Below are 144179 nucleotides of genomic sequence, written 5' to 3' on the forward strand. Positions count from 1 at the left end.
CTGCAGAGCTATGACGGGAACTCCCTCTATTTTGAAATTTAAATCTATGTCAAAACAATTTGGGGTAGTTTATTTCCAAAATCCATATGTTCCTCATATATGCTGGTATTAAGTGGAATTAGTCACAGAAGTTTTGAGAATCCTTAGATATCTCTGGCTGTCAGAATGATAATATGTTGTCAATTTTTAAGATGATTAAAGAAGAATAAAATGTTTAGCAAACGAATTCCAAAAGCAGACTCAAAACAGCTAATGTATCTTGTCTGTTTCAGCTTTAAGAGTAAAATTTATATTCTTTAGAATGAATTAATACTGCTAGAAGTTTTTCATTCCTCTATCTTACTCTGCATACAGAATAGTATTCTTACATCAAATCCCAATGAAAACAAAAAGATAAGAAAAAATTAGAAAGTCAGAAAAGAAAAAAAATTCTATACTGTGTCTAAATTTCTTTGCTCTCTGTTCTTGAAGAGATGCCATGCAGATAAACAACACAAATGGGAGCTCCCACTGTGGCTCAGCAGGTTAAGGACAAGATATTATCTCTGTGAGGATGTGGGTTTGATCCCTGGCCTTACTCAGTGGGTTTAAGTATCCAGAGCTGCCATAGGCTGCAACATAAGTCACAGATACAGCTCTGATTTGACCCCTAGTGTTGCTGTGGCTGTGGTGTAGGCCACAGCTGCAGCTCTGATTTGACCCCTAGTGTAGAAACTTCCATATGCCATAGGTGCAGCCATAAAAAAAATAATAACACAAAAGAAACAACTAAACATTTGTGCTTCCTGGCATATAATATGTAAAGATGAGTTGCAGTGTTTCTCTTTGGAAACTTTAAAAGTTCTGTCCCCAAACAGAACTTTAAAGAGTGCCCTTCTCATTCAAAGTCATGTCTCATCAATGCTTCCAACTTCTGTCACAATTTCACTTTTGTCTCTTTATTTGTTCTCACTTCTTACGTCCTATCTGCTCTTCCTCCAAATCAGACCAAAACATCACAAAGGCAATACAGGCAGGACTTTGTGGCTGAGAAATTGCAGGTTTCCTGGTGTGGACCTGAAGCCCTGTGTACTGGCTCCATCTGTGAAGCTCAAAAAGGTGTTAGTTTTGGTCAGTGTTTGCGGTGGGAGAGGAAGCCAAGAGCAAGTTTGGGCATGGTACCATGATTGCTGTGAAATAGCTTGCTGAATTGACATGGAAATGTGAAGTGTTGGGAGAACATGAATGAGGACTTGATCCCTTTGAATCAATAGATGAAAGAGAGCCGTTAACAGCACTGGCAGGTACTCTGACTTCTAGTCATGAGTTATTGATCTCTTCCTATGAAAATGCAATGGGGCAGATGACCACATGTTTTCTAATTAGTTTTGGCATCATTGGCTTCTGGTCACCTCTCTGTGTACGTGCTTTCTTCCACAGATGAATAAACTTAACTCCAGCTGTTCTGGTGTGTCAACTCCCTTCCAACAAGATTGGTCTTTAGCTCTGATTTGACTGCATATATACCAAACACTGTCTCTAGCCTAACATTTAGTTTGACTTCTCATTTCCTAGGTCCATAGTACACATCAGAGCTTCTTATGTGATTTCAATATATTTTTATCCAATTAAGCAAGGATTGAATCAATACCTGTTTTGGATTGATTGGACAAAATATGCTGCAGTATTTGAAAGAATTTACAAAAATACACACAGTGCTATTTTATGTGTAAGAAATGATCACTTATCTAGTACTTGAGTTTTTAGAAGTATCTTGAATATCTTTAGAATATGTTAGGCATTAGCATTATCTAAGATCAGGATGTAATACTCTAATCATCTTCTCAAGTCCTCTCACATCCTTAGGACAAGTTCAGTGAAGTTAACAATAAATGGCTATCGTTCGAGCCAGGATGTGAAATTGTGCTTTAAAAGATGGAAATGTGACCATTTTCAGATTTTACTTTGACGTCCTTATTTCTCTCTCTGGTTGCTACTTTTTTTCCCCCTCATTCTTGTATTGCCATTAAGTTACCTATCTTAGTTCAAAGTAATATTTATTTTTTGAGAAGAACATAAGAAGATACAGAGAAATTGAATTAAAAAATAAATGAAAGGACATGGTGTTGTCACTGAGCAGGACCCTGTGAGGTCTTCCCAGAGTGGAGGCCACTCATGTACTCCACCAGCCTTTTTGTCTATAGGAAAATTTTGGTCAAAGAATCAGTTTAATTAGAGAAGTGCGAAAATACAAAGAAGGAAACCTGTCAAGCAAGACAGACTAACGATTTTTTAGCCATTCAACAAAGCCAAGGACCTTTAGTTAGCTCTTCCTCAAAGACTGTGGATAATATTCTGAACCATGTCCCTGGATGTCTTTTGCAGAAGCTGAAGCCCCAGGTGAAAGAAGTCAACTTTCTTCTTCCCATAAGCACATAGATCCCAGACTGTTTCGAACCAGAAGGTTAATGACACTGGTTCTTGATTATCACACCACCAACAAATCAAGAAAATGTCTCTGCACTAATCACATCCTGTTCCTCAAATGCTGTAAGACTCCTCACTACCCCCTCCAAGGGCGAGTGGGGCACCTTCCTTGAGGTACTGGCCTGCCATGTTCTCCTCTTTGCCTGGCATTTAAAAATACTTTTTCTCTTTCCGCAACTCTGTCTCAACCTTTCTATTTGGCATCGGTATACAGAGGCAGCCGAGATTTTGGCAACCGTGTTGAATCAAAAATTAAGAGTGGGTATAATTGAGGCCTGTGGACTTTTCAGAAGAAAGGAAGGCTAGATGTTATTGAGGCAGAATATTAACTCAGACAGTCAGTGTAGGAACATGGAATACATCCTTTGATAGGGCTATTGATTAACATTTGTGGCTTAAGGGCTCCAGGGAGTATCACCCCCCACAGGACTTGTTTTATCTTAACAAATGCACCTTCCCCTCAGGCTTTGTTTACTATAGGAAATGCGAATCTCTAGCCCACTTCTCAACTGATAGAAAAGGAATGAGAGGAATGGTGATAGTCTAAGGAAAGAGAAGGACAAAGAAACCATAAAACTTATGGGACATTTACAACCCTAAAGCCCCTCTTGGACAAGGACTGATATAGGTAATTGAGCAAGGCCAACGGGAGAACACCACATCTTTCTGGACCCCACATTTGTATCCCCCCCCCACCTTTAAGAGATAAAATCCCTATAGGACAATAAAGAAGGGGGCTCTTCTGCCCCCCTCCCAGCAGACCTGGGAGCTATTTGCTTCCCTTTAGTAAAGACTTTGCTTGCTTGCTGCCTGTGTGTTCGAGGAGTTCATTCTTCCACTGCCGTGAACAAGAACCTGGATTCTGGTATCACTATTTTGTTTGATATATGGGGTAAGGCTTTGTCACTGTGTACTTCTTAATTTGCCTGGAGTTGTCCAGTCAAATTGAATTCTGTTAATTGAATTCTGTTAATTGTAATCTCATGTTCATTTTGTGACTTTTAACACTTCCATTAACAATAAATTTATTGGAGTTCCTGTCGTGGCGCAGCGGAAACAAATCCAACTAGGAACCATGAGGTTACAGGTTCGATCACTGGCCTCACTCAGTGGATTAAGGACCCAGTGTTGCTGTGAGCTGTGGTGTAGGTCGCAGACTCGGCTAGGATCTGGCTTTGCTGTGGCTCTGGCATAGGCCGGCAGCAACAGCTCAGATTGGACCCATAGCCTGGAAACCTCCATATGCTGTGGGTGTGGCCCTGAAAAAGACAAAAAAAAAAAAAAGATTTATCAGTGTTTCGGTGTCATTGGAGGCCAATTCTATGGAATGATTTACATGGAAATAAAATATGGCTTTAACTTCAAAAGTGTTTAATTCTCTTAGCCACATCCTCATGTTCAATTTAAGGAAAACTATACTTTTAAAGTTTTTGTTACAAGAGTCACAGGAGTAAGCATTCATTCTCTTTCCCAACTTTTCCTTCTCACATTCTTTCTGTTTTACTCAGTGTGTCTCTGTCTCTCTCTATTTTTACTCATGGGTTGATTTTGTTGGTATATTCAGTTTGTCATTCATTAAATGTGACTGGAAGCAAAGTTCCATTAGAAGTTTAGCACAAACATGACTGGTTTATTTCAGTGTGAGCCCATCAACCGAAGGTGGAAAAAGTTTCAACAAATTCTATTTGCTGGAAAATTTGCTAATAAGCTTTGGGTTACTCAAAGTCTTGCTCACAATGTGGGATTTGAGGGTGGGGGCCTGGGTGGAAAGACAAAATATAATAAACACAACAGAAACTCAGTGGCATTAAACTGATTGGAGTGCATTAGGAAAACAACTTAAGAGAGAACTAAGAAAACAGGCTTTGTACTTTGTAGAGTGGAACTTTTCAGAGATGCCGATTATAAAGATTGGAACTAATAGCAGTGCCCCAAAGCAAGTTTTCTGTTTCAGGCTGCCTGTGTATGCACATTTTATTCTTCATTCATAAGGAAATCTTAGTTTGCCAACAGGATGTATATCAGAACCCCTTCCGGATCTAAGAATTTCATCTACATAGAGAATTAAGGTAAACACATGCCCTTCTTTTAGAGTGAGAAAAGGTTAAGCTAAACATGAAACAACTGGCATTTAGCTTATCTAACTATTTAAAATTAGAAGGAAAAAAATGTACGAATGAACGATCAGATTTTTTATTACAAACATATTTTAGAATGTTTTCTTTGGTTGGGGTGCAGATTTATTTTCTTCTTCCATTTGTCGAGTCCACCATGAATTTAAATAAAGTTCTGGGTGTGTTCTTGGTTTATTTGACATTTGATTTTAAAAGGCAAGGGATGAATTTCAGTCTCTAAGTTTGGAATAAGGTCTTTGGAGGGAAGTCCTCTGACTTCCTGGAGGAAGCGGTGATTAAATTGGCCCTTAGGGCAAGGGCACAATTTCAATGACCAAAGAATGGGGAAGTCTTCCCAGACTGGAAGGAAGGAGTGAGATTAACTTTTGGTGCTGGACAAAGACAAAGGGGGAGAAAAAGTGTGAACTTTAGGCTTGTACATGCTCTGGAACACCAGGGTGAAGAGTTACTGGATAATTGGCACTTAGTAGACACTGGCAGTTTTAAGTATGTAGCTCCATGAAAAGAAGGTGGGTAAACTAGAAAGGAGACATGGAGAAAGACCAAACATTTATGGACCAATTCCTCTGTGCTACGTATTATAAAGGCACGTCAAGTTTCTATGATGCAGATGGGGAGACTGGGACTCAGAGGTGCTGGAAACTTGCTGAGATCTGTAGGCTGAGCATTTGGATCTAGTGTTATTGAATGAAAAAAGCCTAAGTTTCCATAGTGACGAGATGCAAGATATGCTTCTGAACCAGCAATCTGGCATAAATCATGGAGACTGGGGGCAGGGCTATGAGATGGGAGTGTCTAGCCTGCATGTAGGTATACTTCATATGCTAAATCTAATGGTCAGAATGTAGAGCAGACACCAGAATTCTAGTTTTATTATATTTTTCCTGATTATAAAAGTTAATAGGACTTGGGGGTTAGCACATCAGACATGTTTAATAATATACCTCATCTTAACTTCCCATGAAAATACCCATAATGATACCCAGAGTGGCAGCAGCACTATAAATTAAATACAAGAAGAGAACAAGAGTGGTTTTCTCTAATTGCATCTCAGGCATGGTGGATTTGAAAAGCTTAGTCTCAGGCTACGTGTTGTAGTTCCTACCTCTGAACTTGGACAAGAAAGGAGCCACCCTGGCAAGTAGGTGCCTTAACTTCGGAGTCTCAGATCCAAACGATTAATTCCAGAGCCCAGTTCTTACTCTCATTTCTTCTATATGCATCTGTTTCTCTCTTGACATTCATTCAGAGAATACAAGTCTCAGCACACAAAAGGCCAGGAAGTAAAGGGAGCTTGAGGCAGGTAGAGATGGGTAAATGGAGCACATTTAAGATATGAAGAAGAGCATGAACTGCCTCTGATTCTTACTTTATCAGAGCCAACCACAATTAGTGTTGAAGAAGATGCAAACTTACCAAGTGCCCACCAGATAAATCCCAACCAGAAGCCACAAGATAAACAACGCATTATGTATCTTCTTTTGGCTTTTGGGTTCAGAGAGGCAAACTCCCCAAATTCAGATTGTTTAGGTGGGAGGAGGGCTGATTGTACTCTTCATTGCAAAATTCATGTATGGATAGATTTTAAAATGAGCTGCTAAAAACAAAACAAACCAAAGCATATGGCCCATGAACAGAAAATATAGAATTAGGGCTGAGGACACTGCCACAAAGATGTACAAAAATACTTTGCTTCCTTGGGCGCATGATGACTCTACTAAGGAAATTTATTTATTTATTTATTTATTTATTTATTTATTTATTTATTTGTCTTTTGCCTTTTTTGAGGGCCACACTTGTGGCATATGGAGGTTCCCAGGCTAGGGGTCTAATCAGAGCTACAGCTGCCGGCCTACGCCACAGCCACAGCCACACCAGATCTGAGCTGCATCTGTGACCTCCACCACAGCTCATGGCAACACTGGATCCTTAACCCACTGAGCAAGGCCAGGGATCAAACCTGCAACTTCATGGTTCCTAGTCGGATTTGTTTCTGTGGCGCCGCAATGGGAACTCCAAAATTTTTTGAAAATAAGAACATGTGGAATCAAACACAGAACTTCTGATTTAATCGCTGTGGGGCTAGGCCTAGATGCTGGAGTTAATTTTTTTTTAAATCAAATGAAAGATTCTTTAAATTCTATAGTGTTTTACAATTTTTAAAAGTTGTACACACATGATTTCATATAATCCCACAATAGCCCTTTTATTCCCCTACCCCCATGCTGCCCCCACTGGTAACCTCTAGTTTGTTCTCTATGCCTGTGTGTCTGCTTCTTTTTTGCTTTATGCATTAGTTTGTTGTATTTCTTAGATTCCATGTATGATATCATACAATATTTGTCTTTTTCTGTCTGACTTATTTCACTTAGCATAATGACCTCCAAGTCCATCCATGTTGCTGCAAATAGTAAAATTTCATTCTTTGTTATGGCTGAATAGTATTCCATTATATATATGTATACACACACAAACACCACATCCTCTTTATCCATTCATCTATTGATGGACACTTAGACTTTTTCCATACCTTGTCAATTGTAAATAATGCTGCTATGAACATAGGGTGCAAACTTTATTTTCAAATTAGTGTTTTTGTTTTTTTCCAATATAGACCCAGGATGGAATTGCTGGGTCATGTGATATTTCTATTTTTAGTTTCTGAGAAACCTCCATACTGTTTTCCATAATGGCTGCTCCAATTTACATTCCCACCAACTGTGTAGGAGGGTTCCATTTTTTCCACATCCTTTCCAACATTTGCTATTTGTGTTCCTTTTGATCATAGACATTCTGACAGGTGTGAGGTGATCTCTCACTGTGGTTTTGATTTACATTTCCCTGATGATTGGTGATGTTGAGCATCTTTTCATGTACCTAATGGCCATCCTCATTTCCTTTTTGAAAAAAATATCTATTCAGTTCTTCTGCCCATATTTTAATCTTGTTGTTTGTCTTTTTGATGGTGAGTTGTATGAACTGTTTATGGATATTAATTCTTGTCAGCCATATCATTTGTAAATATTTTCTCCCATTCAGTAGGTTGTCTTTTTGTTTGTTGATACTTTCCTTTGCTGTGCAGAAGATTTTAAATTTAATTAGGCCCCTTTTTAAATTTCTACTTTTGTTTCCTTTGTTTGAGGAGATAGATCCAAAAAATAAATATTGCTGCCTATGTTTTCCTCTCAGAGTTTTATAATATCCAGTCTTACGTTTAAGTCTTTAATTCATTTTGAGTTTATTTTTGTGTATGGTATTAGAGAATCTTCTAAGTTCATTCCTTTATATGTAGCTGTCCAGTTTTTCTAGCACCACTTATTGAAGACTGTCTTTACTCCACTGTATATTCTTGCCTCCTTTGTCGTTGAATAACTGATCATAAGTGTGTGGGTTTTTATTTGGACTCTCTATTCAGTTCCATTGATCTATGTGTCTGTGCTAGTACCATACTCTTTTGATTACTGTAGCTTTGTAGTATAGTCTGTAATCACGAAGTGCAATTCCTCCAGCTTTGTTCTTCTTTCTAAAAACTATTTTGGCTTTTCATGGTCTTCTGTGTTTCCATACAAATTTTAAAATTATTTCTTCTGGTTCTGTAAAAAAATGACATTGGTATTTTGATAGGGATCACCCAGAATCTGTAGATTGCATTGGGTAGTATGGTCATTTTAACAATATTAATTATTTTAATTCAAGAACACAGTATCTTTCCATTTGTTTGTGTTGTCTTCAATTTCTTTTGTTAGTGTCTTATAGTTTTCAGAATATAGGTCTTTTACCTCCTTAGGTATGTTTATTCCTAGATAGTTTATCCTTTTTGATGCGATGGTAAATGGAGTTGTTTCCTTAATTTCTCTTTCTGATAGTTTATTGTTAGTGTATGGAAATGCAACAGATTTCTTTATATTAATTTTTTATTCTGCAACTTTACTGAATTCATGGATAAGTTTTAGTGGTTTTCTGGTGGTGACTTTGGGATTTTTTTTTTTTTTTATGTATAGTATCACATCATCTGTGCCTCCAGGAGATTTTAATTTGGCCAAGATTTATAACTACTGAGAGCAAAAACATCTCTCCACAAATAATTTTCTCTTAGTCTCATCCTTATCTGGTAGAAAAGAAATCTTCAAATAAGACAATGAATTATTGTGTTTCTCCTTCCTTCTTGGAAATGCTGTTACTTTCCCATAATGTTTATATTCTAAAATCCTCCAAGGAAATACATATTCATCAGAGAGCCAAATAGAAATTGAGATAAACCTAAATTGAGTGTAATAAAAAATTACTTTTCTGTGCCTTTTTAATTTCACTTTATTTTTAATTATTTTTAGTTTTCGGCTGTGCCCATGCCATGTGAAAGTCCCCAGGCCAGGGACAGAACCTTCACTGCAACAGTGATCCAAGCCACTAGAGTGACAATGCCAGATCCTTAACCTTCTGTGCCACATGAGAACTCCAGTGCCTTTTTAATTTTAGAATGTATTTTCAATCCAAGATTGAGTTCAGACTGATAGGCAACACTACTAATTAAGACAAGGACTTTGAACTGTGTCCAGTGCACAAGGAAGCCTCTTGGACTGTGTTCATATCCAGAGACCCTGCCAGTCACCTGAAGATGTAGCATTTCTAACAAAAAGGGAAGTAAGAGTGTGACCCTGGACTACTTTCTCCTAAACTCCCCAGTCCTCAGGTACTTCTATATAATGAAGAGGGTGAAGATTTAAAATTCTTTTAAGTTTCTAATTTATACATTAAATTTTATTATTTTTGTCATTATTATTAAATATCAGGATTTCATTAGCATTGAGGATAACAAATAAAGCAAAAAACATATTATGCTACCTTTTTTTTCCTGTTGTTTAATAAGTCACAGAGATGCCATTCCTGTGCCAGGACTCTGACAAGGTGAGTGAAGGATTTGCCTGCAGCCCCCAATTTAAGAAGGAGGTAGGGGTGTCATAAAAGCCTTGGTAATCAAAAAAAATAGTATCAAGTATTACATTTAAAAAAATCAAAACGAGTGCAAAAACATTTGTGACAAGAAAACATCCACAATCTATATAAAGACATTGCATTTTAAAATTTAGATTGATTTAGTATTATAAATAAATGTCTATAGTGCTTGTGCAAGGTAATATTCAAATACATTCTCATGCAATCATTCACACAATCAACTTGCAGTGACTGCAAATATAAGGATGTTGCAAACATTGTCTTTGCCTTCCCAAGACTTACAGTTTGTTGTGAAATCAGTGAGGAAGGGAAATAATTAAAAATAGAGGTGTATGATAATTATAGGTGCCCATAATGTAGGTATTTAGAAGACAGAGTAATTGATTTTAACTGGGAGTGTGTGTGTGCGTGTGTGTGTGTGTGCACACAGTAGTAGATTCTTCATGAATAATGTGACTGTTTAACTGTGGAGGGTTCTATTGGAAGATATGATGGAGAGGCAACCCAGATTGAAGGAAGAACGTGGCAAAGGTTCAGAGACTTGGGCACACAGGAAATTGAAGAAAGAATGTGGGTTTTGTGGCAGAATTATAAGTGTGCATGATCAGATATGATGGTTGGACGTGTGGCTTGAAAAGTTGGTTGGATTTGGAATGTTCTAAGTGGCCATCATCTGCTGGATTCCAGAGTCAGGCCCTTAAGGGTGTAGAGCTAAGCTGTAAATACTCGTCAAAGCATGGAATCCCCACACATGAGAACACACTGTATTTCTAAATCCAACAGTGTTTTGGAGGTTTGTAGCTCTGACCCAGTAAACTTAGCCAAGGGGATTTAGTTAAACATCCAGGAAAACACTGCCTCCAGAGTTTAGCTTTTGAATTGACAAAAGGAATTATTCACCCCCCCCATCTCTGTCACGTGCACAGTGAGCCAGAACCAAGGTCACACATTTTCAGAGATGGCCCTCAGTTTTGATGGCTTCTGTGTGTCAACACCCCTGTCATCGTGTATCAGGTTTTGCATGGAGTAAAGACTTACTCTTATGGTCAAAAATCATTTCTGTGTGAGTAAAACAAAGCACATCAACAGATCATCATTTTTCAAATTGTACACTCACTTCTCGAGAGGGATTGTCTTTGGCCTTGACTTGAAAGCAGTGGTATTGAGTCTTTGAGGAGGTGGAAGGTAATGACTTGGAACAGCAGCAATAAACAAGAACCTCAGGAATCCTGGTTTGGCAGGATGGGATCCATGGGCGAGTACAGTGTATATATCTAAAAATGAATAATAACCTCATGAAAATGTAAACACTATTTCATAGTGTGTCCTCCCCTGCTCTTATCTGCTCTTAATTAAAAGCTTGTGAACTTTCTCTCCCTTCCCCTCTCATTCTTTCTAATCTCTCAGATATTGTGTATTGTGGATCCTTTTTGGTTTTGACCAAATTTCCAGCTATTGTGCTAGTGGTGGTTTCCTTTCTAAATTAGGAAATTGTGTTTGAGGAAGAAGGAATAAATTAAAAAAAAAAAAACAACCCTTTTTCCCTCTGTAATCAATGAGAGTATCATTTGGGCTATCCTGAATAGCCACATTTGAGAATGTATATTTTATCATGAATCTTCATACACAAGCTTTTACGTAATTCTTATACTTGAACAAACCCCATTATCTATATAGGTAGGTACTCGTGGAAAACTGAATTTGGCTTGTCTGTTGCACTAGCATGTTTTTTTTTTTTTTTGTATTTCCTAGACATTTTGTGTTTCTAGAATTTCCTAGAAATTAAGCATGCTTATTTACAGCAGTTACTGTTTAAAATATATGCTATTTATACATAAAATAAAAGTTTAAAAATGCCTTTGAAGGAACAAAACCTTCATTCTTCTCAATTCTTTTTACTTGGCTGTATGGGAAACATTCCACTTAGCTCATTCAGAAAATGTGCAAACCTGGCTTTGAGCATAATACTCATTTTCTAAAATGGATGGACCATGAGTATTTTCCACACATTTCTTGCAATTGGTTGCATGTGGCTGAAAGTCAGACTGTAACGGTGATTTATAGTAATTGCCCATCATCAGTCTATGCCAAGCTCACCTGCATAATCCATCAATTGTTCCCCAAATGCCCAGGGCTCATAACCTACCTGAGGTTATTTTGTTCTTGTATGAAGAAACACACACCAAGTGCCAGTGTTCCTAAAATGAAGCACTGGCCTCCAGCTCCTGCTGCTCCAACTTTTATAAGCACCAAGGAGAAAAGAGTCACAGGCATGTTGACTGATATTTAGTTAGACAGTATGTCGTTTCCAGAGAATGTGTATCCCACAGACAGAGCCGGACAGGAGTCATCTGCAAAAGTGGTGTCTCTCAACCTCAATGCCATTGCCATTTTGGATGGGATAATTCCTTGCTGTGGGGAGCTGTTCTGTGCATTGCAGCATCTCTTGATTTTACCCCTTAGATGCCAGTAGCATTTTGGTCCCTGTATTGTGATGATCAAAAATATCTCCAAACATTGTTCCATAGCCCATTGGGGGCTACAAAATTTTCCCTGAATGAGAATTACAGTACAAGGGGAAAAGCAAAACTAGGCTTTTATAATTGTCCAAAATTGGGTACAGAATTCATGAAGTATATAGGATGAAGGGAGTAATAAGATTAATATTTATTAAATGATTAAATGTGCAAGTAATGCATATATACGCATATGTGTGTGTTTGTATACACAAACAAACACACACACATGCATATATATATATACATGTTCCCAAAGCATACACTGACAGTTTGGGAACACTTTAGGGAGGGGAGTGGTAAAACTAAACCTCCACAGTTTTGGCACTCCTGAAGCACCTGTGTTTGGGAGACAGGTAGAGTGATTGAATGGTAGAAACTTTCACTTACATTGGTCTTTACTTTGACCAACTCATTGGTTCTAATTTTACTTTTCTTTTCACATAAAATAATTATACATTCTCTCCCCTGGGATAGCCAATCAACTATTTGAAACATAAACTATACTGTTCTCAAGTTTCTTTCCAATCTTTTTTTAACCATACAAAATAGGACATAGCTTAACTTCTTCAGCTTTCCAACTTCTTCTCCTAAAGGGGCGTCTGTTGGTTTATATTATTTTTAAATTAGTATTTGCCAGATTGAAGTGGGAACTTGAATCAATTAGAAATGCTTCTGTGGAGTTCCCATTGTGGCTCGGTGGAAACGAATCTGCCTGGCATCCTTGAAGACATAGGTTTGATCCCTGACCTTGCTCAGTGGGTTAAGGATCTGGCATTGCTATGGCTGTGGTGTAGGCCAGAAGCTGCAGCTCCAACTTGACCCCTAGCCTGGGAACTTCCATATGCCATGGGTGAGGCCCTAAAAAGAACCCCCCCTCCCCAAAAAAGAGAGAAAGAAATTCAGTAAGGATTTAAATCTTAAAAAAAAAAGTTTTCCTCAAACAAGTATTCCAAAGATGATTGATTGTTGACTTTGATTCAGCTTCTCAATGACCTAGTCTTTTTTTTTTTTTTTTTGTCCTTTTGCTATTTCTTTAGGCCGCTCCCGTGGCATATGGAGGTTCCCAGGCTAGGAGTTGAATCGGAGCTGTAGCCACTGGCCTACGCCAGAGCCACAGCAACACGGGATCCGAGCCACGTCTGCAACCTACACCACAGCTCACGGCAACACCGGATCGTTAACCCACTGAGCAAGGGCAGGGACCGAACCCGCAACCTCATGGTTCCTGGTCAGATTCGTTAACCACTGCACCACGACGGTAGCTCCTCAATGACCTAGTCTTGTCTGCCGTACCATTGTTACTATAGAGTAAGAGGCTGGCATGGAATGATGTTAACATAGCAGTGTCTGCCACATGCAGATCAGGAAGAAAATCTCTCTATAACTAACTGTATCAACACACTTTCTGACCCTAATCGCTTCTTTGGCAATTATATTACATGACTGACACTGTAACTAGCTGTATCAGAGAAAACATGCCACTGCAGTATAACTTCTTTGCCACCTATATCCATCTCCCTGGTTTAGGGTCCTGGTGGAATTATGAATTCTTTGCTATTGCACTCTAATACCATCACAAGCTATATTATTTAAGTGATAAATAAATATTTAAAAAATATATTAATGTATACCAAATATGTTCCAACCTTAAGAGCAAAATTTTCACTTGCAAGAAGCTTTTTTTTAAAGAACATTTCCATTTATGACATATTTCTTTTTCTTTTTTTTTTTTTGCACTGAAATTTCTTGTTAGCTTTGAAGGTCTATAAATTCTCTAGAAATTTTACATAATATTTTGTGTGCATGTGCATTTATGCAGTGAACCACAATCTTAATCAAGTTCTTAAAGTAATATTTGGCTCAATAAATTTTAACTTCTTATAGAATAGAGATTTTAAAAAAGATAAATAGAAGATCAAAAGAAAGTTACTCTGAGGAAAGAATTATTTTCAGGAAAATAGAACAACCAGAAAGGGTCTATTTTGAAGAGATTTCTGTTCTGTTTATGACCTTAAATTAAAAGAAAGAAAGAAAAAAAAAAAGAGAAAGAAAGCATCCGCAATGATGGATTTCATGGATTTTAATGTCAAACTCTTGTCTCTGAGATCACATACTGGAGTTTTGTCAATGTCAAAATCCAAAGAAGGCTTAGAACTTTATTTCTACTGTATTATAAGAATAAAATAGGGGGCTCCAGTAATATTCCACCAATATTGAAACAGTTTTGTTCTCTCACTAGGAGAAAGATATGACACAGAAGCTGTCCTTTTATAAGGGGACAGCTTATATATCCTTTCTCCAGACCCATGTTCAGCAGCAGGTGCCTTTTAAAGTCTGTGTTGATGGATTTATATTGATTCATCCAAACTTCTGTAGGACCAATGGCAAACGAACTGATAGGATTAAGAGTGAGGTCTATCCCTTTAAAAGAACTAGAACTTAATGGGGGCTGCATTAAATAGAGACAAATTAAGGTGCTACACACATTTCCTAAGCAGCACATTTCTTGTGTCTTCTTCCTCCTAATTAAAGGTGTTTTTCTTGCTTATGAAATACCTTGCCATTGATTGAATTTTTTATTCTATCATATACATCTGGCTTAAAATATTTTATTTTGTTTTTTGCCATTTTTAGGGCCAAACAAGCAGTATATGGAAGTTCCCAGGCTAGGCATCAAATTGGAGCTGCAGATGCCAGCCTTCACCACAGCCAGGGCAATGCCAGATCCTTAACCCACTGAGCGAGGACAGGGATCAAACGTGCATCCTCATGGATACTACTTGGGTTCATAACCCCCTGAGCCACGATGGGAACTCCTGGGAATACACTTTAGAAAATAAAGATTTCTCTATGATTTATTTAATTCCACACATACAGTGATACCCCAGACTTTCTCTGCAATCTTAAATTTGAGACCTCTTGAAGTCAGACACAGAATGACAACTTTCTTAGACATGTTGAAATGTTTTTTCAGAGAAAGGCACGCAGAGTGGGAAAATAATAGCAAAACCAAACCAGAAAACAAAACAAAACAATAAAAATCAATTCATCTTCCCTCCCCAATCAGAAAGAGTCTCCAAAGTCAGGGCTGATACACCAAGTTAATAACAAAACTGTGTGACTTATTGTCTATAGCTTGCTGCTTGTGTGCTCAAATGGCTATATGGGGCAAGGATTTCCACTTAATTGTTGACTATTATGCCTTTGTAATTCTAAACTTTGTTGTTTCTGAAATGAAAACCACCATTTATTTGTGTGTAGAAATGACATGTTTGCAAAGAAAAATTAACTTAAAAAGGTTGATAACTACAAAGGACGATGTATCATATAATCTTTCAACTTTGGAAGAATGAAGAAAGGATCTTTGAGTGTCTCTGATTCACACATTGTGAAATGTTTAATTAGTTGTGTTAAAAAGGAATGTTCTGAGACTTTGAAGTCTTGGCCATAAGAAACCCTATAGATCCCTCTTGGTTCTCTGGAAACACCCTCTCCTGGGACCCTGGACCGCCTTGCAAGAAGACCAACCACAACCTGCTAAAAAGACTGTGGGGAATGGCCTGAGACGATATGAAAAAGGGGAGTCCTGGCTCAGCCTGACCTTCTTGTACAATGGAGCAGGGCCCTGTGGGGCTCCTGGGCACACAGCCTTTCTGCGTCCCCCTTTTCTTGCTTTTAGGGAATAAACTTCAGCCTCCATGACTTTCCCTGGGTTCCAAAGATAGGTTCAGACAGTTGCTAATCAAGAAAGGGAGAGGACACCACGGCAGGGAGAGCAGTCAAGAGAAAATGGTGCAGGGAGTTCCCATTGTGGCTCAGCGGAAAGGAATCTGAAAAGTATCCATGAGGATGTGGGTTCAATCCCTGGTCTCACTCAGTGGGTCTGGGATTCGGCGTTGCCATGAGCTGTGGTGTAGGTTGCAGATGTGGCTTGGATCTGATGTTGCTGTGGCTGTGGTGTAGGCCAGCAGCTACAACTCTGATTTGACCCCTAGCCTGGGAACCTCCATAGGCTTCCTGTGAGGCCCTAAAAAGCAAAACCAAAAAAAAAAAAAAAAGCCCCCTGCAGGTTTGGGGCAGGGTTCTGTCTTCTCCCCAAGGAATATAGATAACAATGCCTTTGAGTTCTTCTGCAGAACTAAAACCCCCAACAAATAGAAGGTGTTAATGGAACATTCTTTATTCTGAAAAGAAGACCACAAGACCACTGAGCACTATCTTTGAAAAACAATGCAAGCTTGCCTCTACCCTAACCTTTATCTGCAGCCTTATTTTGCACTCCCCAAACTATAAAACCACCTCCAATCTCTCCTAAGGAAGGCACAGTCTTCAAGGCATTAGCCTGCTGTGACTCTTCTTTGCCTGGCAAAGCAATAAAGCCATATATTCTCCTTCGCCCAAAACTCTCTCTCTGAGTTTCTATTCAGCACCGGTGAGCAGATGCTGAGTTCCAGCAACACTTATCCTTGGCAAGACACAAGGCATGTGAGCGAACCTGTCTTGGACTCTCCAGTCCAGTCCAGCTGAAACTGACAGCATTAATGGCCTGAACCTAGCCAGAAGAGACAGGGAACTTGAACCCAGCCTAAACCCAGATTAGGACTTGAACTCACTCACGTGCCGGGACTCAAACCCAGCCTAAACCCAGATAGGCCCTTGAACTCATGTTTTAAATTAGCACTCACCCGCTCTCTGGACTTATTGAGGTTCAGGTTTTTTATGTCTCCGTGCAGAAGGAATTCAGTGAGAGACAAAGTGATAGGCAAGAAATAGATGTATTAGGATAGGATGCTTGCGAGAGATGCAAGTGGGCAGACGAGGAGGCTCTGCCTCAAGGATCCAGTGGGCTACAGTTTTATTATCCAAGGGGAATGGGGGATCTGAAAAGACTGCCTCTTCCTTTCTAGGAGTAGCAGCTCCTCTTTGGTATCCATAAGGTGTGTATTCAAATCAGCAGAAGGGGGGTCCTCAAACTCCTGCCCTTGGTCTGAATCTGTATGGAGGCCTCATCCCATCCCCCGCCCAATGACCCGAGGCATTTCTCATGCCTCCACTAGTCAAGCAAGCCTGCCTTGTTCTGATGGCTTTCTTGAGCCGTTATTAACTTACTGTGATCTCCCAGTGTCCCCTAAGTTTCCCACTTTATCTATGGTCTTTTACTGGGACTTGTAAAACTACCTGTGCCTATTCCATCCCTATCACAGCTACCAGATGAATCTCATGAAATCACCCCAGTTGATGTGTGAAGCAGATATATTTCCCAAGTGAGCCCTGACTCACAAGATCATGGGGTTTGATAACCTGTAGGCTTAAACCGCAAGAATTTGGATGGCTTGTTAATAGTAATGTATAATCAGAACATCCTTATTAAAAATTTAATTTATTTGGTCAAAATCTTTATTGCCAACACAAGATTTCATAGCTACATCTTGTAAAACACTGTTCCAGGCAATAGATCTTTCCGTCTATGAACTCTTATCCACTTTGCCCCTGCTATTGTGGCTGGAATTCTGCCTCTGGCCAGTGGTGCCGAATGGAAATGCAGAGACAGAGTTTTGGGTGAAGGAGAAAAAGATAGTTTTATTGCTTTGTCAGGCAAAGGGGGTGCCACCACAGGCCTATGTCTTAAAGCACCCCCCCCGCCCCCGCTTTGGGAGAGATTGGGAGGTGCTTTTATAGTTTGGGAGTGAAAAAATAGGGTCATTGGTAAGGGTCAGAGTAGAAGAGAGCTTGCATTGTTTTTTCAAAGCTGGTGTTGAGGTGGTCCCAAGATTGGTTCTGAGGATCCTTCTTTTGGAATGAATAATGCTTCATCAACATCTTCCATTTGTTGGGGGTTTCAGTTCTGTGGAAGATCTCAACATTATTATTATGCATATTCCTTGAGGAGGAAAAAGGACCTTGCCTCAAGGCTGCACTATTGTCTCTTGACTATTCCTCCAGGTCTCTGCATCCCCTCCCTTCCCTGGTTAGCAACCTTCTGAACCTGTTTTTTTTGGAATTCAGGGAATGTTGCAGAGACCGAAGCTCATTCCCCCCAAAAAAGAAATGCGGGACACAGAAAAGCTTGTGTGCCCAGGAGCCCCACAAGGCCCTGCTTGGTTTCTTTACCAACCTGTTTTTGCTTGTTCTTATCACTGTGGCTACAGCTTCTCCCTCCACATCAAGCTTTTAGCTAATCCTGTCCTTAAGTCAGGGTGTATGTATATATGGACCTCTTGCCCAACAGCTCGAGTGACTCCACATCAAAGTTCACTTAGACAAGGGTCTGATTCAAGCTTTTGTGCCTGTTTGAGTAAGTCTGATTCTGAGTTTTTCTTGTGTTTACCTTTCCTATAGTATAACTGATTCTTAACCTTGTTCATTCTGATGAAGGGGCTAGACTGATAGGCTTTCTAAAACTCCATTCTAGATTGGGGTCCTTCCTTGTTTTCATTTTCTAGAAGTGTCATATCAACGTGCCATACATTTAGCAGCTTAAAACAACACCAAGTTATTAGCTCTCAGTTCTGTGGACGGCTAGGCTCAGCATGGCTTAGCTGGGTTCTGCCCTGGGTATAACCAGGTTGGAACCAATGAGGTCGTACCCCTTTCTGGAGGCTCTGAAGATGACTGCAATTCCAAGCTCTTTTATGTTGTTGCCAGGATCCGATGTCTTGCAATTTTAGAAACCCAAATCCCTGTTTCCTTGCTGGATAGCAGTCGGGAGTGTTCTGAGCTTCTGAACAATGTCTACTTCCTTGGCTCTTGGTCCTCTTCTCCATTTTCAAAGTCAGCAGTGGTGCATGGAATCCCTCTCAAGCTTGGGATTTCTCTGACTTCCCCTTCTGCTTTGAAGAGTTTATGTGATTACTTTGAGCCCTCAGGTTAATCCAGGATAATCTTCCTATTTTAAGTTATGTGGGTTAGTAACCTTAATTCCATCTGCAGAATACTTTTACAGCAGTACCTGGATTAGTGTTTGATTGAATAATCAAAGGGGGGAATTAGAGGGGACATCTTTAAAATTCTGTCATTTACAACATGTCATCCTAGGAATGAAAGATCTGTCTTGGAACCCAGGAGCTGATTTCTTGCTACCCCCCCTCCACCCTGATTCCACTACTTTCCTAGCCTACCCTCCCCTACTTGCCTTCTGTCTAAATAACTTGTTTGAAATATTTTCATTTTAGTGTTTTTTTTTTCCCCCCACACGCTAAGTAAGATACCTTTGACCATTTCTTGAACCCCTTTAATGATGATTATCTTCCTGGATTGTCATCTATTTATTCTTTCCTTCCTTTCTTCCTTCCTTTGTTGATTCAGCAAGGACTTACTGAGTACTAACTACATGTCAGGTACCTCCTGAAAAGCTGGTGATATGGAAGTGAAAAAAAAACCCAAAGACTCTGCTCTTAAAGTACATTTGTATTGATCAATTGATAGATATCAGACATATACAAATGAGTACGTAATGACATTTCAAATGTTGCTAAGTGCCATGAAGAAAAATGAAGGAAATTGGTTCTTGTTGATTTAGAGTAGTCAGGAATAACATTTAAACAGAGACTTGAAGGGAGAGAAGCACATGTATATCTGGGGAAGAATATTCTAGGCAAAGAGTTCTGGACAGGGTTCCTGATTGGTACTGTGAGAATCAACAGGGAGGTAAAGCTAGACCAGGGAGAGAGAGAGAGGAAACAGAGAGAGGGAGGTAGGACCCATGGGGGCTTTGGAAGAATATTGTTTTTTACTTTAACTAAAATAGGAAGGAGTTGGAGAATTTTCAGCCAAGGAGTTAAATGATCTGCTTGTGGTTTTCCATGGCTGAAGGGAGCAGGAAACACCATCAGGAGGCATTTGCTATTGTTCAGGGTGGAAAATGTTGGTGATTGCAGTGGAGGAGCTAAGGAGTGGCTATTCTCAGCATCACCTCAAAGGAAGGGACATCAATTGCTTGTTTCTATACCCTAATATTCTGTCTGACATACCCACAGTGGTCACAGCTCCAGGCACTTCTTCAGGCTTCCACCTATATTGATTGGCCCTTGTGTCTTTTGTATGATCCTTAGAGCTTGTCTGATCCTGTCCAGTTCTAAATGAACCCACATATTCAAACTGCCTGAAACAACACAACTAAGGTCCAAGGACGAGAGAAAGCATCTTTGAATAGGCAAAGATAGTAAAAAAGCTCCAAGATTGAAGAAATAATCTGGATAAATTCTTTATAATATCCAGTAGGTAACAGACTTATTTAGAAGATGAACAGGTTTTTGTCCCCAACACTTTTTTTTTCCCCCCCGACACTCTACACTTAAAACTAGTATAGGGTGTTCCCCTTGTGGTGCAGCAGCAATGAATTTGACTCTTTTCGGTGAGGATGCAGGATCGATCCTTGGCCCCACTCAGTGGGTCTGGGATCTGGCGCTGCCGTGAGCTTCAGTGTAGGTCGAAGATGTGGCTTGGATCTCTCGTTGCTATGGCTGTGGTGTAGGCGGCTGCTGTAGTTCTTATTCGACCCTTATCCTGGGAACTTCAATATGCTGTGGGTGCAGCCCTAAAAGGCAAACAACCAAACAAAAACTAGTGGACCTCCTGTTTTGGGGATGAGTCTACTCATAAGCAATTAAGAAAGGTACTTGCCTACTTTCCAAGATCTAGATGCTTTTATTAATAAATAACTGCCACAAAATGTCTATAACTCCAATTCATGGCAAACCCTGAAGGAAGCTGAAGTAGGGAGGCAAAGCTGTATGGATATCTAGACATAACAAAAATGTTTACAGCAAAGTTTATGAATTCAAGTTAGAGTGAGATTCTGGGACTGCTTCTTGTCTTTCTCCATCCCTGGGAACTGCCCCAAGTGGTGAAACATTTAGAAATTCGATTCTCTTCACCTTTGAGATGAATAAGGAGGAAATTTGGGAAAAATGGAACTATGCTCTTTGCTTGTGTCTACAGTAAGACATATAACCTTTCATTCTATGGGAAAATACGAGTTTAACTGGAACAGATGAAACACTAATATATCAAGAAAGACCCCACAGAATCTAGGAATTAAAGATGGCTTGGTCTTTTCATATGTCCATAGTTTCATTTCATACCATCTTCTTTGTTCATTCTATTCTAATCTAAAAACCACCCCCAGGACCATTTTTCCGCTTTTGACCTTACCTGAACAAGCTCATTATTAACTGTGGGGGAGTTTGTAAGATTAAATACCATTTTTTTTAAATGCTTCTGGCCATTTACTAGTTTCCTAAATCAAATTCTCTCTCTTTAAACAACAGTCCTTTGTACATACTCAGCTCTTGTCTCCACTCATATTGCTTGCCCAATTCTCCATGCCATTTTAACTGGAATTTTTTTTGGGGGGTGGGTACGAGGCTATGGCATGCAGAAGCTCCCGGGGTCAGGAATTGAACCTGTGCCACAGTTGCAGCCTGTGTCACAGCTGTGGCAACTCAGATCCTTAATGTGTTGCTCTGCAACAAAACTTCTTTAATTGGGATTTTAAGACTGCTCTTGCTTTTACTCAAGGGCCCACATATTAGCGCGTCCAGAATGTCCTTTCTTTTCCCCAGTCTCACATATTCCTCCATCCCCCCTACAATCCCTCCCTCAGACTCAGAGTCCAAACAGATTTAAGATGCCTAGTGCTTTAAGAAGCCAATAATTGATAATAAATATCTAAAGGGGTTATAATCCTTGGCACTTGGTGACAGCTAGATGACCATCAACCGTTATTCTGATGTGAGAATCACCTGCAATACTTGAATCTTAAGACTGATCTCATAAGGGTCATGGAAAGAAACACCTTAAAGAAAGTTGGTGACCCAGAGAAATGTTCAATGAAGCTTAGCCAAATTAGGATATACCATGCTTTTAAACATTTAAGTATTTTAAATTATTTCTTTCAAGAGTATACGCTGAGCAAAGAAGAAAATTTTTGAGTACGATTCTGAGATATTGTTTTATATGAGAGAGAAATTCAATGTTTGTCATGTATATTAAGCAGCAATGATTTGAGATGTAGAAAGAATTCACGTCCTTAGGAATCTTAATACCATAAATTTCTTAGCAATTAAATAAGCTTTGGCTAGTAAATGTCAATCCTTTTTGAATTTCCATGCATTATTATCTCAGCTTTCTAATTTTACATTTAGAATAAGCCCATCTCAAGAAAATAAGGATGAAGCAGTTAGATTATGTTGCTTGCTGCTTCTACCTTATTTTGTTTTGTTTTGTTTTCTATTTTATTTTATTTTGGGCCATGCCCACAGCATGCAGAAGTTCCTGAGGCAGGGATTGAACCCATGCCACAACAGTGACCCAAGCCACAGCAATGACAATGCCAGATCCTTAGATGCTAGGCTACCAGGGAACTCTCCTAATTTAACACCAGAAGTTTGACAGTAGACAGAGTTTAGGGGGTGACAGTCTGGTAAGAACTTGAAGGAATAGTTCCACAGTACTTTAAGATTATATTATTAATTGTGCCAAAGTGGATGAGAGATAGTAGAAGTTATAGAGAACCCAGGGCTTCCCTAAGACCTGGCTTCTCCTATTTGCTGTTATGAGAAAAAATAAGTGGACAAGAGTTTCCAACTCTCAAACATAGTATATACAATACATACTTTAACCTAGTTTACAGTTTACATTTATTATGCCCACTGAAACCACAAAGCCAATGTTTCATTTTACAGTTTAAAGTCACACATAGGGAAATGCTTTACAAAATAGGATATTGTTCCTTAATGAAAAATAGTACAGTATAGGTCCCAAACGTTTCAGTTCAAGTGGTTTACCTGAATAATAGAGCTGTTGTGGAATGCAGGCTACAAGACACAGTAATACTTTCAATAGTCCATTCACGTTTGAAATTTCCCAAAGCTGAAGAGACATTTTAAACAAGACCTGTCTTAGTTTTCCAAGACATTTTTGGTTTTTCCAACAGCATTATATTTACTGAAAAACTCCATCACTTCTGGAAAATTGAGGGTAAGAAGCAGCTTACATTTTCCTGCTTGTATAGAGCATGTAAATCTTCAGTATTTTACACTACCTTGAAAACATCTTTCAACATTTAAAAATCTCAGTTCTACCTATTTAGGCCTATTACCTGACTTGACTAACAGACTCTGAGAGAGAAATCAAATATTCGTGCCACTGCCTATATCAAATTGAACATATTTCTGCAAGCTGTTTAGTGATCTGCAGACTATTTACAAAGCATATGCAGGATTTCCTCTGATTAATGCATCGTAATGCATAAAATGTTAGCATTATTTGTCAAGTCCTACATTTATGTCATGCTGGAGTGTGTGATGCAGAAATACCATCCAGAGACAATATATATTTTTTAATCCAAAGTCTAATTTCAAAAAGTCACACACAGTACACTATCCTATCCTAGATATACTCAGTATGGGATAAAGTGTTTCTAATATGTTGAGAATTGCTACAGAAAGAGAGGTAAGTAGCCAAGTGTTTACTGTGGACATAAAATATTGCAAAGCTTAAACAGCGTCAGGCCAAATATACACAAAAGTTCCTTTGTGTATAAGAAACAAACAAGTTTGTTTGAAAAGAATGCTGATGGCTTAGTAGGTGATGGAACAAGACTCATCTAAAAATCTGCTATGCTAACCTGATGCTCATTAAGTTTGATGTCACCTTAAGCGTCCTTGATATATGTGTAGCTTATGTCATTAAACACTGCCGATCCAAATGACCATGCGATACAACTTTCCAAATCTGGAGTATCAGGTGGTGCCCCAGCCTTGACAAAATGCTTAGAATTCTTTCCTGAAAATTGAAAAATCTTGTAGAATAAAAGAGTAACTCAGAAATACCACATTTGACAGTTGGTCACTGAAGATGTTAGCACCTTGATAAAGATTACAATTGTTCACTAGATGTTCCAAAGGAAGATTAAAAAAAAAAAAAAAGAAGAAGAAGAATGCCCTGTTTTATTTATAAATCACAGTTTTCCTCACAGTGTTAGACTTGGGTCACTCTGATGTGGCAGTGACTTCTAGGATGATGGGCCTTTATTTTTTCATTTGACCTATGGCAGTGCACAAGGACCAGCTGGAGCTATGAGATGAGGACCACAGACAGCTCACTTATTCTTAGAGCTAAGATAGTAGGAGGGTGCAATGAACAGGGTTAATGAATATATATGTTTCAGCCCCATTTCCTTTTAAAACCGAGGTTTTCTAACAACACATTCCTTTATTTGTTCTACAAAATTTGTCTTGAGAAGTAAGATATCATGGCACCGGTAAGATATTTGCCAGATTGAATGCTTTTCGGAACACTACATATATTCCCATTTTCTGGCTCACGAATGCATGGGTTGGTGTTTCAATATATTCTCATCCCTTAATTGAATAGGACACTCAGTTATGCAGTGTTGACTGATGTGTTCCATATGATATAACTTGAGAAGTCATTTCTGTTCATGCTACCAGGGAGCCATTAGAAAGATTACACTTTTCAGTGGGCTAGTGAGCTAAGTTGATCTACCTGTTTGACGATCTAAACCTGCAAATTGTTGGCAAATGAAAAAATAGTTGAGAAAACATACAATTTCTTTTGCTCTGAGTCTAAATGATAGATCCCCTTGACCCTGCCCTCGGTTCTATGATAGCTTTGTGTGACCTCAAGTTTTTCATTTATTTTGTCGCTTTGAAACGTTGAGTTATTTTTATAGCCTCAAGTTTAACTATAAATAGATTAGTAACAGTCACCAATAATGCCAATGAGATTTCACACTCTGCCATAAACTATTAACAAAATCCAGCCATTATTACATCCAATCTTATTTCACAAACAGTGAGCTCAAAGTTATAGTACAAGTCCTGAACTTTGAATAAGGTTGCTGTTCTCACATGAACTGTTGCAATGACCTTGTTAATAAGGAAGGGGTCAAAGGGAGAAATATCAGGACCAGAGATTGATCTGCTCAGTTGCGTATCCAGAGATGCTTTCCCTTATCACTGGGACTAGACTGTAAAATCAGTCAGGGGCAAGCTGGTATGATCAGAGGTGTTCTTGCTTCTCCTTCCAGGAGATTAATTTGTAGTAGTAAAAAGTCACACTGTATCAACAGAGATCCCAGACTTGTAGAAACTTTTATGACTACTAGCATTTGAATCATTTAAATCCAATTTGTTCACTCTCATCTATCAAATCTTAAAGATACTAGAGATTAACTCATGTTAATTTTAAGGAAGGTTTCTAAAGCAGCAAAAGACAGTATTTGGTTTTAGTATTGTTGATATCACTTAGAGGCTGTGATAGGTCAACAGTTCCTTGCCCAAGTTTATCAATGAAAATCATGGACCTGGTGCTGAACTGTGTCTTAGCTTCTGTGGGAAGCTTCCAGGCTATCTATGTACCCTAATGTAAAACTTAAGACCTTAGTTGCTTGAATAAGTGCTCTTATCTGTGACTTGGAAAAATTAGTATTCAATGGAACCCAAAAGACCTATTAACGTAACTATAAGTAATGAATACTACTAGTCACGAAAGATTAAATTTAAAATTTCCTTAGAAAGGAAAATGAGAGTATCAGAATAAGAGTACATGAGAAACATATACACGTTTCACACAGAAAGCTTTCTGTAAAAAAAAAAATACAAAAGCAACCAGTGCCGTATATTATGTAAACTCACAAAGTGTACTTTATACACAAACATGAAGCATAAATTAAAAAGTAGGACAACAGCAAAACACTTTAAATATAGAAGAATTTGCACATAGTTTTGTTAAATAAGAATAAATAAATTTATCACACAAATTTTCACATACCAGTTGCAAAAACAATAAATTACTTTTTTTTTTCAGTGCTGCAACTTTTTTGTTTGCTTGTGATTAATCCCTTCATTCTCAATGCACTAAAACTGTTTCCACAGGAAGGCAGAGGAAGTCGAATTCGTTGAATAAATTAAAACAATGTCCTTGAACTTAATAACAAGGGGGGGGGACTTCAATTGACATTTTCTATTCTAGAAGAAATACATGCTATTTTTTTCCAGCTCCCTTTGTAGCTAATGAAACTTAACCTGGAGTATTTAGTTTTGTGAATTAGATTAGATTCTTACTAACCTGAGCATTCAAACTCTTTTTTTTTTTTTTTTGGAGGACATAGTCCCTAGGATCCTGAAGCCTAGGTTCTTCTTTCAAGATGTAACTATGGAAAGTAAAAGGCATATCCAGCTTGAAACTGGACTAAATTATTTTGCATTATAGAGGATTTTTCCTTTGCTCATCATTCTCTATGTCTACCAAACACTCCATTTCTCTGAATTTCAGTTTCCAGTCTATATATTTTCTCAGGAATTTAGACAAACATTCCTTTGTCACTCTGTCGATATCCATACAAAAAACCCAAAACCAAACAACAAAAAACAAAAAAAAAAAACCCAAAAAAACTCCTTCAAAACATGGAATAGTGGTTTATTAGTTTTAAGCTCTCTAAGATTGTTCTCATGAGAAGTGTAAAACTTCATTATTTGGGGAAAAATGCATCATTGATAAATCATATTAAAAATCTGTGAATACAATATGGAGAAGCAGAGTAGAAAACAATCATCTTTGCTTTTCAATTATTTTTAATGTTGCTGTCAATATAACCACAAAAGATAAAAAAAAATTGTCATAGTTAAATTACTTGATTCAAGTTATTTTATATATTGGGAAAAGTAAACTTTCTATTAATTCTCTCTGCATGGTCAAATGGCTGATGTGATTTTTATTATTACTATTTTTTTTTTTCTGACAGGTATGAATAGCTTTGCTCTCTGTCCCTGATAGCCAGTGACCTCCATCAAATGGAGGTTACCAGTCTTGTATAGGCCTCCTTTCTCTAATTGGTAATTTATTAAGGAAAAAAGGACCACATCTAAAGCAAAGTCAGCCTATGAAAATTCAAAGGAAAATGGATAGTTTTGTAAAACAATTATTTGTTTTACCAAATTATTCTTTAAGAAAATACTTAAAACAGTGAGACATCCATTCCCTTGGTCTACTGAAATGAATGTGCTATACCACAAGATCAATTACATAATCCTTTTATATTAAAAATATCTAATAATAAAAATAAACTCTCATGAGCTTAAGGAAACTCAAACAATAATAGTTCCTTAATATCCTTATATGCAAATCTTTAAAAATAGGCACATTTGGTATGGTTATTATAAAATTTTATAAAAACAAATAACTTTGTGATATTTCACAAAGAAAAAGAAATACCAGTGAAATGAATCATCTTAGATTTTCTGAGCTAAGGGGTAGAGGGATTCAGTTTACTGTCTATGAGATTTTTGCGCAGAGAACTATGCAAACTCACCACTTACCTAGACAGGCTACAGAAATAAAAGCAAACTTTGCAAAAATCATCACATTTCTTCACCCAAACACTTACTGGTACAACCACATGCATTCTAATTGTGAAAAATCTTAAGTACAGTATCAGTATACTCTGATTTAAAAAAAAAATGCAAGGAATTATTGCCTATGGTGTGGAAACAGTCTTATTACTACCAACCTTTTTTTTTTTTTTTTTCCTGCACTAGCCATGTTAATGATAACCACTTTTAGATGTGGCTAACTCCAAGTGATCTTTAAACTAAGTCAACAAGAAGTACAAAACACTGTAGGTCCTATGGAACCCCTGAACACAACAAACAAACAAGCGAAAACAAAGTATGTGTTAAAGGCTTGCTGGTAAGAGGTATACCAGTGTTGAAGGTGATAGAAAACTCTTTGCTGTGTGTTCTGTATGCACATTACAGGCTGTGAGATATCAGATGGGAGCCATGGAAAGAGAAAGCAGCTATGAAAATATAACTTGAAAATATGGTAAAGCATGTTTCTTTTTTCCTTTTAAATTCCGGTGGAAGGAAACGAATTTTTATACTCTTGAATACTAATAACATACACACACACAAACACTACTTCTATCTCCTAATTATGCATTGATTTGTTTGGCTGCCTGAAAAAATACAGGCAGTCAAATGTTTAAATACATGGACCCCTGCATATAGTTAAATGACTAAATACACTGAGATCCTTTTCCTTTTCAGAATTTCTCAGAAGATGCTTGCTGTCAAAAGGGTTTTTGACGAAAATGTGATCTCCTGTAGTCTGAATGTATACTAAATCTTTTTAAAACAGCAGCAAGTTCTTAATTTCCAGTAAAACATCCACAGCTCTTTCTGGAAACTAGAAGGAGTTGAAATAGCTGCAGACCTACTTTGGTCAAACACTTTTTTATAGAAATATATATATATATATTTAATAGAATTGAGTGATATAAAGTGACATACCAAGGAAGAATGTATTTACAAACAGTAAAAATAAACTACTGTGTCATATGCATGAAAATGATTACGATGCCTTTGAAGACATTCTATAAGAGGTAGGTGACAAGGGGAAGACTGCTCTGCCATCTTCAGATGTCCCCTGATTCTACATTCATCAGTGTGGCTACACTCTTGTAGACCCAGGGGTGTTCACTAACGCCCAAGTTTTTCGGTATTCCAAGGTCACACATCTTCATTTGGTTGCTGAGGGCAGATTCTGCCCATCATCGGATTCCCGTTGATAATGACACTGAAGTGTGACTTGTGTGTGCTTGAGGTTGACCTCTTGATCGCCATGACTCCATCAGTGATGAACCATCCAGTTACCTCTGCAGAAGGTCATAACCACAGGCTAACATTTCTTTAGCAAGCATTGCTTAAATGCGGAAGGTCTCTGAGAGAGAAGACATCCCTTCGCTAACTTCCGGTTTCCATCCTGGCACTGCACCGTCCTGGTGTGCCAGCCCGTGTCACAGGTTCTAGAACAGGCGAGCCAAGGGCCAGTCACCCACTGCACCTCTGCAGTGTGTGATCCCACTTTATTGCTGCCCTGGCTGGTGACCGAGTTTACTTTTGGAGTGGACTTCTTGGGAACGAAAAAACTGTAACGGACATCTAATGCTTTAGTTGGGTCTGTTGCAAGAATCTGCACAATCAGAATTTCCTTCGTGGCCGCGTAGCCCATCCCATGCAAGAAGTCATCCCTGTGGCTCCAACCGCTGTAGTTCATGACTGTTCCATTGAGGTCAATGATGGTTTCCGAAGTGGAGATCATGTACTTTCCATTGATAAGGTACTCACCATTTTTCTTCTTCAGGGCTAAGTAGGCAGTGAACCTAGTCTGGTCTTTGGTTTTGAACTGTCGGACTTTTATGTGAGTTGCCCCCTCAGGGATCCTTACAACGTCAGTGTAACCCTTACTGGAAGCAGGAATGCACGCAGGGGAGAGAGAGAAAGAGGAGGAAGGAAAAATAAGCACACTTAACAAATGAATAAACAAACAAAAATTTTCTACAAGTCTCACCTTAATACAAAGTTTTAATGTATTAAAAGATGAGTTTAAAATTGGCTTCTTGGAGTTCCCCTCATGGCGCAGCGGAAATGAATCCGATTAGGAACCATGAGGTTGCAGTTCAATTCCCGGCCTCGCTCACTGCGTTAAGGATCTGGCATTGCCCTGAGCTGTGGTGTAGATCGCAGATGTGGCTGAGATCTGATGTTGCTGTGGCTGTGGCATGGGCTGCAGTTGTGTGTAGCTCCGATTGGACCCCTCACCTGGGAACTTCCATATGCCGTGAGCGTGGCCATAAAAAAAAAAATAAATAAATAAATAAATAAAGGCTTCAAAAATTAATTTTCTTTTTCCCCTTTTTTGGACCCCTGTGGCATATGGAAGTTCCTGGGACAGGGATCCAATCCCATCTGAGCAGAGGAGCTATGACAAAGGCTACAGCTGCAGCAACCCTGGATTTTGAACCCACGGTACCGGGGGCTGGGGAATCAAACCAGCACCTCCACAGAGACAATCTGGATCATTAACCCACTGTGCCATAGCAGATACTTCCAAAACTTGATTTTTTTTTAACAAAATAAAATTACAGTTAGACTATCATAGTCTATACATTTTTATTATGATGTTTAAAATTAGGGTGTTAGCAACCTGCCTTTGTTTTAAAAATTTATACCACCTTTAAAGATTTACACAAAAATCACACATTCTTATCTAATTGTACCATCTTTACAAAGCTACTCAATGTTCTTTCTGGCATAAAATGGGATACACATAAACACAAACCGACAGTAATCTAACCTCAATTACTCTCATAGAATTCTTTAAATTAATAATTCTCAACGTTGTTTGCATGTGGGGATCTTTTAAAAATTCCAAAGCCTACAAATTTAAATCTTTCAAAAATTCCAAAGCCTCAACATTGTTTGCATGTGGGGATCTTTTAAAAATTCCAAAGCCTACAAATTTAAATTCTCAACATTGTTTGCACGTGGGGATCTTTTAAAAATTCCAAAGCCAGGGCAGATAAAGCTGCATCTTCCAGATGGGTCATAGGCATCTCTGCTTTGAGTTCCTCACATTGTTTTAATGTGCAGACTAGTTGGGAAACCGTGGATTTCATTATTTGTTGGACTAGAGACACAGAAGAGGCTCTGATTCCATTTCTACTAAAACTCTGGATTTCCTGGGGCAGGGCAGACAATGAAACATAAAATTAAACTGGGTAACCAGAGCTTACTAATTTCATCAAAAGAGAAAAAAATAATTTTTTTTTGGTCTTTTCTAGGGCCGAACCCACAGTATATGGAGGTTCCCAGGCTAGGGGTCGAATTGGAGCTGTAGCTGCTGGCCTACACCAGAGCCACAGCAACGCAGGATCCAAGCCGCGTCTGCAACCTACACCACAGCTCACAGCAACGCCGGATCCTTAACCCACTGAGCAAGGCAGGGGATCGAACTGGCAACCTCATGGTTCCTAGTCGGATTCGTTAACCACTGAGCCATGATGGGAACTCCTGAAAAAAATAAATCATTAATGACTTAGCAAATTTCTCCAAGTGCTTAGGGTCTGCCAAGCGTTAGGACTGACTGAGTGAGACATTACATGAGCAACAAATGAGGTAGATTTCTAGTGATCCACCATCTATCTGCTCAAGAATATAGGCAGGCTTATAAATATCTCTGATACCCATAAACTTGCAGAAATCACTAGGATGGAAATGTTGATTAAGCACCCAGGGACTATACCAGTGATAAAGAGTCATCTTTGGGCAAAATCTTTGCCGGTATAAGTAATATCATAGTAAGATCCCCATATGTTTTACTTTCCTACTTATATAACTAGAAACAAATCCCTTGCTTGTTCAGTTTGACTGATGTGTGTGAAGTTTAATTATCTGCTTTCAAATTCTTATTTGAGTTTAGAGGTTAGGGGGTAACTGATTCATATACTGAAAATCCAAGTGTATTTCTCCTGCTCAAGCATTTCCTCTGAATTGGAGAGAAGGCTTATCTCCAGGGAGGGCCCCTTTCTATTGGGCATCTGATCAACAGTGACAACCAGACAGGTGTCAGAGCTTCCTACTGTGTTAGAGAGAAGATGCAATGTGATAATGTTGCTTATCTATTCAATCTGATTCATTGTCTTTATTTTTGAAATACATTTTGGATTAGATTATGTCACAGGACATTTTTTTTGAAATATCTAATATCGAGAGAGGAGATGTTTCTACCATGGCTTCAAGATAGATGAATGGGTTAAGAAGATGCGATACATATATACAAAGGAACATTACTCAGCTGTAAAAAGGAGCAAAATAATGCCATTCACAGCAACATGGATGAACCTAGATTCTCATACTAAGTGAAGTCAAGAAAAGAAAGAAAAATACCATATGATATCACTTATATGTGGAACCTAAAATGTGGCACAAATGAACCCATCTACAAAATAGAAACAGACTCATAGGCATAGAGAATAGACTAGTGGTTGCCAAGGGGGAGGTGGAGGGAGTGGGATGGATGGGGAGTTTGGGGTTAGTAGATGCAAAATATTACATTTAGAATGGATAAGCAATGAGGTCCTACCGTACAGAACAGGGAACTATAACCAATCGCTTGAGGTAGAACATAATGGAAGACAGTATGAGAGAAAGAATGTATATCTAAATATCTATATCCATATGTCTATATGTATGACTGGGTCACTATGCGGTAAAGCAGAAGTTGACACAACACTATAAATCAATTATACGTAAAATCAAATCAAATCAAATAAGAACAAAGCAGGAGAAAACATTCCATCTGACCTGAAAAACCTGCAAAGTGGAGCCGTATTAAAGTACTTGCAAGTGTTTACTCCAGGGCGTATCAGTGGCAACGCCAGGCCTCTCCACTCCTATTTTGTGCTCTTTTGACCAAGTCCCCATGCATGAGCACCAGAATCAGCGGGAATGGTCAACACCGCACGGGTCTTCAAGTTGAGCTCCCCAAGGCACTGGGAAGGATGAAAACTAGTGTGCCAATTTCTTGGGGCTTGAACAAAACAGAATTCCCTTGGCACTCTGTATTCATTTTCTTTGCACCCTGCTTGGTACCATTTAAACGTTGGACATTGACCAGCTTCCTTGGCTACTGTGAACAAATGCAGCTGTTTTCATCTATCTATGAAGGATGAAATGTGGCTTGTGGGGCAAGGGAATCTTCTTTGGTTCAGGGCTATCTCTACCGTATAAGAACACTAGCTGTCGTGAAGGAATGCATTCATCCACACATACTAACCGTGCTGCCACAGAGGTGACATTCTAGTGAGGCCCCCCAAACAAAATATGCCACAATATCTACTGATGAGAGCTGTGAAGAAACAGGGCAGACACAGTGAGATGGAGGAGTGAACAGGACGGGGGAGAGATCCTCCTCTTCATTTAGGGAAGTCACAGCCTAAGGGGGGCAGAGGGTGACATTTAACAGACATCTAAAGGAATTCTAGAGGAAGCATTGCTTATTCATTTGTGAAAAAATGTTCCAGGCAGAATAAAACCTGAACATGCCCAGCTTGCTGTGTTTGAGGAGCTTCGGAAAGTTGGGAGGCCAGTGTGTTAGAGCAGAGCAAGGAAAGGGGACTCAGAGCAGGGCAATGGCCAAATCTTGCAGCCTCTCATTGGTTACAAACAGTCTTGGACCCTGACTCTGGGTGAAATGAAAGCCACTGGAGGGCAATGAGCCGAGGGACGCCAAGGTCTGACTTAGGTAATAAAGTGATGGCTCTGTCTGCTTTGTGAAGGAGAGACTGTGAGGGGCAAGGGGGCTAGGGGGACAGCTGTTGGATTGGTCCAGGCTAGAGACGATGACATCTGGACTGGGGGTGGCAGTGCTCATGGTGGTGAGGGGCCACCACATTCTCAACATGTGTTGGAAGTAGGACTGAACAGGATTTGCAGATTTGTGAGAGAAAATTAGGTGTGAAAGATGACTTCAAAGTTTTGTTTGAGGCAGTAAAAGCCCTTTACTGACACGAAGAAAATTGTAGGAGGAAAGAATGAAACTTAAGGTCCTATTTGGGAAGACATTTGAACTTAATGAAGTATTTTAATATACATTATCTCATTGGATCCTCACTGCAAAAAGAATTTGCAAGGTAATTACTATTATTTGCATTCCACTCACAAGGATTCTAAGAGCAAAAATGTTAAGTGACTCTTCAAAGATCACATGGCTAGGGAATTACTGAGCCAGAACTTAACTGCAAAAGTTCCAGCTCCAAGATTAATGTTCTCTTTTCTTAACCACACTAAGTCAAGGTAAGTTATTCGGGATAGTCAAAGAGGTCATTTGTACCACATATTCTAATCTTTTAGTCGAGTCAATTTTCAAACAGTGCTGTTGCACACCACTTGTTGATCATGAATTTCTCCATCTTTTCATGGGATGGCAAATATGCAGATATTTGTTCTAAATACAGAGAACTTAAAATGCGAAATTTTGCATTATAAAAAGTGGCTTATGAGTTGATGGAGGAAGACAACATAGCATATAGTACACAAGGTAGTATTTTAAAAAATATTTTAAAAAAATTTTCTCATATGGTTCCTGAATTTCTTTCCCTTCTTTACTTTTTTGCTTATTTTTTTTTCCTTTTTTACAAATGGCCTGTGTATCCTGTTGCTATGACCTAAGCCATAGCCTCTGCTCTGGCATTCATCAGCCATATGAAATCGGGTAACTCAAACTTTCAGAGTCTTGGTGCCCTCGTTTGTAAAGCAAAAGGTTAGTCATGATGATTTCTTGCACTGCTGAAAAATATTAAAATACAGGATATAACTGGACTTGCAGGGGTATTGACCTAGATGGCCCAACACATTTAGGTGATTAATTATTATATCACTAGCAAATAGGATTGGTACTGAATAGAATTAGTAATTCTGTTAATTCAGAATAAATTCTCTAGCCAGACACTTCAAAAATATATCAAAGATCATTTCTAGTTTTTACATTGACATGGCATGCAATTGCTTCAATAAATCCTTATTGTTGACTTGGTCTCCAGTGAAAGACAGCATAGCATATACATCAGGAATACAGGTGCACTTGACCGATACAACTCAGCCTAAGAGTATTCTGGTGAAGAGGAATAAAAATCCTGTACTCCAACAGGCTCTTGCTGACTCAGACATCCTTGCTGATAGTATAACATTTTAGACCAAACATTGGTACTTTATAAACCTACCTGTTTATTTATTTATTTATTTATTTATTGCTTAGCGGCATATGAAGGTTCCCAGGCTAGGGGTTGAATCAGAGCTGCAGCTCCCAGCCTACACCACAACCACAGCAATGCAGGATCCAAGCTGTGTCTGCAACCTACACCACAGTTCAGGGCAACACTGGGCCCTTAACCCACTGAGGGAGGCCAGTTGAACCTGAGTCCTCATGGATGCTAGTCAGGTTCGTTACCACTGAGCCACGATGGAACTCCTAAGCCTACATATTTAAAGCAAGAGTGTCATCAAGGACCATGAGAGGAAGCAGGAAACAGACATTACTCATTAGAGAGCAGATGTAAACCAGTTCCCTTGAAAACAGGCTTGCCATCTACAACCCTGCAGGTGACTTAGAATTTGCGATGAGAAATGTTTTTTCAAGGAAGATTACAGCCTGGTAAGAATTTATTTGTACAATAAAGTGGTGGGAAGATGGAAACCAGCCATCCTTTCCTGAATTATGCTTCAGGAATAACAGAGCTGCAAGATATTGTGACAATGGAATGCCATCGACTTTTCCTTTTTCACACTCTGCAAAAGCTAGACCCCATGGCCATGGCCATCACACTCCAGAGGTGCCAAGAGTTTGCAGCTGGCATCCAGAGCTTTCTTCACATCCTCTCCTTCCCTTCTCCTCTCCTTCCCTTTTCGTATTCTTCCAGTGTACCTAGGGCCAGGCTAGATCTCCTCCCACAGATGTAACCCCAGTCTTCCTTTATCAATTTTGCAAGAGGGTAAAGCTTTGTTCAGGTCCTATCAGGGCCATCATTCTCTCATGTTACCTTTTTTTATTGAAGGTCCCAACGACCTTTGTGCAGCTGGAGTTGTCTCCTCCACACACTCCACACTTATCATACTGCAGCTTGGAGCCAATGATGCCATCACAGCCTGTCCGCACGCACTTCCCCCGGACACAGACAGAATTACTGTACGGCCTGCATTCCGTTCCATCAGTCACCTGAAGAGCGAGAAACACATTAGCAGTAGGAAATAGTTGGTCTTGTGTATCTGGTTTCTTTGATTAAATAGCAAGTTCTTTTTTTTTTTTTTAAGTTTTACTGAAGTATAGTGGATTTACAGTGCTTCGATAATTTCTGCTGTATATAGCAAAGTGATTCAGTTATAGAGACACACATCAATTTTTTTTTCAGATTCTTTTCCCATATAGATGATCACAGAATATTGGATAAAGTTCCCTGTGGTATATAACAGGTCCCCACTGGCCCATAAGTCCATGTATGATTCTAATTTGGGAACTTTAAATTTGATGGGGATAGGTAGGACATTGCAGAAAGAAAAAAGAACTGGGATAAATCTAGGTTATGCCCTTTTCTCTTGGCCTTAATTCCAAACGTGTTAGCAGACCAAGGTCCTCAGCTCCATTTCTGCATACGGAATATGTTCTTGTGGTATAGTTTTGCCTTTTTATTGGCAGAAACCATCTTTCACTTAGTGTGTGGGACTTGGGACTATCTAATTTGTGTCAAGAGCAGAAGACAAGCAGGCTCAAGAATGAAGATATTTTTCTTGGGTGCATAATTGTTACTGCAGTAATAAAATGGAAAATCTATACTGGACAGTCACAACCTCCAAACAGTTGGAAAGCACTCCCTATTGTGTTGAATTGCGAGATGCTGAAATAGAGATAATTTAGTATAAACATAGACGTCGAGGAACTCAGAGAAAAGTCCTTACTGGAAGAGACTGAATATTTTCGAATAAAAGATTTAGCATATATTTAATAAGCTAGTTATAAAATAGTATGTATATGTATATGTATGTATATGTATAATTATTTTTTAAATAATTATAATTATTTAAAAATCAGGGAGTTCCAGCTGTGGCTCAGCAGGTTACGAGCCAGACTAGTATCCATGAGGATGCGGATTTGATCCCTGGTGCGTGTGATTATATGAAACAATATATAGTCATATGTATACACATACATAGTTTATATATGTATATATACAAAACTCATTCTTTTTTTAAGGGCCACGGCATATGGAGGTTCCCAGGCTAGGTGTCTAATCGGAGATACATCTGCCAGACTACGCCACAGGCTCAGCGATGCAGGATCCGAGTTGTGTCTGTGACCTACACCCCAGTTCACGGCAATGCTGGATCCTTAACCCAGTGAGCAAGGCCAGGGATCAGAACCTGAAACCTCATGGTTCCTAGTCGGATTCGTTTCTGCTGTGCCATGACGGAAACTCCCCAAAACTCTTTTTATATATGTGTGAGAGCATGTCGGGGTGTGTGTGTGTGTGTGTGTGTGTAAACTAAGGTAGGATATTTCTTCAAGAGCTTAATAGCTCTCTAGATTATATTTTCAGATAATACTTTTGTTTTTCTCTATAATATTTTTAAATGAAAATGTATTATTTTGCAATAAAAAGGTAAAATATTTTAAAAGTTACATAACTTGGACATAAGCTTGTTTTTGAATAATATCTTATAAAATCTGAAGGCGAGTTACAGGTGTGGTTTTTAGATAGCACCTACTTGCAAATTAGATAAACAGTATTTTAAACTGCTGCGTAATGTTGATTGTGCGACATGAAACATCAAAAATTTAGAAAATGCTCTTCTATGGAAAATAAAGGATAATTTCACATGCATATATTATAATGTAGCTAGAGGAACACTGACTCATATTAAAGGTGCAAGATTGTTAAAAGTCTAGTCAGTGATGATCTTGAAATCTATCTTCAGGAATCACCAAAGGGAGTTCTTCAGTAAACAACAGGAAAATAGAAAGCTTTCTTGCCTTATAGTTCCCTTTGGCAATATACCTAGGAAATACTCCTTTGAAGTTAAGGCCACATCTCACCTTCCCTGACAGAGCTACACTTTTTAAAAATAGCTTTTAAAACATTAACTTGTCTGTTTACAAAATCGTTTTGATTCATTGCAGAAAGTTTGAAAATATAGAACTGATAGAGGTGAAAATAAAACCTTCCAAAATCTAGCCACTCCCCAAATAATGACTGTTTACATTTGTTATGTGCAGGCTCCGTTCTACCAAATAATTTCCACCAAAGACACCTACTGTTTCTGGTCAGTGCAGTTACCTTTGGTGAAAACACCACATAGTAGCCGGTGCCCTTAGCCCTGCAGGTCAGTTTGCACACGTCTGCCGGCAGGACACCTGCGTATTTGGGAACCCATTCCACAAATGTTTTGACTCCTTTTGCATCCGACTGATATCCATTTTTGGCTTCACACTGCTCATGACGAAAAGATTTACCTAAAAACAAACACGTCCATTATTACTCTATCTGTTCTGAAACTTAGATACATTCTTACTTAAATACTTCATGGGATAGTGCTGACTTTTGGGTTTTTTTGCTGTCTCTTTACACACCAGTACCGAAGAATTTTTATCTACACGCAGAGTAATGTAGATACGTTACTTTTTTTCTACTCCCGAATATTCAGTTGTTTGTAATTGTAATTATTTAAAAATCAGGGAGTTCCAGCTGTGGCTCAGCAGGTTACGAGCCAGACTAGTATCCATGAGGATGCGGATTTGATCCCTGGCCTCGCTCTGCGGGTTAAGGATCCTGCTTTGCTGTGAGCTGTGGTGTGGGTTGAAGACTCAGCTTGGATTCCACGTTGTTATGGCTGTGGCATAGGCCGGCAGCTGTCGCTCCAATTCGACCCCTAGCCTGGGAACTTCTATATGCCACAGGGGCAGCCCTAAAAAACAACAACAAACAAACAAACAAAAAATCACCCATGGATTTGTTATCAATTTGCACGCTGGTGGAACTGTGCAGTACAAGATTAATAGGCTATTTCTCCAGCCTCTTCTATTTGTTACTACTGGAATACAAATGACACCTGACACAGGATGGTGGCTGACATGGGGAGCAGCGTACCATTAGCCGGGCAGGGCGTGACACTGCAGGAGCGGTAGATGGCTCTCTTCCCTGTGCAGTAGCGGCCACTGTTTCTGGGGGCCGGGTTATTGCAGTGGCGATAGGCAAACTGTACTCCTCCTCCACATGAGCGAGAACACTGGCCCCAGGACCCCCAAGACCCCCAGTTGCCATGGCTTGATGTCTAAAACAGGACATAAAAGAGATTTTAACTCAGAAGGGAGGAAAACATGTAAAATGTACATTTGGAGGTTGCCTGCATTCAATGAGTCAGTGGTAACATTATCACAGATACAAATTTTCATTGACTGTAACATAGTCACAGCTATAGAATGCTCTGGAATTGCAATGCCATTCCAATTCTCAACAATTCACCTTTCCTCCCACCCCTCCTCCGGCCAGCCCTAGGGGGTCTAAACACTTCACCCGAAATACTGAGCACACTGCAGACTCTCGGTTTCTTTGGACCTTCTGATACTGTGCATTTCTGTTACTAATCGTGGTACCACAATTCACACTGTGTCCGCCCTGATCTTGCATCTTTAATGAACAGTGTGATGCTACAGGATTTGCCATGGTGCCAGGCTTCAGCTGATGGAGGTTATATCTTTTCTTCCTCTCTGTCCCTGAAGTTCTATAATCCCTATGTTGACATCACACATACCATCTGTGACAGACCCTCTGCCATGGGCATAAATGTACGTGACCTGGGCTTGGCTGCATTACATCCCCTAGGGAGGAAATGGACAGATGCTGACATGCACCCAATCCCTGCACCCACACCACAGGCAGTGAGGAGTCCTGTTACGACATCCCAGGTCTACTGGAAACACTGCAGCAGGAAGCTGAGAGACACCAAGAGGAAGATACCAGAAACTCCTTTGCCAAGGGAATTCCTGAAGAACTTCCCCTGGCTGCCTGTGTCAGGGTATCTGAGAGGCTTGGTCTTGAAAGTCTTGAAAGGCATGGGTAATGCGCATGTGGCAACACTCTTCTAGGGACTTTGAGAATGTGAATGAGAGGGAACAAAGTCTGTGCTTGGACCCTGACAATGAAGGTGGCAGTTGCTGGCCTTAAACTGGACCAAGTGCATAGGGAGTAAGGCGATGTCTCTCTGGAGCTGGGTGGAACTACTTTAGTCCCCAGAGTTAGATTAACTTCTCTGAGGGGAAAACCATGACCATAGGAGCTCACCAAGTGTGTATGATGACCATGTGTCAGCTCTGCTGCTATTTCCTTGATGAATTGAAATAAATGTATTCCCTGGGGTTCCCCTTGTGGCTGAGCGGGTTAAGAACCCAACTCGTATCTGTGAGGATGTGGGTTTGATTCCTGGCCTCGCTGGATGGGTTAAGGCTCAGGCATTGCTGGAAGCTGTGGCTTAGGTCACAGATGGGCTCAGATCCAGTGTTGCTGTGGCTGTGGCACAGGACTGGCAGCTGCAGCTCGGATGTCACTCCTAGTCTGGGAACTTCCATATGCTGTAGGTGGAGCCCTAAAAAGAAGAAAAAAAAAAAACAGTTTCCTAAAAAAAAAAAAAAAAAATGTAGCCCATAACTTTACTAAGAGCTTGAAAGTAAACTCCCACATGATGATTTGGGGTGACTTGTGGTCTCAGTTACACAGAATCTCTCTATACGTATTTGCTACAGGACATAACCTGAGATCTGCATTTTCTCCAGTAAGAGGATGGCTCCTGTGGGTAGAGGAGGAAGCTGTAAATAGATCCCGCCAAGAAAAATATTTGAACTAGGAAATAATGCCTTCTGGTGACAGTCCCCCACACATGTCCCAGGAATGTACATCAGGCCTTGGGTCCCAGGCATCGCGTGACAAGAAAATCGCTTACCGAATAATATTTTTTCTTGGTTTTGTCCACACACTTGCCCTGCAGGCAGATCCTGCCTTTCCCACATGGCGTCCCCTCCACAGCTGGCAGCTTCTTGGTCAGACACACCATCTGGCCCTGGCGCACCACAGCGCACCAGAGGCGGGCGCAGACGTCCATGCCTGGGCACACGGAGTATTCGGGCCCGAAGGTCAGGTTGCATTGCTGGCTGGCATCGTAGGTCTGTCCCGGGAGTTCCTCGGGGCCGAGGATCTGCTTGCGTGGGAGGTCTAGCAAACAGTTACCTGAAAGAATAACCAAGCGTGACCACCATTCTGTGTTTCTGTTTCAAACCTCTAAAAGTTCGCATCTGAAAAAGCAAGACTCTGGCTGGTGCTGAGGCCTCTGCAGATCTTCAGCATGAGGCTCTGGGAGAGGGGCTCTGTGAGGGGATGAGGCTGGGCACCTCTGGGAGCTCGCTGCCAGCACATGCCAGGACTTCCCAAGAAAGGTGAGCTCTGAGATGTCGATAATGATGGCAGTGGTTTGATTAAATGACATTATTTTGTAAGAATTAGTTGTGAACGTAGCCGAGGGACTCAAAAGAAATTGGGATGGATGGATCTAGAGGTAATAAGATAGTGGGTATAATAATAATAACAACAACAACAATAATAATAAAATAATAGATGTTTAGAACTTTGAGAGAGTTTGTCCTTGCACCCTTTCTATATCTTTCCTCACTTCCAACCACCCATTCTTACTTCTTCTTCATGCATCCATCCATGTCCCCTTTCCATTAATAACACAAATAATAAACAAGGATGCCTCATTCATTCGCTCTTGCACCTGCTTAACAAGCATTTGTTTAGCTCCTCCAATGTCCTAGCAGACATACTGGATATTAGGAATACAGAAAAATGACTCAGATACCCCCTCAAGATCTCTCCTAAATAAACTGAAGGAAACAGTAAAGTCTTTGTCTTTAACTGGAAAAACTTTAATAAAGAGCTTTCAAGCATTGCAAAATAAAGGAGCAGTGAAGAAAGAAAGAAAACATCTTTGATAACTTGGGACTAGGTGCATTTTTTTTTACCCTTCAGCTCCTTTTTCTCCCTTTTGTGTCAGTTAGTGAATGCAGTTGTCATTTATTGTGTCTTTGGAGTGTATTTGCCACTACCAATTTGGTCCCCTTAGTACACAGTGATGTGGGGATTACCAAGGGGGTAGGGGATCAATAGAACCTGACACATGGACAATGCAAATTCAGAAGCTGAAATGTGCCTCACCTTCCCCCCAAAACTCCCCTAAGAATCCCTGCAAGTGAGTTAACGCCCTTAATTTCCTCTCATCATGTAGGAACTTGCATATTGCTCATCATTTCCAGGATCTTCGTTTACTTGATTTTAGCATTTACGTGCTGATTATTAACAATACTAAAAATAATTAATATTCATTATAGACTTCTACTATCTTCAGTTCTTAAAATATATTAGCTTAATCCATCGTCATGAGTACGCTATGAAGCAGATTCTTTTATGTTCTTAATTTCGTAGATAAGGAAACTGAGGCATATAAAGACAGATCACTTACCCAAGGTCCCAAAGCTGTTAGAGTTTTATGCTCAGCATCTGCCCTCCTCATCATATACCCTCTTGCCTCTGCTTAGCATGTGGAGAGATTTCTTATTTTATTGTTAAAGGACAGGCATGTGTAAGGATCCTTTAAATGGAAGCCAGCCTGCCTAATGGTAGAAACACCCGGTCCAAAGTCTAATTCTGGCAAAACACTAAATGGCTGAGTGTTCTTGGCCAAGTTAGTTAACCTCTCCCTAATTTATTTTCAAGATCTATGAAATGTTTCTCTTCTCACTGTGACACTGTAAGGGTAAAATTAGCCCACCGAGATATAAGGGGTCACCAAAAAAAATGTATATATATATATGAAACAATCATAGTTGGTACAATGCCTAAGATATTTAACAACATTTTAGATGTATTTGCATTACTCTTTTTACTCAGCAGAAGAAAACCATGTTTAAATCCTACTTTCCACTGAGAAATGGAATATTCAGCACATTTTCAGGGTACTGCAAGTGTTTTTACAATGACACTCAAGTTTCTTCCAAGCGAATACCTTAAAATTTGTCAATCTGTGATGGAGGCATTACATGAAAATGAATAAAGAGTAAAGTTCCTATTTACTTTCTGAGCCAGAATGTTTGAAGAGGTAGAGCTTCTTAAGGCAAGCCAGAAAAAGCATTAAAAATAAGTATCCAGGAGTTCCCGTCTTGGGGCAGTGGTTAACGAATCCGACTAGGAACCATGAGGTTGCGGGTTCGGTCCCTGCCCTTGCTCAGTGGGTTAACGATCCGGCGTTGCCGTGAGCTGTGGTGTAGGTTGCAGATGTGGCTCGGATCCTGCGTTGCTGTGGCTCTGGCGTAGGCCGGTGGCTACAGCTCCGATTCGACCCCTAGCCTGGGAACTTCCATATGCCGCGGGAGCAGCCCAAAGAAATAGCAAAAAGAAAAAAAAAAAAAAGAAAAAAAAGAAAAAATAAGTATCCAGCCAAAGAGAACTTGGAGAGACAAACATCAAGTTAAAAGAAAAAACCTCAACATCAAGTCAACAGGAAGGAGTGATAGTACAAGCTCCCTAAGCTTTGTTTGCAAGATAAAGTGAGATGAGGCCCTTTCGGAACTCCAGGAAAAGCATTATCTTCCCTGCTACAGGAAAAAGAGCCTTGCATAAACCAGGGGATGCTTAGCAGATGGCTGATGGTAGAAGACTGTCAACAGATCTCTGAGGCAGCAAGAAAGCTTGCCAGTTCTTCAATAGTGCTGCTTGAAAAAACTTTTTCTTTTTTTTTAAATTTTATTTTACCGAAAAGCACAGACTGTAAGACTGGGTCCTAGGTCTTAGGTGGGAAAATGTTAACGTGTGTGTGTGGGGGGGTGTCTGTGGCATGGATTGACTTTCTTTCTCTCAAGCCAAAGTAACCCACCACCTCTCCATGGACACTCGGTCCTTGACAACTTTTTACCTCCCTAGCAGACATGCATGAAAAGAAATTTATGATGCCAGTTGAAATCAGCTTCCAATAAGGAGGCTTCAAGAGGTGAATCTTCTTTATGAAGGTCAATACTAAAGCATACGTGTTAAAAATGAAGAACACATTCGCTGTGTTATTTAAAACAAAACGAAAAGATATCTTAGCTCTATCGTTTTCTCTTAGAGGTCATTTGGAAATGGCCTTTTCTTGCTTAACATAAAATGATCTCTTTCAGATGTGCCTTCATTTATTACTGTAAAGTCCTCAACATTGGGATGGGTTGCTGCTTTAGTTTCTACTAACCCTGATATATACAGGGTATTGATTTCATCTGTACATTGAATTAGGTCTTCTTGCCATAAAACAGGTGCAGACGTCACTACCAAATGGCGGATTTGTGCCAGGGTATGACAATAAAAAAATCAATATAGAGCCCGATTCTGAATCTCACCGTATGAAATAGTTACCATCTGAGCAATGGTGGATTGGATATACATTTTCCATCTTTAAAAATGTGTGCAATTTGGGAGAAGATGGCAGAAGAAACTGATCAATCTTTTAGTGTCATTTATTTTGACCTCTAAAACCATCCAATCTATTGCTGACTCTTCTCAATCTGTTTTATTTTTATTCTCCACTACTTCTTCAGATATTTCTAAATTTGCCTTTAGCCTGAAATCTTAATCTGGTTTTGCTGCTGATGTTTTGTCTGCTCTGTTCCACAAAATTGCAAAGTTCTTTTTCCTTTTCTTTCCCCCTTTTTCTCTCCCTCTCTCCTTTCCTTCCTTCTCAGCTTATTAACATTTTGTGTGTGTAATGGAGAGCTTCTAAAAGAAAGACAACAGAAAGGTGTGAACATCACATATTTGTTTTTTACTATCCATGTTAAGTCAAATGCTAAGAATAAGGTGAAAAAAATTAAAAGTAGGACCCAGTGATATGGACAAATAAAGGAGAGGTTGCGGAAATCTCTCCATGGCTACAAAGTACAATTAAGAGCGATGGAAGGTATGTCATGCTTCCAGAAAATGCAGCAGAAAAACCCTTGTTTTTTTTTTTTTTTTCTATTTGACTTCTAGCACTGTTTGTCTTTCATATTAAGGATTAATGAAAATGATCAGATTAAGGTTCATTGTTTTTTTCGGTCTTTTAACCCCTCCCCCTATTTCGAGCACTGTACTTATTTCTGTTTTCTCTTTCTTTTCAATACACACACATAAAATTAAGCATTGGCCCAAATATCCAAGGTCTAGGAGAAATCAATTAATATTCCTAACGAAACTCATTCAAAGAAGCCTTCCAACAAAGCACACTCTCTCCTTTCACATCCTATCATCATCTGTGTGGTCCCACACCTCTTCTTTTAGGTCTGTATTTGAATGTCTAAGTCCAGAAGAAATACTGACGCGTTATGGGATCAGCGATAGATAAATTCACATGGGCGGTGACAAAGACATAGACAATGTTACCGACCAAAGTAATTCAAGAGACATTTGTGTACCCGTAAGAAGCAAAGGTGCTCTGTTTAGCAGATGTCATGCCAAGGGAATTAGATGAAAAATTCTCCGTGTTGGGAGATCCTGTCGTGGTGTAGCAGAAACGAATCTGACTAGGAACCATAAGGGTGCGGGTTCGATCCCTGGCCTTGCTCAATGGGTGAAGGGTCCCGAGTTGCCATGAGCGGTGGTGTTGGTCGCAGTGCAGCTCGGATCATGCGTTGCTGTGGCTGTGCTGTAGGCCGGCAGCTGTAGCTCAGATTGGACCCCTAGCCTGGGAACCTCCATACGCTGTGGATGAGACCCATAAAAGCAAAAAAAAAAAAAAATTCTCCTTGTTAAAAGATGAGGCATATTTTTTTTAAACATACAGGTTTTTGCTGTGGGACTTAAAATACATGTCTTACTTGCAGACTCTGTGAAAGAAAGTATTTATTGTGAATATCAAGAGAATACCATGATGGTTGTAAATTAACTATATGTACCTCAAAAAAAAAAAAATATGGGGCACAGCCAATAAATAAATAAATAAATAAATGAGAGAGAGACTACTCTATTGGGTTTTGAATTTTATGAGCACACCCTTAAAAACTGAATAAGATCATATTGCTATCTCTACTGTCTCCACTTACAAAAATTTCAGAGAATGGATTTTCTCATACCATTTTATCTCTAAAGTTTTGCATTCAATACATGGCTGGACACTCGGTTCTTTAAGTAGGCTAGCAGTTAATTTTTAAAGCTCTCCATAGATTTTCCTTAGCAGCCTCTGTCTTGGAGGTTCTTGAGCTGTGTCTCCTTAGGCAGTGGCCCTTCTTATCACTGGGCACGGTGGACTCAGGGATCCCGCAGACACTACTATTGTTTTTGGCTTCGAGATTAAGCATTTGAGAAAGGAAATTTAAAAAGTTGCTTTTGCCGTGCACTTTCTCTGCCAGCGCTTACCTTTATTTTTGAGGATCATACGCCTAGCCAGCTTGCCTAGAGCTAACTTGTATAAACACTGCAGAATGTCTACAAGTATCTTGGCCAGGCTGGGGTGAGGGGGTGGGGGTGGGGGTGCCCCGCCCACATAAGACAGGGCTTCTTCTTTTCTGAATCACTAATCTGCAGGCACAGCTATTTCAGAGAATGCACACTGACTTTTCAACCATAACCTAGCGGCTACATATTTCTTGCTGGAACTTAATCAGGAAACACTCAATATTAATAAATTTAAATTTGGCAGTAGCAGAGGGCTACGAACGTCCAGCTACTTCTGGCTAATCATTTTAAAAACAAACGAAATGATTTGAATTTAATTGTACTCTAAGACCTCCTTTCTCCAGCACTGCTGGAGGTGGGAAGGAGGCAGATGAGCTAGTCTGTAAATGGATTTTCGAAGTAATGGACTCTTTGGGTACTACCTGAAAATTGTAGACATTTTGTGAGACTATCTACTTTAAAACAGCAATTGCGGGAGTACCTGCAATGACTCAGTGGTAACAAACCCGACTAGTATCCATGAAGATGCGAGTTCAATCCCTGCATCAATCGGTGGGTTAAGGATCCAGGGTTGCTGTGAGCTGTGATGTAGGTCACAGACGTGGCTCAGACCCTGCGTTGCGGTGACTATGGTGTAGGCCAGTGGCTACAGCTCTGATTCAAACCTTAGCCTAGGAACTTCCATAGGCTGCAGCAGTGGCCCTAAAATGACAAAAATCAAAACAAAGAAACAAAAAACCCCAGCAATTGCTTTGGCACCTTTTAATATTAGTGTCCTAATTTAATCTTCCTAAGTAACTGAAAATCACTTCTTTTTTGAGTTATCAACTATTGCAATTGCTGAAACATAGATACCTTGAGGGTTCACGATGCTGTAAAAGGCTTCTTGACTTTCTGGAAAATGGAGCCAGACCACTACGCTTTTACTGTTTTAGGGCTACTTTTCACAGATATTCTAATGTCAAACAATTTTACTTCTCGCTCTGAGCTTACCTGTCTGCAGTGCCTTACTCACCAAAATAACCATTTTATTGCTTAAATTATTAGTGGCCCAGAAAATTAGAACAGAAAATTCTGCTAACTATGAATGAATGAGGAGTTTCCACTGCAGCACAGTGGTTTAATCATCCTGCATGTTGTCTCTGTGAAGATGTGGGTTCAATCCCTGGCCTGGCACAGTGGGTTAAGTATCTGGAGTTGCTGTAGCTGTGGCATAAGTTGCAGCGCTGGCTGGGACTTGATCCCTAGGCTGGGAACTTCTATATGCCTCATATGCTTCTATATGCCAAAACAAACAAACAAACAAACAAACAAACAAACAAACAAACAAAAGGATAAATGAATGGGCTCTGCTTGAAAGTGTGAATGGCTCTCTACTAATAAAATGAAAGAGTCTTATGATTTGGAATCATGATAGCAGCTTAGTCATTTAACAAAGACATAATATTTGCTTGCTTTTTTTGTTTTTCCATCATCTTGGGCTTTGTCTCCTTGGTTCTCTTCAAAGCTCTGAAGTTGAAATGTCAAAACCACCATCATCTCAAAAATTCCTTTGACTGGTTCTTATCTTTCCACACTTTAACTTTAACTGACTTAGGTCAGTTTTTGGTTGCCATCTAAAAGTTATTTAATTATTAAGTTCAAGTTTAAATGGTGGTGCTACAGAGTATTACTGTTTCAGTTCTATATCTGTGCATGCTGTTTTAAAATAAACATAACTGAGCTTTGCCACTGTGTCATAGCCACAGTGCCTTTCTTAGATGCCCACCATTGTGAAATTACTTTAACCCTAGGCTACTAATAAAATTGAATATTTTTGAGGGGGCGGTGGTTAAAACCCAAGACTGCCTAATCAACACATTCAAAATTGAGAGAGTCTAGGCTGGATAAAATGAAAGAATGATTACGAGAATTTCCTGTTCAATAAATGTATTTATTTATTGAATATAAACAAATAGGTTTACGAGAACTTCCTGTTCAATAAATGTATTTATTTATTGAATATAAACAAATAGGTGGAGAATTCAGGTAAGGTTTCCTCAGTGTAGATGAATAAGATCTCTTTCTCTCTCTCTCTCTCTTTTTTTTTTTTTTTTTTTTTTAACCACTGCACTTGTGGCATATGGAAGTTCCTGAGCTAGAGGTCAAATTGCAGCCGCATCTGAGATCTATGCCTCAACCTGCGGCAACCCTGAATCCTTAACCCACTGAGCAAGGCCAGGAATCGAACCCGCATCCTCACAGAGACTATGTTGTGTTCTTAACTTGCTGAGCCACAAAAGGAACTCCAGTAAGATTTATTTCTAATAAAGTATGGTCTTGGTTGTTATCTACCATGAAATCCTTTGGAAAAGACACAGGGAGATGTACAAAATTTGCTGTAAAATTTAAAAAAAGCAGAGTATCAGACTCTTTTAACTACAGAAATAATGTTTAAAAAAAATGAAAACAAGACTGGAAGCATCTTTACTGCATGGAAAGTAAAATCATGAATTCCACAAACATGAAATAAATGAATCATTCCAGGAATATGGCAGTAAGGAACAAAATTCTGCACAGCATTGTAATTAGGTGACCTAATACTTATACAGGAAAAAAAGTTGGTCCCATTTTAGCCATAAGTATTTGCTGCCTTAGCAACTAAATCCATTCATTTAATGATTCAAAGTTTAGCTCAACTTTTTGGACTGTGTAGTGTGTGATTTTGAAATAAAATATTAATGTTATTCCACTTTCAGAAAATTTGAAAAAGTAAGTAAAAGTAATGTGAAGAGTGGAAACTAAGATTCCACCCAAGAGGAACGTTATGAGATATGGACTTGATCAAGGTAGACAGGCAGATGATTAGGAAACATTTATTTCAGGACTTTATCAGCATTCAACGAGCATTTTAAGTTGAGTTAAACAGAAAAATACCATCGTATTATTAGTCTAAAGGAAAAACCTGATATATTTATTCTTGATATCATTTCTAAATCTAGCAAAAAATAATATTTACTTTAGGTTGAGGGAAAGTTTTAGAGGAAGATGGGTGTGGATTGTTTTCAGGAATAAGAAATTTAAGCAGTAGCTAAAGTACTGCCAGATCAATGATTAACATAGCAAAAATCAGTTAACGACATTTGGCTATAAAATATCAAAGAATTTCTTTCTGTCTGAAAATAATTGAATTTCTTCCTTCCTTCCTTTCATTCTCTCTTTCTTTTTTTGGGGGGGGAGGGGGCTGTATCCGCAGCATATGGAAGTTCCCAGGCAAGGGGTCAAATTGGAGTTACAGCTGCCGGCCTATGCCACAGCCACAGCAATGCCAGATCTGAGGTGTGTCTTGCAACTTACACCACAGCTTATGGCAATGCTGGATCCTTTAACCCACTGAGCAGGGCCAGGGATTGAACCCCATGTCCTCATGTATACTAGCTGGCTTCCTTTCCACTGAGCCACAATGGGAACTCCCAGAATTGAATTTCTTAATTGTTTTGTGATTATGCAGCCAAAGTTCAAGAAGGCCAGCTCACAAAGAAATTACAAAAATACCAAGCCATAAAGTTGGTGGAGTTAGGAAAGAACAGTTATCACAGATTGTCTTTATCCAACTTTGAACCGTACATCATGAAATAACTTCAGGGATAATTATCATAATCAAGAATTTCTCTCATATTCACCTCAACCACCAGCTTTAGAAAGAGACAAATTTGAAGAAAAAAAAAAAATGACAGTATGTCCATTCCTGCAATATGAGAAATTTGAACTCTGTGGTGATTGATGATCTATTCCTACTCAAATGCATCTATTCTCCTACGTTTCTAGATTGTAAGGTTACAAGGAAAGCAAGGAAATTAGCAACAGCTTGTTTCAAAGATTACTCAAGGGTCAAAATTTATTACTTTTAAAAACTGTGACTTCCTTAGTATTTTTATATAATTACAGCACTAATCCTAGATTTACAGAACTTCATAAAGTCTGCTGTGCTCCTGAACTGTATTTAGAGGATAAAGCCAAAGATTTTCGTTCGAAGTTCTTAAACAGTTTGCTCACCATTCAGATTGATTTTCTATTTCTGTTTGGCAGTTTTGATTCCACTTTCAGGAAAACCTGCTGTCAGGATAAAAACCGAATCTTTCCGGGTGAATGCAAGTCTAAAGGACTTCCTTTCCTGACATTTTTTTTTTGTCTTTCTGTCTTTTCTAGGGTTTCACTCACAGCATGTGAAGGTTCCCAGGTTAGGAGTTTAATCAGAGCTGTAGTCACCGGCCTATCCAGAGCCACAGCAATGTGGGATCCAAGCCACATCTGTGATCTACACCACAGCTCACGGCAAGGCTGGATCCTTAAGCCACTGAGCAAGGCCAGGGATCGAACCGGCAACCTCATGGTTCCTAGTCGGATTCGTTAACCACTGAGCCATGACGGCAACTCCCCTTTCCTGACTTTTTGTGGCCATAAAGAGAATCTGACAGAATCGTCACCTACATTTTAACTACACCCCCATAATAAGCATGTAACAAATAATTCTGAGAGTCATATTCATAGTAGGGAAACAAGATATCTGCCAAAGTTCTCACAGGAAGCTAGTGGTGAAAGAGGGAATAAAAGCCAGGCTTTCAGGGCACTAGCTAGGCATTCTGTGTGGTCTCCCACCCTGCTTTGCTTTGAACTTTGCAATTCAAAAGCAAAAATACCATAGCTATAATGCCACCAAGGATGCTGGCCTTACACAACAACAGGCAGTCCCTTTGCCTGTGTCCCCCCACTTTTTTTGACACTAAACAACCACTGTCTCGGAGGGCAAGATGAAAGTCCTCAGGATATAATGAATTACCACTTGTAATAATGCCAACTTTTGTTTCTGAGCCTGTGGAACTCTACATACCGTGACCATCATCCAGGAATTCTGTGATGGTGGCTGAGGTGCATTTGGACCAAGGCTTGGATGCATCAATGCTGGTCAGGATGGAGGACATTAAGCGCTTGTCTTCTGTGGAACCAAAATTCTCTTCACAGAATTTGGAATCATCATGGGAGAGGCCAAGCAAATGTCCTGAAGAAGAGAGTATATGAAGCACAAATCATGAGTGGTTTTTGTTTTTTTGGTTTTTTTTTTTTGCATTTCTACTTTTCTGTGGCAATTATACTGGCACTTGCATTTTTTTTTCCCCCTCCCAATTGCATATGAGTTCATGTTAACTGCCTTTTCACACAGAGACTGGACCCCCCCAGGGAAATTAAAGCTGCATGCAGTTAGAGCGGTCACTTCTGGTGAACATTTAGAGGAAAGCTGAAAAATTACACTAGAGTGAATGTTCCCATAATCCATCTGGATCACACATGCTCAAGGATATGTAGAAACAGGCCTTATTTAGAATCTAGAATTTGCAAGGCAACTGTGGGATTATGTCATAGCCCTCACTACATATTATTTTGAATGCTTGTCTAATTTTCCATCTTCTGTGATCCATTATAAGCCCCATGAGATTAGAGAGCATCCCCCAATCTACTGCTGAAAAATTTGTATTTAACTCAATGTTCTGCAAGTTATAAACACTTAAGAGATGCTTTTGAATGTCAGTGACTTCCATCTTCTTGGCCAAGTAAATATAAGAGATGACTACGGAGAAAAAGAAAAAAAAAAGTGCAATTAGGAACTTTCTGGCTCCGTGCAAATGTAAGCTTGCTTCATCCTTTCATTTCTTTCAGTTATTTATAGTCGTGAATGTTCCTTAGTCCCACAAGTAAATGGTACATTTTGAAGATATAGCCATGTATACTTAAGAAATGTCTAAAACACAGAATATTAGCGCTTGGAAAGAAAACACATGCTGAGAAAGTGATTGTCCGAAAATTACTCTGCTAGGTGGTGTTTGTGCTTCAGCCTACCAAGCACGCTCTCTGCAATTCCATACTGCTATTCCCAGTCCACCAGAGAAGGTATCATTTCACAGAGCACTTAATCCCATTCCTATAATCTGACTAATTTTTTTATTACATAAGATTAATTTTCACACAGTCCAAGGGTATAATGCATTCTCCAATATATTTAAAATGCTGTTTAAAAAAAATCCAGGACAGCAATTTGAAGAGACTCTAAAAAGTAGACGAGTCATCCTTGTAGTGCTTTTTTTTTTTTTTTTTTTGGTAGAGTTTTGCAGAATCATACACAAACCACCAAAAAAGAATGTGGAAAACACTATAGAAAAGTGATTACTGCATTTTCCTTGGGTTCCTGAACAACAAAGGCAGGAACGTTGATCATTCCGCCAAGAAAAAGTCCAGTGTGCAACAGTAAAACCCAACAGAGATGAAATTTTTCACGCCAAATTCCAACTACTTCGGGCCAACTTGTTAAATCACTAACACCTCATAACAAAATTGTCCATGGAGCAGCTGGTTGCTGTTGTGGTTGAAATTAAGTGGCCAGGGCTCAGTGACCTTCTAAGGCTCCATGTTTTGATGCTATTTATGCAGTTATTTACTTCAATAGCATTTACTAAGCTAGCAAATTTTCTGTGGGACACCCGCCACCACTCACTCACTTTTATTTGGTCAGCAGCACAAATGTTCATCACAGTCTGTAAAATAGCTTCCAAATAACATGCAAAAGATTGGCAGGGGCTGGTCCAGTTTTGGGGTGGTATTTTGAGGTTTTTACAGCACCCACAGCTCACAGAAAAATAGAACCTTTCATTCACGTCCTCCTCAAAATTGCTCAAACTTACTGAGTACATCAGACACGTGTTGAGAAGGTAGAATCTTTATCAGCTAACACCTTGGGATTTGTGTAGATGTTTCACACTTGAGCTTTTCTCCCTGGGACTTAAAGAGAGGGGAAGTGGCCCAAGGGGAACTCTGCAGCATGAATCCAGGGTTTCTATTTTTTTAAAAATGTGATTTTTTGCACTCAACTTCATAAGATATTCACATTTATTTAGTGGAGTAATAGTCCTTTCCTCCAAACATATGTAAATAAATAGCACTTTTCACGTGTATTTAATATGGCATCAAGAAATCTTCACTTCAGTTGGAGGCTAAAGTTTAGCTTTTTAATTTAAAATAAAAGTCATGTGGCGAATATCAAATTCACTCTGAGGGACCTGGCGAGTACCTCCATTTTTTCTTTTATACAGAACAATGAAGCTATGAGAATTAATATAATGAATTAAAATATCAATTATGTAAGCAAGGCAATTAATATAATGAATTAAAATATCAATTATGTAAGCAAGGCAATTTATTTCAAGATATTTCAGTCTCTTTCTTTCTTTCTTTCTTTGGGCCATACCCCCAGCTATGGAAGTTCCCAGGCTGGGGTCGAATCGGAGCTATAGCTTCTAGCCTACACCACAGCCACAGCAATGCCAGATCCGAGCCACATCTGAGAGCTACACCACAGCTCACAGCAACACCAGATCCTTAAGCCACTGAGTGAGGCCAGGGATGGATCGAATCCACTTCCTCACAGATACGAGTCGGGTGTGCTGGTCTCTTTCTATGAATCTTTTGGCATGCTCTTTGGCCTCCAGATTGCTAATGTATCAATGAAACTTAATTGCTGCTGAAGATGTGTAACTTAATTGCTGTTGAAGACACCCGTGAGAAATTCTTAGATGGCCATCCAAAAAGATTGCCATTCTGGGCATGAACAAATCTTAGTTCCAATTTAGCAAGAGCTGAAAGGAGATGCGATTTTTTTTTTTTTTTTAAATATCTCTAAGAATCAGTCAGAAAGGAATCAACTGAGAGGGATGGACCCCTCCTTGGCGGGAGGATGCGTGTGCTGGGTCTGTTCTCCATGAAGAAAGTCTGTCAGCTGGCCGGGAAAGGTAGGTTCTCTCAAGGACAATGAGAGTCATGCACACTGTGAAGAACGTTTAAGTGCCCAAAGAAACTGGCAGCCAGTCCCACAGTAGCTGGAACCAGGGCACAGCAAGGACCCACGTGACTTCCCTTCAGGAGCTGGAGAGAAATTACAGTGGACAATGTGGGGGAGGTTTGGAAGCTCTTCAGGAGAGACGTGACAGGCATACTAAAGGTTGTGAACAGCCCAAGAAGTGGTATTTTCACATGTGGTCACGACACCAGGACATTTAGTGTCAGTCTGAAATCTGCCAATACCTTTGAGCCCTGAAATGACAAGATACCTATAAAAGCATAAGTTATTTTAAAGGGACACACACATTAGAGAACACATGGTATGATACTCAAAGCTTCTTAACAGAGAAAAATCTGGAATCTAGGACATTTTAAAGGTAATGTCGCAGCTGACTACAATACACTTCAAGTAGCCACTGTGAAGAGTTTAGTCAGAATTTCTCACTCATTGCCTAGGACCTCACCCTTTCCCAGGGACAGTCTAATCCTGAACCATCCACAGAGATGTTTAAAATTACAGGTGTGTAGGAGTTCTCATTGTGGTTCAGTAGTAACAACCCCAACTAGTATCCATGAGGATTCCGGTTTGATCGCTGGCCTTGCTCAGCGGGTTAAGGATCCAGCGTTGCCATGAGCTGTGGTGTAGGTCGCACATGCAACTCAGATCCCAAGTTTCTGTGTCTGTGGTGTAGGTCGGCAGCTGCAGTAGCTCCAGTTCAACCCCTAGCCTGGGAACTTCCATATGCTGCAGGTGGGGCCCTAAATAAAAAAAGAAAAAACATAAGTGTGGATTGCATATTAAGCATTCCCTCCATAAACAGCCTCCGGCAGAAGTGATTCAGCTAAGATTTAAACAGGTGTGACCCAGAGCATAAAACAGGGTTGGATAAAATTTTGAATCCTAGAATAATGTATTGTTTTTCATCAGAATGTATTTTACGATGAGTTTTTAGAGCAAGGTGAAGTCTTGGAGGAGTCAGGGTGATGGAATTTAGAAAGCCACAAAGGCAAGTTTTTCTCTTGGGAGACAGATTTCTTTCTTAGGTCCAAAAGTATAGGAAAAGGGTGAAGAGAATTCAAGGAAGAGATTTGAGGATGCTCAAACAAGCTCCCCTAGTAAAACAGGATATGAAAAATCCTAGTGAGAGGACTGAGATGGATTCAGAACCACAATTGGAGGTCAGAGTTTAAAGCAGAGGTCCCAAAGCCTGGGCTTAAAGGAAGAATTAGCATTCAGGTTATTTGGAACCATTTGTAATCAGTAGACAAGCAGAAGACTGAAGAACAGTTTGTTTGCTTTACCTAAATTAAATGATCTTGTTTACCATGCTATCTTTTTTAGTGAATCTTTAATTCTTGATTGTAGTAATGAGAAACCACTTCTCGCCTAAAATCCTGGCACAGTTAAAGATCAAAAACAATTCTACAATGGATGTACTTGTTAATGGCATTTGTATTTACACACTAAATTTGTATTTATACACTATTTTTTTTTTTTTTTAATTAGAGAGGTCAGAGTGAAATTTGCAGAGTAAAGCAGGGTTCTAATCTAGTATTTTCCCAAGTGATGGGGGTCCCAGAACTGAATCTTGCTGTTTGAAATCATTAGTAAAAATCAAGGTGTAAATTATAAGGGCTCCTGTAGAAAATACTGGTGCCCCCTCCTCCTCCCCCACCCCGCACACAAGGCATATGGAAATTCTCTGGCCAGGGACTGAATCCAGGCCTCAGTTATGACATATGCCACAGCTGCGTCAACGAGAGATCCTTTAACCCACTGTGCCAGGTAGGGGATTGAGCCTGTGTCCCTGCAGCAATCTAAGCCACAGTAATCAGATCCTTAACCCTCTGTGCCACAGGGGGAACTCCTGGTCTATTCTTAATAGATATTAAATCACATCATAAATACGACAGCACTGCTAATGCATGCCCATCACACAAAGTAACTTCAGAAAGGGGTTTATTTGAATTATGTTAAGGAAATGAATTTCATGGTAACTTACATCAAAGCAAAGTCTCTAGGCTAAGAGTCTGAATTCTATTCTGAGTTCAGAAATAGTGAATTATTAGTCACCTGATAATTTTTCTAGTACAATAATTATCTTTTTAAATTGGCAAGTGGTTGACATTTCATTAAACAAATTTCATCTTTGATATTCACAAAGTAGATTTTAAAAGTTTCTTTCCTCCTTAAATTCACAAAGGGAATCGTTTTAGAAAAATCGGAGGAAAATGTACACCCGAGGGTGAAGAGACATTATTTTAAAGGAAAATGTTGGTTCAGCTTCTTATTCAACTCAGGTATTACTGTACAGCTAGGGCTGACTTACAACATTAACCTCAGGAAGGAAATTTGGCTGTTTTTCTAAACTTCGGTCTGTAAATTAAACAAAATTTCAAGCTCTTGTCTCCTGACCCCAGACTGACCAATGGACAAGGGGACACAGCACCACATCCTAAACAAGTGTCCCAAAAAGCTCTGTAATGTGTTTACTTAAGAAAGCATTGCTCAGATGAAGCATCTGTTTCTTAATGAGGTCATGTTTTCATTTTACCTAATTTTCCAGCCGGGATTACTGAGGTGCAGGGAAGGTCTTGCTAGGGGTTGAAAAGGGAGTCAAAACCTCACATGGGATCAGAATCTAGACTCCTCGATGAAGGAAACCAGGAGCTCCAAAAACTGCATCCTACATGTCTATTCAAATGCCAGTCCCAGAGTAGAAGTGATAAAACTCAAACTCCTATTTCAAAACGTTACACATACATGTTTAATATCACATCCATGATGTAATTTGGGAGGAAGAAAACACATTTTTTTCACCTTATAAATAGCTGTGTCAATATCCTTTTGAATCAAATTCAGGATTACCTCCTTCAAAAGGAACATAAACCATTATAGGATAGCGTCCAAATCCTGGGCTCTGGAGCCAGATGAGTTTGGTTCAAATTTTACCCTTGCAGTATCCTAGTTGTTGACCTTAGACCAGTTTAGAAACTTCCTTACGTGTCAGCATCCTGCTCTCCTAGGGACTCATTGATAGTACTTACCTCATGGGATTCTGTGAGGCTTAAAGGATGTAAAAGATGCAAAGGGCTTAGACTATGCGCTTGACAAACATTCATGCCCAGTGATTGTTAGCTAACTTTGTGGTTCTCACTGATATTTTGGGTCTGTTATAACTTTCCTTATGGGTATTCTAGTCTTCAGTAGTTTTTATAAATTTTGATATTACTGGACAATCCTATTTTTTTTTTTTTTCTTTTTAGGGCTGCACCCTCAGCCTATGGAGATTCCAAGGCTAGGGGTCAAATGAGAGCTGCAGCTGATAACCTACACCACAGCCACAGCAACGCCAGATCCAAGCTGCATTTGTGACCTGCACCCCAACACCAGATCCTTAACCCACTGTGTGGGGCCAGGGATCGAACCCACGTCCTCATGGATACTAGTCAGGTTCTTTACCGCTGAGCCACAACAGGAACTCCTAGACACTCTTCATTTGGGAAGAGAAGGGGCAAGTTTCTAAACATAAGAGGGAAAAAAAAAAATAACGCATTAAGGGTATGATATATTTATTTTATGCCCCCTTCAACCTGTTGGCTTTCCACACACGTAGCCCTCCCCTTGAGAAAAACGAACTGGGATCTGATTAAAAAAGGAACCAACTGATACTAAGCACTAAATCTTTCAATACTGCCTCCAGACGTGGAGCAGAGACCTATTCCCACCTTTCATCTGAGGGCCAAGAAAGACAGAGTGTGGCACCACTCCAAACTGGATAGAAAAAAACTGCTCAGTTCATGTTGATTAAAGCTATGGGTTTGAGGGTAAATACCAAGTTTAATCCCAGCTTCCTTTCACCTCACATCTCACAACCAGTCCTGACATCTGATTCTGTGCCCTTGGCTTTGGTCTATGGTGTTTCAAGGGCCTCTGCAGCTTTTCAAAACAGGCCCTGTTTAATCATCTGTGGGAGCAGAGTCACACGCAGATCAGCACAACCAGAGAACTTGCTCCAACCGCAGCAAAACACAGGCAGCCATACTGCTGTGTCTCGACCACTTCCTAAAGCCTCCCGTGGAAGATTTGACCCTGAGTTGCCTGACTTGAGCTTAGGAAATATTCTGGAGTCTTTCAAGGTGGAGGGATTCACTTAGCACATTTTATAATTAACTGCACTAAAGCTGAAGCTTCAGCATGTTTGCAAACTATGGATTTCATTAGCCTAAATAAAATCGGATTGTTCCCCCACCACATTAGAAGCTGGCCCAACATCGACAAAATTATTATGTTGAAGAGCCATGCGCAGCAGGTGAAATCTTTATTATCACGAGCCAATAATAAACATTTGACAAGTTAAAAATATAAATTCCGAATGTAAACTTAGATTCACTTGACATTTGCTTCAGTTCACGTTCGGATTGTACTATGCTAGAACCACATTCTTGCCTCCACCCAAGGCCCAGGGATAGGGACTGCGTTCTTGATAGTTTAAAACAACTTTCTTAAATATCCTAACAATTTTTTTTTTTTTGGTCTTTTTGCCTTTTCTAGGGCTGCTCCCATGGCATATGGAGGTTCCCAGGCTAGGGGTCTAATCGGAGCTGTAGCCACCGGCCTACACCAGAGCCACAGCAATGGGGGATCCAACCATGTCTGCAACCTATACCACAGCTCACGGCAATGCCGGATCCTTAACCCACTGAGCAAGGCCAGGGATCGAACCCGCAACCTCATGGTTCCTAGTCAGATTCTTAACCACTGCGCCACGACGGGAACTCCTTAAACATCCTAACAATTTACGCAATGTTGACATGCACTTAACATAGCAAGAAAGCAGGTAATTTGTCTCTGCCTCTGCAAAGTCTAGGTGCATCCAACTCTTATTTTCCAGAAGGCTGTATTGACATCAGTTGGCTATGCCTCTCCAAAATCCAGCTTTTTTTTTTGTAAAGAATTAGCAGGGAAAGAGAAGTGTTCCCATTAGCATGGGGCACATGAAGAATCATTTTTCAGAAATGCTCACTGAAGTCACTTCATTATGACTTGAATATCATGAATAGAAAAGATACAGGGTGAGGATTTCAGATTTGCCTCTCTTTATCTTACATGATAATTCTCAACGCAGGGACATTTTTAGATGGAGGGAGTGAAAGGAAACAAGGAAAAGGGAGAAAAAGAACAGAGAACTTTTTTTTTTTTTTTTTTTTTATCATTTGTCTTTATAGGGCAGCACCGTCAGCATATGGAGGTTCCCAGGCTGGGGTCAAATCAGAGCTAAAGTTACTGGCCTACACCACGGCCACAGCAATGCAGGATCCGGACTGCGTCTGCGACCCACACCGCAGCTCACCGTAATGCCAGATCCTTAACCTACTGAGTGATGCCAGGGATCAAACTTGCATCATCATGGATCCTAGTAGGGTTTATTAAACGCCGACCCACGAAGGGAACTCCCCAAAGTGTTATTCTTAATCAAATACAGCCTTTTACTGCTTATAGAAGAAACAAAGTAGAAAAATCATGGGAACAGCCTGGAAATTTTCTCCACAGCTTATGTTTTGAGCACAGGCACATATTTACACTGTGTGATGAAGCAAATTGCTCATTTTGGAATGGGCTCAGGCAAATTCAAAACACTCTAGCCAAACCGAGGTTTCACAACGTCATCTTATCACCATATGCAGCCTGTATATATAACCTCCAAATCTGGAAAGTAATAAATGTCTAATAAAAGGCAAAGGAGGAAATTACATAAGAAGAAAGGAGGAGAATTAGAATCCAGAGCATAGTTAATTCCAGCTGATGGCTTCAAGCAACCATCTAAAAATAAAGTGCTGGAAACAGAACATCAAGCTGTGTTACCCAAGATCGCCCTGGCTGCAGAGGCAAAGCTCTGTAATAGCATACAGATGATTAGGAAATATTTTGTAAGGTTATCTTCTCTAAAACGTTTAAGGCTCATACTTCACAACACATGTTTGCAATATTTAGGCAAAACGTGAAATTAAAGAATAATAAAGCAATTAGAAAATAAAGTGAATGAAAGCCAGGTCTCCTGTGAAAGGGAAATTAAATTCATATCCACCTGCCCCCAAACCTTACATTTCTTGGATTAGGCCATATGTAATGCAAAAAGGGAAATTAAGTAGGCACTGTTTGATTGGAGAATGAATTATAGAGCATTCTAAAGAGGTAAATAGAAATGATTCAACCGAGAAATTAAAGGGAACACAGAGTGTACTCAGACATCAAAGATTTAGTTTTGATTTTTTTGCATAGAAAGCTACAGTTTTCCTGCACTGTTGTCTTATAAAATGATGTTTACTCTTCCTGTATTAAGAAAAGTTCTTATTGCACATATACAAATGTTAATAAAATGCTTGTTCTTACTCAAAGGCACCTGGCCTTCTCCCTCTCTGACTGCTGTGCCTGCCAGGTAATTAATCCCTTGGTTTAGGAACTCAGGAGGGCCAGGAAGGGTGATGCTGGAAGGTTCTTCATTCCAGTCCAGTTGCCTTGAGGGTCAGTGCAGCCTCCAAGAAGCTGCATTTTCTGCCACGGTGGTTTCTCTACAAAGAAACCTCCCAGATGCTGCCAATGTGTGAAAATGGATCACTAGAGAATTAAAGGAAGAAACAGCTCTTCCTCCGTGGAATCTGTAATCGCTACTTTAGACGGTTAGGATTTAGGGCTTATGATCTTATGGATGTTTGCGGCCATGATTCTGCTCTGTTGCTTATTCCTTATCTTTCATCTGCTCCATCTGAGATGAACCAGCCTCTACCTACCCAAGGCTTAGAACTTTTCTTATGAAACTTCCACTGTGATTAATGACTGGTGTACTTTTTCAATTGTCTCTGTGTAATCAAATGCTCTTGAGTATTTGAACTAATACTTTACTAATACTAATACTTGTCTTAGCTTTGCTGCAAAATTAGAATGTTGTCTGAGGCAGCTCTTGTGTTTTCTCCCACTTACACATGCATGCATGTACCCAGAGATGTAATAAACATTGATGAAGGATCAATGTCAGGCTGTATTTTTTAGTCAGTTAATAGGCACGAGTGAGAGATAGGTGAAAACATAATCTCGGCCCTGAAGTTCAAATGCCATTTGTGTTTTAAAAACACTTATGGTCATACCAGGTCTCCTGGTGCAGCCACCAGGGAGCCAAGCCTCATTCATTATTAGTCTACCTACTAGGGAAGAAACAGAGACTCATTGTCAGAATCTCTTGCCTGAGATAAAACAAAGAACATGCAGACAGATCTAGGACTCCATCCTGAAACTAAAGATCCTCAATTAATAAAGCATCAGACTAAATTATTATTATCAGTGATGCTGTTGGATGGTAATTTACATTTCATTCAAATATTATGTTTGTGGTTTTCTGCTTTGATGGTAAGAAGAGGGTTGGTTAAAAGATGTCAAGAAGAGAGTCAAGAAATTTAAGGTCATGATTAATACATACTAATTGGAATTTAAGTACTGATTTCTATTTTACTGCTCCCATATACTTGCTTAGGCAATTACACTTTCAAAGTGAACTTAAGTCCCTAAAGAAAATACAGCAGCCAAAAATCAACACATAGTGAAATATTAGGAATGTGAAAAAAAAGTTTTAATAGCGGTTTAAAATTATGGTTTTAGCTTAAGAAAACAAAATCTTTTTAATAAAACACAGCAATAAGTACAACAATTATCAAACATACTTTGCCCTCCAAAAGATAACGCTAAACGGTGATACCTCACTTTTTAATAAAAGTGAATGAACTAGTTAATTAAAAAAGGAAATAGAAGTAGGAGTTCCCATCACGGCACAGTGGAAACAAATCTGACTAGTAACCATAAGGATGCGGTTCGATCCCTGGCCTCGCTCAGTGGGTTAAGGATCCGGTGTTGCCATGAGCTGTGGTGTAGGTCACAGACATGGCTCAGATCTGGCATGGCTGTGGCTGTGGCTGTGGCCAGCAGCTGTAACTCCAGGTCGACCCCTAGACTGGGAACTTCCATATGCCGCAAGTGCAGCCCTAAAAAGTCAAAAAAAAAAAAAAAAAAAGAAGAAGAAAAGAAAAAGAAAAAAGGCAAAACAAAAGTATACATGGATATAAATAACAGCTGGTATCTTTAACCTATCCAACTGGGTCCCTGAAATCACACAATGCAATAGGCACTATTATTCCTATATTTCAGATATGAAAGCTGAAGCTTGCAGAATTTAAGTAATAAGACCAAGGTGACACAGGTACAAAGCATTTTAGCAAGAACTGAGCCCAAATGTATTGAATTCTAATATCTAATCCTGAATACTAAATTAATTTCTCATATACCTGGTGGCCTAGGATAATGATTAGGACACACGTATTCTGAACTGCTGGGATATTTTTCAATAAACTCAATCCTCAATTTCTAGTTTTAGGACTTAGATGACTCTCTTAGGACAAACAAACCAGGCAAAAAGTGACATTTTAAAACAAACCCGGTGGCTGCTAGGTTTTGTTTCCTTTGCTTTGCTGTTCAAAATAAGACAGGAATGTGGGCCATAGGCTATTGATGCACTTTGACAGGAGCCTACTGGTATCACTCACAGTAGAATAAAACCTGATGAATTTCTGTGTAACCTGATTAGCCCTGGATGAGTCAATAGAGTACCTTCAGGTCTGCATGCTGCGTTCCACCGTCAACTGCGGCAAATTCTGCCTAAGAGTCATTTATGGATGCTTCAAAAGACAGTGGCTGTAGCGGATTTCTCTTAAACTTTTAAACGGCACTGACAGAAAGGAAATATCTACTGTGTGTGCCTGACTTGGCTTCCCTTCCCTCTTATTAGTTAACCCTAAAAAGTGCAAATATAAACAAATGCAATCCCCAGGGGTACATCTGAACCGGGAAAAATCTGGAATTAATTGCCAAGTATTTGGTTCCTGTTGCAGCTGTTACAAGTGTTTGATTTGGCCAGGGAAGACAAAGGGCCCTGCATACCAATTTCGTGAGCCACGGTGAAGGCTGCGTGGAGGCCATCATCTTCAATCACAGCACAGCTGCGCTCGGGAGAACATATGGTCCCAACGTCTGCCATTCCCAGGGTGTCACATGAATGATGCCCACATAAATCCTGCCCCGGGAGAAAGAAAGAAATCATTAAAATCAATCTACATCCAGAAGGAGTCACCCTGTAAGAGCCACTGGCTCACTCCAAATGTCAACACTGGGATATGTTTACGGTATCACCTGCTCGGCTCTGGAAATGTTCCAAAGACAAACTAACTGCATTGACTCTTCTCAGCTTCTCTGGGCCCTAGAAGCACAGAGGGCTGATGGCACTCAGTTACATTTTAAAAGATGTCACAGGATTGTACCTTGTCTGTTGCAATAGCAGCCACAGCCTTAACAAAGCTGTATCTCACATATGCAGCCACATGTGTCATGGATCACGTTCACATATGGTCATGCTTAGGAAGGCCTCAATATTCTGACCTAAATTCATGCTAAATTTATCAGAAGCCAGGCCTAATAATTCATTTTCCATCACAGGGTCAAACTGCAGCCACATATTTATGGCAGAAACTACATTTCTCAGGAATTTGGATAGGAAACTAAATGTTAATCTTAAGGGTGATTTCTCAAAAGGTCATCTCTTAATTTCCAAATCGAGTTGTAATTTCATAAGTTGTCTTCAGAAATGTATTCACTCTTTCTCATAGTATTTCATGTTGTGTTTCTCAACCTGATCAATCCTCAGAAAAAAAATACGTAATATATTGTATTTATATAAATGAGCCTATGCATTTTTCTGGTGAGAAGTTGCATAGCTTTTAAGAGATTCTCAAAAGGCAACATGATCACACCTCACAAATAGTTAAATTATCAATTCAGATGAGAGAGACATCAACAAGATAGTATCAAGGTATGACGCATAAAGAGAAATATATAAGCCAAAGTTTTTGACATTATAGATTTGTAATGATAAACTTCCCAAGAAATGCTATTTGAGTATTAATGGACATTAGAATTTTTCACTTGACTGCTGTTTTCAATGAAAATTAACTGACAGTGTATATTATATCCAAAACAGCAAGATTGTATCCTGGTAAGCCATAACTGAATAACTGCAGAAAAAGAAGACCAAAAAAACAAAAAAACTTAAAAATTTTAAACTTAAATTAATTACTATGAAAGATGACTATTTACTAGTGTCCTTTCTGTGGCAGCTATTATCTTCATATCTCCAACTACCCCAATATTTGGCTTACGATGGAAACTCAACAAACATTTGCTTAGTTGAGGTGAATTCTAACATACAGTCAGATGTGGTGTAGACCTCACACACCATTAATATGATATATGCTAGCAAGACCTCAAGAAACTGCAGGAAGTCAGCACAAGATATTATTCCTATATAACCAGTGCCACCTACTCTGTGTCAAACTCTTCTCTTTTCTATTTTGCTGTATACAAGTCCAGCCAAGGTGACGTATTTAAAAGATATACCCAACCATCCCCCAGGACATTTTCAGGTCCTGGTTGTGTTCCATATATTATGAGATCCCAGCTGTGATGAAGTTCACTGTGGCCGCCATGTTATTATAGCTTCAGCCAGTGGAACTCTCAGCCAAGAAGCTCTTGTGGATCAAGTCACCCTACCAACAATAGCCTACCAAAGTCTCCTGTGTATCCTCTTATGTCATCCCAAGGGAACTCAAATTACAGCTGTTGAGAACAAATTAGTAGTTTTTAAAATTGAAATTGGAACACACTTTTGCATAACAATCGGTCTTTGAGATAATTATATAGTAAAATACATGTTTTAATCCATTCCCCCACCCCCAATCGTTTCAGTAGTCTTTAGACCCAGGTCATAGTTTAAGCGAATTGCCGGCCACTGTCAGTTATTTCTGCACATGTATATATTTTTAAACTGAGATTTATGTTTATCTTCACAATTTGGGGTTTGTTATCTTCAGATAAAAAAAAAAAATCTAAGAATTGTTTCTCCTTACTCCTTACTTCACTAATAAGCTCAGATGAAGAGCCACAGCTAATGGAAATGGCCTTCCTGTTCTGAACAGGGTTTAATGTAGATTCTTAATCTCTCTCTGTTGACTGGTAATCAATTGCTCATTAGAGGCCATCAACCCTCCTTGTCATCTGTGAATTGCATTAAATGCATTTGGCCCTTTGCCAAGGAAATATGTACATGTGACAAATAATGAACTGAAGCTTTTTTTTGTAATCATACTGATTAAACCCCTTGACTACATAGCCACCGTCTTTATTTTTGTAACTGTAATTATGTGAACTGGCAACCTTTCCCTTTCACTCATCTAATTTCAAACCCTGGCAGCCTAGTTATGGTTTCCTCCTCAAGATTTACAACGAATGCTTGTATTTCTTTGTGATCCAATACTCACCCTAATGCATTAAAATTCAACTTGTGCATCCAATTATTATCAGCACTGTACATCACATTCATTTCTGTTTTCTGATGGTGACTTTTTTTTTTTTTTGTCTTTTTGCTATCTCTTTGGGCCGCTCCCGCGGCATATGGAGATTCCCAGGCTAGGGGTTGAATCGGAGCTGTAGCCACCGGCCTACGCCAGAGCCACAGCAACGCGGGATCCAAGCCACGTCTGCAACCTACACCACAGCTCACGGCAACGCCGGATCTTTAACCCACTGAGCAAGGGCAGGGACCGAACCCTCAACCTCATGGTTCCCAGTCGGATTCGTTAACCACTGCGCCACGACGGGAACTCCTGATGGTGACTTTTTAAAAAAAATTCAGAGTAAAGAGTAAGGATATGATTGGGGCAAAAGCAACATCTACCTATCTATCATCTATATCGTCTGGATCTGAAGGCAGGGGATACTAAAGAAACGGAAATCACATAGAGGATCCACATAAGAGAAAATGAACTAAAATTTTCTGACAAGAATTTTTCTGCTTATTGTAAATCTGAAGGTAAGTTAATGTCTTTGTTATGTTAAAGATGGTTCTTTTCAGAGTTCCCATCATGGCTCAGTGGTTAACAAATCTGACTAGGAACCATGAGGTTGCAGGTTCGATCCCTGCCTTGCTCCGTGGGTTAAGGATCCGACGTTGCCATGAGCTGTGGTGTAGGTGGCAGATGCGGCTCAGATCCCGCGTTGCTGTGGCTCTGGTGTAGGCCGGTGGCTCCAGCTCCGATTTGACCCCTAGCCTGGGAACTTCCATATGCCACGGGAGCGGCCCAAGAAATCACAAAAAAAATAAAAAAATAAGATGGTTCTTTTCATGCAGGACCAGTTCATTATCAGATATTGATATCCTGTAGGCAATAATAGTGCAGACAACAATGCACTGGAAGGTTCAGTAAAATGTTAGAGTTGCAAGAGCTTGCAGAGATTTAACTGGTGGGCTTATAAACGTATGGTCCTGGTCAGGAGACAGAACTGGGAGGACATCGTATCCAAAATAAAACAGAGATGGGGTCCCTTGGTGGCTCAGCGGTTAACGAACCTGACTAGGATCCATGAGGATGCGGGTTTGATCCCTGCATTGCACATCTAAGATCTGGCCTTGCTGTGGCTGTGGCGTAAGCTGGCAGCTCCGATTTGACTCCTAGCCTAGGAACTTCCATATGCTGCAGGTGCGGCCCTAAAATAGAAAATAAATAAATAAATAAATAAATGAATAGAGCAGAGATGGTCAGCAAGACCAGTGATGACTTGACATAAAGCTCGTTGACTTGGTGACTAAGAATCACGAATATGGCAATATCTGTGATTTATTGTGGAATTTAGAAGGACTCCTAGTACCCCAGACTTATTCTTGTGGATGAAGTGGGGGCCAGGGGGCACTATGTTGAGAAGCAGGTGTCCAGAAGCTGGTACAACTGGGAAAATCCCAGTGGTTGGTACTGGGTGGAGGATATGAACAAAGACTCGGATGTGCAAAGTGGAAGGCATAACAGAAGCTGCAGCATTTCTAGTCTTGACTAGACTGGTCCCTCATGGAACATAAATGTGCTGAAACAGGAAGGCTGATAAGAGCAGCTATAATCACAACTGCAGCAACAGCAGCCAAAATGAAGAGTACCTCATACAAGAGAATCTTGTACTGGCACACGGTACCGGCACCTTTTGTTTCTATAGATATTACCACCTGGTAAAGACAAGCCTGGAGCTCCAAGGAAGGCCAGAGAAGAGGATTTAACCAGCCTTGGATGTCAATCTATCTGTCCATCCAATTCCTAGTGAATAGGGATTAGTGATAAAAGAATCTGGTGTGGTACCTATTTCGGCCATCAGTACTAAACAAAATACACTTATTCATCATAATTCCTATCTGTCTATGGATCTGATTCTTGAGGTGTCATTTGCCTTTTTGGCTACCTAAACACCAGTCCCCAATAACAGCAGTCTTGCTTTGGATCCGAGCAGAGACTACATTAATTGGGTCTATTAGGCTGACCATTACAATGATCCCTGCTATGCAACCTCTGTCCATGCTTCTTGATACAACTAGGTGACACCAAATACCCAGAGCTCTGCTGGATTAGGGGCCAAGGTATCCAGGTACATTTATTCCCAAAACAATGATTGTGTGCCCACAATCTGCCAGACACTGTGCTAAGTGCTGACAATGTAGGGCATAAATGAAATAGGATCTGGTCTTGACCCTGCAGAAATGTCATGATCTAGTGAACACAACAAGACACATGAAGAGGGGAGCAGGTTGAAGAGACTGTCCAGGGAGCGCAGAAGAGGAATTGCTGAGCTCTTCTCCTTCGGGAGACCCATAAAAGCATCTCAGAGGTAACCCACTGGACCTTGAGTGATGAAAAGAAGTTTGACAGTGTAGAGGAAGGGTATTCAAAAAAAGAAAGACTAGGAGTTTCCATTGTAGCTCAGTGGTAATGAACCCGACTAGTATCAATAATGACGAGGTCTGGATCCCTGGCCCTGCTTGGTGCATTAAGGATTTGCCGTTGCCATGAGCTGTGGTGTAGGTCACAGATGCGGCTTGGCTCTTGTGTTGTTGTGGCTGTGGCAGGCAGCTAGAGCTCCGATTCAACCCCTAATCTGGGAACTTCCATATGTTGTGGGTGCAGCCCTTAAAAGACAAAAAAAAAAAAAAAAGACTCATGAATATATCAGCGGATGGGATGGGATTCTGTCTTGGAAATGACAGCATTGCTGTGACCAGAATACAGGATGGACCTTGGGGATGATGAACAGGGGAAGCTGAAAAGGTAATCTGATCTCAGAGTTCCAAGGCAGGAAACTTTCTCTGATATATATGAGGCAAGAAGAAAGGGAAGGAAAGATGGCGTGAGTTGGGGATTGAGAGCAACAGATGCTCAGAAAAGCCATTTTGGTTAATGGGAGTGGAAGCTGATTAGAGATGGTACAGGGAAGGTAGGTTGCTTTAAATTCCATGCCATTCGTAAGAATCAGTGCATGAGTCATTTATATGCTCTGAGACAAAGTCACTTCATTAAGGGCATAGGGAGTTTGGACCCTGGGGTCTCCAGGGTTTGTTCCAGTTACACAGGTGTTGGGATTAAGGGAAAACACTTCAACATACAGAGGGAGAAATTAAAGCTTTGGGGAAATTAGTATTCAAAATCACAACAGTGAGACTGGTGAAGATGCGATTCAAATCTATATATAAACACTCAATTCCTGAACGTACCCCACTGTGGTGCTAAGTCATCACCTATGTCTTCCTCGACATTACTTGTATCTTTTACGTTCATAATCTGTACGTGGTCAAGCAAGTTCTGTTTTTTACAACAAATAACACAGCACAGCCTTTATCTCTTTGCTATGTTTGGCGAAACTCAATAATCTAGAGACACAGTAGATACAAAATTCACTGATACTTCAGAAAACAGGAAATTGGAAGTGATGGATAAGAAACCTGGTGATATCATTAACTTGCCTGATGCATTTGATCAGCCACTCTAGGTCACTGACTTCATCTACCAAATGTCTCATGTAGCTGTCTTCTCTTTCTCATTCTTTCCATTGTTCCTTCCTGCCTGGACCATCCTCTAAGGCTTCTAAATGGTTCTTGGGTCTCCAGTAAGTTCCTAGCTATATGCTGCAGTCAGTTACCTTTTGGAGCCTAGATTTGATAAGATTCCTCAATTCCTCCCAAACTTACCAACCTTAGCCTGGCATTTAAAACCTTGCACAATGCAACCCAGGCTTCTGTGTCAGCCTTCACTGCAGCTGCATGATCCATTCTGTCCACTCTTTCCTGCACATCTCACCAACACTGTGGCCTCAAACCTCAGCCCCAATATTCCTCCTGCTGGAAAAAATTAATTTATTCATATCCACTTCTTTTGAACACTTATTGACTGCCTCCATATTTCTAAAGCCACTGCTTTAGTTTAGACCATCTAGAGTGTCTCCTTGAAGATGAATGAAATAGCCTCTAAAGACTCTCCCAAGATCCAGCCCAACTACTTAAGCTAGAAGCCTCATTAAAAAACACATCTCTCTGGAGTTCCCATTGTGGCTCAGTGGTTAACAAATCTGACTAGGAACCATGAGGTTGCGGGTTTGATCCCTGGCCTTGCTCAGTGGGTTCAGGATCCTGTGTTGCCGTGAGCTGTAGCGCAGGTTGCAGACGCTGCTCGGATCCTGTGTTGCTGTGGCTCTGGTGTAGGCCGGTGGCTACAGCTCTGATTCAACCCCTAGCCTGGGAACCTCCATATGCCACGGGAGCGGCCCAAGAAAATGGCAAAAAGACAAGGAAAAAACAAAAAACCCTCACATCTTTGGAGTTCCTGTTGTGGCTCAGCAGCTTAAGGACCTGGCATTGTCTCTGTAGGGATGCAGGTTTGATCCCTGGCCTGGCTCAGCAGGTTAAGGATCTGGCGTTGACTGCAGCATAGGTAGCAGATGTGGCTTGGATCCAGCTGGTACACCTCTGGTCATTGCTGATTTCCTTCTGATGTTCTTTCCATAGATTCCCATTGACTTGAATTTATAATTTAAACTCTTTATGTTATAGACTGAATTGTGTTCCCCACCTCTGTTTAAATTCATTTGTTGAAGCCTTAATCGCCAATGTGGCTATTTTTGGAGATAGGGTCTATCAAGAGGGGGGTAATTAAGGTTAAATAAAATCATAAGGGTGGGGCTCTGATCTAATAGGATCAGTGTCCCTTTAAGAAGAGATTCCAGAAAACTCTCTCTCTCACCCTTGCCCCCTCAAATCCACCAAGTAAGCACAAGGTGAGAAGGTAACCATCTATAAGCTAGGAAGAGACTTCTTCCCAGAAACCAAATAGGCTGAAACTTTGATATTGAACTTCCCAACTTCCAGTATTAAGAAAGAGTTTTTCTGCTGTTAAAACCAACCAGTCTATGGTATTTTGTTATGGTAGCCCAGGAAGACTAATACACATAGCATACAATTTCTTCTGTAAGCTGGTGGTGACCTTCTTCTCTAGACATCTATCACCCTTCCACTGTCACATTGTTTGTCCTATCACACCCAGCCCTCTATATTTGCCTCTGGGCCACTGCGCATATTAGTTTGGTGTGTCTGCAATATCTATTTCTTCCTTATGGATCTACTAATTCTCTTCTTTCTTATGAATTGAATGCAGATGAGATAGGATACCTTCTAAAGTACTTCCAAGATATTAAATGACCACATCTATTAAAAAAAATCATCACACTACACGGCAATCATTCATTTCCTTGTCTATTTTCTGGAACACATTCTCAGGAAAGGGGCCACTTTTCAAACCTCTGAAATTCTCTTTGCCTATTGGAAACATATGGAATATTTGAATAATTTTGTTGTAATATTTTTATTTCAGAGACCACTAGACAGGACAACCTTCCCTCTCTGCCATTGGTCAGCTACTATTCTGAGAGTTGTATCTCTTTCTCTTTGTACGGATGTCCTTATCTGTCATATTATAATAATGTTACTATGGCTGCAGATTGTCGAAAGGATTAATTGTAAAATGGTTTACAGTGATGAATAAATAAAAGCTGGTTGAATCCACATCAAATCTATCCATTCTTCAAGGACAATTCAGTTCTACACTTACAATAAAACCTATTCTATATAAAGATCCAGAGGCAGAATTGACTGTTCCTTCCTCTTTCCTTCCATGGTCTTTGCTTATAGCTCAGTTACAGCATTTATTAGAGTTTTCCTAACATTAGAGTGATTTATGCATGTTTCTGCTTCCTCTCTTCTGGTGATAAGCCGAGGTGGGTAGGGACCAGATATTTCCCATCTCGTTGCCTTCCTCAATGGGCATTTTACACATAGGAGATGCTCAGAGGTATGTACTGAATGCGAGAAAAGAGAACAGTGAAATACGTCCTGTGTGCTGTGGTTTATTGTCTATGATCTTTAGATTTCACAGAATATTCTTAACAAATAATTACAATTAATATATATTTTACTTACATTATATTAGTTTCAAGTGTACACCATAATCACTCAATACACGTATATACTGCAAACTCATTGCCGCAGTAAATCTAGTTAGCATCCATCGCGACACATAGTCACAAATACTTTTCCTCATGATGCAAACTTTTAAGACCTACTCTCAAGCAGTTTTCAATTCACAGTTTATCTTTCACATGTCTTTAATGGACATGTGAAAGATTGCTGAACCTGCTCCCAATCTTCCCATTTCTGAGTTCTTTAGCCTTTTATTGATTAGAATTGACTTATCAGCTATGATTCCTTGATAAGGGTCTGCTTTCTTTTTTTTTTCTTTCTTGGGAAGTTCCTGGGCCAGGGTTCAAATCAGAGCTTCTGCTACTGGCCTACGCCACAGCTATGGCAACACCAGATCTGAGCCACATCTGCAATCTATACGGCAGCTTGCATCCTTAACCCACTGAGCTAGGCCAAGGATTGAATCAGCATCCTCCCAGAGACAATGTCATGTCCTTAACCTGCTGAGCCACAAAGGGGACTCCCGTAAGCGTTTGCTCTTGAATTTAAATGGGGTTTGAACTCAAATGTGTGACTGAATTAGTCAATCCAAGCAACAAGCAAATAGGAAAAAGCACATCATTCTCCCTCTTCCAAGCTTCACGTCTTCCTCTAGGGCTCCCGTTGTCATAACCTTGCAAGGAGCCCACTGGTAATGCTGGATGGAGTCCCCACCACATCATTATAAGGTAGAATATAATAGCAGTGAGGTATAAGCTGACAGACAATTGCCAGTTAACTGGTACACTGATGATGAATGAAAATCAATGAACCTTTCATATTGTATAGTCTCATAGCTGGCATAGCAGGTTGGTTTCAATCCAATGCTCCTAATCCTTGAAAAAAGTTACACTTTCATTAATGTTATGCAAGGATGAGGGAGGGTTAAATGACTTCCCATTTTGTTTGCAGGCAGGTAGGTGTTTTGTAGAAGAGGGTATCATCTACAAAGTGGGTTTGGGAGTTTGACTTTCAAGAAACTATTTTAAGAGAAAGAGGAAGCCAGGAATAAGAAAAGCTTTCTGGAAAGGAAACGTAAGTCCTGGGGAGATCGGATTTCTACTGTTTGATGGCACAAGTGGTGCGAATTCCATCTAAGTGCCACTGCAGAATGAAAATGGCTCCTATTGCAGAAAAGTGACTGGTGCTAAGTTTCTCTAATTAGAACAGCACCAAGTGCCGGGGTACAGTCCTGACAGAGAAGCCTGTTAGTTTGATAAATGAATTACTACCCCTATTCTGCTGACTCCTAGACGCAACTTTCAAGGTGGCCTTGACTGGCCAGTGGGAATGGAAAACACATCCTCACACATTTGCTTCATGCCTGCAAAACAAGCAATTTAGGAAAAGACATCTGGACACAGAATTTGAACAGTGCTTAGAGCCCATCAAAACATGGATGTGATGGCTTGGCATCTGGCTGCTAAGCAACGCACCTCTTATATTCAAAACAGAGTGTAAAAGGAGGATCCTGCTGCCAACTCTGGGTATTTCTCATTGAAAAAGAAAATAGCCATGAAAATTTTTCTGTAGCTTCATGGAACTAAAGATCTCAGATCATCTCTCTTAGAGCCCTCTTGATTTCCACATTCTGAAGTATTAGGTGAAGGTTACATTTTAAAGTACTCTCACATGAGTGCTGCATGAGTCTCAGCCCCGTAATTAAATGAGCCCTTTTAAATTAGGTGCATATATTCACAATAACATGCTTTTCACATATTTGGTTCTCATCAAGTTAGATGTATATGCCAGAGGGCCAGCCACAAACTCAATGAGATTCACTTTACTAAAAGTATGCTTCTGCTTGGCAAGGAGGTCAGGGAGCATTCATGTAAAATATCTTCCATGTGGAGACTAGTCTGAAAAATGAATGTTCTTATAATACTTAGCAAAATTAACATAGCTGTTAATCTATTTTCCCCTGGCTTTATCTATTTAAAAGGTACTGATATATTTCAGAGTTTGGAAAAAGGAATTGCTAACTACCCAAACAGAAAACAAATCCAGAAAAAGTACAGACAGATCATTTAGAAGCACTGACTAGTCTTCCTTTTTTTTTTTTTTTTTGTAAGAAGCAATTAGCAAAACTATGGGGGCATGAAGAAGGGAGTAATGGGGTCTGGTACTAATGTTCACTTATTTAAAAATAAACAGAATGTGCATTTGTATTTAAAAAGGAAAGTCAACCATTTAAATGTTCCAAGTGTTCGAAGTGAACACTTTGGAATAGTATGCCTACAAAAGTATTTTTTCCTCTGTCTTTAGAGGACTTCCTTCCATAAACTCTCTCTGAAGCCTCCTTCTTGGCAGCCTCTTGTGATGCAGCAAAGCAAGAAATCCAGACGTGGAAAGTTGCTTACAAGAAAAAAAAGAAAAAAAAAAAAAGACTTGGAAACCAAATAAGAAAGGGATAGTTTTACAGGAGAATTTCATTTCATATGGAAGGCTACAAAAGTGAATGTTCTTCCGTTCTAAAGATGAATGTTGTGCAGAAAAATTAAAGGATGGTTTCCAGGAGATCACTTAATGAAGAGAAAGATTTTCCATCTTGCAAAGCACCCTGTGCTGTCTGGCTCTCCCTAAACTGCTGCCCTCTGGTCTCTTTATTTACATGTGGTTTACATTTATGTCCACCCCATGAACCACAAGTGTTTCTCCACTCCAAATTTATCAACACTTTTCCTTCATACTAGGGGTGCCTTAGTAAAAATAGGAGAATTAGGTGGTGGAGCTGTGTTTCAGGATTCTGAAACCTCCTGCAAGCCATCACTGAATTTCCTGTCCTAGTTCTGGTTGTTCTCATTCAAACCATGATTTGGCATAATATTTCAAAGTTTCTAATCCTTCACCTATCCTGGATGGATCTCAAACACTTGAAGAATGAGCTTGAAAGTCCATTCTTGCCAGGCATCTGAGAGCATGACTTAAAACTGCCAATCAGAATAGAGCTATGAAAACAGAGGTTCTGAGCAGGACCACCTCAAAACAAAACTTTGTGTCCAAATGTCACATTTTGTGTCTGAATGTGGTGGTCTAGATAGACATCCTGCTCCTCCCAGAACCTCTGGGCCTATAAAGATCATTTCTTTCCCTTCCTGTAACCCTTTACCTTAAAAGAGGTCTATCCTAGGAAAACATTCTTCATGTCTTGACTCTTTGTCATACCTTTCCACACTGGGGCTTCAGAAACATATTCATCTAAAACCTAAACATGCAAGCTGGATGTAACACTTGACTGGCAGCGGTGGAGGACTCAAGCAGGGCTTGCTGCGCACTGGAGGATTAGGCAAAGGAGTTACTAAAGAACCTCCCAAGACTGGGTTTCTATATCCTCCTGGCCCTCTCAAAGCCTTCCATGCCAGGAACCAATATGCCATCAAGGTAGATATGTAAGAATTCCATCAGGAAGCCAGATTGAAAAAAGAGTCCTTTCTTTGGAAATTCTTCCCTTGACTTATTTCCCCAAAGGGCTTCAAGTAAGAAAGGTATGAACATTTACAAAGGAAAGTGGTAGATAAAGTTACTGCAATGAATGAACCATAGCCCTTTCCATTAGGTTGGACGAAGTTACATCTTTGGGCCCAGTGGAAAGCAGAAGAGCCCTAATTCAAAAGACAAACTTGCTTTCCCCCTTTTCCCATTTAACTAGGCACATTTCCCCCAAGCTCTCTAGCCCCACATTGTCATAGTAATACATAAAAGACACCATGTCTCAGTCTGGAGACATCTTCCCTGATTGATTGACTAAGCAGATCTTGGTCATTTAAGGCTTGAATTGGTTCTATTCTGAATATAGGAGCAGAATTGGAGGCTGGCTGGGTTTTCTTCAAGAAGCAGGTAAGCAAACTCATGGTCGCAGGCAGTCTGAGGGAGAAACCAGGCTGTCCGCAAAACTTTTTCTTTTTCTCTTTAGAGCCACGCCTGCTGCATATGGAAGTTCCCAGGCTAAGGGTCCAATCTAAGCTGCAGCTGCCAGCCACAGCCACAGCCACATCCATGGTGGGGCGGGGAGGAGGGGGGGATCCGTGAGCCGCACCTGTGACCTACACCACCGCTCACGCAATGCCGCATCCTTAAGCCACTCCGCAAGGTCAGGGATTGAACCGCCATCCTCATGGATGGATACTAGTCGGGTTGGTAAACCGCTGAGCCACAGTGGGGACTCCAAGACTGTCCCTCTGACCTACCTTCTTACATCAGGGCTTGAACCACTCACCAGGCTGGACCTACCTCCCGAGTAAACAGGATGGCCGCGTCGTAGTGCTCCTCGTGGTCATCCCCCAGCTGGTTGTGCTGGTGCTGCCACTTGCAAAAGTTCTTGAGGGTGGTGGCAGCGTTCTTGCTCACCTCCAGGGTCTTGTCCTTGTCTCCCAGTACCACCACCTTCACCACCGTCAGGCGGATGTGGTTCTCGATGCTGGCGTGGCTGTACAGGCGGTTAGCGATGGAAGCCAGGGTCAGGAGGTAATGCTGCAGCCCCCTCCCATACATCCGCGCCATGGACGCGTCAGCCACCAGGAGCAGCTCCACCTGGCGGGCCCGGGAGATGGAGCGGCGCCGCCTCCGCCACCACGTCTGTGGTCCCTGACTCCCATCCGACGAGGGAGCCTGGTCAGAGAGCTGTGGGGCCAGCGTCCAGCGTCGGTCCGGGCTGTTGTGCTGCGGGGGGCGCTCACGGGGCCGGGGCGGGGACCCCGGGGTCTCGCAGCTGGTGCGCGGAGGCAGGGCCTCAAAGCTGAAACCCTCGCGAGTGTAGACGTGCAGTATCCTCGCGGACCCATCCCCATACACACGCCCGGACTCGGCCTCAGACCAGGGCCAGCTCAGCAGCGGTTTCAAAGTGTAGCGCGCGTGCTTGACTGCGAAGAAGCCGCGGAGACCACCGCAGAGGTCAAAGACAGCCAGGGAGCGGGGACTGCCGTCCACCGTGCCCCGGTAGAAGCAGTGGCCCCGGTGGCGCCGGGTTGCACTCGGCCCGCCTCCTGCGGGCACAAAGCCAGCGGCGCCCACCGAATCATCCCGCTCTAGGTCCAGGAGGAACCTCCGGCCGCCCGCGTAGACGAGGTAGCCCACCTTGCCGCCGCCCGAGTAGAGCTGGTCGATGTTCTGCACAAGCCCGCGGCTTCTGCGCTGCGGCGCCAGGGGGTGCGGGTGGCCGCGAGGCTCTGCCGGCTCTTGCGCCTCCTCCCCCTGCCGCTGGCGGGGCTGTGAGGCCGCTGCAGCAGCCGGAGGCTGCCCGGCTTTATCCTGGGCAGGTGCCGCGGCGGGGCCGACCGCGACCAGGGGCAGATGGAGCGCGCACAGCAGCAGGGAAGCCCACCCGAGCAGCATAGTGCGCTGCCCTCGGGGAGGGGCTGCGCGATGGGGATGTTATGGGTATCTGTTATTCGCTCTGGAAGTTACCGGGGCGGGAGGTGGGGACACACATACACTTGCTTTCAAGGTTGAGTCAAGTGTCGGAGGGAAGGGAACCCGGCAGCAGCGCCAGTTTGTCCCGGCCGCACTGCCAGCATGCGAACTTTTCTTTGTTGCTTTGGAAAATGTTTGGATTCGTGCTCCAGAAAGAGAGGGGGGGGGGGGGGGGAAGAAAGAAAAGGGGGAAAAAAAAAAAAAAAAGCCGAGTTGTGAAGATGCAGCAAGTACGAGGAAAGGGGAAAAATCCAAATCCAAACCCAAACACAACCACGACCGATGCACCGAGGAAAGTAAGGAAGGTGCCGTGCACCGGGCGGGCAACTGGTGCGTGCTGCCTCCTGCCCCCTTGCTGCTCGGGACTCGCCGGCAGCGGAGGTTTCAAGCTCCAGAGCCCGCTTCCTTTCCTATTTTGTGGGTTTCCTTGACTCTACTGGAACCAGCAGCAAGGGAAGAAAGAGAAGAAAAAAAGCCATAAAAATTAAGGCAAAAATGCAAGGGGCGGCCTGCGGCGAGCCAGTGAAGCGGCGCGTCAGTGTCCCTTCGGATGCAGTGTCTTCCTGCCCGCCGTCATCCCCAGTCGGCCGCTGCGAGCGCGGAGAGCAGCGCGAGCGCTGTGAAGATGCGAGGAGGTGGAACAATGAATTTATAGCGGCATGCCATCCTGCAATGGCAATTTCAACAATTCGTCACTGCAAGCTGCCTCTTAAAGGGAGAGCTTCCCCCACCACTCCCACCCTTCCCGGTCCGCGCCTAATCAGATGGGGGAGGGCGGGCCAGAGGGGTGATCGAGGAAAGGGAGACCGCGGAGGAGGAAGGGACCCGGCGAGTTGGAAGGAGGGAGAAGGGAGGGAGCAAGGGCGAGGATGGGGGAAAGTATTTGAGTAAGAAAAACAGAAGATTTCCTTGGCCTCATTTAAAGCCACAGCGGCTCGGGGTTTGTCTGATATTTCACAACTAATCGGGTTGGCTAACCTCGGCTTACCTCATCTCCTGAAGGGGTGTTTTGGTGTGTTTTTAAAGTTACTGAGACATTTCAAGTCTCTCCCTGCCTCCTTCTCTCGTGCTTTTCTTTCCCTCGGTAGGAAGTTGCTGCCGCAAGTTTTTCCCCTTTGCACGCTGGTGCGCTCCAGCCTCGCAGACTTGCATCCACCAGCCAAGGGCTTTCCGCTTCCCGCGCGCCCCCTTGCCCTGCGCTCCTCTTGCGTCCCGCCAGCCACACCGGGTTTCTTCCCTCCCCATTCCCGGTCTCTTAGCGCTGGGACGCACGCTGGGTTCGGGCTGCGGGTGACTAACTTCTCCCAGTCACCAGCAGAGGGGCCGGACAGCTGGAGAGCCGCGGGCGCTTCCTGGCGCGTCGCTCAGCCCTGAGGATTGCGGTGTCCCCGGACCGGGTCGCCGGAGGCCTGGGAACTCCGCGCCTTTGTGTGCGAGCCGCGGGCGCTCCCTCCTTTCACCAGCGAGCCTTTCAGCGGCGTCCGCAATCTGTCACTTAATCCCGGATGACTGGAACTTCCTTTGCTGCTTTAAGAAGCAAGGAGTTAACTCTTGAAAGGATTTGAGCTCATTTTAAAAATAAGATTAAGAAGAACTATGCCCACACTTTCTTCATCCTTCGGTTTAAATGATATTTAAATGATAAATAACTATATTTGTATTTACCTCCTAAAAAAAAAAAACACTCATCACCCTTGACCCTGAGCTAAAATCAACCTCAGAAATTCCTTTTAGGAGAAAAAAGGACGTTGGGGGGGGGGAGGGCACAATTTGGTGTTCATTAGTAAGTAAGTGGCATTGTTTACTGCTGCTTGGTTTTTCTCTCTCCTTTCCTCAAATTCTCCACTCAAACAGAAAAGAAAGGAAAACCAATTAACCACCACCGGTGATGGTTAGAAGGTCTACTCCAGAGGCAAGAACATCTGCCTTCCCATTACTCTTAGGCAAATGAGTGAATTAACACATCAGTGAAAAATGAATCCGCTGTAATTAGCACATTTCTGTCTGTCTTTTAATTTACCGGGTATGCATCCCAAGGATAGCAGGGGCACCTCTGTGCACCTTAAGCTGCTGGTGGTTTTTTGTATTCTTACTAATAAGACATCTGATCACTTTTTCAGGGAACAAGGAGGGTCCTGAATTGGCTTGAGATCCTCGGAGTAGCATGAAATTGGAGAGAATCCCAGAATTGGCCAGCAGTGGTGCCCACTGCCCTGTGCTGGAAGCACCCCCAGTGCATTTGGGAGGACAGGTGAAGTGTAGTTTGAGGGTTAGTTCTCACGTATAAGTGAACTGGAGGATTCCGGGAGCCACCCATCAATGCCTAGTGGATTCTGAGATACCTCAAGATCTGGGAGGAATTTGCTATTGCTAAATGGCATTGCCTTTTGCACAACCCCTGTCTCTCAGGGGTCAATTGTCTAAGGCCAATACCACCTTGAATATTTAGAGGAACCAGAGGTGTTCAGGATCAGGAAATAGCAGAGGAGAACCTAGCTTCTTACAGGCTTCCTATGCCTTAGATAGCCTTCAACCCTTGTGCTGGCTATTCTCTTTTCAATGGTCATTGCCTTGTGCCTTTACATAGCATTTATTGTGTTGTTATTGTTATTACTAATCATTATCAACCTCAGTAAAAAGTAGCCCAATATTTGTCAATACCATACCATCTTTAAAACAACTTTGATATTTATGCATTTCATCATTGTTAATCTCAAAGGATCATTCTGATGGACAGGCATTTTAGATAACAGTGGTGTAAATTTACTCTAATTATTTGCATTCACAGACTTCTTATTTAGCATTTAAAAAAACTCCAACTGAATTTTCTTCTTAGGGACTATTTTTCTCCTCTCTCAAAAACACTGCATTTCTCGCATGAATCATGCTTCTGAAATTTAATGCCTTCAGTTTTAATGACATAATGATATTTGTACTCAGGTAGTTTATTCAAATGTTTAGAAATTTGTTGAAGAACAGGATAGAAACAGATTAAGCTCCCAATGTGAATATCAAGTACTAAATATAAATATAACCACACAATCACAAGGATAAGAACTAATGCAGCCTATAAATATAATGAGTAAATTCTTATATTTCCAGAAAATTTTGACTTGGACATCATTTTTTTTTTCTTCCTGTGGAAGTAAGTTGGGCACTTTAGGAAGTTCATTTGGTAATACTTTCCAAAATATTACCCTTGTGGATTAGATGAGTGTTCCAGAAATGTTCCATAGAAATTAATATCTGTCTGTACAAGGAAATCATTTGCACTGGATGAAAGTAGCTCAGGTTTTTATTTTCTTTTTAAAATAGAAAGATAAAATATATCAAAGTTCATGTTTAGGTGGACTAGTTGCTACTTCATTATTTCCTTCTTCCATGTAATCATTTTATTTGTGCATATTCAAGGAGAAGCTTCCATGGCATTTCTAGAGTATATGATCACAGCTGATACATAAGTTTACATTTCCCCAAAGAGACTTTCTGCTTCGGGATGTTACAAACTGGAAATTCTCTTGGAGGTAAGATAATCTAAGAGCAGAGACCAAAGTGACTTGCTTGTGGATGAAAGTCCTCTAGTGGCTGGCTCTTTCAAAACTTAAGTCCCTTCCCCTAATTTGATGCTCAATCCAAAACATCTCTTAAAATCCACCCACTGTAACTAATATCTGTCGAGGGCCCACTGCAACCCACTCTGGAGATTCTCTGGAGACATACAAAGATGAATAAGCCATGATTAATGTTCAGAGATGCTGACGGTTCAGAGATGGAGCCAACTGTACCAAGAGATACTTGGAATGCAAACTGGAAAATATAAATGTCGAGGGGGGGGGAAAGCAGGAGAGCAAACTTCTGTGGGTGCTGTGAACTGTGTATTTCCAGTACAGCTTCCTATGGCAGGAGCTATAGATCCTTGTAAGTCGTGTTTTCTCAAATTTCTGTTTGCTAAAGTGTCATTTCCTCCCCTTCCCCCATCTATGATTTTAATGCTGAGCGAGGAAATAACTGACAATAAAATGTTCCCCTCCAGCCAAACACCTGTTCCTTACCTCCCAAGTAGAGAGTCACCCTCTCTCAGCTCTGTAATAGTTTTCCTTTCCCACATCAGGATCCCTACCCTAGGGAGTTCCCTGGTGGCTCAGCAGGTTAAAGACCTAGCACTGTCACTGCTGTGGCTCAGGTCACTGCTTAGCCATGGTCTGGATCCCTGGCCCAGGAGCTTCTGCATGCCATGGGTGTGTGGCCAAAAGAAAATATATCCTTACCCTAGGTCTTTCTGTATTTTGAAGTCCCTTAGTATCATGTCCCTGAGTGGTAGGGTGGAGGATGCTGGGAGTGGAATAGCACCCCTGCTGCTTGAGACCCTATACGACTGTTTTAAAGTCAGCCTTGTCCTCAATGGCCATTCCTCTTGGCATATTCCAGTTCTCAGAAGACTTGCTTCAAAGCAAAAGCTTATTTTAGATACCTCATGTAAGTGCAATCATGTAGTATCTGTCCTTCTATGACTGGCTGATTTCACTTTGCAGATTGTCCTTCAGCTTCATCCTTGTTGGCCACATCGAATAGTCAAGCTCATAAAGGCAAGAGTAGAATGATGGTTGCCAGGGTCTAGTGGAGGGGGACGTGGGAAGTTGCTCTTCAAGAGTATAAAGTTTCAGTTATGCGAGATGAATAAATTCTGGAGAGCGACTGTAAAACATCATGCCTATAGTTAACAATATTATATTGTATGCTTAAACATTTATGGAGGGTAGACTTCATGTTAAATATTCTTAACATAAAACAAAAGGAAAACCAAAGGTTACACTTTGGGAATAGGGAAGGGAGTGTATATACTACACCAGCTTTGATGTGAATCCTAAATTTTTAGAGGATGAAACTGTTAAACTATCCTTCTCTGTTTTCCTAGTCCCTCACCTCTCTCTATCTCTCCAACTCCTTCTATAACCCACAGAGTTGTATAGTGTTTCTTGCCACACCAGAGCATCGGCACAATCCCACGTACAGTAGCCACACAGCACACACCAGTATGTGCGAACACACTCCACCCTAACTTGGTTTCCTGTCTAGGTGGCACTGATGTGATGGGTGGGTAGAAAGTCCCCAGATAATAGGAACAGGGATTGTGCCAACTCTTCCTTTCTCCTTTGCAGAGAAAACTTTCTTGAGACCACTGTAGAGGTTTTTTTTTTTCCTACCATATTCCTGATAATACTCAAAACCATTTTCTCTGCTATCTGCCTAGGATATATTTACAGAAGAGTCTGTCTCTCGTGGTGGCTAACATATGCTTCAGAATCAGTTATACTTAATGTTATAAAAAATAAATTTGGGGAAAAACTAGATTTTCATTGTATGTAGAAATTTTATACAGTATAAAAGTCTTCAAATGAATAATGTACACCTGTATTATTTAAGACATACAGGTGCTATCTGTAAAGTAAAACCAACAAGTCTTTTTTTTTTTTAATTTTAATGTTGACCAGCTGTGAAATGTTGTTTTAGCTTTTCTCACACAATTATTCGCATACTACTTGTTTTATGAGTTACTCGAGTTCTTTTTTTTTCCTTTATTTTCCGGAAATCATTTCAAAAATCAAACCTTACTGGAAACACATGGAAAATCAGGAATTTCCAGCCTAGAGTAATTTGAAACCTTCGAGGTCTTTATTTTTTCCTCCGTGATGGCAAATTTAAGCAAAGATTTCAAATTACTTAATGACTAGTAGTTGCCATTGTAATTATAGTAGGTACGAAGTATTCCATAGTCCTACAAGCAGTTTGTTTGTTTGTTTGTTTGATAACAGGGTTACAACACCTTTTTCAAGCTCTACCACGTCACAGTCTTCACCATCTTTAACAAGTCAATCTCTCCTTGTTAAATGTATTTACCTTATTCTGGTCAGTAAAGTAAGAAGTGGAAGTTAGTCCAAAGGAAATCTACAGAGTATCATTTTTTCCTGACTGTCCATGGATGAATACACACCTCCTTAGCACACACCTTTCCTAGTCAGGTACTAGCAGGTGGAAGGAGCTGTTATCCTGGTTACTATCCTACATGAGGATAGGGGTTCAGGTAAAAGCATTGCTGTGCTTACCTAGTTTCTTCTGCTTTGGAGGTGTCACCTGACTTCCCAAGCCTAGACTCCCAGAGGAAAGAGGAAGTAATGCCGTCGTCACTCACTGACAAATAGAGACTTGTCACTCACAAATAGAGATTTTATTCTAAATCCCGGGAAGGAACCCTTTCCACGGCAATCACCATTAACTCTCCTTCTTTTCTCCTTCCAGCTGGACCATCCTGGACTTGTTGGAAACTCCCCTTTTACTACTACTGAAATACCCTAGGGTCTGAGAACAAGTTTGCTAGCCCTCACCTTCGAAAATATGAGCAGCAGGAAGAAAAGAAGAAATGGAATTTAATTGAATTACAGTTGAGGGGAATTAATCTTTGCCCACATTTGTCCCCAAAGCCAGACTCTCACTTTTGCTCCTCTTTTTTTCTCATTTTGGGATCCTCTTCCAATTCATCTATACCCTTTCCAGTCTAGGTAAATGATGAAGCAAGATTCCCCGTGTCCTTCAGGGATGTGGGGCATCACATTCTTTTGAGACCTGAGCTGAGTAGGAAAGAATGACAGTGTGGTGCTGTCACTCATGAAACTCAAAAACTTATGTTCAAAATCATCTTCTAAAAGGAAGATTACCATGTGATCCAGCAATCCCCCTTCTGGGCATATATCTGGAGAAAACTCTAATTCGAAAATATACGTGCACCCCAGTATTCACAGTAGCACTATTTACAATAGTCAGACATGGAAGCAACCTAAATGTCCATTGACAGAGGGACAGATAAAGAAGATGTGGTACATATAAACAATGGAATATCAGTCAGCCATAAAAAAGAATGAAATAATGCCATTTGTAGCAACATGGATGTGCCTAGAGGTTATCATACTAAGTGAAGTAAGCCAGAGAGGGAGAGACACGTATCATATGACAACACAATATGTGGAATCTAAAAAAACAGAACTTATTTATGAGACAGAAATAGACCTGCAAACATGGAAAACAAACTTTTGATAACCAAAAGGGAAAGGGAGGTGAGGAATAAATCAGGAGTTTGGTATTAACATATGCACACTACTATATATAATATAAATCACCAACTAGGACCTACCGTATAGCATACTTAATATTTTGTAATAACTCAAAGGAAAAAGAATCTGAAAAAGAATATATATAATCACTGTGCTGTACATCTGACACCAACACGACACGGTAAATCAAAGACATGTCAGTAAATAAATAAAGTACCTAAGTAAAATATGCAATGCAAAAATAAATAAATAAAGGCGTTCTCACCAGATTTGCCCACAAAGGTTATGAGACTCTTGATGGTCCATATCAGCTTGGGCCCAAATATTTGAGGTGACTGTTGAATGGTACCTGAAAGAGTTCTTTTGCCTCACGCCTTTGGAATTAATTGCCAGGAGTTGGTTGCGCATTTCCAAACACATATTTACAGTTAACCCTGTAATCTCTGGACTCTTTTCCTACATCTCAGATCCTCACTCATTTTTGCCACAGTGGTAATCAAATAGGTCATTACCTTATTCATCCATTTGCTCATAAGTTGTCTTTCTTTTAGAAAAGTGTGTTGAGGACCGTGATGCAGGTTGAAACTAAATAGGGCAGAGCCTTCACGGAAGGAAGCTGTCAAGTTGGACATCATGAAAGCTTCTCATGTGTATTTCACAGCTAACTGCTACAGAATTTTCAGAATATTTGAAAACTTTAAACGAATTACATGTTGTCAGAGGCTTAAAAGGCACATTCTCCCAACTGGACGCTGCTAATTTTCAGCCAAACAATTCTCCAAAAACTGTGAAACAATGTTTTAAGACCATGAGGTATTTTTGTTTCCATCTCTCCCTCTTCTCTATAATAAACTTTGTTTTTGCCTTTGATCATTGACAAGTCTAATGCGTGTGTCACTCCTACACATGTAAACTTTCACATGCTGAAGACATTATTATTCTTGGCTTCTTTCTCTTCCTTCTTTCTCTTTTCCCCTCCCTCTCTCTCTTTATGTCTGTTTCACTGTAATGGATATACCATGAAAATGGAAACATGCTTGTCTGTATCACCTTGTAACTCCAGTTTCTAGCTTGGCAACTGCAAATGGGAGGTGTGTATAGATACCTATTAACTCTACAAGACATGTATGTTAACTATTTTTAAAGTATTTGTGCATGTGTTTTTTGATATTTGTCTATGACTTTGCTTTTTAAATTGTTTTCTCCTTTTCATGGCCAAACCTGCAGCATATAGAAGTTCCTGGGTGAGGGGTTGAATTGGAACTGCAGCTAAGGCTTATGCCACAGCCACAGCAACACCAAAACCAAGCTACATCTGTGACCCACGTCACAGCTTTTGGCAATGCTGGATCCCCAACCCACTGATCAAGGCCAGGAATCAAACTGAAATCCTCAAAGAAACTACGTCATGATAAGCCACTGAGCCACAATGGGAATTCCTTTAAATTTTTTATTAAAGTATAGTTGATATACAATGTTGTGTCAATTGTTACTGTACAACTAAGTGACTCAGTTATACATTATCACTTTTCTTAATTTTTCTTTCTCTAATAATGAAACTGCATCTTTCAGGGAACCCTAATCCACATGTTTGAGTATGGGCACTTGCTACAGATCATAGCAACTTGGAGTTCCCGTCGTGGCACAGCGGAAATGAATCCGACTAGGAACCATGAGGTTTCGGGTTTAATCCCTGGCCTCACTCAGTGGGTTAAGGATCTGGCGTTGCCATGAGCTGTGGTGTAGGTCACAGACATGGCTCGGAATCCTGCATTGCTGTGGCTGTGGTGTAGGGCAGCAGCTGTAGCTTCGATTTGACCCCTAGTCTGGGAACCTCCATATGCCTCGTGTTTGGTCCTAAAAAGACAAGATACAAAAAAAAAAAAAAAAAAAAGCATAGCAACTCATAGGGCCCCATAGACCTGGCCATAACACTTCCTTCCAAAAAGAACTCTGCCTACTGGATTCCCACTTGGGACATTTGCCCAAGTCATTGGCCAAATGTACTTTTTTTCTCTATGATCAGCAGATATAATGACCATATACTAAAAACAGAACTCTAACTTTGAATCACTCATAAAATCTCAGTGGTATCCCCAAATTGAAGTTTATTCTAACTGCTATAATAAACCTCTCAAATTCTCAGTGTTTTTACATAATCCTATTTTATCTCTATCACATCCTAGTTCTTTGTGAGTTGCTGGCAGGTGGAATGCTGATCCATGCCATCAAGAATTCAACCTTGTTTCATCTTGTGATCCTGCCCATCCTCCACCGTTTGCCTCCAAAACTTACTTAGAAAAGGAAGAAAGAGGGAGTAGATAAGGCGTTCTTTCTTACTTGCCTCTTCCCAGCAGTGGCATACTTCCTTTCTGCTAACAGTCCCTTGGCGTAACTGGCCATGGGGACCCACCCACACATAAGGCAGAAGTAGGCAGCTGGGAATATAGAGCAAGCGTTTCACCCCAAATGAAGAAGGGGGTGAAAACAACATCTAGGCAGTCTCTGAGGATTGTCATTTATCTTAGAGATGACACCCAGTGGAAAAAGACTAAGAATGAAGCCAAGCAGTAATGGGAAAAAGAACACTAGGGAAAAAATAAGAAAGAAGGATTTTTATTTTTTAAACAACACCCCCTCCCCCAAAAAACCAGAGAAGGCAGTAACCTTAGAAACCTTGAATCCATGTCAATAGAATCCTTATTTCTGTTTTTGCTGTCAATGGTAGGTTTTTCTTTTTGTTTTTTGGTCTTCTTAGGGCCACACCTGCAGCATATGGAATTTCCCAGGCTAGAGGTCAAATTGGAGCTGCAGCTGCTGACCTATGCCACAGCAACACGGGATCCAAGCTGCATCTGTGAACTACACCACAGCTCAAGGCACGCCACAACTCACAGCAATATCAGATCCTTAACCCACCGACTGAGGCCAGGGATTGAACCCGCATCCTCATGAATTCTAGTCAGGTTTGTTACTGCTGAGCCACGATGGGAAGTCCTTGTTTATGCTAGTTTAATTAGGGGTGCTGTCACCTAAAACAGAAATAATCCAAATGAACACATCCCTGTTTTTCTTGCCACAGTGTGTTTAGTCCTCGGCACAGAGCTTTGCATATGGTGGGGAGTCTGAACGTTTTTTGAATCAAAGATTATAGGAATGAACAGTCAGTGTTAGCACATTTGTCTGATGTTAGCTGTCAAGCTTATCTCTCATACAGCATTCTTGAAAATTATAGTCTCAAATAATAAATGCATGATACTTAGCCTATCGCTGTATTTCCTGTTATCCTGTTTCGTGTTGCTCACTTGTGCATGTTTCATGATGATCTGTATCAAAATTGTCAACACATTTTATCTAGGTTGATTCACTAATTGCCGAATTTTCACATTTATGGTTAGTCAAGACCGAGATTTCAATAGTACCTCTATTATTCTAAATCTATTTAATCCTATTAAATACTGCACACGTCTGTGAAATTTGGGAACATAAGGACACCTAATACCCTCCTTTGTGTGCTCTGAGGAGATACTTGGCACCCTGCCTCTCTTTGTGCTGGCCCCACAGGGTGGAAAAACATTCATCACGGGGGTCCTTGGTAATTAGAGTAAACTGCCTGAGCCGAGCATCATAAGAAAATTCTTCTATCAAACCATGAGGCATGGGAGTAGTGGATTTATTTTGTGCCAACTTGCTGTATGGTTGAGAACATCCCTCCAAAAACAACCACCACACCAAGCTGAAATGCCCAATTTTCTACCTTAGTCCGGATGCTGTCTGTGACTCTTTGTAATTCAGAAGTTATTTCAATCTTTGTACCTGTTTCTCCATCTGCAAGAGTGACAATTGTCATGCATACCTTACAAGGTTCCTATAAAGATTAAGATTAAGTTTAAATATGTATGAAGTGCTTGGTGAACAGCAACTTAATAATAATAATGTTATTATTAATAGTTACTATTGTTATTATTGTTATTATCCCACTATAGCAGTAGTGGATTTAGTTTTAAGTCTTTCGTGTCCTCTTATATTTTGGTTCAGAGTGTGTCTCTGACTTTGCCCCTATAAGAAGCTTTGAAAGAACATCAATATATATCAAATCTCTTGGAACATAATATGATGGAATATAGTATGAGAAAAATAATGTATACATATGTATGCCTGGGTAACTATGCTGCACAGCAGAAATTGGCACAACATTGTAAATCAACTACACTTTAATAAAATTATATAAAAAAGGAAGCTCTGAAGAATAAAGATATTTAAAACAGGTGCTAAATTTTGGGAAAAGCCTGATGCAAAGTAGAAACTCCAAAAAGGTTTAGAGAGATTTATCATCTAACGGTCATTACTTCCGATGTTTGAGTGAACTGTAAAGAGGGAGTTTTAAAACCACTTAATTTTTTTATAGTGATTTTTATTTTTTTCCATTATACTTGGTTTACAGTGTTCTGTCAAATTCTGCTGTATAGAAAAGTGACCCAGTTACACACACACACACACACACACACACACACACACACACACACACATATCCGTTCTTTTTCTCACATTATCCTCCATCATGTTCCATCATAAGTGGCTAGATATAGTTCCCTGTGCTTTACGGCAGGATCTCATTGCTTATTCACTCCAAATGCAATATTAACCTCAGACTCCCAGTCCATCCCACTCCTTCCCCCTCCCCCTTGGCAACCACAAATCTGTTCTCCAAGTCCACGGGTTTCTTTTCTGCGGAAAGGAAAAACACTTAATATTTTCCATTGCTCTTTTCTCACGTTTACACTCCCCGATAGTGTTGAAGTCATTTGTGTGCTTCTCTTTCTGTTCCTTCTGCCACATGCTAGACCATCATTGCAGAGTATGAGGATGTCACCCCTCTCTACACATGCCTCCAGCACCTGATACATCAGAACCTATAGCCTCTGAACAAACATCTGCTTCATTGGTTTCAATTAAATCAATCTCCTTTGATCTCTCAGGGTTTCATTAAGAAGAGATAAAGCACAAAGGTTATGGAAAGAGAAATAATTACAGTTTATGAAAGTAATCATGACTCTCTATAACTCAGGTTAATAGAAGCTTTTGCCTTGGAAAGTCCCATGTCCAGAAGAGAATACAGGTGGTGCCAATAAGGTACAAGTTGTTGGTACTTGAGAGAAGACTCAAGGGCTCTTCTCTTTCCCATCACATGATATACCATAAAGAACCCTTAGGATTAGAGGATACAGTAATCACCCATCCAGTCACTTGGTGGTTCTAGGAAGAACTTAGATATTTCTAATTCATAATTTGAAATGTGGTCACTATGCAGTTGCCTGGCATTTCTGGTTTTGGATTTTGTTTTGTTTTAAATACTCATTATCACACATCGAAAAGCTAAGGTATGAGATTAAGCAAAAACTAAAACGACAGCTCCTTGTTTCTTTAGAAGCCATCCAAAACCACAGAATGTGATCTAATTTGGAATTTGGGTTGTTGCAGATGTCGTTAGTTAAGATGAGGTCATACAGGAATAGGGTGGGTCCTAAATTCAATGACTTGTGTCCTTATAAGACACAGATACAGGAACACACACAGAGGGAAGCTGATCATGTGAAGATGGAGAAGATAGAGCAGAGATTGGGCTGACACAGCAGCTATAAATCAAGGAATGCCAAAGACTGCAGGCAACCATCAGGAGCTAGGAAGAGGCAAGAAAGGATCTTTTTCTAGCGCCTTTAGAGAGAGTGTGACCCCACTGACACTTTAATTTTGGACTTCTAGCCTCCAGGATGTGAGAAAATGAATTTCTGAGCCAAATGTTTTGAGCCAAAAAAAAAAAAAAAAAAAAAAGAAAATCCGACAACTAAACCTTCTTGTTCCTTTTAAACAGACATTTCTTCAAAGGAAGTCAACTATGACTATTGGTGGTAGAAGTGAAGAGAAAACAAAGAAGTGTAAGGCACTTGTGCTTTAAAACAGGAAAGAAAGTGAATAGATTTGAAAAGGGAATTTAGTAAAGGCTCAGTTCTACCATGGAAAGGATTTCACTGTGTTGCTCAGGGGTATAAGAAAAGAAAATAGATGGGAGAGTAACTCCAAGTGGTTCATGCAATGCAGAGTTTACTTACCAGTGAGATAAACACTTGGAAAGAAAGGTGTGATGTATGAAAAGTACACCACTGTGGATCGCTATTAAAATAATGTTGGAGAGAGAGTCAAGAGTGCGACCATTTCTACAGAGCTAGAGATGGTGAAGGCAAGACAGTGGCAACTGGACTAAGCACTCCTGGAGTAAATGTTAGTTTGAAACTTCCTGAAGCATTTTATTTTTGACACATGTGAAATCCACAAATGCATTATTGGACTCATTGCCCCAGAAGTGTTCTCTGAAGTGGAGAAACTCATAGCAGAGAAATAACATGTTCAATAAAGAAAATTCCTTCCCAAATATTCATTCATCCATGGGATGGGTAAGAAAACACCAGGATTTAAGGAGGCCAAGGATAAACTGACTCATCTACTTTTGTGGTGATGTAGCATATTTTGGGATTAAGACTCACTTGTTTTCCTGTTCTGTCATTTCCCAACATTAAGGGACTTGAATAAGAACTGCCTTAATGTTTATTGACATTCCATTAAAAACAGTATTAGCCCTGGTCAAATTCTTTTATTTTTTTCTTCAAAAATGTCCACAAGTACTTTGTGCTAAAATGGCATTTTAAAGTATGAGTTGTTAATGTTTTCTTGGCATATCTATAGACTAGAGTACTTTATGCTTTCTCTTTCTTCATGTTTCTGTTGGAACATGAAGGAAAGAAGGAAGGAAAAGAAATCTTCATCCTCTAGAAAGCAATGAATCTCAAATACTTTGGGGTACCTTTATCCCTCTAAAAATTATTGAGTTCCCCCTGAAAACTTTGGTTTATATAAGGTCCTCAGTATGAGATTGTATCTACTGATAGTTACCAAAATAGAAAATAGAGTTGAAAAAGAATATTTGTTGATTCATTTATAAAAATAATAAACCTATTACATACTAAAGTAGGAAATATATTTTGTATAAATTAGAAGTTAGAAATTTTTAAAATGTGTATTTTTAAAATTTAAAACTATTTTAATTAATTTCATTGTTCTGGGCCTAGGTTTTAATTTACAGGGGAGACTGAGTGACAACACAGAAGGCAATACTATTGAAAAAGAAAATTTTTAACTTATTTACAGTTCCCTAGAAATGACAAGCACAACTTGTGTCACAGGGCTGCTGGAGGAACACCAAGTTTTAGTAAAGAAGCAGAAATAGGAGCTAGGGAGTGCCTAGGCTCTGACCTTTATTGGGGTTTTCAGGGGAAAGAGGCAAGGCAGGGCAGGGTAAACAGTTTAGGATTATGGAGTTTTGCATAATCTCAATAGGCGTTAAGATGTAGGTGCGGTCCTTGGTTGCCTGGTACTTGATGGTTCTTGGATGATTAAGGCAGAAGAGTATTGTCTTTTGTGGCACTAGGGCCAGATAGAGGAAGTATGGCTTTTCATTGGTTGGTTTGTATATCAAAGGCATGTTCCCCAGCTGAATTCCTGAATCCCATTCTACCTCTAAGAATTGGCTAGCCCTGGGAGGTACAGGTTCTCCCCCACCATAAAGATTTTTTAAACTGTCAGAATGTCATAATACACAGAAAAATATATATACATGATACATCCATAAACTGTACATACAGTTGAAGATACTAATTTGGAAGAAGATATTGAAGAATTCATCTAGAGTGTGTCTATCTCAGTCTGCTCATGTGGCTGTAACAGAATTAGTATTCTGATTAATAAACTGAGTGGCTTATAAACAACAGACATTTCTCACAATTCTGGAGTCTGGAAGTTTAAGATCAGGGTGCCAGCATGGTCAAGTGAGCCCAAGAAAGGTTCAGTCACATTAAATCATGTTCTGAAGATCACACACAGCTAGAAAGTAGCAGAGCTGTTTGTGAACTGAATTTATTTTATTCCAAATTTTGTGGTTCTAACCATTATGCTATTCTGTACTATATGAAGTAGCTTACTTAATAAAAAATCTAAGAAGAAAATAAAAATGAAACCAAAACTGTTCCTTACAAGCTCTACAGAGAAGCTTATTAAATAAACATCCTTCTAAATGTTACATTTTAATAATATATTGGAAAATACTCATTGACTGTTTTTACTGTTGTTTTTCAGTCTGTGGTCAAATGGGCCACAGAATTCTTGCCGCATTCTCACATGGTGAGAAGGGGCTAGGGTGCTCCCTGGGGCCTTTTATAACAACACCAAACCCACTCATTAGGGCTCCACTGTAACGATATAAACCACTCCCAAAGGCTCCATCACACTGGGCATTAGGACTTCGATGTATGAATTTTGTGGGGAGATACATTCATTCAGACCATAGAAGCATCCTATAAAGACAAAAGTGCAGGCAAGGGATGTGGGTATTAATTAGGAAGGTCCAACAGACTCAGGGAATAAAAAGAATGATAGAGAAGAAATGTATAAACAGAAAATATTTAACAAGTTTCCAGAATTCATTAGATCAAAAATTTACTCTATCAAAATGAATTAATAAAAATAATTTCTATTTAGAATTATGACACCTAATTTTTCTAACATAAGGGATTATTAGTTTATATTAGTGGTTACCAGAGTGGGAGAAAACCCAGACAGATATTTAGCAAACTTTTGGTCAGCAAAAAATAGGTAACAGAAAACAGTGGATTAATATCTTAAAAGGACTAAAGGGAAATAATTGTAAGCCTAGAATTTTATACCCAGCCATATTATTTTCCTAGAATGAGGGCAAAATTGAGATTTAAAAATTGTTTTCCAACAAAAATTTTCTATTAACCAATAGACTCATATAGGAAGGGTTAAAGATTAAAAATAAGTGAGAAGAAAGGTCAGCACAGAAGAAAGGCATAGAATACAAGATAAAACGAGAAATTCAAAATTTATATATTATGTTGATTAATATTGAATTTGGACATAATTGCAAAATAGCACATTTTATACACTTTTCTTAAAAACTAGGAAATTTTCTTTCTAAAATAGAAAATTGCAGGAGATTACGATGTGTCTAATACAGGCACCAACCTGAAAAATCTCTCAGTGACCAAAGAAGGGACAATTTGAGCAATGATATAAAGTATTATTGGATGAAAGCCCAAAGTGTAGAACAAATATCCCTGAGCTCATACTGATGCAAATATACTACTGCATTTAAAAAAAAAAAAAAAAGACAAATTTCCCATACAATATATCAATTACTGTGTCCCTCAAGTCAATGGGATTTGGCTCTCCATCCCTTGAGGATGGGTTACACTTAGTGACTTGTATCCAGTGAAAAGAATATGGAAAGGGAGAAAGATCTCAACAGCAGAGACATCCTACAAACTTTACCGTGTCAGGCGATCAGGGTTAACAAGGCCAGTGATAAGTAATGTTGATTGTAAGTAGCCTTCATATGATGTGATGAGAATGACATTTCCTCTTTCATCTCTATAGTCTTTCTTCTAAAAACCTATAACCTCAGCGTAACCATGAAAAAAGCACATTGAGGAAATGTTTCTAAGAGTATAGGGAAGGAAAAGAAAGAAAAAGGAGTATAAAAAGCTAGAAGACTTTTTAGTGAAAACATAGAAACATAGGAAAAAAAGTGTAACACAGAAAAAAAAAAAAGAGAGAGAGAGAAAATGAAGGCTGATTCAGGCCCAACTGGAGGGACAGATAGAACTAGTGAACTTGTAAAGCATTCACAGTGAAGAGAGAAGACACAAAATTGTCAAGCAATGTGTGGCAATATCCAAAAAGGATTTAACTTTAAAGTGGAAAAGAGAAAATTACCCTGGCCAAACTGAAGGCAAAGAGAAAATACATCGATTTTGGGAATGGTGATGGAAACTGAATTAGTTTGAGTTCTGTCCCATGGATAGGCATACAGATAGGCACTCCAACTTTAGGTAGGTAGGACAGGGCTTTCTAATATGGCTCATACATAAAGCTAAAGGGAACTAGCTCCCTTTTTTATTTTTCAGAGTACCCCACAATGTTGGAAAGAAGGAAGAGCCTAGGTATAGCGGTGCCATAGGGAGCCTCAGGTCCCAGAGTCCAGTTTCCTCTAAAGAGGAAGCTGAGAAGGAACACTTTGACCAAATTAAGAGTGTGGCAAGGGAGAATTCCTAGAGAGTACTGCATGTCAGAGCTGAGGGCTATTTTGCATCAAAGAGATCACTCTTTCCTTAAATTTTCTCATGCTCTAATACATTCAATGAAGCACTTGTTTTAACTACAGGTGGTTCCTCACTTACAGCAATTTGACTTATAATGAGTCACATGCTCTGTGCCCTGCCAGTTACTCAGAGCCCTGGCAGAAGGCCATACACAGCTACATCACAGGCGCTGTGTGCTTTCTGACCTGCATCAATATATAAGATCACATGGCCTGGGTCCTTGACTTCACATGGCCTCCTGGGGGCCTCTGCAGCTCCCTCTGCCTGGGTTCTCTTTGGTTCTTGGTCTCAAACATTCTGTGTCAATAATTAATAACAATAATATAGGCTACAGGGGGTAAAACTTTGTTCTCTACCTTTGTGTACATATTCTTTCATTTTGTACCAAGTGAAACCAATAATCAGTATTTACTGAGTGCTTACTATGTGACAGTCACTGTTTCTTTGGATAGTTTCTTTGGATAGAAACTATCCAAAAGATAGTTTCTTTGGATAGAAACTATCCAAAAGATAGTTTCTTTGGATAGATGAGTGTATTTAAACCTTTAATAAATCTATGACAAAGACATTATAAATTGTGTTTTGCTTATAGGTATACTAAGGTTTGAAATGATGTGTAACTTGGGCAAAGTCAGAGTTGATATGTGGCAGAGCTGGAACTAATCCAAGTTTTCTGACTCTAAATCTTATTTCCTTGTTACATATATATTGTTCTTCCTTTAGAGGGCCTTAGTTGTTGACTTTTATCCTTAAAATAGTTCTACAAATTATACCTTCAATAAAGACTATTTTTGTGTATTTAGTTACTACATTGCTCACATATGCTAACTCTATACAGTGTTAATCCTATGCACTGAATATCTTTATGATTTAATGACGAGTAATTGCTTTTAATAGAGAAACTATGATAAGTTTTGAAAATGAGAATCAGCTTGTTGATTAGAAAAAATTCCTTTATTAACATTGTATATGAAAGAAAATCAAAGTCAAGTTTAATCATTTAATTTGTAGCCCAAGTGATTAGCTATAAATTTAAGGACTGTCTTATGTTGGTCTAGAAAAAGAATACAGTAGAAAACAGTCCTTGCAGATTTCTTAAAAATATTTATTTATTTATTTTTATTAAAATTTTTTATTAAAATTTTTAATTTTTTGATTTACAGTATGTGTTAATTTCTGCTATATAGCAAAGCGACCCAGTTGTACACACACATACACACACACACACACATACATTCTTTTCCTCATACTATCTTCCATCATGTTCTATCCTGAGATTAGATAGAGTTCCCAGAGCTATAGATTAGGATCTCATTGCTTATCCATTCTAAATGTCATAGTTTGCATCTACTAACCCCAAACTCCCCATCCATTCCACTCTCTTCCCCCACACCTTGGAAACCACAAGTCTGTGCTCTATGTCTGTTTTTGTAGATAGGTTAATTTGTGCCACATTTTAGATTCCACATGTAAGTAATATAATATAGTATTTGATTTTCATATGGTTTTTCTAAATTTAGTTTTATAAAACAGAACCTCCATATTGTTTTCCTTAGTAGTTGTACCAATTTATATTCCCACCAATAGTGTAGGAGGGTTCCCTTTCCTCCATATCCTCTCTAGAACTTGTTATTTGTAGACTTGTTAATGATGGCCATTCTGACTGGTATGAGGTGGTACCTTATTGTAGTTTGATTTGCATTTCTCTAATAATTAGTGATGTTGAACATCTTTTCATGTGCCTATTGGCTATCTGTATATCTTCTTTTTTTAACACCATACACACAAAAAAACCTCGAAATGGGTTAAAGACATAAATATAAAGCCAGATACTATAAAACTTCTAGAGGAAAAAAGTAGAACACTTTTTTTTTTGGTCTTTTTGTCTTTTCTAGGGCCACACCCGTGGCATATGGAGGTTCCCAGGCTAGGGGTCTAATTGAAGCTGTAGCTGCCCGCCTACACCAGAGCCACAGCAATGCGGGATCTGAGCCTCATCTGTGAAGTACACCACAGCTCACAGCAATGCCAGATCCTTAACCCACTGAGCGAGGTGAGGGATTGAACCTGTAACCTCATGGCTCCTAGTTGGATTCGTTAACCACTGAGCCACGAAGGGAAATCCTCCCAAATTAGAACATTTTTTGACATAAATCACAATTACTTCTTGTTTGATCCATCTCCTAAAATAATGACTATTAAAATCAAAATAAACCAGTGGGACCTAATTAAGCTCAAAAGCTTTTGAACAGCAAAAGAACCACATTTAACAAATGAAGACAACCCACGAATTGGGGGAAAAGCTTTGCAAGCAATACAACCGACAAGGGCCTACTCTCCAAAATATGCAAACGACTCATGCAACTCAACAACAAAAAAACAAACAACCCAATTGAAAAATGGTCAGAAGACCTAAATAGACATTTCTACAAAGAAAATAGTCTTTGAAACAGAAATTTCATCTTCATTTTTGATTTTTAGGTATAGATAGTGTGACGTTTACCTAAAATCAGAAATTCTGAAATTTGGCCATTTCCCTATTCCTCGAGGTTTTCCTTATCAAGGACAACACTTGGTGATTCTGCTGGTCTGTCATTCAGAGTGTGAATGGAGTCTTTTCTGAGATGGTTTGCCATTACACAAAAAAGCCTCAGAGAAAAAAGCCTCGGTGAATTTTTATGGTCTAAGATTGGATCACTAGCTTTTCAGATAAGAAACCAGGCCTTTCATTTGCCTAGCTCACCCACTTTTCAGTGCTGACAATCCTCCCTGATACACATTTTCTTTGGCATATTAAATTTACTGATAAAAACAACTGCTTCTCTAGCCCTGGAAAACATTTCAGCCCCTCTCACCAAGTGTGGAGTCCAATAATGGGCCCAGCAGAGAGCCATCTCTTGTCCTGTCTTCCGTAGTTAAGATTGAATATATGCAGAGAAATGTGCCTCCTCTCCCTTCGTCATACCACCAAGTTATTTCTTTTAGAGAACACTTGAAATGTTTTCTAGGGAGTTCCCTCTTGGTGCAGTGGGTTAAGGATCTGGCATTGTCACCACAGTGGCTTGGGTTCAGTCCCTGGCCTGGGAAATTCCACATGCTGTGGGTGTGGACAAAAAAAAAAAAAAAAAGATTTTCTAAAAGAGAATAAAATACAAAAGAAAATTATTCTTCATGAAGATTGGTAAAACATATGAATTATATAACATGTTAAAATGTTGAGAAAAACATGATAAATGATCACCCAGAACATCTTAATAGAAAGGCAATTATAATTTTTGTGTATTTTATTCCAGCCTTTAAATTTTACTTTTTTTTTTTTTTTGTCTTTTTGCCATTTCTAGGGCCGCTCCCGTAGCATATGGAGGTTCCCAGGCTAGGGGTTGAATCGGAGCTGTAGCTGCCGGCTTACACCAGAGCCATAGCAATGCAGGATCTGAGCCTCATCTGTGAAGTACACCACAGCTCACAGCAATGCCAGATCCTTAACCCACTGAGCGAGGCCAGGGATCGAACCTGCAACCTCATGGTTCCTAGTCAGATTCATTAACCACTGAGCCATGACAGGAACTCCTAATTTTACCATTTTATCAACTGAATTTTTATTGTATATATTTTTAAAAAATGTTAAAAGCCTTAGAGCTAAAATAAAAAATAGTATTCTTATATCCCAAGACAAAGTAGTTCTACTCCTCAGAAGCACATATTTCAAAACTCCCAGCTGTTCCTCTTGATATTATTTCCATGTTTCTAAGTTGTATGTTAATAATGTTCTTAATTTTTTTACTGAAATATAGTTGATTTACAATATTGTGTTAATTTCTGGTGTACTGCAAAGTGTTTCCTATATATATATATTTACTTTTTCACATTCTTTTCCATTATGGTTTTAATCATCATCCAGTAACATCTTACAGTAGCTAAAGATTGATCTCTTACATAGCCCTCCCATCCATTTCTTCTCCCTACATGCACCCAACAGAGTTAAATAAAATTTTAGATGAACTCAATGGTTTGTAAAAGCAAGGTTGTTGACTGAGCTTGAAGAAAGGAAGGAAGATTTTGGAGGTTTGAGAAGAGAGGAGACTATAAAATAAGGTGGTCTGGGGAAACAGGAGAATAAATTGGTTAATCATTTCATTTTAATCTGTTCTTAGAAGGTATAGGAGAGAATTTCAATACATGTGCCCTGTCTTGCATGCTTAAAGAACAAGAAAAATCATTATTAAATGAATAAAATTATCTAAAAAATGCACACAACTCACTATGCTATGAGTTTTTATTTAGCTTAAACTTTACACTAAATTGTATACCTTGGCTGAAAAAAGTAAATGCATTTTGATTTCCAAAGTTGTGGTATTTCTAGTTGAAGGAAGCTTGTTCTTTACTTATTCTTTAAACCAACTAAAAGTAGAGGAAATATGCTAAAGTTAGATTATAACAGAATCATGATATATCTTCCAAGGGACCAAGTCCAGGTGAAACCCACCAAAAATAAATAAATGAAAGTATTTTGATTATTTAGGGGTTTGAAGTAGTGTGTTTATGAGGTAGCTTGCTGTTCTAGGAATAGCATGGCTTTGGGGTTGAAGAATCACGTGTTTGGCTTGAATCATAACTCCACCAGGTAAATTTCCTCATCTATTAAAATGTTCAAAATAATATTTTCTTCATCCATTAAAATAAGAAAATTACCAGTTTCCATATCTATTACAATAACATTTCCCTTTCAGCAGTGTTGGGTGGAGCAGAAATCATTTTTATACAGTACCAAGTATTTTGGGGAGGCCTTTGGTAAAGGCCTCTGCTGCAGAATTACAGAACAGCAATTCTATGGCCTTATCCCCCTGTGGGTACCGTGAAATTTAAACTCTGCTCAGGATAAGGATGGACAATTGTTATACATCCACGCAAATAAACCATTCATAGTACAAGAAGGATGACAAATACCATGGACGTGCTTCTTGCTACGGAAAGCTTATTCACTATTTCAGTTTATCTTTTCAACCAAGACATCAAACATAGGAGGTGTTTACATGTGGTCATTACTTTCATTGATCTCCGAGGCAGTGGACGCTTATAGATAACTGATGTGCAAAAATCACCATGCCCATGGACTAAACATGGAATTGGCTTTCATGTAAAAAATAAAAACAATCACTGTTTTTGTAGTCCTGTACAATTGCATTATGGGTGGGGTTAAAAAGAGAAAAATTCTGGCTTATTTTTTAGACCATTATTTTTTTTTAAATGTGTTTTGAACAATATATATAAATGTAGCAAGTATCTTACTGTGTAAAGATATCAAGGTTTGTACTTTATAAGTATTACTAAATTAGAAATGCAGTGTTATAAAATTTTAGGTTCAGTGTGAGCCTGAAGTTTTAATGCATGGTATTACTGAGTGTGCTCGTTATCTTGTAAACGCATTGGAATGCATATGTCAATAAACCACTGTACATTTTTATAGATGATAAATTCTCCAAAAACCACACGTAAGAGGAGGAGCTGCATTTGGTATGCCACTTATATTTAATGCCAAAATATTTCAAAGTCCATCAATCATGAAAATGTTATCAAATTTCATTTGTGCTCAAGGAGATAGAACATTCTTCTTGACAGCAGATTTACCCCTCGTTTTAGCAATTCTTCAAATTCTTTTCCTCCACATGTACCACCTCCCCTGTCTATATGACAACCTCTTCACCTACTATCTCTCTTTTCCACACTGTCAATCCCCACAAAAAACAAACAAAAGAAAACTAACAATACAAAACATTCAACACTCCCTGGGTGACTTGTTTCCTTCCTCACCCTTTTTGTACTTTGTGACCTTCTTAAGGTCCTGGAATCACCCCAAGCTGAACATCATTATCCCGGAGCTTAGACAAAGTAGGTGGACAGTAAATATTTATTAAGTGAATGAATGAATTGTGTCAACAGCTCCACAAGTTCCCCCTATCATTCTGTTTTCAGTTAATGGTATTGGCAGCCATTCATCTGCTGCAGAAAAAAACCAAAAAATGAAAAAAGCCACACAGATTCATCCTCATTCCTAACCTTTATTTGGTTAGCAAGTCCTGGTAACTTGACCTCAAAAATAACTCAAAATTCATTGCCTCTTTTCTGTAACTTTTGTCATATTATCTCATCTGGGATGCTGGAGTGAGACTGATTTTGTCCCTGCCTGACCTCACCCTAGTTTCTTTCCTGTATAGCTTCTGGGGTGCACACTTTAAAATATATATTAAAAATCATATTTTCTAAACCCCTATTGACTTGTTGCATTGAATACCTTGAGAGTTTCCCATTTCTCATATAAATAAGCCCCAAATATTAAGTACTATAGAAAAGTCCATCAACAGGGCTTCAGATGACCTCTTACACTTTATTACGGATCTTTCATTTATTCACCCCATTCTTCAGTTTAGGATTCCTTTCTACTTTTAAACACCCCTTACTCTCTCATTGCCCCTGGGCCTTTTTACTTCCTGTTCCCGCCAGTTTAATAATCTTCCTTTGCTTATTTATCTGAAGAAGATGCATTTAAGCTGCATTTACAGCTGAAATTTTTTGTTATATTGCACAAAAATATTCATAACAGAATATTGATTATATTAGAATCATGGGGAAAGCAGTCTTTCCTCTTTTGTGCATCCATAGTTATTTCAAGGGGTTATAATTACTCGACATGCCTCTGGTCCCTGTGAGACTGATCATCTCTGTGGAAGAGTCCACATTCTACTTTTCCTTGTACCTATATTAGTTTCCTGTGTCTTTTTTAACCAGTGATCACCATCTTGGTGGCTTAAAACAGCAGATATTTGTTTTCTCAGAGTTCTGAAGGCCAGAAGCCTGAAATTAGTATCACGAGGCCAAAATCCAAGTTCTAGTTGGGCTGCACTTCTGTTGAAGGCTTTAGGGGAGAATATGCATGTTTCTTGCTTCTTCCAGCCTCTGGTGGCTGTCAGCATTTCTTGTCTTGTGGCCACATCACCCCAATCTCTTGGTCGCCTTGCCTTCTCCTATTCTTTTTGTGCCAAATATCTCCCTGCCAAATATCTTATAAGGATACATGTAATGGGATTTACGGGTCACCCAGATAATCCAGGATAATCTTCTCAGTTCAAAATCTTTACCTTAATCACTTCTGCAAATAACTTTGTAAAAAAATAAAATAACATGTACAGATTCTAGAAATTAGGACCTGATATCTTTGGGAACCACTGTTCAATTCACTGCATGCTATTTTGGACCTCAACGTTTCATGTCGATCCCACATACAAAATACACTCAACCACCCCATCATTTCCAAAAGTCTCAACCCATACAACATCAACTCCTGTCCTAAACTTCATTTAAGTATTGCCAAGTTAAAATTGCCCAATCTCATCCCTTAAATCATCTAAATCAGGAATATTTAAGACTCTAACTATGATCCCTGTCCTCTCCATCTGTGGACTTGTGAAACTAGAAAACAAGTTATCTGTTCACAAATTGTAAGAATGGGGCAGACATGATAGTTATAGGAATTTCCATCCCTAAAAAGAGAAAATGGAAGCAAGAAAAGGGTCACTGGTCTCATGCAATTTTGAAATCTGGCAAGATAATTCAATTAGGTTTTAAGACCTAGGAATAGCACTTTGAGGATTAGAGTTCTGGCCTCTGTGTCTGTGGCTCTACCCTCTGGGCATAGGGTTCCAGTCTTTGTGCCCATTTCTCTGAGCTCTGGAATCAAAACTCTGGTTTTGGAGTTACGTTTTCTTTTTCTTGAATGGTAGCACATGTTTGCATCTGAGTAATTTTATCAGCCTGTTTCTTGCTTCTAGAATATTGGGAGTCTAACAGCCCTTTTTCATTTGTCCTGCCTCTGTCACTTTCAATGCAGGCTGACAGGTTTTCGCTGATATAACATTCTTAAAAAATATTGTGGCTCTCTGATATATGTCATGAGGAGGGTTCACACCATTAGACAAAAGTGCTCTCCAAATATCTCTCCAGTGTAACCCCATTTCTGTTCCACCTTACGCCAGATGGCTGAGGAGATAGTGTGTCTTGTGCCTGATCTCTTTAGCACCAGCAAAAATTTATCCAGCTACACTTTGACCTTCTCTTCAGAATATACTTTTCCTAACAGTGAATCTCCTCATTTTAGCATCTCTGCAGTCTTGATAAGCTGAGAATGTCCCCAGTTATCAAATACTGGTTCCTGTTTGTTTACTAATTCTTTTCTCAGTTTGCTTCTTTCCACTTCTATTTTACCATAAACAGAAAGAAGAAACCAAGTTGCGTCTTCAACACTTTGTTTGAAATCTCCCCAGCTAAATATCCAGGTTTACTGGTTTACAAGTTCTGCTTTCCACACAACTATAGGGCACAATTCAGCTACTACCATTACATAACAAGAAATGCCTTTCCTCCCGTTTCGAATAACATGTTTTTCATTCCCTTCTGTGATTTACCAGAAGTGCCTTTAAATATCTATATTTCTACCAGAAGTTTGTTTAAGACAATCTAAGTTTTTTCTATCATGTGTCTCAAAAACTTTCCACCTTCTACCCACTCTGCAATTTTCAAAGCCACTTGAACATATTTACTTTATTTGTTACAGAGTCTCTGCACTTCTTGGTATAAAAATCTGTATCAGTTAAGTTTCCACCAGAGAAACAGAATAATGGGATATACAAACAGTAAAATATTTCTTGCAAGGAACTGTTTTATGCAATTGTGGGATCTGGCTATGTCAATCTAGAATTCGTAAGGCAGGCTTTCAGGAAGGGCAGGCTGGAATTCTCAAGCACATTCTGAAACTGCAGTTCCCAGGCAGAATTTATTCTTCAGGAATGCCTCTTGATTTTGTTTTTTTTAATTAAATTTAAAAACATTTTTATTTATTTTTTAAATTTAATTTTTATTTTATACTGGAGTACAGTTGATTTACAGTTGTATTACTTTCATGTGTACAGAAAAATGATTCATTTATATATATATAATTCTTCTATATATATAATAATAATTCCTCTGCAAAGGAATTATTGTTATATACATTATTATACATATAATTCTTTTTCAGAGGAATGTCTCCTATTTGTTCTTGAGGTCTTTCAACTGATTGAATCAGGACCAGACAGATTATCAAGGATAATTTCCTATACTTAGAGTCAACTGATTATAAACCTTAACAATCAGTTATTAAAGAAGGTAGCAAAAGACCTTCACAGCCACACCTAGATCCCTGTTTGGGAGTTCCCTTCGTGGCTCAGCCAAAGATGAACCCAAACCCAACTCGGATCCATGAGGATTCGGGTTTGATCCCTGGCCTCGCTTAATGGGTTAAGGGTCCAATATGGTGTTGCCATGAGCTGTGGTGTAGGTCGCAGATGTGGCTCAGAGCCTGCATTGCTATGGCTGTGGTGCAGGCCAGCATCTGTATTTCCAATTTGACCCTTAGCCTGGGAACTTCCATATGCTGCAAATGCGGCCCTAAAGCAAAACAAGACAAGATAAAACAAAACAAAACACCTGTTTGATTTGATAATTGGAACTGTAGCCTAGTCAAGTTGATACATAAAGCTGATCATCCCAGTACAGTAGAGTTAGGACAGGCGCTAACATACAGTGGTTCTCCTTTCATTGAATAAACAAATGGATGGGGCCTCACTCTTTGAGCCATACTTCTGCTCTACTTGGCTTTCTGCAGAGCTTAGATCCTATGGTTGGTTTATTAAATAACGTCATCACTAATATAGTTCAGCCTCTAAGACTGTGCCATTCCCCAATCTTGGATCAGCCCCACTGCACAATCTTCTAGTTCCTAGTCTTGATTTACAGTCATAATGCCTTGAGCACCAGGGTAGAAAATCTGGTTAAGAAATGAAAAGTAGCAATCTCGAGTCTCAAGTATTTAATAGATTTCAAAAACAGATTTGTTTTTATTTTTACTCATCAAAAATGTGTTTATTTGAATAATATCATCTCAGCTTATTTGAAATTAGTCTATTCCTCCTATTAAGTGCCATCCCACATCTTTCCTGCCTCTGTTCCTTTTCCCCTAACTTCCTCCTCAAATCATGAATTTGAGAAATGATTTAGTGATAAGCACTTCTTACACACAGTTTTCCATATTCTCTTAGAAAGCCTCCAATAAGTCAACCTGAAATTAAATCCTTAAATTCCTCAAGATATGAACTATTATTTCTAAGTTAGTATTCTAAAATATTACAAGTACTCCACCTAAGTTTACCACTCCACCAAAGTTGAAATCCCCACTCTGCACTCTTTGAAATCACTTTGAAAATGAAAATAATATATTGTTCTCTTTTGGTCTTCCTTTTTCTCATAAATTACCAAAAATTACCTGTGGGGACTTGGCTTGTCCTCCGCAATTTTGTTTAAGTCCCTACAGTAAAATTCGCCATGTCTACCCACTATAATGCATTGAAAAGCTGAAGTCCTTGGCTATTTTTTCACCAATTTGAGACTTAAATTTTAACTAGATAAATTCACTTGAGTTTGAAAATTATCCTCTTTGATACAGAAAATGAAAATGTATGCGATGAATAGTTTATTCTACTCTTTGAATCCTTAAATTTATAGAAATTGATTATGAATTAAATCTGTTTGGTTCTTAGATTGTACACAGTTGTTGAAAGAAGTTTATATTGTTCTTAGCATTTCTCAAAGTCTTCAGTTTTGTGCTCAGTTTTTTTTTGGGGGGAGGGTAGTTTTCCCAATTGTAACTTGTTCCTAATAACCCAGCACATCTCTTTTATGTTGCTGCTCAAGGCAAATATTCAAATACCTAAGCGTTCTTAGCCCAGATGTGTAAGTTGCCTTAAGCATGTCAGCATTTTCTTCTCCATGGGCATTATTTGTAATTACTCACTTAGAATTTCACTTCTGATCTATCAGCTGCCCTCTTAATATTTCCTCCTTTGCAGAGTTCCCATTTATGTGGTCATTCTTATACTTTCTTCTGAACTTTTAAAACTCCTGATCACTAAATCTAGAATTTACGTTTGAATGGTTAGGACCTGGTAATATGGATACGCGAAGCTGTAAAAACTTCTAATTTCAAATTGGGTCAACTACCCAGGGGATTCTTGATCTTATTTGGTGTGAACATTTGAGTCAGGTACATTGTGTGGAATATTTTAATCTGAGTTTCTGTTAAATTGACTGGAACTATGCCAAACCATGTGTTGTTCCTGATTTGCTTTTCCACTCTGCCTCCTCCACTGTTACCCACATTCATCTGACCGTAAAAGGCCTTCTAACTAGGGCAGACCCATCCTTGTTTGGGTTCCTCAAACGTTTCAAGCTATTTTTCCAACTGCTGGGGTTTGGCACAATCTTGTCAGCTTTTTGCCAAGGTGGTTATTTTTTTCTTTTTAATTTTCAAACCCAAGTGTATTTCCAGGGAAATGTAGTCCATATGTTTCTTATTTATGCATACAGGACTCATAAAAGAGTTTCTAATAATTATTTTATATTCACAGTATCTGTATGCTATTCCATGCCGGTGCTTTGGTCAATCCAGAAATGTCTCCCCTTTTGTAGTTCAACTTAGATGAAAAATTTTGAATCAAATTTGAAATTCAGATGGGCCAGAAAATCGAAAGGTTGGCAAAATGTATTTTTCATTTCTCTTATTACCTTTAATGGAAGTGAACATTGCTGCTTTTGCCTAATTCAACAAAAAGTTAGGTCTGTTCAAAAAACTAACAAGTAACACATGCAAATAGTATGCTAGTAATCAATGGGGAACGAGTTCTTTATAGTGTCCTTAATTGCTGGACCCATTATTTTGGAATTCTCCTCCTTTTCCACTCCCCTGAGAGAGACTTTTTCCAGAACTAAACACAATGCTAGTCCTCAAGTAGAATTTATTGGGATTCCTTTCATTTTTTCACCTGAACTAAAAATTTTCACTTGAACATAAATCTTATGCCTAAAGTCACTAGCACTTGGGCAACTAAATTTTGACTTTTTCCTCTCTCTTTCATCTTAGTTTAACCTACCACCATTCAACTTTGCTTTTCAGAATACCCTGTTACCATACTGCAACTATGGTTTTCACCATCACTCCGAATGACTCTCTGCATATGACTCTCTGTATCCTTCTCTCTCTGTCCCCCAACTAGCCTTCACACTACCACCGGGATCATTGCAGAATTGTGTTGGGTGCTTTGCATGAGCCTCAGTTAATTTGTCTTAATCCCAAAGACAAAAATGTAGGATTAAATCCCCACAAGGTTAGGAAAATAATTGATATCCAGTGATCACTGCTCAACATTAGCTTGTACAGGTTCAACAGAGCTGCTTCTGATTGTCTGTTAATGATTTAAATTTCATTTATATATTTTTAAATGTTTCAAAGTCCCCAGTAAAAATACTAGTAACCTTAAACTCAACTGTCTACCAATATTACTTTGGAATTCACTAAAGTTTTAACTGGAGTATTACATTGTGTATTTTTTTTAGGGGGGAAAGGGTCAGTCTTAGAAGAAACATTTTTCTGTAATATCTTTATACATATTTAAATATACAATTAACATATTGTTGATTAAGAAATTTTAGTTTTGCATTTTTTTTTTTGGCAACATCCATGACATGAGGAAGTTCCCAGGCCAGGTATTAAACTGGAACCACAGCAGTGACAATGCCGGACCCTTAACCTCTAGGCCACCAGGGAACTCCAGTTTTGTCCTATTTTTTGTTTTTTTAATAAATCATCTTAGTGTATATCTGCTAAAGTAAAATAATATCAGGACAAAAAATTCCTTCTATACTTGTGATCAAGAGTATCAACAAAGTAAATGAATAGATCAGAGTTTAATTTTACTTGTTGTCCAATAACAAATAATCTCACAAAGTTTAATTGTGAAAATTTGGCAGCAATTAGACTTTAAGTGATCTAACTTTGAAATAGAAATTTCTCAATATTAGTTTTTTCAAGAATTTAATTGGTTTAGTGTCATGTGATTACAAGGTGAAGCTCTAAAATCTGGTGTCATTGGAACTGCTGATGTGTGTATGTTCATATTTTTTCAAGAACACTGTAATGAAATAACTTACTGAGGTTCATATAAAATGTAAACACAATCTATACTTAAAACATTTTTCAATGACTCAACCTAGTTTTATTTTCTTATTGGTTGACTCGGCCATAAATTTTAACTTAGCAAACGCATACCTATAAATATTGCTTTTAACAAATTATGAATTCTAGTGTTTAAGTGAAATTTTATTTAGTAAACAGTTTCCCTTGTTGAAAAAAAATAAAACATTTGCTAACTACAGCTCTTAGTCCTTGGAGAACTATGTTGTTTAATAAACCAAAAAAAGGATAAATGTATATCATAAGTTGGCTGGTTGAGCCTTCATGACCATAATTGTACCCTTCCCTTCCAAAATATGTTCTTTGTTTTCTCATTTCTGTCTCAGGTCTGTCTAGCTTCTAATCTATTTTATTTCATATGTTTTCCCTTTTGTGATGCTAATTTTCTGTCTACTTCTTTAGGCAGTCAATTTTCCCTATAGTGAGAACTGATGTCTGGTTCACTTACATAAATTTGTTGATTTAATGCTTATTTGGGCCAGGCATTTTTCTAGGCATTGGACATAAAATGATGAAAAAAATTTAGAGGATCTTGTACTCAATCATTCAACTCCAGTGGTACCTTTCTCTTCCTTTTAGGTTTTTGTTGCTGTCATTGCTACTTTATGGTTCTTTTCTTTCTTTTCTCTCTTGATATCCCTTTAAGATATCCAGTCTGCATTACCTTCCTAAATCCTGTGCAAGTGACTTATTAAATAGAGTGATCTTAGGAAAAAACTTTTAAGGGGATGAGGACAATACAATGGACTAAGGGGAAGCTAGGCAAGCATGTTGTTCATGAGAAATTTAGAAACTCTGGAACATGAGTCATATCACAGATGTTGTCCTACCCAGAGGCAAGGGGGATGGACTGTTAGATCCTGGTTCTATCTGTCATTGGCTGTGAAGCAATCCCACAGGTGTGGGGGTGTTTAACCTACATGCATCTCCAGGTGATTCAGGTCCCATTCGCTAATGATGATCTGGAGAGACAGTTCAGCAACCAAACCCTACAGCTTCTGAAGGTTAAATACAGTGGCTTAGTCAAGAATCTGGGTAGGACACCAAGAACTTAGGCTATAAATACTTTGGAAAGTAGATAAATTTTGCTTAGTAATAAAAATATATTTGAGAAAGACAGGTAACTAGCAGAGGTCAAAATACACATGTCATTTAACAGAGCACTAGAAATTTGGGCTCCAAGATAAATGTCATCATAGGAAAAACATCAGCTTCCCATGATCAGTTTCCTCCTAAAAACTTCACTATCTGTATACAATAAAGTCAATGCTGTGTCTTCACTGTGAAACTGTACAATTACTGCACCAAGATAAATATATTTGACTATCCAACCTACAAGCGCCACCATTACTCCATCCCACACAGTCACACGGATGTATAATCACTGGGATGCCATGACCAAGCCCCAAAGGCAGTACCTGCATTACTCAACCATCAGCCACCACTAGTGATTGGAGAATAATGGAGTCACCACAGCAAACCATATGGGGTCACAGTCTCTGAAGGAACACAAGCCCTAAGATTGGTGAGGGTCTTTGGTATATCTTTGCACATTCCAAACACAAGTCCACATGTGCAGGCAGTCATAGGCATTGAGAATTCTCTAGGAATTGATGGCTCTCTTATGACTCCAGAGGCTTCATCAGTATATTCAAAGACCTTCTAATTCCACCCTTTCACTATCTTGTTACCAAGCTGAGGACTCAAAAAGTATGGGTCATAGAAATGAGGTGTCATAAGACTTTGGCCCCTGGGTCCAGGATCCCATTAGGCATTTCCTGTGGGGAGGAAGTGTTCATAAATTAAGATTGGACACAAACTGTAGCAAGAACTTACAAGAATACCGATGTTCACCCCTCATCATCCACCCCCCACACACAAATAAATCATATTATAGATTTTTTTTCTAAATATTACTTATCGGCCCAAATCAATTGTCTAAATGCTATCATATCTGGAATATTAGAACAAGTATCTGTTAGATCCTTACAAGTTGCCACTATGCTCTGACTACCTAGCTTCATCAAGACTAAATTACAAAGGAGAAATATTTCTAGGTTGCAAACATGGCTAAGACATCACCAACTCCTGCCTCTGGGACACCATACTAAAGGAATTAAACAAATTGTCCAAGATGAATCATACTGGGCCAAGATACACTTTGGGATCAAAATGCCACTCAGACTAAACCACAGCTTTTAGCATCTACCATGTCATTCTTACGCCAAACAGGCCACAAACAGAAGTCAGAGGCCTGACTCGTTGCTAAACAGCAGGACTGGACTCCATGAATCTTCAATAATGCACAAAGGAATCAGGAAGTTCTGACCACCAGGGCTAACCCACAAGTCTTTATTATTGGCAAGATCCAAAAGAGACTTCTCTCAACTTTGCCCAGCAATAGACCTTTAGACTAAATGGATATACTTAGGCTTGCAATGATCTGTGTACTGCCGTCTCCTCAAACCAGGCTCAGGTTAAGGTTTGGCAGGTAACCCAAAGTTTTTGAACAATTTCCTCTTGCCAAATCCCTGGCCAAGGAAACTTTGCTTATGCTTTCCCTGAAGAGAGTCAAGACACTAGAATTCTAGTTTTCCTAATAATAATGACTTTATTTCTAATCATTTAATTTAAGATTCACCATACAAATTGTGGTACTGCAAGTCTCAGACCAGAGGACAAAGATCTGGTATGTCTGATTTTCACTCTTTTTTGGCAGAGATGGAATCAGAAATTATACCTGCTCAGCAGGCTTGCCAAATTATCTGCTTAGGGTTGTTAATAGCAGTTCTGCAAGAAGTTATATTCCAGCAAATGAAAACCTCACTGGATCAAATTCCCAGAAAACAATAGCATAGAAGTGTCAGTTACTTGCTACAAGAAATAGGGGGTATGGGGTAAAACAGTGAATCCGCAATGGATCTTGTCCATAATAAGCCCACAGTCATGCTCAGAGTTAGAGAAGACACATAAATAAACATGCCCCACAGAGCAATCATGGTGTCAATTGGAGGTGAACATCCAGTGCAATGGAAAATGAGAGAAAGATGATTGCTTTCAGCTGGCAGAATCAGGAAAGCCTTTCTATGTTTTTAAAAAAGATTTTTGGTTTAATTCTCCTCCAAGTGTTTTAACACCAAAATTATTCCCTTAGGACACTTTTCATTAAAGAGGCACAATTCCTGAGACAGAAGAATGAAGAAGACCACAAACCTGGACTTGACCCCAGTTTCCTCTACCACCTGATAGTGCCCAAGCAGGTGGAGTGGTTTGTCTAGATAGCTGGCTATGTTATCAGTTCATCCTCTTTGCTCTGAGGACAGAACTGCCCTGGGATGCCCTTGGAAACTGGTGTCTGAGGCCTCTTCCTTTGTTCACTGTCCTGTACTGGGTAGTTATTTCCTTACCAGATGTCTTGGTTTAAGCCATTATAAACAGTTTGTTAAATCCTGCAAGTAATATTTCCATAAGGGACATCAAGAGTCTAGGAAATTCAAGGCCACAATTATTCCTCAAGCTTTTCCTTAATCAGTTTAACATTTGTGTGGCAAGAAGCTCATTGGGCAAGTGTTTCTCAAAGAAAGACTCTGGGTCATCTGCCATGAAAACAGCTGAAGTATTGTTAAAAAGGTAAATCACAGAGCCTTACCCCAGGAATCTCTGGTGTTGCACCTAGACATCTGAATTTTAAGATATCCCCTGTTAAATTATATCCACCCTAAAAGTTTGAGAACCTCTATCCTTTTTTATGAAAATTATCAAATAGCAATGTAATCTTGGGTAAGTCAATTGATTCATTTATGTCCAATACTTGTCATGTCACGGAAGGGTCATTCTGGATCTGTCTGCATTCCAGGATGGGTCTGAGGGAATGCTTGGAGGGTTTAATGCTATGCAAATACAAGTTTTACATATTTACTGAAAAAAATCAACATCTCATTATATTCACCATATTTTCCCTAGGCACTGACACGCATGCCAAAGTCTCTCTTAAAAACTAAACATACATAATCATTCACACAAACTGGAAGCCAACCCGGGCTTCACTTGCGAGCAGAGATGAACCTAATGTAAACATCAAGGGATCAAGTTTGGCTTGTATCGTCTTTTCTTTCTGTTGCCACAGCACCTAATCCTCCACTCTGCTTTCTTAGGGCTTCCCCTCCTGGTGCTTAAACATGATGGTGTTTTTCAGGACGAAAAGCCTTATTAGTGCTAATTTTCTCTGCCTAGAAATATTTTACCAACAACAGAGTCTGTCCTCATGATGCCAACTAGTTAATCTGATTAAGGAATGTGCAGCAGAAATGTTTAAAATGTGCCTAATGTCCTTACCTTTTTTCCTAACTGTCTGGTGGTTTTCATATGCGAAGAAGCCATGACAGGCTTTTATAAGAGTTGTTTGAAGGTCAAGTAACTTCATGACTGAAGCTGGGGACTCTACCATTAGCTTCCTGAGAAGGTGAGAGTAATACTAAAAGCTTATATGAAGATGAATGGAAGCCAAGTGTGTAACACTCACGACTGTCAAAGGAACAGAGAATGAAGGCTTTGGAATCAGATTAATTGGGTCCTGGCTCTACCTTTATGATGTTGGAATAATGAAGCTCTTTCACCTCTAAAAAGAATCAATTTTCTCTTTTTAAAAAGTAAGACATCATACATGTTGTTCTGAGGATGAAATGATGTGATTAGAGCAGTATCTGGCACAGAAAAAACTTGAAATGGTAAATATTTTCATTATTGATGAATAATCACAAAAATATATTCATAGAAATTATATAAACCTGACTTTCAGATGTTCAGAATCTAAAATAGGACTTACTAGGAAAACCAAACAAAAATTTCTGATATCAATAATATTAGATACCTTGGAAGTATAGCTTAATAACTATCTAAATTTGGCTCATATTTGGATATCATAGCCAGATATTCATAGTTTATGGATAGGAGGTTTATGAAACAATTTCTGTGAACTTATCCCCTCACAAAATAACAAACCATTTATTTTTGTGTGTGAGAATGGTACTTTCAAAAGAATTTTAAAACAAAACCAAAAATTATTTACTCCATCCATCCTCTCCCTGGTTTTGACTTTTTGCTGTACAAATAAAGTTTTGTTAAGATACTGAACATGGATATCTTATGGACTAGAGAAATGATTTTATGATGTTAAATTTACTAACAAAATAAAATCTTATATGTGTTCATTCCCTCTCCCACTTTCTTCTTCGATTATACACACACACGCAAAGATGGAATTTGGAACCATGTAGAATTCCCATATTGTTTACACTCAAATACAAGCAGCAGATGAAATGTTCCATTTCTATTCAAGATGCCACCGCTGAGTAAAAATTGAGAGCACTTAGCAATGAACAGGTTTTTACTACTAAGAAAAATTTCCACATTAAGAAAGCAACAACAACAAGTTTCTAGTTAAGTTCACCTCAAATTTCTGACTACCTCATTTTTTAAAGAGTGGAATATTAAACTATAGTTGTAACAGACAGAAAACAAACTTGATTCCATATTGGAAATATTCCTTTAGCTCTAATCCTTGTGCTCTGTTGCCTGTGTTTAGTCTTTGGTAAAAGAAAGTTGCCTATAACCTGAAATACACAAGCTAGCCCTTTCTCAAGGCTCTACCTCCCAGGCTTGCCCTTTAAAGGTATAATATTTTGCTTTCACATAGAGATAAAAAGTTGCAGAACAGAGGATAATATTTGTCTTGGATGTTTACAAGAACATCATGATCAGGCCTACATGGACAGCTGTAAGAATGAAGAATGATTACCTCCCCTCCAGGATCTGACTGGCACCAAGATGTGTGCGACACACCCTCTCCTTTTAGAAGAGCAGAAGCCTGAATTCTAACTCCCGTGTATCGGTTCATTAGGTCACGAGTCTGCCATCTTCTCAGTTGCTGGCTTTCCGAAGAAAGTTGCTGTTCCTTGCCCTCACAACTCATCTCTTGATGTATTAGCCAATTTATTGGCCTGTTGTGCCTGGAAGAGGATGAGCTTGAACTTAGTAACATAATCATGAAGTTATTGAGAGAATACAAATTGTGACAATTCAGATCACATCTTGACTTTTTTTTTTGTCTTTTGTCTTTTTAGGTCCGCACCTGTGGCATATGGAGGTGCACAGACTTGGGGTCAAATTGGAGCTACAGCTGCTAGCCTACACCACAGCCACGGCAACGCCAGATCTGAGCCACATCTTCGACCTACACCACAGCTCTGGGCAACGCCAGATCCTTAACCCACTGAGCGAGGTCAGGGATCAAACCCGCAACCTCGTGGCTCCTAGTTGGATTTGTTTCCACTGTGCCATGACAGGAACTCCACATCTTGAATTTTCAGTATGAAGAAGTAGATAGGCAAACTCTATGGTTAAAAATGATCAATTATAACAACATCCCTAAAGTATAATTATGCATTTGAGCAAACTGATTAGAAAATGTCATCATTTGTCCTTGGCCATACTTGTACTCAAACCCCCAATTCCTTCGGCTGCTAAAACAAAACTTTTCCTCCGTGACCTTGCTGCCACCAGCTTAGTGAGACGGAGTCAAGCAGGGGAATGTTTTCAGTGTGGTTTCTGGGAACGTTCCTGCTCCAAATATTCTTTCACTCAATGATTAAGCTGCTTGACATTTCTCCAAAGTTTATTTATTTCTGTGAGTCTTAGGGGTTTTAATTCATTTATGATCTCACTCTAAAATTCAACTGTTCTTAAGGTGAAAATGAACTTCATTAGCTAACATCTTGACAATTATTGATGAATGGCTGGCCAGAGCTTTTGTGAAGTAGGAGGAAAAAAATATGCCCCATAAGCAAACGAGAACAATCATGAAAACCTGTTACTTTTGCTACTTAAAAATTATGCCTTTTTTGTTTGTTGTTTCTGCTTTTGCTTGCAAGCTTTTAAAACTTGGGACTTGAAGAACAAAATATCCTGCTCAAGTGGAATGATTTGTAACATTCACATTTTAGAAGGGCTGTTGGATATTCCCTTTGATGGAGTGTCTTAAAAAGTGGTGGGAAGTAGGCCTTAGGAAATGTTCAATGGTAAACAGATGGCACTGGCTTGTAAAAACCACACAGATCTGGGACTCTGCTCTATCTCTAACTCATGCATAAGTACATTAGTGGTCTGGTGGGTTATGGTAAAGGCTGCTATTATTTTGAAAGGAATAGTCTTATTACAACTGTGGGGGTTATGGTTACGTAAGAGGTGTGTGTTTGTGTGAATACATCAGTGTGTGTTTGGAATCTGAAAAAAAATGGTTTTACTTACAGATTTTCTGGATACACTGACAAAATAGAAAGGAAGTGGAAATAATTACTTGGATGATTCTAGCAAAAGTGATACTTCAAAAATGTAATGATTTCATAGTAAAGAGAGAATTGTCTTAATCCCAAATTCTTTCATAGGTAAACATCCGCAACACATAAACACAGTTCATTGTTTTTCATGTCAGTTGTTAGCCCCAGGATGGGTGGTGATGGAAACTCCCCAGGAGCAAAACATTTTAAAAGAGCATCAGATTTTAAAATTAGACTTTCATAATAATAATGATCTTTGATTTTGGATTTGAATAATTCCTAATCAATAGACCTTAATGAAAACATACACAGATATGACTGTTTTCAAAATATCTTGATTTGGTTAAATATCATAACAATCATTTTTATTTTTATTTAAAAAAATTTTGGCCATGCCCACAGCACTCAGACATTCCAGGGCCAGGGCTTGGATCCATGTCACAGCAGTGACAACTCCAGATCCTTAACTCCTTGAGCAACCAGGGAACTCCTGTGTTTATTTTTAAATACTTTCAAACTTTCAGAAATGTACGAATAAAACAAAGAATTTTGTTTTAGGAGTTCCCGTCGTGGCACAGAGGAAAAGAATCTGACTAGGAACCATGAGGTTTTGGGTTCAGCCCCTGGCCTCGATTAGTGTGTTAAGGATCCGGGGTTGCCTTGAACTGTGGTGTAGGTCAAAGATGCAGCTCCAATCTGGTGTTGCTGTGGCTCTGGTATAGGCTGGCAGCTACAGCTCTGATTCGACCCCTGGCTTGGGAACCTCCATCATAAGATGATGCGGCCCTAAAAAAGACAAAACTTTTTTTTTCATTCTTTATCAGGTTTTCACCCATAATTTTAGCATCTTTTGATATTTCTTAGATTAAATATTTGCTACTCTTGTGATTGCCAAATAGTACGATTATTTACTTATTTTCTTTATTTTTTCTTCTTACGGCCATACCCACGACATATGAAGCTTCCTAGGCTAGGAGTCGAATCAGGAGCTATAGCTGCTGGCCTACAACCACAGCAACTCAGGATCTGAGCCATGTCTGTGAACTACACCACAGCTCATGGCAACGCCGGACTCTTAACCCACTGAGCGAGGCCAGGGATTGAACCTGAAACCTCATGGTTACTAGTCAGATTCATTTCCACTGCGCCACAATGGGAACTCCCAAATAGGAACTTTAAAATTCCAATATCTCTTCTAAATTTATTAGTTGTTCTTCTATTGAGAAAAAGGTGTTCTCTTTTTTCCAAATCTAAATTTTCGGTTTGAGGTGAAGAAGGAAGTTTGCCCCCAAACCATGTAGTAGATTGTTATTATGAAAGTAAGAACAAAACAAAACAAAAAACAAACGTTATTGCTTGGCTTGAGAAATGCATTTTATTTTAATTAGAATACCTTCCTATAGCTGAAAAAGGAAAAAGCCAAGTAAAAGTTAGAAGAGTTTTAATTGCCAATAAAGGAATAGCATCTGAAAGAGATGAGCTCTAGATAGTTTAACATTTGATTCCTACCCCATAAAATGTTGATCTTGTCCTTTTAACACAAATCTTTGTTATAGCTACAGACTTTTGCAATATAATCAGATGATGCTTGTCTTTAATGATCCTGCTAGAATTATGTCCTTGAATGTCAGGGAGCATTTAGCATGAAATTAAGACTTCTTATTAAATAATGCTTATGGTGGATTGTGTTTCCTATCTCACCTTTCTTTAGCTAAGAATCTTATAGCTCTCCTAATCATTTATGAATGAAATTTTGGAGAAAACTATCAAGAACTTATGTTTCTTTTCTTCTTTTTTCTCAGGAAATCTCATTCTTGGAATCTGTTATATCACAACCACTCTTTACTGGTCCACGAAAATATCTCTTCTGGCTTTCCAAACCATATCTGCACTAATCATTCACTAGTCATCTGTGATTACATGTGCATATGTATGTCTAGTTGTGTGTGCTATGAGTGTGTTTCTTGGTACTGGAGATCATGTCTCTTAATCCTTCAAATATTTGTCACAGTCTAACAGTATGGCTTAAAACAATTGCAAGTAATAGCAACATGAAGAAACATTAGGCCCTTAATTCACTCCCATCAGCACTTACTTTCTGAGAGAGGATGATTTTCAACATATTGTTCTAATTGGCAAACTTTATGGCACATTTTTCTGTTTCTGCCTCATTAGGAAGAATTGCTGGGAGAGAATCTTTGTGGTAATTATCACACAAACATCTCATTTTTGTTAAGTGTTATCTCATGGCTCACTTGGCAGAAATATTTGTGGAGCAAACATCCAGAAACTAACGATCACTTACAGACAACATAAGGAACTTCTATGAGATTGAATATCTAGGCTAGATTTTACATTGGTAGTGTCTCACTTGGAAACATAGTCCTGAAACATAGATTATTGGAAAGAATATGAATGTTACATTAATAGTAGAATGAGCAGTCCTGATTTCAGCAAGTACATCCAGCAATGACTAGTTTTCTTTGATTCTGCAATAGTTACCTAGATTTTATTTTTTTGGTAAAAAGTCTACAACATGGAATACAGTTTTTTATTTTCTTTCTGTGGCTGCACTCATGGCATATGGAAGTTCCCAGGCTAAGAGTCAAACCAGAATTGCAGCAGCTAGCCTACACCACAGCCCAGCTACATGAAATCCAAGCCACATCTGCAACCTATACCACACCTTGTGGCAATGCCAGATACTTAATCCACTGAATGAGGCCAGGGATGGAACCAGCATCCTCACAGAGACTATGTTGGGTTCTTAACCTGCTGAGCCACCATGAGAACTCCTGGAATACATTTTTTTGTTGATTAAATAAGATGCTCTATTTAAAAATATCTTTGCTACATAAAACAAAGATAGTTTTTTTTTTTTAAACTTTATTTCAATCTAGGCACAAGATATTTCCAGTAACTACAATAAAGGCTTCATATTTAATTCTTTCAGAATAAGAAAGTCTTAAAATGCTTGAGACTGAGATACAGTAAATCAAGTTCACTTAACTGCATAAACTCACCACGTATCTTTCTTTCCCTTTTTTTTGGAAAAGCAAAGTGGACAAAGATGCCTCTCAAAATACTGCTTAATGTCCATTTGAATAGATAGGAATTTAAGTGAAGAAATCTTCCCCCACTTTCTAGGAAGGAGAAACAATGTTAAAGAGACATCTCCTCAAATCCAGGAGGACAGAGGCAGAGATAGCCTGTACCCACACAGATGGCATGAGAGGTTTTGCCCCCATCTTGCAGGAACTTTGTTATATACACACCCACACATAAAGACACACACAAAAAGATACACTGCATCATCAGTGATGCCACTCTATGCTATTCCAAGTACTCTATGGTACTTGGAGGCCATGTCATATGAGTGTGGACACCAATATGTGAAATGTTGGCCACTGAACATCACTTCCCCTGGGAGAACCTTTTTTTTTAATCTATGAAGTTTTGGAGTATTTCATTGTATACTTTTTTTTTTCACTAACAATAAAATATATCTTCTTTTATTATTTTTAAAATATATATCCCAGAGAAGGATTTCAGCACCTACCATCCATCCAAGGGGAAAAGTACAGGTGGAGGACAGCACTGTACTGTCTAACATGGACTATTTTGCAAGCAGGCTGGTAGGGGATCCAAAATAGAATATCAAGCTACCTCAACAAAATGATAGTCTGCCACACTATCTCATTCTTTTTAAGAAAGAGCGTGAATGTTTGCAAGTATATATTAGAGTGGGGAAAAATAGGATTCCCTAAACACAGAAGCATCTGTTGTGTTTACATTAGAAAAGTCAAAAACTAAAATTTGATATGGGAGATTTTAAGGACAGAGTGTGGCAGATATTCTCTCTGGGCCGAGCTTTGCAGTACTGTTTTCATTGCAGGTGATGTGAGGAAATAATAAGAGAGAACATTAAGTAGGACATCCACTCACTGCTTGGATAATGTTTCCTGTTTGTGTTATTACACTTCAACCATAAAATAATTCAACATTCGGATTTCACATCTTACCTATTTGTTTCTTTCACTTGTAATAGCAAACCGTTTTCACTTTGGACATATATATTTTTTTCCATAGATCATGTTGCAAATGTAATGGGGAATCAAGACAAGTAGGGAAATATTTACATCTAAAGTCTTAATATCCCAGGGACCTGAATTCCTGAAAAAAATAATAAAAGACAAACCTGACTTTGAAATTTGGGAAAATCCCCCCCCATACCTTAGTATTTTCATATGTAAAATAGGAGCATTAACAACATCCACTCTATATGATTTTTATCAGGATTCAAAAAGGGTTCATTTAGTAATTAAGCTTGAGAAGTCCTGCTATATCTCTCTTTCTACTAAATAGATTCATTCTACTAAATAGATTCATTCTACTAAATAGATTCATTCAGTAATGATCTGCATTCACCATGAGAGCAATTGCTGTGGGTGGTCCACTAGCCTCCACCACCTTTTCTTCTCAGTGCCTAACATGTACCTCTATTCTACAACTGCCAGCATCCATGCCTGAGAGCTTTATCTTGATGCTGGAGCACCTTTTCTGCCCACCAAAGACCAAAAATACAGCTCTAAAGCAATGGTTTTTGTTTGGAAATACCCCACATTCCTCACCCTTCACGTATGATAACTGTAAAATTTGTGTTCTACATTCAATTCCAGAATTTTCCCAATAGAGTTAAACTCTGGTCTCCATAGTGCTGGCTACCTTTGGCTGCTTTGTCTGTTTGTCTCACTTTCTTACTTTCCTACTTGCCCTTTACCTCCAAAATTAGTGGACTTGCACTCAAGTTCTTATCTTGGAGTCTGCTTCTAAGGGAGCCAAAGCAAAACCTTATTCTTAGAGTATTTTCTCTTCACCATTCCCTAACATAGTATATAAAATTCAGACAATTTTGATATTCAGTTGATCTATTTAACCTAATATGGATGGGTATCAACAAATGCTCTTGATTACATGATGATGGTAGTGTTTGTATCCATTTGCATATTTCTCAATTCTTGTGGGTGGGCATGGCAGTCACAAAATGCAAAAATCCATGGAAAAAAAATGCCCTTGCCAAATAGGATCCCCATGGGGAGATAGTTAACTAATTTGAATCTATAATCATATTGCAAAAACATGAGCAATTACTACACAAGTCATCTGGCTCTACAAATCATTGGTAAAAGGGTAGATTGTTTAATACATGGTGTTGAAAAAATTACTCCTCCATGGAAAAAAAAAAAACAAACTTTGGATTGACTAAAGAACTAAATATGAGAAGCAAAACACTATAAAGTTATTAGAAGAAAAGGTAGAAATTTATCTTTTTGATCTAGAGATTAAAAAAGATTTCTCAAAACATCAATGGCAAAAATTGCTTAAAATTTATAACATAAAAATTAAGGATTTCTTGGGAATTCTTATGGTAGGGTAGCGGAAACCAATCCGACTAGTATCCGTGAGGATACAGGTTTGATCCCTGGCCTTGCTCAGTGGGCTGGGGAATCTGGCATTGCCATGAGCTGTAGTGTAGATTGTAGACATGGCTCGGATTCTGCATTTTGTGTCTGTGGCCAGCAGCTTTAGCCCCAATTGGATCCCTAGCCCAGGAACTTCCATATGCTGCAGGTGTGGGCCTAAAAAATGAAAAAAAAAAAAAAGGATTTCTTTTCTAAAAAGAACATCACTGATGAAGTTAAAGACAAGTTGCCAGAGTGGAAGAAAATATTTGCAATATCTAAAACTGAAAAGACTACATCTGAAAAGAATCTGAAAGAGAATGGATGTGTGTATATGTATAATTGAGTCACTTTGTTGTAGAGCAGATATTATTATTATTTTCTTGTCTTTTTTGTTTTGCCTTTTCTAGGGCCGATCCTACGGCACATGGAGACTCCCAGGCTAGGGGTCTAACTGGAGATGTAGCCACTGGTCTACACCACAGCCACAGCAAAGAGGGATCTAAGCCACGTCCGCAACCTACACTACAGCTCACAGCAATGCCAGATTCTTAACCCACTGAGCAAGGCCAAGGATCAAACCTGCAACCTCATATTTCCTAGTCGGATTCATTAACCACTGAGCCACAACGGGAACTCTTGTATAGCAGAAATTATTACAACATTGTAAATCAACTATACTTCAATAAAACTTTAAAAATTAAAAAAATTGAAAAGGGATTAATAAAAAACTTGAATAAAACTCATAAAAATCAATGGTATATATAAAGATAGCAATATAAAATGGGCAGCATCTATGAACAGGGACAGTGAAGAGGAAACACAAAAATTTAATTATCATATAAGATACACAGGATATTAGAATATTTGGTATCAGAGAAATGCACATTAATTATCGGAATATATATTTATATATCTGAGACAGAAAAAAAAATTACCAACACAGCTAATATCAAATTTTGGTATGGTTATGGACTATGTCTGAATACACCTCAGAGTAAAAACTATGAAAGGAAAAACACCAAAATCTCCATGGCTAAAACACAAAGGTTGGAGTTCCTTTGTGGTTCAGGGGGTTAAGCATCTAGCGATGTCACTGAAGTGGCTCGGGTTACTGGTGTGGCATAGGTTTGATCCCTGGTCTGGGAACTTTCAATGCCATGGGCACAGCCAAAAAACACCCTCAAACCCCCAAATACCCCAAAATATAAAAATAATAATATTTATTGCTCATGATGCATGTAAATTACAGTGCCAACAGCAGTCATCTGTTCACTGCAGTCAGGAACCTAGGCTTATATTCACATCCAGTTAAACATTGCTGATCAGCATGCTAGTGAGAAAGGAGAGCTATCGGGGCAGAGAGTGGGGATGGGGTGGGGGTGGAGCTGGGAAGGAGGAATGGGCTTTGCAATAGAGAATAAATAGCACTTCTACCCATAGTTAATTGGGCAGAGGTATCCATCTGTCCCAGCCAAATGAAATTAAAGGAATCTTCATGTATTTCTGGTGGAAATAAAGATGGCTGTACCCATTTTGCAGAGCAACTTGACAATACCTAGTCAAGTTAAGCTATGGCTCCATTCTCTTCACAATGGTAGTGACTTTTCCCCCTTTTCAGACTGAGGCCAATTATCTCTTAATTCCTTTCTGCCTAGGTTGCAGTAGATTTTCAGCTCTGTGTCCTGGAATACCACTCATTGCACTGGATCCTCTTAAAAATTAGAAGATAATTTTGCAATGGAACCACCAATACCCCTGAAGTTAGATATTTGGGCCTTCTTAGGTCTTTCTTGAAGTATGAAACATTTATTTCGCAGTTAACTTTTTTTTAAAAGATATAAGATTTTTCATTGTAAACAACAAAAAAATCAAAGAGAACATATGTCTTATATAGATGTTTCCTAATAATGCACAACAAACAGTGATATTAAGCTTCCTCCTATTGCTTTAATTGGATCTTCCTATTCATCTGGGGCCAAGTTCCAGATAAACTTGGGGCTTAGCTTCTCTGTCATTGTTGCTATTTTTGGTACTTAATGGGTTCCTTCCCTTTCTTCTCATTTGCATGATTCCCTCCACTCTGTGGTTCATTTGAGTTTCATCCAGTGTGACTCTTGAAGAATGGTTTGCTTAAATTGCTTGCGGCAAAGAACAACGCATAAAAGGAAACTTCTTTCTAGAGTGAATCTTCTCCATTTATATTACTGAGTAGTATTTGCTCCAAGTCTTAAAGATAAAATCCAAGAAAAAAAAAGAAAAAACAATCTGTGGCTACTGGCCCACAGATGTTCAGGGAGCTCTTGAAATACACAATTGTGGGGTCCGTTTCCTCTTGCTAGTAACTATGCCCTTTGGAATATCAAATTGCCCCCTAAACTAATAATTTTTTAAAAGTTCTATTGAAGCATAGTTGATTTACCATGTTTGGATAATTTCTGTCATACAACAAAGAGATTCAATTATACATATATACACATCTATTCTTTTCAGATTCTTTGAATACAGAAATTAGGCTTTGGGGGAAGTCATGAAAATAAGAGTAAAGAAATTCTTGACTTCTTCCTTAGTGTTCCTAGAAGAAGCATAGTTTATTTCCTTTAACATCTAAAACAATTTTTTTTTGGCCTCACCCATGACATGTGGAAGTTCTCAGGCCAGGAACTGGATCCACAACACAGTACTGGCCTGAACCACAATCTGTCAACACTGGATCCTTAACCACTAAGACCACCAGGGAACTCCTAAAATTTCTTATTTTATTTTTTGTCTCTTTGCCTTTTCTAGGGCCACTCCCACAGCATATGGAAGTTCTAAGGCTAGGGGTCCAATTGGAGCTGTAGCCGCCAGCCTACACCACAGCCACAGCAACAGGGGATCCCAGCCACGTCTGCGACCTACACCATAGCTCACGGCAACACCTGATCCTTAACCCACTGAGCTAGGCCAGAGATCGAACCCGAAATCTCACGGTTCCTAGTTGGATTTGTTAACCACTGAGCCATGACGGGGACTCCTAAAATTTCTTGATTATAAACTTTTCTACTGTCTTTTGGCCCATATCTTCCTACTTTGACTGTAAGTCCATCAGAGCTGAAGACACTTAGTATTCATTTTGTACTATGTCTCTTATATCTAGAAGATAACATATGTTTAATAAATCTATGCTAACTGAATGACTAAACAAATGACAGCTCTGGATTTTTTTTTTTTTTTTTCTTTTGGCCTTTTTCCAGGGCTGCACCCTCGGCATATGGAGGTTCACAGGCTACGGGTCTAATCGGAGCTGTAGCTGCTGGCCTACACCACAGCTCATGGCAATGCTGGATCCTTAACCCACTGAGTGAGTCCAGGGATCAAACTCGTTACCTCATGGTTCCTAGTCGGATTCATTAACCACTGAGACATGATGGGAACTCCCAGTTCTGAATTTTGAAAGAAAATGAAAATGCATTGGAGCTCTGTGTACTCAAGAACATAAATAAGGAGCTCCCATCGTGGCACATTGGAAACAAATCCGACTAGTAACGATGAGGTTGTGGGTTTGATCCCTGGTCTTGCTCAGTGGGTTAAGGATCCAGCGTTGCCGTGAGTTGTGGTGTAGGTAACAGACGTGGCTTGGATCTAGTGTTGCTGTGGCTCTGGCGTAGGTCAGCAGCTGTGGCTCCGATTCAACCCCTAGCCTGAGAATCTCCATATGCCCTGGGTGCGGCCCTAAAAAGACAAAAAGACCAAAAAAAAAGAACATAAATAAATAATAGGGCTGGAGAAATGGGGATTTGGGAGAGTAGAGACAATATCAAATAACAAATCAAGGAGTTATTACTTCCACTTTTCCAATTTGGATTCCTTTTATTTCTTTTTCTTCTCTAATTGCTTATGGCTAGGACTTCCAAAACTAGCAGTGAGAGTGGACATTCTTGTCTTATTCCTGATTGTAGAGGAAATGATTACAGCTTTTTACTGTTGAGTATGATGTTAGCTGTGAGTGTGTCATATATGGCCTTAGATACTCCTTATATGTGAAATCTAAAAAAAAATAAAAGGCACAAATGAACCTATATACATAACAGAAATAGACTTACAGATACAGAAAACAATTTTATGGTTACCAAAGGGGAAGGGAGGGAATAATAGGAGTTTGGGATTACATATACATACTACTACATATGAAATCGATAATCAACAAGGATCTACTGTATACCAGAGGGAAATATACTTGATATTTTGTAAAAACCTGTAAAGAAAAAGAATCTAAAAAAGAAAAAATATTTATATCAAATATATGTAAAACTATATATATATCAGAAAATGCAATTTTCTGCCATCACAGAAAAGATTTCAGACATGTAATTTTATTTTTATGAGAATGGATTTTAGGAGAATATATATTAATGAAAGATTTCAAGGAGTTACTACTTCCAAGAACACAGTGGTGAGTTTTATGGGTTTAGTTTTGTTCCCCTCACCAAAATTTATATGCTGAAGTCCTAAATTCCCATATTTCAGAATGTCATCTTATTTGGCAATAGGACTATTGGATACATAATTATTTTAAATGAGTTTTTTTTTTTTTTTGTCTTTTTGCTATTTCTTGGGCCGCTCCCATGGCATATGGAGGTTCCCAGGCTAGGGGTTGAATCGGAGCTGTGGCTGCCAGCCTACACCAAAGCCACAGCAACACAGGATCCGAGCCACGTCTGCAACCTACACCACAGCTCATGGCAACGCTGGATCCTTAACCCACTGAGCAAGGCCAGGGATCGAACCCTCAACCTCATGGTTCCTAGTCGGATTTGTTAACCACTGTGCCACGACGGGAACTCCTTAAATGAGGTTTTATTAGAGTTAGGTGAATCCCTCATCTAGTACAGGACTGATGGCAGTTCTCTGGTGACCTAATGGGTAAGGATTTGGCATTGTCACTGCTGTGGCTCAGGCCAGTGATGTGGAGTGGGTTGCATCTCTGGGCTAGGAACTTCCACACACTGTGATCGTGGCCAGAAGAAATATCAACAAATGGCCTTATATAAAGGGGAAATTTGAATAGTCAGCCACACGGGGATCCTTCCATGTGAAGATTGGAGGTGTTTTGCCACACGTCAAGGAAGACAAAGATTGTTTGTAAACCATTGGAAACTAAGGGAGAGGCATGCTTTCAGAAGGAACCAACCCTGCCAGCATCTTGACTTTGGGCTTCTAGACTCTGGGACTACGAGGCAATAAATTTCTAATGCTTAAGCTACTTAGTTTGTGGTACTTGCTATAGAAGCTCTAGCAACCAATATAGTCAGTAGCAGTGACCTTATTTTAAAAAGTTGATAAAAACTCTTGAGACAAAGTCAGTAGTTCAGACATTTTCCCTTATATTCTGATTCAACTTATTCAGGAGAGATCTTCTTTTGACATATGCAATTCGAAAAATTTTAGCAAAGGCTGGAACTTTCACTCCTGAAATATAAGGGTGTGTGTGTGTGTGTGTGTGTGTGTGCCTGCATATGGGAAGATTATGGAAGGGAAAGTGTTCCTAAGAAAGCTGGGTGAGTTCATGAAATCTTTCCATTTTGAAGGTACCAGGTGCCATAACCTAACAGGTCCAATTGTAAGGTTTCTCAGGCTTAAGTTATGGGTAAAAAGAAACACTTCACCAGTGCCCCATCCACTTCACTTATTTTAAATTAAGAATCTTTAGAGTTCCCATTGTGCCTCAGCTGTAACAAATCCAACTAGTATCCATGAAGATGCGGGTTCAATCTCTGGTCTTGTGCTCAGTGGCTTAAGGTGTTGCTGTGAGCCGTGGTATAGGCTGGCAAATGAAGCTCTGATTCGACGCCTAGCCTGGGAACTTCCATATGCCATGAGTGTGGCCCTAAAGAGACAAAAAAAAAAAAAAAAACCAAGAGTTTTTAAATTTAGTGGGGATTCAGGAATATTCATACCTAACATAAGACTAGGAGTCTGAGAAACTTAAAATGCAGGAAAGAGTGTAGCTGCTGAATTGTGCCTAAAAAACAAAGGCTATGCTGACTGTTAGGAATACATATTTTCTTATCTTCATGCTTGTTTTTTGTTTGTTTCTTTTTTAGGGTTGGGGCCACTCCTAGGGCATATGGACATTCCCAGTCTAGGCTTTGAATCAAAGCTGCAGCTGCTGGCCTATGCCGGATACTTAAACCACCGAACAAGGCCAGGGATTGAACCTGCATCCTCATGGACACTGTGTTGGGTTCTTAACCCACCGAGCCACAGTGGGAACTCCACTTCTTGCTTTTCAACAGGGACGTAATCATAAGAAAGATGGAGACCTTATTACCAAGGACCCTTCAGGAGACTTAGTCTAGCCGAACCTCTTCCCGATACACAAGTGAAAGATAAAGTGTGAACTAATTTTAAAAAGGTTTCCATAATGAATTTCTACAATCAGATTTCCTTCCTCTCATCTAGATCTTTGACTCCATAGCTATAAAATACACGTAAAACAATTAGGCAGATGCCAAGTCTGAAGTGGTAGAGGGGGAGGTTTTTTATAATTAATTGAAGAAACGCCAATGATGGTTAGTTTTTATTCTCTTCACTGAAGCCTGGAAAAGAAGCAGTGAACCAAAGCTCAGTGCTTGAAATGAAGCGGAGAGTGGAAGCTGTTTACATGACTCTTTTTTTTTGGGTCCTCTTGCCTTCCCACATCCTACTCTGACTCTTTTTAAACTTCACATTGGCCATTCAGGGCAAGGGAACAATTTTAGGGATGTGTTAACCTGTTATGGAGACGGTTGTCCTTTGGGGCTTGTGTGGGAAGGAATGCCTTCGCCACAAGCAATTCCTGTTGGCGTTCACACTAAGACAGCATCTAAGACCCTTCTATTCTTCAAAGAGCAATAAAACTTATTTTTGAGAGCGTGTACTCATTCAGGAATACTTTGGAATAACCTTCCACTTACCCAGTGAGGGAAGGGAGTTTGTACTTCACAATGCACCAGGAAGATTACTTATATTTGTGACCAATCGGTTCATTTTTATCGGAAGAAATATGACACTCCCACCTGAATTTTGTAACTATGTGCTGGCTGAAGAATTAAGTTATTAGCAAAATCTGTGAAAATGGGAAAAGTAGAAAAAACATAATACATGTAGAATCAAATCAGGAGTTCCTGTCATGGTGCAGCTGAAATGAATCTGACTAGGAACTATGAGGTTGCGGGTTCAGTCCCTGGCTTTGCTCAGTGGGTTAAGGATCTGGCGTTGCTGTGAGCTGTGGTATAGGTTGCAGACGTGGCTCAGATCTGAGGTTGCTGTGGCTGTGGCATAGGCCGGCAGCTGTAGCTCCAATTCGACCCCTAGCCTGGGAATCTCCATGTTTTGTGAGTGTGGCCCCAGAAAGCAAAAAAAAAAAAAAAAAAAAAAAAACAAAGGAGAGTAAACAACATCAACATGTAAACCATAGAAACACAGAATCACGAGTTTCCACCACTGCCTGGAGAAGAGCCCTCCCAGCCAAAGGTATGGATTTATTTCTTCTCTTTTTACAAAAATGTGTGAACTAGAGGAGTTCCCACTGTGGCTCAGCTGGTTAAGAACCTGATTAGTATCCATGAGGATGCAGGTTTGATCCCTGACCTCGTTCAGTGGGTTAAGGATCCAGTGTTGCTGAAAGCTGAGGCATAGGTCACAGACGTGGTTCGGATCTGGCATTGCTGTGGCTGTGGTGTAGCCTGGCAGCGGCAGCTTTGATTCTGGGAATTTCCATATGCCTTGGACGTGACTGCGAAAAGAAAAAAAAAAAATGTGTGAACGTTATTTTGCTTTGTTAATTTATATAACTTGGAATTCTGTTTTGTTTTTTCCCTTCAAGAGATAAAAAAAAAAAATCAGTTATTCAGAAGAGTAAGTATAAATGAGTTAATAACCATACATTTACACAGACTGAAATTTATTTTTGTCATTCTGTTTGTCTAAATAAATAAAAAAACAGAGGTATCCAAACCGAATTTTTCCTTTGCTGTTATTAGTCATCCAAATATTTGCGCTCTTGTTGAGTAAGGGTTGTAGTCCAAATAGGTTTCAATATGCTAAAATAAGTAACAAACTACTAAGTACTGGTAGAGTTCTCTAATTAACAAATTTAATTTATTATGTAGTCATACAGGTTAATTAATAATTATTCAAATATATATTAATTGAACTGTTTTCTAATAGTATTACACTTAATATTACATATTTAAATAGATAAAAATGTTGACTGAAATAAAAATAACTCTCATTATTTTCTTACATTAAAAAAGAGCTTAAAAATTCTTTAAAATATAATACCAAGTAAGACAAAAGAAGCTTTTTTTTTTTTTTTTCTTTTCAGGGCCACACCTACTACATATGGAAGTTCCTGGGCTAGGAGCTGACTTGAAGCCACAGCTATAGCAAACTCCAGATCTGGGCTGCACCTGCGACCTATGCTGCAGCTTGATCCTTAACCCACTGAGTGAGGCCAGGGATGGAACCTGCATCCTCACGGACACAGTGTCGGATTCTTAATCTGTGGACCCACAACAGGAACTCCTAGACTCTCCCAGTTATCGCAAAGCATATGCTTGTACATATATGCAACATATAAAAATTTTCTTTATAATTTTTAACAAGGGCCACTATTATAAATTCAGAGGTGTTTTCTTTCAGAAAATATTTGGCTTTCAACTTTAAAATGAGTAAATTTTAATTTTAAATGACAATGTTACCTGAAAGGATGTAGATTCTTAATCTATTGACATTATTACATTTTACACTAAATACATTAACTGGTAAAAATTACTGAAAAGTAACAAGGTTGAAACTGCTTTTTGAAAATATGGACCCGTTGATACACTTGGTGGTGGGGCCACACATTTGTAAGAGGGGGAAGCCTTCAGGCCTTCTGAAGAGGACTGCCCAGCGCCATCCCCACTTCTCTATCGGGGTGCTTCATTTTGCTGAAATACCTCCCTCTCAACAGTAGAGGATTGACCATCATTATCTGCTTTGGGACTTAAAGGCCCAGTTTCATCAGGACCTTTATCTCTGAGATAATAGCCAACCCATCCATCTATTTCTAATCTCCCTACAGAGTGTACACTGATATTCTATTATTGTTCTGACTCTATCACCCACTCCCTACTTCATTTTCTCCTACTCAGCTTTATTTTTATCCTTCCCAAGGTTTTGATGACACAGCCACATCTTATATTCTCAACCTTCTTATGAAAGGTTTCATTTTCTTGCTCTGAAAACCAGCTCATTGTTGGTTACGTAACTTCTCTTGTAGGGTCAAATGGCAGCTGTGTAACTCCAAAAAGCCATGATATCACGGCTCTAAAGATGGCGTAGGTGTGCTCTTTCCTTCTCCTTCTTCTTTGAAACAATTCTTATTTTCCCCTAAATTTTAAATTTCCCCAGTTTTAAATTTCAGGTCTTCCAACTATAACACTAGTTACTTTTCCTTGGGCAAGTGTCTACTGATCCCCGGACAGATCCTTTCATTCCCTGGAGATAGATATTAGCCCCTAGGGAGTAAATGCCAGTCTCTCCAAAATACTCATCTCATATTTTGGTGAAAATCAACATCTGCATAGACCTTTCCATCAATAGGCCTTTCTGTTTGTTTCTTTTCCACTTATCTTGTCCTCAACGTACCTCAACCGCTCACTCACATAATCATGGTTTTGATGTTAGCATTAACTGAAAACTTCCGATACTATCAATTTCAAGTGTACCACTCCCTTTTGGTCCTCACTTCCTACCTTTCTAGCTCTATCTTTCCAGTACCCTGACTCTAACAATCCTTTGAATCTGTGTAGACTCACAAGCCATTCATCCTACTGCCTTTTCCTTGTCCCATGTGCCCTAATGTTAGCGTGACCATAGGTCATGGTTTGCATAGAAGAGTTTGGTTTAGACCTGTTAGCTCAGCATAATAATTAACCATGCTCTAGTTTAGAGAACAAATTATATGGTTACTCTACTTTGTGTTTTCACTTCCCTTCTCAATCAGCCTAAAATTCTATAGTCAACTAAAACTATTACATATACTTTTCACCTGCTTAGTGTCTTTTTCCTATTATCCATACTTTGGCAGAATCCCAACTCTGGTTAAACCCAGCTCTCCAAATACTTTACACTGGCACCTGCAGCTTAGTGTGGCTACAGTCAAACACAAAACTGTGCTGTTTGATCTCATATTACATTCATAATCTCTAAGTTCAAGGAGCCCCTTATTTCTGTCAAGTGATCCGAGCATATTCCCCTGACCCCTTTATTCTTCCACTCTCTGGGATGATAATTTCACATCTTCTCTCTTCTCAAACTTCTGAAACTTCTTAACCCATCTTCACACTGAGCTGGTCATCTTTGATTTCAGAGGAAAATGAGGCAATGAGAAAAGAACTTCCACAAACTTGTACCCCTAAGGGAGCACCAAACCCTCCACCTGTGCACTAGACTCTATCACTTCTCCCCCAGGGGATTCTTCTCTTTCTATCACATCCCAGGCACATTCTATTTACAAACAGCATCAGCTCACCTTCAAAATAAACTTTCCATCTTCACTGCTTCTACACTGATCCAAGCCATTGATGTCTCTTAGTTGGACAATCTTTTAAGCTGAATCACTGCTTGTTTTGTTTGCCTCAACCCACATCTTCTAGCCTATTTGTAACACAGCTATTAAGTGATATTGTTTAGCTGTAAGTTGCATTGTTTAATTCCTCTTTTCAAATCTTCCTGATGGCTTTGCATTTCTTTCCAAATAAAAACAAAAATTGAATAACTTACAAAGGCTTATAAATGTCTGCTTCCTCACTTCCCTTTCTGATGTTATCTTCTACTCTCCAGTCCTTGTGCATTACACTTCATTCATACTGGCTTATTTGCTGCTCCTCAGACACTCCAGGAATCTTGCTAACTTAGGGATTTTGCCTTGGATGTTTCTGTACTTCAGGTATCTTCTCCCCACCACTCCCAAAGCCATTGAATTTAACTCACAAGGACACCTTCCCTGGAGGGCTGTCCGCTCTTCTTTTTATTTGGTTGTGCCCTTAGCGTGTGGAAGTTTCTGGGCTAGGGATCAAATCCACACCAGAGCTGTAACCAGAGTCACAGCAGTGAGAGTGCTGGATCCTTAACCCTCTGAGCCACAAGGGAACGCCTAGTCCACTCTTCTTAAAATGAGAGTCCCCAGCCCAAGACAGATTCTCCTTAACCCAATTCTCAGCCTTGTTTCTCTCCTTAGGAACTATTATCTTTTTTATTTCATAATCACTTCTTTTATTTAGATAATTGATAGTGAGATTATATATATATACACACACATATATATTCATTCTTTGTTTTTGCAATTCACTGATGGCTTTCTATTAATTGAGGGAATAAAGAACATTATTTTTATAAACACAAAATCTGACAGTGTGGTGATGAGGAATATGGCCAGAAAATTCCTTTCCTACTGATTAACTTTAAAAGCTTAGAAAAAATGGTATAATTTTTCTGACGCTCAGTTTCTCTCTCAGTCTAGAAGAGAAAGGATGAACACTGAGCTTTATTCTGCCTTTATTATTTGGAGATTATGTGAAAATGAATGTATAATATTTATCATAAGACCTGGCGGAAGCTAGATTAATAATAGACATATTTTCATCATTAATTGTCAAACATTATTACTGAAATTATTTTGGCTATTGGTAAGATGGGTGAAAAACTTCCTCATATCCCTGCATCATTTCTGTGGCATCATTAGATGATGATTATAATGGAGAAACCTAAAATTGGTAGAAAATCAAAGCTTAAATTTAAAATTTTACTCTTATTTTAGGCCATGTTGAAATGCAAAATTTCAGTTGGTTTGAGGTCTGTATAAAGCACTGGGTGAAAAAAAAAAATACATTCCTTATATGAATAATCCAAACCTTTAATTTCAAGAATAAATAAACCAGCAACAATAAAAAGTTCAGGTGGACAGATTAGAGCTCCAATATTGCTGGTAGTTTACTTTGTCTGAATTCTCTGTGAAGGGGAGTCCAAGGTCAAAGTGGCTAAAACTTTAACGCAGAGAAAGTAGTTAAATCCATCTTAGGGTTTTTGTAAATCCAAATTCCAAAGGAATGGTAAAATCCTGATTCATTTTTGTTGTTCTACATGAGTGGTTAAATTTCAGAAAATGATGCTATCAAATATCAAGCCTTAAAATGTCTAATTAACAGTTTTATTTCTAATCATTGCAAATTGGGTAAGATCTGAAATTCCTTGAAATAAGACTCCTATAGTGGTGCAAGAATGTTAGACATTCATTACATGTCTCTTTCAGAGAAACATGAAAAATAGAGTTTAAAAATATTCTCCATTATTTAAGTATAGAAAAAAATAAGTTTTTTTTTCCAAATTGTAGAGTAAAATCTTGCTGTATGTTGGTATGTAAAGTTACAAATATAATCATGTACTTTTATACATGTAAAGAAATATTCATTTTAAATGTAGTCTTCAAAATGTCCTTTGTTAGGGTCTGGGAAATGGAAAAAACCCATACACACAGGAGAATGGTGATGGACTACATTTAAAAGAAAACATTCTTGCTGATGAAAAGCATTTTAAAGAGGAAGTCATCAGTCTTATCTTCAAAAAGATCTATTCCACTGCACCTAATTACTCCCCAATATAGCTTGGAATTGGAAACAGTCTCCTGCTCCTACCATCTAAATACCAGTACACTGTAAATCCACCATTCTTCCCGTACTTATTGTTGCAAGGAATAATTTGAACCAGAAATGCTTAAGTAGGGAGAATGCATATCAATCTGGCCTTCTTTGTGAATTGCTTGAAATAACAAATTCTTGGCAGAATAATCCACAAAAGTTGTCTTCACAGCAAGGATCAGTATCAGCTAATAATTCTTCTTAATTTCTCCAGAGTACTCAAAGGGTGGAAAACATTATGAAGATAGGTCAAACACCCTTCTTATAGGCTTCAAATGGCTGGCTGTTAATATTTTGTGAACTGCCTGCTTTTAATTATCTATATCTATATTGGCCAGTTAGCAGGTGAAATGACTTAACTCCTCAAGGAATACATGTGGACTCAAATCAGGCATTTTCATTAATAAGCTCTCCTTAGAGAAAACTTACATCAAATGAACCCTCCCAGCTGCCCCACCTTACAAACCAAATGAAGTGTTACTGTTCCCTGTAAGCAGTTGAAAGGCTACAACAGTGAAACCATGCATGACACTCTGCTCACTCTTGTCCTGCAAGTTGGAGGCAATGGCAGACTACTACATGAAGACACTGCTCAGAATTCTCTTTCCCGGAAGACACAGACTTTTTCATCCCTGAGACCATGAGCAGCACCAAGTTGAAAGAGACTGGGAATCATAATCTCACAAGAAACATCTACAAGGTAATGAAGTGGGCAACCCAAGCATTGACAAGTGGAGGAGCAAATCCCACAGGGCGACATGGAAACTTTAGGGAAAAATTCCGAAACTGAGGCAGTCTGGCTATTTGACTTTCTTCTGGTGTGAAAACTAGTGTTGAGGGAGATAGCCTCAAAAGCTACAGGTGGTGAGGAGTTCCCTTGGGATGCAGTGGGTTAAGGATCCAGCATTGTCCCTAAAGTGGCTCAGGTCAGTTCTGGGGTGCGTGATCAATCCCTGGCACAGAAATATCCACAGGCTGAGGGCATGCCCCCCACCACCCCACAAAAAAAGTACAGTTGATGACAACTCAAAACCTTTGAGTGGTGAGGAGAAAAGGGAAACAGTATATAATTCCCAGCCTCCTCCAGAGACTACTATGTTTAAAGTTTCAAATGCTTTACTAATTGCAGATTCCTTCAAACTAGGGATAAGCTCTCTTTTCAAATTAAACCTAATCCTAGGAAGGCTTAACCAGAGTATATATAGCTTTATATGCTTATTTAGCAATCTTTATATAGCTAAAGGGATACTTAGCTATAAAGGCTATATTTGAATTTATATAATGACATTGCTTTCCTCCTAATATCTGCTTGAAATTTGCAGACATCAGATAGGAAGTTTTAATGAAGGAAAGAGAGAGAAAAAGTTGTTTCTAACCATGCAGACTTGGAGAAGGACAACTTTGGTGTCCCTTTGCAGTCTACGGGCCTTATAAATCTGAAAAGTAGAATGATAGGTTTTATTCATTTTATTTACTTATTTATTTGATTTTGTCTTTTTTAGGGCTGCACCCACGATATATGGAAGTTCCCAGGCTAACGGTCGAATTAGAGCTGTAGCTGTAGCCTACACCACAGTAAACAGCAACATGGTATCTGAGCCATGTCTGTGACGTATACCACAGCTATGCAGTGCTGGATCCTTAACCCACTGAAAGATGCCAGGGATTGAACCCATGTCCTCATGGATACTAGTCAGGTTTGTTACCAATGAGCCACAGCAGGAACTCCAAAATGATGGGTTTTAGACCCTGAAGGATTGGGTATAGAAGTACAGAGAAGTTAAGGATGGGTATTAAGGATTTTGCTTGGGGCTAAAGGGCTACCCATTGCTAGACACTTTCATTCTTCCCTAATTTGTATCTTGGTACTTATGAGAAAAAAGTTCCAAGTCACATAGTTTATTAAATAAATAGCAGAAATTAATAAAATTCATGGTATTTCAGATTTGTCCTGTTTACCAATGTCTCTTTTTATATTTGAAATCCTTTACACTGTTTTTTCAGACTTCTTAAAATTACCCACATCCCACAGACACACTCCTACTTGATCACATTAACGATATAGGAAACAGATTGTCATTCTTTGCTTCGAAAACCCAGATACATGTATGCTCTGGAGGGCATATTAGTCTGACAAGGATAAAAACAAATCTGGACTCTGTGCCTAATATTGCATTAGCTCTCTTTAATTCTGTCTGGATTTTCTTTCCTATTTATTGGTAAGTAATACAAAACATTTTTGCATTAAAAAAAGATATGCTTATGATTTACATTGGCTTAGAAATTCTCATGTCTCTAGAAACTTCCTATAAATTTTCTGCTTCTTGTGAATCACTACCACTTACATGCCTAGACCTTCAGGGTATAATTTTCTTCTGTTTTATTTTATTTTTTATTGAAATATTGTTGATTTACGATACTATATTAGTTTCAGGTGTACAGCATAGTGATTCAATATTTTTTATAGATCATACTCCATTTAAAGTTATTACAAAATTATGACTGTGTTTTCCTGTGCTGTGCAATATATCCTTGTAGCTTATTTGTTTTATACATAGCAGTTTGTATCACTTAATCCCATACCCCTATCTTTCTCCTTCTCCCTTCCATCTCCCCACTGGTAACCACTGATTTTCTATATCTGCCTGTCTGTTTCTGTTTTGTTATACACATTCATTTGTGTTATCTTTTCAGATTCCACATTTAAGTGATGATACAAAGTGTTCTTCTCTGTCTGGCTTATTTTACTAAGCAAAATACTCTCAAGGAACAACCACACTGTTGCTACTTTCATTCTTTTTATGGTTGAGTACTATTCCCCTCTCTCTCTATATATATCACATTTTCTTTATCCATTCACCTGGTGATGGTCACTTGGGTTGTGTCCATATCTTGGCTGTTGGAAATAATGCTACTGTGAACATGTGAACATTGGAGTGCATGGAACTTTTCAAGTTAGTGTTTTCTTTTCTTTTCCTTTTTTTTTTTGATATATATCCAGGAGTGGAATTGCTGGATTATAAGGTAGTTCTAATTTTATTTTTTTTTAGGGAAACTCTATTCTCTTTTCCATGGTGGTTGGAATTTACATTCCCACAGTTTGCAAGGGTTCCCTTTTCTCCACATCTTTTCCAGCATTTGTTTTTTGTGGTCTTTCTGATTATTGCCATTCTGACAGGAATCAGGTGACCTCTCACTGTGGTCTGTTTTATTTATTTATTTATTTGGCTGCCTGCGGCATGTGGAAGTTGCTGTCCTCATTGTGGTGTTAATTTGTATTTCTCTAATTATTAGCTATGTTGAGCATCTTTTTATGTGCCTGTTGGCTATCTGCTTGTCTTTTTTGGAAAAATATCTATTTAGGGCCTTTGCATATTTTTTAATTGGGTTGCTTGATTTTTGATATTGAGTTGTATGAGCTATTTATTTATTTTGGATAATAAACCATTTATGGATCCTGTCATTTATAAATATTTTCTCTCATTTTGCAGATTGTCTTTTTTTTTTTTTTTTGGCCTGCAGATCCAAAAAAAAAATATTGCAACAATTTATGACAAAGAGTGTTCTGCTTATGTTCTTTTCTAGGAGTTTTATGGTTTCAGGTCTTACATTTAGGTTTTTAATCCATTTTGAGGTTTTTCTTTTTTTTTTTTATGGTATCAAGAAATATCCTAATCTAATTCATTTACATGTAGCTGTCCAGCATCACTTGTTGAAGAGACTGTCTTTTCTCCATTCTATATAACTTGCCTTCTTTGTCATAGATTTATTGACTATAGGTTTAATGTGGACTTATTTCTGAGCTCTCTAGTCTGTTCTATTGTTTGTGTGTCTGTTTGTGTCAGTATCATGCTATTTTTATTATTGTAGTTTTATAGTTTATTATGAAGTCAGAGAGTGTGATACCTACAGCTTTGTTCTTTTTTCTTTCTTTCTTTTTTGTTTTGTTTTGTTTTGTTTTGTTTTGGCATATGGAGGTTCCCAGGCTAGGGATTGAATTGGAGCTGTAGCTGTCGGCCTACACCACAGCCGCAGCAACACCAGATCTGAGCCGCATCTGCAACCTACACCACAGCTCACGGCAATGCCAGATTCTTAACCCACTGAGCAAGGCCAGGGATTGAACCTGCAACCTCATGGTTCCTAGTCAGACTGTTTCCACTGAGCCACGATGGGAACTCCTGTGCTTTTTCTTAAGATGACTTTGACTATTTGGTATTTTCAGAGTATAGGTATTTTGCCCCCTTTATTAAGTTTATTCCTAGGTGTTTTATTCTTTGTGATGCAATTTTAAATGGAAAATTTTGCTTTTTCTGATAGTTTATTAATGTATAGAAGAGCAACAAGTTTCTGTATATTAATCTTGTATGCTGAAACTTTACTGAATTCATTTATCAGTTCTAATAGTTCTTTTGTGTAGAGACTTTGGGGTTTTCTGTAGATAGTATCATATCATGTGCAAATTGTGCCAGTTTTAATTTTTCCCTTCCAATTTCGATGCCTTTCATTTCTTTTTCTTATCTGATTGTTGTGGCTAGGAGTTACAATTGTATGTTACATAGAAGTGCAAGAGTGGAAATCTTTATTTTGTTCCTGATTGTAAAGGAAAGGCTTTTAGCTTTTCACCATTATGTACAATGTTAGCTATGGGTTTGTCATATATGGCCTTTATTATGTTGAAATGTTTCCTCTATGCCAACTTTTATGAGAATTTTTAATCATGAATTAACACTAAATATTCCAAATGACTTTTCTGCATCTATGGTGATGATCATGTGATTTTTATCCCGTTTCTTACCGAAGTGTATCACATTGATTGATTTCAGTCCCACTTGATCATGGTGTATGATCCTTTTTACATATTGGATTTGGTTTGCTAATATTTTGTTGAGCATTTTTGCATCTATAGTCATCAAAATATTGGAGGCATACATTTATTCAGTGTCTTTGTCTAGTTTTAGTATCAGGTGGCCTCATAGAATGAATTTAAGAGTATTTCTTCCTCTTCAACTTTTTGAAATAGTTTGAGAAGAATAGGCATTAACTCTTCTTTATATGTTTGGTGGAAATCCCCTGTGAAGCCGTCTGGTCTTGGACTTTTGTTGGCTGGGAGGTTTCTCCCTCTCTCTTTTTTTTTATTATGAATTCAATTTCACTACCAGTTATCTGTCTACTCACATTGTCTGTTTCTTTTTGATTCAGTCTTGGCAGGTTTTATGTCTCCAGAAATATGTCTTTTTCTTTTAGGTTGTCTAATTTGCTGGCATACCACTGTTTATGGCATTCTTTTTTTTTTTTTTTATGGTCTTTTTGCCTTTTCTAGGGCTGCTCTCATGGCATATGGAGATTCTCAGGCTAGGGGTCCAATCGGAGCTGTAGCCACCGGCCTACGCCAAGAGCCACAGCAACGCGGGATCCAAGCCATGTCTGTGACTTACACCACAGCTCACAGCAACGCCAGATCCTTAACCCACTGAGCAAAGCCGGGGAATGAACCCACAACCTCATGGTTCCTAGTCGGATTCGTTAACCACTGCGCCATGACGGGAACTCCTGTTTATGGCCTTCTGTTATTTTTTTGTATCCCTATGATATTTGCTGTTGTTTCCCCTCTTTCATTTCTTATTTTGTTTATTGAGGTAATCTTTCCTTACTTCTTGATAAGCCTGTCTAAAGGTTTATAAATTTTGCCTATCTTTTCAAAAAACCAGCTCCTGGATTTCATTGATTTTTTTAAAATTGTTTTTGGTATCTATTTTATTTATTTATTCTCTGATCTTTATTATTTCCTTCCTTCTGTTGAATTCGTGGCTTGTTTTCTTTTTCTAATTCCTTTAGGTGGTAGGTTAGGTTATTTATTTGAGATTTTTCATTTCTCGAGGAAGGCATATTTGCTCTAAACTTCCTTCTTAAGAATAACTTTTGCTGCAACCCATAGATTTTGGAAAGTTGTGTTTTAATTTCACGTGTCTTCTGTCTTACTCTTTGATTTCTTCATTGATACATTGCTTTTTTAGTAGCATTATTCTTTAGTCTCCATATGTTTGTGCTTTTCCCATTTTTATTTCTGCAGTTGATTTCTAATTTCCTACTGTCGTGGTCAGAAAAAAATGGTTGATATAAATTCTATCCTCTTAAACATGTTGATACTTGTTTTATGGCCTATGTATTGATCTATGTTGGAGAACACTCTATGTGTACTTGAAAAGAATGTGTATTCTGCTGTTTTTGGATGTAATGTCTTGTAGATATCTATTAAGCCCATCTGGTTTATTGTGTCATTTAAGACCACTGTGGCCTTACTGATTTTCTGTCTGGATGATCTTGATGTAAATTGTATGTTAAAATTCCTTATTATTATTGCGTTATTATAAATATCTTTTCTTGTGCCAGTTAATATTTGCTTTATATATTTAGGTATTCCTGTATTGGATATATGTTAACAAGTACAATATCTTGTAGCTGATAACATTATGGGATTTCCTTTGTATATGACTCTTTGTTTTTCTCTTTCTGCCTTTAGAATTCTCTCTTTACCTTTAACCTGTCATGTAAATTATTATATGTTTTGGTGTGGGTCTGTTTGGGTTCATCTTATTTGGGAATCTCTGTGCTTCCTATACCTGGATATCTGTTTCCTTCTTCAGGTCTGGAAAATTTTTACCATAATTTCTTCAAATACCTTTTCAATCTACTTGCCTCTGCTCTTCTTCATATAATGTGAATATTGGTATGCTTGTTGTTATGCCAGAGATCTCTTTGACTGTTCTCAATTTTTAAATTTTCTTTTTGGTCATGTTATTTTGATTGGATGATTCTGATTCATTATTCTGTCTTTCAGATGACATTCATTTTACTGTATCACTTAGTCTTCTAGTCATTCCTTCTAGTGTGTTTTTCATTTCAGTTATTGTATTTTTCAGTTCTCATTGGCTCTTTTTTAATATTTTCTAGTTCCTTGTTTAAATTATCACTGTGTTTATCTATTATTTTCCCTAATTCAGTTAGCATTCTTACTACAAATGTTTTGAATTCTTTTTCTGGTAAATTGTTTACTTCTATTTCATTATTTATTTTTTTCAGGGGTTTTCACTTGCTCTTTCAATTGATACTGGTTCTTCTGTCTTTTCATTTTGCCTAACTTTCTATGTCTCAATGAATTTGGGTTAAATAGTCACTGATTGCAGTCTTTAAAAGGTGTCCTTATGTGGGAGCATCCCTATACAGTCTGTGTGTGCCCATTGCATTGGTGGGAGAGCTGGATTTGACATGAAAAGAAGACATCTTTCCTCAAGGTGTATCGTCAGCCAACATTTTGGTAGGATGTGAGGCTGCAGATAGAGGGGCTAGAGCCAGAACCAAGTGTGAGGTGGGGTTTTCCTCCTGTTCAGTGGCTGTTACCACCCTATTAGATGTGGGGTGGGATCCTAAGTTGATGGAGCAGAAACCCTGAGGGACGTATCTGATATAACTCTGTTTCCTTTAAGTATGTGCTTTCCTGTCTCCCAGCATCAGCATCCTGGAAGCAGTGCTGGTACAAGAGGGGCCCATGTAGTTTCTCTGGTCATGTTGAGGCATAGGTTGTGATAGGTTGACAGTAGACAGAGGTGCAGGCTGCCTTCAATACACACAATCAGCAGCAAAGACAGCCCCAGTTGCATTTGAGTCTCCTTTGTCCCTTATAGTCAATGGATTCCCCCAGCATCCTCAGCCTCTGCCCTATTGTGGAGCCACTCTTCGTGGCTGGAGATGGGGCTCGCGTGGGCTCTCAGCATTTATCAGGGTTAGGCTGTGGTGGTCCAGTTGCTGTCAGAGATCAAGGCTGCTTCTTATGTGCAGAGTAACTACCAACAATGGCCACCCTTGCTGTGTCAGATGCCTCTCCAGGTCCAGATAATTTCTGTGTCCCATGACAAAACTCTCTCTCTGGTCCTGGTAGCCCACACTCTGGTGCTGATCTGTAAGGTGAAGAAGGTGAGGCTGAAGCATTGGCTTAACTCGGGTTGGGGCATGAGCCAGGGCAGGTGTGGGAAACCAGGCAGCCCTCAATCCATCCTCTCTGCTCTGCCTTAGGAGCAAGCCAGTTCTCTCAGACTCCTCACAAGTGGAGTTGAGACTTCCCATAGCCCTCCTATTAGTTCTAGTGGCCTTCCAGCCAGCCACTGGTGCTCATATTCCCCACACTGGATGCCAGGACTGAGCCCTATATGTGGCTCAAACTGCTTACTTCTTAGGGTAGATCTCCACTGGTATATTTTCCCTTTTCCTCTGAGTCCTTTCCCAGAGGCATAGGTCCCAACCTGATTGCTTCTGTTCCCTTCCTACCCAATTCTCTGTGGGTCTTAGTTATAGCTTTGGTTGTACAGGTGTCTTTATTCCTGTTTACAGTTAGTTATCAGTGATAATTGTTCCACATACAGATGTAATTTTGATGTGTTCATGAGGGGAGGTGAGTTCCATATCTTCCCACTGCTATTTTGATCTAAAGTTTCTTTTCTTCTTCTTCTTTTTTTTTTTTTTTTTTCTTTTACCATTTCTAGGGCCGCTCCCATGGCATATGGAGGTTCCCAGGCTAGGGGTCCAATCAGAGCTGTAGCCACCAGCCTACGCCAGAGCCACAACAACGTGGGATCCCAGCCGTGTCTGCGATCTACACCACAGCTCACAGCAACGCTGGATCCTCAACCCACTGAGCAAGGTCAGGGATTGAATCTGCAACCTCTTGGTTCCTAGTTGGATTCGTTAACCACTGCGCCACGACGGGAACTTCCATATATATATATATATATATATATATATATATATATATATATTTGTCTTTTTAGGGCCGCACCTTCTAGTTCCCAAACTAGGGGTCCAATCAGAGCTGAAGCCACTGGCCTACGCCACAGCTCATGGCAATGCTGGATCCCCAACCCACCAGGCAGGCCCAGGGATCGAACCTGTGTCCTCATGGATGCTAGTCAGGTTCACTAACTACTGAGCCACTACCGGAACTCCAAAAGTTCCCTTTCTTCTGTTTTAAATGTGTGTCTGTGGGAAAGATTTTAAAACTAATGAATAGCATTGTTTTGGGAGTAATGCTGCCACTCTTTATATAAACCTAAAACATATCTTCACTTCTCTAAATATATTTCTTCTGGAATTTTAAAGGGATTGAAATAATACACGCTCAGTCCCCTTCTGGGGATGCAATAGTAATATCATATGACAATGTTACATCATCAGTTTTGACTCGAAGATTTGGCACTCTCAGAGCCACATTTCATGACCCACGTTTGACAAAAACTTTTTTAACAGATGTGAAGAGGAACAGCTTGCGGAATTCTTTGAGGTAATGTTATGCTATACCAAAAATATCTACTAGGGTTTTACAAAAATGCCAGACATTTTAGTAAGTGTTTGAATTCTTAAAGAAATGTTTTACATAGGAGCTGTCTTTTCTAATGTCTAAATTTTTTGTGATTTCATCATGGAAGATTTTATCCTTTCAAATATATTTTGTTAATACAACCTTGGGAACTACATTTTTCCATAAGATAAATTACCATTATTACCAAATCCAAAATTTTCCTAAATTTCAATAGAATAAAATTATTCTAAAGTTTAAATATATATGTAATATATACAACAATATTTTCTTTTTTATAATTTTATTATAAAATTTATTTAATTTAAATAGTAGGATAATATTCTAAATTTAAATATCTATTGTATAAAACTTTTATGATAAAATTTGTAATTTTATTGTATTATAAAATGTATTTTGTAATTTTATAGTTATTTTATAGTACATTTTGTGTAAAATATATAATACTTTAAATTTTGAAAAAGGTAATTTATAAAACTTAATTTAACTTTTTAACTTAATTTAAATTAAATCCACTTAATTTGTTTTAACTTTTACTAAGGCAACATAATTTTAGCACAATGCGCTATAACAATAGTGTTGCTTTTTTATTGTTATTTTGGGGGAATTGGGGTTGATATTTTGATTAGTTAGAACTCTGAAAACAGATCTTTAGAGTTTGTCTTGCAGAAAAATCCAAAGTCTTCCCTGAGGTGACCTGAAGTCTTGGTGGCAAAACAAAAATAGTATTGATCAATATAATGTTTAACCTGGACACTCCATGACTCTTAAACTATTAAAATGACATTATTAGTTTAATGTTAATGATGTCACAGTTAAAGATTCTCCTCTACCCTAAGTGGGTCAATTAGAAGCCCATATAAATACCCTGCTCCGGGGCCAGATGTAATCTTATAAATGGTATAGGGAAGCAAATCTGACGCCTTGCTCTCCCTTCACAAAGAGTCACAGATCAGTGTGCTGGTCACATTCTAGGCAAGTGAGGCAAAGAAACAAAGCAACAAAGAAACAAACAAATTTATACTCGTGGTTGTGCTTTCTAAACTTTTTTTTTTTTTTTTTTTTTTAATCTTTTAAGGACCACACCCGCAGCAAATGGAGTTTCCCAGGCTAAGGGTCAAATCGGAGCTGGAGCCACCAGCCTACACCACAGCCACGGCATCGCAGGATCCGAGCCGCATCTATGACGACCTATACCACAGCTCAGGGCAACTCAGGATCCTTAACTCAGCGAGCGAGGCCAGAGATCGAACCTACTTCCTCATGGATGCTAGTCAGATTCATTTCTGCTGAGCCATGACGGGAACTCTAGGGTTGTGCTTTCTAGATCCAATTCCTCTCAAATAAATAAAATCTTGGTAATTAAAACTCATTAAAAGAAAAGTTTAAAAAGAAGTAAAAACCAAACCAAAAAACCAACTTTTGGTGTGACGGTTAATTTTATGTATCAATTTGATTGGGTCATAGGCATCCAGATAGTTGGTTAAACATTATTTCTGGGCATGTGTATGAGGGTGTTTATCTGTTGAGGGACTGATTAGAAGAAAACACTGAGTAAGAAAGAGTTCTTTTTCTCTTCCTGACTGTCTTTGACCTAAGATATTGGTCTTCTCCTGTTTTGGAACAAACCCAGACTAGCACTTACAGCCCTGACTCTTCTGGTTCTCAAGTCTTAAGACTTGGACTGGAACTGTTGCCTCTCCTGGGTCTCCAGCTTACTGACTGCAGATCTTGGATCTCTTAGCTTCCATAATCATGTGAACCAATTCCTTGTAGTAAATTTCTTTAGATAGATAGATAGATAGACTTTTATATATATGTATACATACAGAATTATATATGCATATATATACATGTATATATCTACACACACACATATATACACATATATAGTTGGCTCAATATATATGACTATTTGTTCTGTTTTTCCTGACAACACAGTTTACTATTCTTGGTTCTCTACCTGTAATTTCTGATTCCCCAATAGAATAACTTTCTCTCTGCCTTTTGCAATGGTGATGCCTAAAAACACATCTCTGGTATAGATAATAACTTTCTGAAGATATTTCTTATTTACCTATTTCTCACCAGAATGAGATTAATTTAAATGCAAACTTCATGACTTTGTTAAATCTTACATTTTACTTTCTCTTAGCCCCAGTTCCTT

At 39.2% G+C, this 144179-nt stretch overlaps 1 protein-coding gene across 2 annotated transcripts; it reads right to left on the reverse strand.

The window, feature by feature from the left end:
- Nucleotides 1–9874: 9874 nt before the first annotated feature.
- On the reverse strand, nucleotides 9875–76842 carry ADAMTS5 (ADAM metallopeptidase with thrombospondin type 1 motif 5). 2 transcript variants are annotated; one of them, XM_047795137.1, is made up of 8 exons: nucleotides 75506–76842; nucleotides 62788–62920; nucleotides 50806–50973; nucleotides 40426–40709; nucleotides 38577–38760; nucleotides 37767–37942; nucleotides 35478–35653; nucleotides 9875–10828 (listed from the first exon to the last, which is right to left on the reverse strand). In XM_047795137.1, exons 1-8 carry the CDS (start codon nucleotides 76604–76606, stop codon nucleotides 10648–10650), a joined length of 2403 nt encoding a protein of 800 aa, XP_047651093.1. In that variant the 5' UTR covers nucleotides 76607–76842; the 3' UTR covers nucleotides 9875–10647. The 2 variants fall into 2 exon arrangements, with proteins under 2 accessions (XP_047651093.1, XP_047651085.1); XM_047795129.1 differs by lacking the exon at nucleotides 9875–10828 and adding an exon at nucleotides 25711–29345.
- Between the last annotated feature and the right edge of the window lie 67337 nt (nucleotides 76843–144179).

Source organism: Phacochoerus africanus, chromosome 1, assembly GCF_016906955.1.
Source record: "Phacochoerus africanus isolate WHEZ1 chromosome 1, ROS_Pafr_v1, whole genome shotgun sequence".
NCBI classification, from domain to species: Eukaryota; Metazoa; Chordata; class Mammalia; order Artiodactyla; family Suidae; genus Phacochoerus; species Phacochoerus africanus.

What these genes read in the sequence shown, in the direction of transcription:
- ADAMTS5 (XM_047795129.1), bottom strand. Translation starts at nt 76,606, where the DNA reads ATGCTGCTCGGGTGGGCTTCCCTGCTGCTGTGCGCGCTCCATCTGCCC. An exon ending in CCATCCTGTTTACTCGGGAG is followed by an intron (nt 62,921 to 75,505) that starts GTAGGTCCAGCC and finishes CTCCCGGGGCAG; the next exon opens with GATTTATGTGGGCATCATTC. An exon ending in ATGTGGTGTTTTCACCAAAG is followed by an intron (nt 35,654 to 37,766) that starts GTAACTGCACTG and finishes CTCGCTCTTCAG; the next exon opens with GTGACTGATGGAACGGAATG.